Source organism: Ovis canadensis, chromosome X, assembly GCF_042477335.2.
Source record: "Ovis canadensis isolate MfBH-ARS-UI-01 breed Bighorn chromosome X, ARS-UI_OviCan_v2, whole genome shotgun sequence".
NCBI lineage: Eukaryota > Metazoa > Chordata > Mammalia > Artiodactyla > Bovidae > Ovis > Ovis canadensis.
In genome coordinates this window covers 58,870,848-58,994,050 of record NC_091727.1, presented here as the reverse complement: position 1 = coordinate 58,994,050, position 123,203 = coordinate 58,870,848, and the positions used below count along the sequence as shown (strand labels likewise).

The window sequence follows — 123,203 nt, the reverse complement described above, 5'->3', positions numbered from 1 at the left end:
ACTCAAAATAACTTCCCTGGTTTAACCAAAGGCACCTTGAAAAGACAACATGCCTAAGAATCAGGAGAAATAAAATACAACACAGTAACACAGAGACACAATAGAATCCTCAGACATCAGTGTAAAACATGCTTATTCTGGTCATGAAAACAGATACATGTGAAAAAGAAATTCAAAACCTTTAAAAGTGAAAATGAAAACAAGTAAAAAGTTGAGAAAGAACCAAACAAGTGATAGATCTGAGCTAGATAATAGCAAAACTTAAGAATTATCTTTTATTTTTTGTCTGGCTACTTACTGTGAAACTGATAAACATCTTTTACTATCGTGATTATGTAACTAACATTTGCTTAATACCATTGTATTATGGTTGGTCAACAGAAAATAATAGAATTCTATATCACTAAAACTAGCATTTAGTAGGAAAAAGTCAATGGATGAGTTTAGCAACAAATCAGACCTAGCCAAGGAAGGATTTTGTGAATTGAATACAGTTTAGGGCATACTAAGAAATGCATCTTCTAGAAGATTTTAAGTTAGACTAATACTGTATTTTAATAAGGGTATAAAAACTAAAAAAAATGGTCATAGCAAACACCCTCTTCCAACAACACAAGAGAAGACTATACACATGGACATCATCAGATGGTCAACACCAAAGTCAGATTGATTATATTCTTTGCAGCCAAAGATGGAGAAGCTCTATACAGTCAACAAAAACAAGACCAGGAGCTGACAGTGGCTCAGATCATGAATTCCTTATTACCAAATTCAGACTTAAATTGAAGAAAGTAGGGAAGACTGCTAGACCATTCAGGTATGACCTAAATCAAATCCCTTATGACTATACAGTAGAAGTGAGAAATAGATAGATTTAAGGGCCTACATCTGATAGATAGAGTGCCTGATGAACTATAGAATGAGGTTCGTGACATTGTACAGGCGATAGGGGTCAAGACCATCCCCGTGGAAAAGAAATGCAAAACAGCAAAATGGCTGTCTGGGGAGGCCTTACAAATAGCTGTGAAAAGAAGAGAGGCGAAAAACAAAGGAGAAAAGGAAAGATATAAGCATCTGAATGCAGAGTTCCAAAGAATAGCAAGAAGAGATAAGAAAGCCTTCTTCAGCGATCAATGCAAAGAAATAGAGGAAAAGAACAGAATGGGAAAGACTAGAGATCTCTTCAAGAAAATTAGAAATACAAAGGGAACATTTCATGCAAAGATGGGCTTGATAAAGGACAGAAATGATATGACCTAACAAGCAGAAGATATTAAGAAGAGGTGGCAAGAATACACAGAAGAACTGTACAAAAAAGATCTTCACGACCCAGATAATCATGATGGTGTGATCACTCATCTCGAGCCAGACGTCCTGGAATGTGAAGTCAGGTGGGCCTTAGAAAGCATCATTACAAACAAAGCTAGTGGAGGTAATGGAATTCCAGTTGAGCTGTTTCAAATCCTGAAGGATGATGCTGTGAAAGTGCTGCACTCAATATGCCAGCACATTTGGAAAACTCAGCAGTGGCCACAGGACTGGAAAAGGTCAGTTTTCATTCCAATCCCAAAGAAAGGCAATGCCAAAGAATGCTCAAACTACCGCACAGTTGCACTCATCTCACATGCTAGTAAAGTAATGCTGAAAATTCTCCAAGCCAGGCTTCAGCAATACGTGAATTGTGAACTTCCAGATGTTCAAGCTGGCTTTAGAAAAGGCAGAGGAACCAGAGATCAAATTGCCAACATCCGCTGGATCATGGAAAAAGCAAGAGAGTTCCAGAAAAACATCTATTTCTGCTTTATTGACTATGCCAAAGCCTTTGACTGTGTGGATCACAAGAAACTGTGGAAAATTCTTCAAGAGATGGGAATACCAGACCACCTGACCTGCCTCTTGAGAAACCTGTATGCAGGTCAGGAAGCAACAGTTAGAACTGGACATGGAACAACAGACTGGTTCCAAATAGGAAAAGGAGTACGTCAAGGCTGTATATTGTCACCCTGCTTCTTTAACTTCTATGCAGAGTACATCATGAGAAACACTGGACTGGAAGAAACACAAGCTGGAATCAAGATTGCCAGGAGAAATATCAATAACCTCAGATATGCAGATGACACCACCCTTATGGCAGAAAGTGAAGAGGAACTAAAAAGCCTCTTGATGAAAGTGAAAGAGGAGAGTGAAAAAGTTGGCTTAAAACTCAACATTCAGAAAATGAAGATCATGGCATCTGGTTCCATCACTTCATGGGAAATAGATGGGAAGCAGTGGAAACAGTGTCAGACTTTATTTTTGGGGGCTCCAAAATCACTGCAGATGGTGATTGCAGCCATGAAATTAAAAGACGCTTACTCCTTGGAAGAAAAGTTATGACCAACCTAGGTAGCATATTGAAAAGCAGAGACATTACTTTGCCGACTGAAGTCCGTCTAGTCAAGGCTATGGTTTTTCCAGTGGTCATGTATGGATGTGAGAGTTGGACTGTGAAGAAAGTTGACTGCTGAAGAATTGATGCTTTTGAACTGTGGTGTTGGAGAAGACTCTTGAGAGTCCCTTGGACTGCAAGGAGATCCAACCAGTCCATTCTGAAGGAGCTCAACCCTGGGATTTCTTTGGAAGGAATGATGCTAAAGCTGAAACTCCAGTACTTTGGCCACCTCATGCGAAGAGTTGACTCATTAGAAAAGACTTTGATGCTGGGAGGGATTGGAGGCAGGAGGAGAAGGGGACGACCGAGGATGAGATGGCTGGATGGCATCACTGACTCGATGAACGTGAATCTGAGTGAACTCTGGGAGTTGGTGATGGACAGGGAGGCCTGGTGTGCTGCGATTAATGGGGTCACAAAGAGTTGGACACGACTGAGCAACTGAACTGAACTGAACTGACACATTTCAAACAAGAGGGAGGGAAATAGATGAATAATCCAAAAGAAGGCAAGAAGAAAGGAACATGGAACATGGTGGATGGGTAGAAAGCACATAGGCAACCACTTGCAAATAATCTGCTGTGTTTCCTCCAGTTCAAGGGAGGGGCCTGGGAATCAGGCAGCTGCTTTCAGACCACAACTACCACCATCCTAGGTAGAAGCTGGGATGAGGTTCAGTAAGAATGCTGCAAAACTTTCCCATGATTTTGAAAATGACTTTTTCTTGATTGGACACTTGTTCTGTTGCTATAAACCTGTGACTTTTCCAGAAGTGCTGACAGTTGGTTCTGACAATTTGGCTTGCTTGCTTTTTTCTTTTCAAATTTAGTTTTAGGTTTTTGTTGAGGAACATAAGCTTGGAGCTTCCTAGTCTGCCACGTTGCTAATGTCACTCGCCTTGTGTATTATAAGTGTGTTTCTTAACACACTTAGGAAGCAATGCAATTGGGATCTTTTTACATAATCTTACATTGTCTGAGTTTTAATTGAGATGCTTAGATCACTTAGTTAATGTTATTATCGATATGTTTAAGTTTTAGTATTTCATCTAGCTATCTGATTATTTTTTTGAGGGAGATGCTTTCATTTTTTATTTTGTATCATGTATTATTTTACAATGAAATGTATTACTTTTGTAATTGAAAAAATACATAGGAAAACAGTAACAACAGCAAATATTTGGCCTGGATTCTTAGGGCTAGAAATTCATGTTGGGTTCAAGTTTTTGTTGATCACAACTTATTTTTTGGTTCATATGCAAAAACCATTTCTTGAATGCCTCCTGGTTAGCTGGCACTGCCCTTGGCACTTCCATAGGCTTTTCATCCTCATCCTCACAACAGCCCTGTGAGGTAGGAATTGATCCCGCTTTATAGATAGGAGATTATTGCTTGAAATGCTTCTATTTGCCACATGTTTTCATGGGCTAGAGGTTCTTACCAGCTGGTAAGCCATTGGTCAAGAACTCTCACTGGTTCCTAGAGGTTGCTCTAAGATTCAAATAATCAAACTACTAGAATTTTCCCCTGACAGGAGTGATGGGTTAGGTATCAGGATAAGAGTGGAGGAGAGTCTGTGGTCTCTTTGTAGCACCATTTGAGTTTGCTCTGGTCACTCATGCATGGTGGGGGGAGGGGATGGGGGAGAGGAAGGAAAGTGGTTATAAGTCTTCTTGCTTCTTCAGGATGAGCTTCATCACCAGTGCTGTAACCTGGAGCCTGATCTCCTCCACCGTCATGCTTGGGTCCCAAGCTCCTATCACCTTTCCATCTGGGGCCACTAGGTACTTCCAGAAGTTCCAGCTGGGCTCCTTGCCAGAAGTCTCCATCAAGTACTTGAAGGCAGGGTGGACACCAGTGCTGGCAACTGCAATCTTGCTAAACATGGGGAAAGTGACACTGTAGGTGAGGCGGGGCAAAGCTCTAAATCTTGCTGCTGTCGGGCTCCTGCTGGCCACACTGGTTGCAGGGGAAGGCAAGCACATTGAAGTGCTGGGGCCTCAGGTCCTGCTGTGCTGGTCTATGAAGCCACATTTGCTAGCTGCATTCACCACCTGGGACACCTAGCCGTCGTACTTCTTCAGCAACACCAACTTGCCCCGAATGTTGACGGCCTTGAGGTTACTGGTGTCCTGCTGCTGCTGCATGCCAGCCATGGATGCCAGGAGCAACCAGTGCCACCACCATGACTCGCTCTAGAGCAGGTGGCATGGTGAGGCAGCTATCTGATTCTGTTTGTCCCCTTCCCTCTTGTCATTTTTCCTTTTTTATTGCTTTATTTTGAATTAGGTTTTTAAAAATGATTTCACTTCATCTCTTTTTTTGGCTTACTAACTCTAACTCTTGGTTTTATTCACTGATTGCTTTATGGTTTATAGTGCACATTATTTTTTGGCTGTGCCAGATCTTCGTTGCTGCATGTGGGCTCTCCCTCCTTGCGGGTGATCGGGGGCTACTCTAGTTGCATTGCGTGGAGGGTGAGTCTTGTCCATGTGGCTGGAAGCAGAACTGCTGTCCTTCAATTGTATAAAATTTACTGTTTCAGTGTTCTTTTTCTCACTTCTTGAGATGAAGACTTAGTTCATTAATTATTATAACTTTTTGCCTTGATATGTTTATAGAAAAGAAAGAAAGTGAAGTCGCTCAGTCATGTCCAACTCTTTGTGACCCCATGGACTGTAGCCTGCCAGACTCCTCCATCCATGGGATTTTCCAGGCAAGAATACTGGAGTGGGTTGCCATTTCCTTCTCTAAGGGATCTTCCCGACCCAGGGTCGAACCTGGGTCTCCTGCATTGTGGACAGACTGTCTGAGCCACCAGGGAAGCCCTGTTATGTTTATAATCCTAGATAATAAAAGACAGAGAAACATGGATTGTGAAAACCCCATGTAAATAGATTACTTTTGACACTGTTGAATTCTTTAAATAAAAAGTAACACATTTGTGAAACACTTACAGTTTTTTTGGTGCTATCATAGACTCAATCTTGAAAAAAGTTTCCTTAACAACTGGACAAAATGTATATAAATATGGATATCTCTGTATTTTGAAAACTTATCGTACCTTTAAAAACTTGTACGCTCTTTCTGTGTGGAAAGGAGATAGAAGAGAGAGCAATTTGTAAGTTACAAAAGAAATATGGACGGCAGAAGAAAGCAATGAGAAGAGGGAACAGAAAATTAGAAAAAAGTAGCACATGGATGAGGTTTATAGAAATGGCATATAACCCTTATGGTTTCTATATCTTCAGTTATAGTTTCCATAGAATGCGACGCATGACTGGTCATGGTCCATGTGCATTCACCAGCCACCCCAATGAGCTGACCACTGCCTGTGTTAGCTACTCTATAAAATGGTAAAATAAAATAAAATTTTAAAACACCAGTATGTAAATACACTATAGAAGAAAACTTAATTGAGAATATAGCTTTCTGTATTTTTAAGAATGAACAATGTCTAAAATCAGGATTCCAAGGGATCTTCCTTTCTTTTCTTCTATTTCTGTGTAAGATTCCTGTCCTATTCTCTGAGCCCCTCTAAAATCTTTTTCTTTCCATATTAGAACCTAACAAATTCTTAGGTTTGGTGTGTGCTAGCAGTTGCAGTCACTAAAGTGCTTTTCTCTTTCTCCTTCCCTCAGTTAATAGGTTTCCCGTGCCCAGTTGGAGATGGGGCAGGTTGGGGAGGACCTTTCCTCCTTCCAAAAGGACGCTGTACTGAAAGCAGCAGACTTTGTGTCTATTTCGTAACACTGCTGCCTTTTCCTCAGCTCTTGTCCCTGTCTCTAGCTTTCAGCTGACCCTTTCTTTTTGTCATGTACGAATAGGGGTATGAGTTTCAGTGAAGGTAAAATATGTGTTTTCACATAAAATTTGTTTTTTAATCTATCCTGCAGACAAAAATACTTTAATAATTATTATAAACTGTGTACTATTCTAATGTCATAAAAACAATGTATATGAGACTTCAGGAATTACCAAAAAGTTTCAAGATACATTCTCACTTGCTCTCTGCATGAGACTGTGGAATATGGTGTTATAGTTGTGATGGAGCTGCTGCTGAGGGAGGTATGCATTTTGCCCTTGCCCAAGGTCATATAGTATATAAGTGGTATCTTTTAGCTAGGTCTTGTTTTTACAGCCCCACTCTTTCTACTACTATATTCCTTCTAACGTGCTGAAAAGCAATTTTGTTTGTTTGAAGAAAAAGATAGTACTTTCAGTCCTCCTAATGAATTTAATCATGTGTAAGCTTTTTAAAAAATGGAAATGTATTGGGAATTCCCCAGTGGCCCAGTGGTTAGGACTGTGAGCTTCCACTGCAGGGGGTCATGGGTTCAGTCTCTGTTTGGGGAGCTAAGATCCCACATGCTGCATGGCAGGGCCAAAAAAAAAAAAAAAAAAACCCCCGAGGAAATGTATTCCTATAATTGGAAAGAATGAGCCATGTTAGTAGGGCCAACTCTTTAGAGAGCTGTTAATTATTTTAGACCATCCTGTTCCCTAGTTTTATCTCTTTGCACCCTGCCATGGTGAGATTAATGCCTCCTGGTTACTAAAGGAGTTTCCATCATCACAGGGTGGGCAAGGACGAAATGTCTCAAGTTCAGGGGATTTCTTACTTTCTTAGTGGTTCTGGCATGAGGTTTGATAGATAGCACTTTAACGAAGCTGACTTTCTCTAGGAATCCCCCACCACCAAATTTCAGCTATTTGTGGTAGCTCTTTGTTTTAACCTAGAATCAAAAAATGAAGAGATTGGTTATTTTGTTGCCCAAGCAGAGACTGAAAATTGCCTGCTTTGACTGCTACAGTGTAATTCATCCATATCTCCATCTCTATCTTTGGCATGTTTTGAGGACTCCCATCATGGAACCGCACAGGGCTGCTTCTCCATTGTCACAGGATACAGAAATACTGGAAACTTCAGATTGTGCTGTTGTAGTCAGTGGAGTAATTTTATTTATAAGAAAACAAGTTAATTTTGTGCTTTTGGAGAATGAAGAGAGTTTATAATAACTATAGTCCAAAGCTTGGGCTTCCCCGGTGGCTCAGTGGTAAAGAAGCCACCTGCCAATGCAGGAGATGTGGGTTCGATCCCTGAGTTGGGACGATCCCCTGGAGAAACAAATGGCAACCCACTCTAGTATTCTTTTTTTTTTTCCACCCCAGTATTCTTGCCTGGGAAATCCCATGGGCAGAGGTACCTTGTGGGCTACAGTCCATGGGATTGCAAAATAGTTGGACATGACTTAGGAACTAAACAACAACAATAGTCCAAAGCTTTCATCTTTTCTGATGTTAAAACTCAGAGGAAAACTCCAAATGAAATTGTTTTGTAGGAGATAGAACTGGGAACCACCCAAGAGAGTTAGACATATGCAGCAGGCTACTTTTACTAAATATATTGAAATAAATGACAAGAAAATGTATTAAGTGTATATGTATTACCTGACTACATCTAAGCCCTAAATCTCTTAGCAAAGAGATCTGAGCATTCAGGGAAAGTGAGTGCTGAATACAAGTTGGCATGTATGTGGTGGTATGTGTTCTGAGGTCTTTTTTAAAAAGGTTTTTTTTTTTTTTTTTTTTTGCTTTTCCCGGTTTTATTAGGATATAATTGACAAAGAACATTGTATTAGTTTTAGATGTACAACGTGATGATTGGACATATGTATATATTGTGATATATATTGGGCTTCCCAGGTGGCACTTGTGGTAAAGAACCTGCTTGCCAATGCAGGAGATGTAAGAGATGCAGGTTCGATCACTGGGTTGGGAAGATGCTCTGGAGAAGGAAATGGCAACCCACTCCAGTGTCCTTGCCTAGAGAATCCCATGGACAGAGAAGCCTAGTGGACTAAAGTCCATGGGGTTGCAAAGAGTTGGACATGATGGAAGTGACTTAGCATGTGTATATGCACATGCCCTGAACAGTAGAACAGAACAGTAGAATATACTGTGACATGATCATCATGGTAAGTCTAGTCACCATCCATGACCAGACAAATATGCTACAATATTGTTGACTATATTCCTGATGTGTACATTATATATATGGGAGTTATTTATCTTATAGCTGGAAGTTTGTGCTTCTTAATCCTCTTCACTTATTTCATCAGCACCCCCAACCCTTTCTCTCTGGCAGCCTCCAGTTTGTTCTGAGATCTTTTTGAAAGAAGGATGTTTGTGCTCAGACGTGTCCAACTCTTTGCAACCCCATGGACTATAGCCCGCCAGGCTCCTCTGTCCGTGGGATTTCCCAGGCAAGAGTACTGGAGTGGGTTGCCATTTCCTTCTCCAGGGCATCTTCCCCATCCAAGGATCAAACCTGCATCTCCTGCATTGGCAGGCAGATTTCTTTACCACTGAGCCACCTAGGAAGCCCCTGAAGGAAGGACTGTACTTCCAAAACAGACACATAACTCCTGATTTGGGGGGAATGCAATCACTTAAGGGGCTGGCTTATCAAATTCCAACTTAAAAACAAAATAGGTTTTCCACAAATTCTACTTTAAGAAAGTGTTATGGGAAAAGTGGGGGAGGGGATGAGGATTCCTCTTTAACTTTTTTTGGAATGCTGTGATATTTCTTAATTTCCCTATGGTATCCTTCTAACATCCCCTCCCCCACTTTTCCTCCAACACTTTCCTAAAGTAGAATTTGGGAGACCTGGGTTTGATCCCTGGGTCGGGAAACCCACTCCAGATTCTTGCCTGGAGAATTCCATGAACAGAGGAGCCTTGTGGGCCATCGTCCATGGGGTCATAAAGAGTTGGACCAGACGGAGCAGCTAACACCTTTCACACCTATCCTGTTTTTAAGTTGGAATTTTATAATCCAGCCCCTTAGGTGACAACATTCCTCCCAAATCACAAGTTATATGTCTATTTTGGAAGTACAGTGTTTAAAACTGCGGTGATCACTTCTTAATTTCCCTGAAGGCATAGCATCAAAAAATGATATTTGTACTTTCAAAGCATTATTAGATGATAAAATTAAAGATAAAAGAATAATTCACACTCCAGAGCTCAGTAATGTCCTCACAATAGTGCTTTATGTATGATAGATGTTGTCACTCTCCAATGTCAAAGGGGGCCTCTTTGATGGGAAGTCAGCATTTTCTGGGAGTCTCTTTCATGCCATCTTAATCTTGGGACAAGGAGCACACTCAGAATCTAGTCAGAAGCCTGCTCCTAACTCCCATCTCAGGCTTTGACCTAATTTTCTACAGCTGCAACCGTAGTATGTTGGATAAGACTCTGGACACAAAGCCTCTTGTTGCTCTGAATTTCCATGGTTCCAAGAGCGCAGATGAAATAACAACATAAGCTAAATTTTGTGGGAATATGTTGCTTGACTGTGTTTAGCCTGCATGTGTGTGTGTGTGCACATGAACACGTGTATCTGAGTATCCTAGGAAGAATATAATTATAGTAGATGCATTCTGAGCAATGAAGAGCAGTAACTGGGAACAGTACGGCTGGCTGTCTCTATGCTAACCTTCATTAACTGAGTGTATGCATATATTTCCTCATTTTGGTAATTTGTATTTTAAAGTAGAAATAATTTTATGTACATGATCATGCATTTGTGACCATCAGTTACTTGTGACCACAGTGATTATTGGCTATTATTTCCTCTCTGGAATCATAAGAGTGGTGGAGGAGGCGGGTAGAGGAGACACAGGGAGAGAGATAACTCATTTTAAGCTTTTTCTGGAAAAAACAGGTGATTACATCGATGATTTTTGTATTTACTTCCCCTCCCCCTCACCCCAAACACCTTTATCAGTGATGCCTTTCTGCATTGACCTTGTTTTTTTTTTTTTAATAGTTTTATTTGTTGGTTTATTTATTGGCTGTGCTGGGTCTTTATTGCTGCCCAAGGGCCTTTCTCTAGTTGTGGCAAGCAGGGGCTACTCTCTAGTTGTGGTGCTTGGGCTTCTCACTGTGGTGGCTTCTCTTGCTGCAGAGCGTGGGCTCTAGGGCACAACCTCAGTAGTTGTGGCACTGGGCCTAAGTTGCTCCTCTGCATGCGGAATCTTCCCAGACTGGGGATCGAACCCATGTTTCCTGCATTGACAGGTGGATTCTTTATCATTGAGCCACCAGGGAAGCACCCCCAAAATGATACGTATAAATTTATTTACAAAACAGAAACAGACTCACAGACATAGAAAATAAACTTATGGTTACCAAAGGGGAAGGGAGGGAGAGGAGGGATAGGTTAAGATGGAGGAGCCTGGTAGGCTATAGTCCATGGGGTCACAAAGAGTCGGACATGACTGAGTGACTTCACTAATAGGGAACTACAGGGCTTCCCAGGTGGCTCTAGTGGTAAAGAACCTGCCTGTGAATGCAGGAGACATAAGAGACACAGGTTCAATCCCTGGGTTGGGAAGATCCCCTGGAAGAGGAAATGGCAACCTACTCCAGTATTCTTGCTGGAGAATCCCATGGACGGAGGAGCGTGGTGGGTTACAGTCCATAAGGTTGCAAAGACGCGGAAACAACTGAAGTGACTTAGCACGCACACGCACAGGGAACTACAGTCAATATCTTGTAATAACCTGTAATGGAAAATAACCTGAAAAAATACATAACTGAATCACTTTGCTGTACACGTGAGACTAACTCAATTTTGCAAATCATCAATACTTCGACTTTTTAAAATGCTGCTTTGGGTTTGAATGCCCCATCATAGATTTGTTTTCCTCAAGAAACCTTAGGCTTTTTCAGTTTAAACTTCCCGTATTTCCCAATGCAAGACGTCTTAAAGGCTAGCAGAGCTTTCCTCACAGAGAGTTATGGGCACTGAATGTTCAAAAGCAATGATAACATATTTGAAACTCTCTTCCCTATGGTTTCAGCAAGTGTCTCTGCCATCTGTCTACTTGCTTTTTCTGTCATTCTTGAAATTCTGACACCATGCTCATAGTCAAAGCCACTCTTCTGGCTATTCGAATTTGCTTCCTGCTTTTCTCATTCCCTTTCTGTTCCTTATGCTGGTATCAAACTCACCTAGTTATTCACAGTAATTCTCTCAGTGAGAATAAATAAGAAGTTTTGATTCTCGAGGTATATGACCCAATTTTTCTGCTTGTTCTGACATATTTCTCCTTGTCCTTGGTACTCTGTACTTAGACCCAGAGAAGTAACACTTTCTTCTACATTTGTAAAAGGCTCTACTTTTTCCCTCAGATATTTCATCACAGTTGGCTATTTTAACTGATAACATGTAGCATGCACGACAATGCATTTGTTTTCTTTAGTCCTTGAAAATAATTTTCAGCTTTTTTTATTGTTATAGTTATTCCCAGATATTTTTCAGAAATACAGGGCAGAAACTTGCTACTCTTTTAAGTCCATAGTAATTTAAAAAATTCAAAACTTTCTTTTTACCACCTAGAAAATTCTAACACATCCAACAAAGTTTGTGAAATGGCCAGGGAATAGTCTGTGATTCCCTGAATCACAAGGATGATTCAGAAAGAGTATCTGTTTTTTTTTTTTTAAGAAAGAAATTTATTTTTCTTTATTTGGCTGCTCCTGGTATTAGTTGCAGCACATGGGATTTTTAGTTGCTGCATGTGGAATCTAGTTCCCTGACCAGGGATCGAACCCAGGCCCCCCACATTGGGAGCTCTGAATCTCAACCACTGGACCACCAGGGAAGCGCCAGGTATCTGTTTCTTAGCAATGTAATAAAACATAAAAACTTGCAACTGAACAGACTTGTGAGATACTTTCTTAATTGTGAGATGACATTTAAATTATATTGATTGTTACTTTTTGCATTCAAATTCTCTGAAAAATTAATAATTCAAGTGTGATATGAAAAGTGATTGTTGTTGTTTAGTTGCTAAGTCTTGTCTGACTCTTTGCGACCCCATAGACTGTATGTAGCCCACCAGTCTCCTCTGTCCATGGGATTTCCCAGGCAAGAAGGTTGGAGTGGGTTGACATTTCCTGGTACAAAGGGTACCATTTTATTAATTAGATTAGTGGGCTGCCAGAGCCCAGTATCCCTTACTACACCAAACACAAGACTTTTCTGTAGAATTCTACCAGACCAGGACAGGCCTTTCCTGAGCAATAGTGATAAAGTTGTCTAAATATGTGTAATGAGTGTTAGTACAGTTGCAACATTTTTTTCTACATTTTAAGGCTGGCCTTTAGAACATTTAGATTTCATAGAATATATTAAAATAGTTTAATGTAATACTCTATGGAGTAAATATCTACTCCTCTCCCGCTCCATTTTTGACACTATAGGGAGATTTTTTTGCAAATGATGCAAATTTTATTTAGATAAGCATCAAATGGTGGTACTCATGAAGACTATTTTTTTAGTTCCTTATATTACATATATCCTGTGATAAATTCTAAGTAACTTACCTGACTTTCTTATTGATTTAGCTACAGACAATCATACAAAGCACTATTTGAAAGGACTCTTCCACCTAGCAACTTGGATTTTCCTGCCTCCACCTTTCCCGCATTTTTTAAAATTGGAGGTACAGTTGCTTTACAGTATTGTGTTAGTTTCTGCTGTACAGCAAATGGAGATATTTTGAATTCAAAAGTCTCAGAGTGGTCTTTCTTTTTACTCAGAACATTGTATGTTTTTATGTTATGTTTTATGTTATGTGTTTTATTTATGTTTTATGTTATGTTTTTATGTTGTGTGAAAACTATGGAAAAAATCAATTTCTCTTGTCATCACCATAGGTTTTTCTTATCACATGTGGTTTCCCCAGTTACTAACTCACATAGCAGAATGTAAACCACTCAAGCACTGGAGTCAAGAGAACTGCTTTAAGTTTCAGCTTACTAACAAGGTGGTGCTCAAAACACAGCCATGGGCAAAGGGCCGATGAAGTCCATTCTTTGAAGTTGGTGTATGATGTATTCATTTGAGCTTAATTCTCCTGTTGACTTCTCCCCAATTCACTGCATCACAAAAAATTCTAGCTACAGCTAAAAATGAAAAAAGAAATCCAGAGGCTGTGATACTTTCCTTATAATTTCCAGAGTTTTAATATGTAGAGTGTATTATATATTTGTGTGTGTACGTGTGTGTGTGTATACACATATATGGATTTTCTATTATATCTATTCCATATGATACATCTACATATGTGACAAACATACATAGAAAACATGTTCATATAACAAAACAGTGCTGTAAAGAATTTAGTAATTTTAGTACAATCACTACTTTGGCCATATCCATATACTAAATGAATACTGTTATCTAATATTATTTTTCTTTTTTAAAAAAATTATTTATTTTAATTGGAGGCTAATTACTTTACAATATTGTAGCGTTTTTGCCATACATGGACATGAATCAGCCATGAGTGTACATGTGTTCCCCATCCTGTACCCCCTCCCACCTCCTCTCCATCCCATCCCTCAGGGTCATCCCAGTGCACCAGCCCCAAGCATCCTGTATCATGCATCGAACCTGGACTGGTGATCTGTTTCACATATGATAATATACATGATTCAATGTTATTCTCTCAAATCATCCCACCCTCGCCTTCTTCCACAGAGTCCAAAAGTCTGTTCTTGACATCTGTCTCTTTTGCTGTCTCACATATAGGGTTATCGTTACCATCTTTCTAAATTCCATATATATGCATTAGTATACTGTATTGGTGTTTTTCCTTCTGACTTACTTCACGCTGTATAATAGGTTCCAGTTTCATCTACCTCATTAGAACTGACTCAAATGCATTCTTTTTAATAGCTGAGTAATATTCCATTGTGTATATGTACCACAGCTTTCTTATCCATTCATCTGCTGATGGACATCTAGGTTGCTTCCATGTCCTGACTATTGTAAACAGTGCTGTGATGAACATTGGGGTACATGTGTCTCTTTCAATTCTGGTTTCCTCAGTGTGTATGCCCAGCAGTGGGAATGCTGGGTCATATGGCAGTTCTATTTCCAGTTTTTTAAGGAATCTCCACACTGTTCTCCATAGTGGCTGTACTAATTTGCATTCCCACCAACAGTGTAAGAGGGTTCCCTTTGCTCCACACCCTCTCCATCGTTTACTGTTTGTCAACTTTTGGATAGCAGCCATTTTGACTGGCTTGAGATGGTACTTCATTGTGGTTTTGATTTGCATTTCTCTGATAATGAGTGATGTTGAGCATCTTTTCATGTGTTTGTTAGCCATCTGTATGTCTTTTTTGGAGAAATGTCTGTTTAGTTCTTTGGCCCATTTTTTGATTGGGTTATTTATTTTTCTGGAATTGAGCTGCAGGAACTGGTTGTATATTTTTGAGATTAATTCTTTGCCAGTTGCTTCATTTGCTATTATTTTCTCCCATTCTGAAGGCTGTCTTTTCACCGTGCTTATAGTTTCCTTTGTTGTGCAAAAGCTTTTAAGCTTAATTAGGTCCCATTTGTTTATTTTGCGTTTATTTCCATTACTCTGGGAGGTGGGTCATAGAGGATCCTGCTGTGATTTATGTTAGAGAGTGTTTTGGCTATGTTTTCCTCTAGGAGTTTTATAGTTTCTGGTCTTACATTTAGATCTTTAATCCATGTTGAGTTTATTTTTGTGTATGGTGTTAGAAAGTGTTCTAGTTTCATTCTTTTACACGTGGTTGACCAGTTTTCCCAGCACCACTTGTTAAAGAGATTGTCTTTACTCCATTGTATATTCTTTCCTCCTTTGTCAAAGATAAGGTGTCCATAGGTGCGTGGATTTATCTCTGGGCTTTCTGTTTTGTTCCATTGATCTATATTTCTGTCTTTGTGCCAGTACCATACTGTCTTGATGACTGTAGCTTTGTAGTAGAGCCTGAAGTCAAGCAGGTTGATTCCTCCAGTTCCATTCTTCTTTCTCAAGATTGCTTTGGCTATTTGAGGTTTTCTGTATTTCCATACAAACTGTGAAATGATCTGTTCTAGTTCTCTGAAAAATACCATTGGTAGCTTGATAGGGATTGCATTGAATCTATAAATTCTTTTGGGTAGTATACTCATTCTCACTATATTGATTCTTCCGATCCATGAACATAGTATATTTCTCCATCTATTTGTGTCATCTTTGATTTCTTTCATTAGTCTTTTATAGTTTTCTACATATAGGTCTTTTGTTTCTTTAGGTAGATTTATTCCTAAGTATTTTATTATTTTCGTTGCAATGGTGAAAGGAATTGTTTCCTTAATTTTTCTTTCTGTTCTCTCATTGTTAGTGTATATGAATGCAAGGGATTTCTGTGTGTTAATTTTATATCCTGCAACTTTACTATATTCATTGATTAGCTCTAGCAATTTTCTGGTGGAGTCTTTAGGGTTTTCCATGTAGAGGATCATGTCATCTGCAAACACTGAGAGTTTTGCTTCTTTTCCAATCTGGATTCCTTTTATTTCTTTTTCTGCTCTGATTGCTGTGGCTAAAACTTCCAAAACTATGTTGAATAGTAGTGGTAAGAGTGGGCACCCTTGTCTTGCTCCTGGCTTTAGGGGAAATGCTTTCAGTTTTTCACCATTGAGGATAATGTTTGCTGTGGGTTTATCATATATGGCTTTTATTATATTGAGGGTTCCTTCTATGCATGCTTTCTGGAGGATTATTTTTTTAATCATAAATGGATGTTGAATTTTTCAAAGGCTTTCTCTGCATCTATTGAGATAATCATATGGTTTTTATCTTTCAATTTGTTAATATGGTGTATCACATTGATTGACTTGTGAATGTTGAAGAATCGTTGCATCCCTGGGATAAAGTGTACTTGGTCATGATGTATGATCTTTTTATTATGTTGTTGCATTCTGTTTGCTAGAATTCTGTTAAGGATTTTTGCATCTATGTTCATCAGTGATATTGGCCTGTAGTTTTCTTTTTTCGTGGCATCTTTGTCAGGTTTTGGTATTAGGGTGATGGTGGCCTCATAAATGAGTTTGGAAGTTTACCTTCCTCTGAAATTTTCTGAAGGGTTTGAGTAGGATAGGTGTTAGCTCTTCTCTAAATTTTTGGTAGAATTCAGCTGTGAAGCCATCTGGTTCTGAGCTTTTGTTTGCTGGAAGATTTCTGATTACAGTTTCGATTTCCGTGCTTGTGATGGGTCTGCTAAGGTTTTCTATTTCTTTCTGGTTCAGTTTTGGAAAGTTATACTTTTCTAAGAATTTGTCTATTTCTTCCAAGTTGTCCATTTTATTGGCATATAATTGCTGATAGTTGTCTCTTATGATCCTTTGTATTTCTGTGTTGTCTGTTGTGATTTCTCCATTTTCATTTCTAATTTTGTTGATTTGATTCTTCTCCCTTTTTTTCTTGATGAGTCTGGCTAATGGTTTGTCTATTTTATTTGTCTTCTCAAAGAACCATCTTTTACCTTTGTTGATTTTTGCTATGGTCTCCTTTGTTTCTTTTTTTTTTAAATTTAAATTTATCTATTTTAATTGGAGGCTAATTACTTTACAATATTGTATTGGTTCTGCCACACATCAACATGAATCCACCACAGGCATACACGTGTTCCCCATCTTGAACCCCCCTCCCAACCTCCCTCCCAGGATGCTTGGGGCTGGTGCACTGGGATGATCCTTTGTTTCTTTTTAGTTTATTTCTGCCCTGATTTTTATGACTTCTTTCCTTCTATTAACCCTGGGGTTCTTCATTTCTTCTTTTTGGAATTGCTTTAGGTGTAGAGTTAGGCTATTTATATGATTTCTCTCCCGTTTCTTGAGGTAAGCTTGTATTGCTATGAACCTTCCCCTTAGCACTGATTTTACTGAATCCCATAGCTTTGGGGTTGTTATGTTTTCATTTTCATTCATTTTTTGTGCATATTTTGATTTCTTTTTTGATTTCTTCTGTGATTTGTTGGTTATTCAGCAGTGTGTTGTTTAGCCTCCATATGTTTGTATTTTTAATAGTTTTTTTTCCTGTAGTTGACATCTAATCTTACTGCATTGTGATCAGAAAAGACGCTTGGAATTATTTCAATTTTTTGAATTTACCAAGGCTAGATTTATGGCCCAGGATGTGGTCTATCCTGGAGAAGGTTCTGTGTGCACTTGAGAAAAAGGTAAAATTCATTGTTTAGGGGTGAAATGTCCTATAGCTATCAATTAGGTCTAACTGGTCTATTATATCATTTAAAGTTTGTGTTTCCTGGCTAATTTTCTGTTTAGTTGACCTATCCATAGATGTGAGTGGGGTATTAATGTCTCCCACTCTTGTTGTGTTACTGTTAATTTCCCCTGTCATACTTGTTAGCATTTGCCTTACATATTGCGGTGCTCCTATGTTGGGTGAATGCTGCTGCTGCTGCTAAGTCACTTCAGTCATGTCCAACTCTGTGTGACCCCATAGATGGCAGCCCACCAGGCTCCCCCATCCCTGGGATTCTCCAGGCAAGAACACTGGAGTGGGTTGCCATTTCCTTCTCCAATGCAAGAAAGTGAAAAGTGAAAGGGAAGTCGCTCAGTCATGTCCAACTCTTCACGACCCCATGGACTGTGGCCTACCAGGCTCCTCTGTCCATGGGATTTTCCAGGCAAGAGTACTGGAATGGGGTGCCATTGCCTTCTCCGATGTTGGGTGAATATATATTTATAATTGTTTTATCTTCTTCCTGGATTGATCCTTTGATCATTATGTAGTGTCCTTCTTTGTCTCTTTTCACAGCCTTTATTTCAAAGTCTATTTTATCTGATATGAGTATTGCTACTCCTGCTTTCTTTTGGTCTCCATTTGTGTGAAATATCTTTTCTAAGCCCTTCACTTTCAGTCTGTATGTGTCCCTTGTTTTGAGGTGGGTCTCTTGTAGACAGCATATATATGGGTCTTGTTTTTGTATCCATTCAGCCAGTCTTTGTCTTTTGGTTGGGGCATTCAATCCATTTACATTTAAGGTAATTATTGATAAGTATGATCCTGTTGCTATTTACTTTGTTGTTTTGGGTTCGAGTTTATAAACCTTTTCTGTGTTTCCTGTGTAGAGAAGATCCTTCAGCATTTGTTGAAGAGCTGGTTTGGTGGTGCTGAATTCTCTCAGCTTTTGCTTGTCTGTAAAGCTTTTGATTTCTCCTTCATATTTGAATGAGATCCTTGCTGGGTACAGTCATCTGGGATGTAGGTTTCTCTCTTTCATCACTTTAAATATCTCCTGCCATTCCCTCCTGGCCTGAAGAGTTGCTATTGAAAGATCAGCTGTTATCCTTATGGGAATCCCCTTATGTGTTATTTGTTGTTTTTCCCTTGCTACTTTTAATATTTGTTCTTTGTGTTTGATCTTTGTTAATTTGATTAATATGTGTCTTGGGGTGTTTCGCCTTGGGTTTATCCTGTTTGGGACTCTCTGAGTTTCTTGGACTTGGGTGGCTATTTCCTTTCCCATTTTAGGGAAGTTTTCAACTATTATCTCCTCAAGTATTTTCTCATGGCCTTTCTTTTTGTCTTCTTCTTCTGGGACTCCTATAATTCGAATGTTGGAGCATTTGACATTGTCCCAGAGGTCTCTGAGGTTGTCCTCATTTCTTTTAAATCTTTTTTTTTCTTCTCTGCTTCATTTATTTCTACCATTCTATCTTCTGCCTCACTTATCCTATCTTCTGCCTCAGTTATTCTACTGTTGGTTCCTTCCAGAGTGTTTTTTTTAATCTCATTTATTGCATGATTCATTATCTATTGACTCTTTTTTATTTCTTCTAGGTACTTGTTAAACATTTCTTGCATCTTCTCAATCCTTGTCTCCAGACTATTTATCTGTAACTCCATTTTCATTTCAAGATTTTGGATCATTTTTATTATCATTATTCTGAATTTTTTTTCAGGTAGACTCCCTATCTCTTCCTCTTTTGTTTGGTTTGGTGGGCATTTATCATGTTCCTTTATTTCTCTGCCTTTTCATCTTGTTTAGATTACTGTGTTTGGGGCGGCCTTTCTGTATGCTGGTAGTTTGTCTTGCTTCACTGCTTAGACTGGTTCATGTGTGGTAGACAAGTATAGGCTTGATGTCCATGTCAGAAGTGGAACCCTACTGGGGCATAAACTGTTGCAGAAGTGTATCATTTCTTATGACAGGAATAAACCAGTTTTCTGTGCCTTATGGTAAACAAACTCAGCTGAATTAAATAGCTCCTGTGAAAAGTGAAAGTGAAGTTGCTCAGTCATGTCCAACTCTTTGCAATCCTGTGGACTGTAACCTGCAAGACTCCTCCATCCATGGGATTTTCCAGGCAAGAATACTGGAGTGGGTTGCCATTTCCTTCTCCAGGGGATCTTCCTGACCCAAGGATTGAACATATTTCTCCCACATTGCAGGCAGACTCTTTACCATCTGAGCCATCAGGGAATCTTAAATCTTTTTGTAAAAGCAAGCAGAAGTGTTTCTGAAGAGAATGATTAGGCCACCCCAGTCAACTCAGCCCCCTGCCATAGCCTGATCTGGTGTAACTGCTGCTTAGTTGCTTCAGTCATTTCTGACTCTGTGCAACCCTATGGACTGCCGCTTGCCAGGCTCCTCTGTCCATGGGATTCTCTAGGCAAGAGTACTAGAGTGGGTTGCCATGGCCTCCTTCAGGGGATCTTCCTGACCCAAGGATCAAACCTGAGTCACCTGCATTGCAGGCAGATTCTTTACCCCTGAGCCACCTGGGAAGCCCCATCTGGGGTAACCAGATTCTGCTAATAGGTTTATTGCAACCTCAGCAACAATGTTTTGTTGCCTTGGGACAAGGTTACCACAGCTTTCTGAGATGACAAGACAGGTCAGGGGTCCTGCAGGCAAGAGCCAAGAGAGCCTAATGTTCCCCCATCTGTGCCAATCCCTGGGTCTAAGGTGTTTTTTTCCCTATCAGCCCAGGTTTTCAGTCTCATTTTGTGGTCATGTGATGGATGTGCCCAGTCTCCAAAAGCACTCCCATCTTCTAAGCTCCCCATGTGTTTCTCATACCTTTTGTCTACACTCATCCTAAGTTGGCTCAGTGGTTTCTTCTTTGTATACCTTGTGCTCTTCTAGACTGTCTCCCACCCCTAGATGTGTGCACCCCTCCAGGACCAACTTAGAAGTCGTCACTTCATACCTATGATTATCATTAACCTGGAGGAAAGAGAAACACCAAGTTAGTGATGCCAGCCCCCCATCTCTTCTCACCTAGTTGCCAAGTCCTGGCTTTGTGCAGGTCAGAGTGGAAGGGAAGAGGCAGAGTGAAAAAGACTACTTGGGTGATTTGGGTCTCTTACAGTCAGTTTGGGCCTCTTCTCTTACCCCTCAACTTCATAATTAAAACATTTTCTCCAAATGGGAGATTCTTTCATGAAGAAGCCTTCGTGTACTGCAATCTCCAGGTCTTGTTCTGGGGCCCAGTCCTGAACTGTAGCAGTAGGAGCCCACAGTCCTTACCTGGGTAGCATGGTGCTTACCATCTTGTTGATTTATTGATGCAAATCCCGAAAGGGTCCTATTCCTTAGGCGTCCACTGCATGGGTCACAAACAGAACTGTGAGTCTAAAACGATCTGCTGCCATACTGTTGTTCCCATGGAGGCTGATGATCCAGTCACCTTGATGCCAGGCTACATATGTCCAGGGCAAGCTCCACCGTCTGCAGCTCTGCCTATTGAGTGTGAGTCCCTTCTCCATGCAGTTTTTCTTCTTTAATTCTGAAATAATAAATTGACATGAACTTGCAAAAAAAAAAAAAAAGATACAAAGGGTTTCCTGCAAAGAAAAATGTACAAAGGGGCTTTCTCATAACTATAGTACAATATCAAATGAGGAAATTGGGACTTCCTTGGTGTTTCAGTGGTTGAGAATCCACCTTCCAATGCAGAGGGCACAGGTTTGATCTCTGGTCAGGGAACTAAGATCCCACATACTGCACGGCAACTAAGCTTTATCACAACTTGATATCTTGGCTAATTCCAGTTTCAGGTATTATGAATAAAACTGTTAAGACTGTTTTGTTATACAGATTTTGGGGTGAACATAAGTTTTCATTTCTTTGGGATAAATACTGAGGAATGCAACAGTGGGTCATATACTAGTTGCTTGTTTAAGAAACTGCCAAACTCAAATTATTTTCCAAAGTAGCTTTGCCATTTAAAACTCTCTCTAGCAATGTGTAGGTGATCTCTGCATCCTCTCCAGTATTTAGTGTTGACACAGTTTTTCATTTTAGCCATTTTGATAGTTGCATAAGGATATCTGACTATAGTTTTCATTTATTTCCCTGATGGTTAATGATGCCTAATATCATTATTTGCCATGTGTATATCCTCTCTGGTAAAATGTCTCTTCATGACTTCTGCCCATTTTCTAATTAGATTTTTTGGTTTTCACTGTTGAATTTTGAGAGTTCTTTACATATTTTAGATATAAGTCTTTTGTCGGGTATACATTTTGCAATTATTTTCTCCCAGTCTGTAGCTTGTCTTTTCATTATCTTAACAGAGTTCCTCCCAGAGCAAAAACTTTTCATTTTGCTGACACCCGGTTAGTCATATTTCCCTTTTATGGATTGTTTTTGGCATCATGTATAAGAATTCTTTGTCTAGCCTGATATCTGAAGATTTTCTCTTATATTTTCTTTTCAAAGTTTTTAAAGTTGTACATTTTATATTTAAGTCTGTGATCCATTTTGAGTTAATTTTGTGTGAGATGTGAGGTTCCAGATTCCAGGTTTTTTTTCCCTTCGATGTCCATTTGCTCTAGCACCATTTGTTGAATAGCCTGTCCTTCTCCCATTGGCTTGCTTTCACTCCCTTGACAAAAATTAGTTGGGTGTCTTTGTGTGGGTCTATGTCAGACTCTCCATTCTTTTCCTTTGATCCGTATGCCTCTGCAGACACCACACTGTCTTAATTCCTATAGCTCTATAGTAAACCTTAATACCATGTGGAATAGTTCCTCCTTTTTTTTTTCCAAGATTGTTTAAGCCTTTGCTTTTCCATATAAATCTTAGAAAATCTTTGTATATATCTATGACATCTTCATAGTAATTGCATTAACTTATAGATCTGTTTGGTAAGAACTGACATTTCTTACCCCATTGAGTCTTCCAATCCATAACACAAGAAATCTCTTCAGTTATTTAGAGCTCCTCTGGTTTCCATCATCAGTATTTTGTAATTTTTAGCATACATGTTTGTTAACTATATACCTAAGTATTTCATTTTCTTTGGAGCAATTATAAATGGCATTGTGTTTTTATCTATATTAATATAAATAGAATACAGAAATGCCATTTGTGTGTGCATGTGTGTGTATTTCAATAAAACTTATTTACCAAAAGAGACAGTGGCCTGTATTTGATCATGGGCCATAGGCTTCCTTGGTGGCTCAGTGGTTAAGAATCCACCTACAATGCAGGAGACCCGGGTTCGATCCCTGGGTCGGGAAGATCCCCTGGAGAAGGAAATGGTAACCCACTCCAGTATTCTTGCTTGGAAAATTCCATGGACAGAGGAGCCTGGTGGGCTATAATCCACTGGGTCACAAAGAGTCAGACTAACACTCTTAAGATATATTCAAGTTCCTTCTCAAAGGCAGATTTCCATTATTACTAAACAAACAAACCAAAAAAATACAATCAGTTGTCATTTACACTTAAAAAGCTTTCTAATGTTTAATTCTCACTAGTAATATTATGGTTATTTTTAGGCCACAGGCACGTATCTCCATGGCTAAGCCACATACATTTTGAATTTCTTCTTTTGAATCCCTTTTATATATTAATATCTCCTAATCAAGTGAGAAAATCTCTTTGATTTATTTTCCTTGGATGAAATATTTAGACAGATCATGCATGCCCAGAAATGTAAGTAGCTTCTCTGTCTTTGTTACTGTGATATAGTGATTTATAATAAAAAATATGTATTTGATCTTTACCCCTCTTTCTGGCACAGAGCTCCCAAAACTCCTGTAATTTCTTAAATGATAAGAGCACAGGAGAATCTTTTCTTCTAATATTTGGTCTTTCACCCTGTTTCCTGATACTGAGCTCCTAAATCCTTTGGAATTTCTAATGAGGCGACTCTACATAGGCTCCTGGATGGGGGCTGGTCACCAATAAGACTAAGCAGTGATTGAAACTTGGAATTTTCAGCCCTACTTCCTCACCCTCCAGAAAGGGCCGAGGGCTGGAAGTGGAGTTAATAATTGATTGTGCCTACATGAGGAAGCCTCCATAAAGTCCCAATAGCATGGAGTTCCAGGAACTTCTGCGTGGGTGAACTGTCCACATGTCAGGAGGTGATGTACCCCAACTCCATGGGGATGAAACGCCTGTGCTCAGGACTCTCTCAGATCTCACCCTGTGTGTCTCTTCAGCTGACTGTTCATCTGTATCTTTTATCATATCCTTTAATAAACTGATAAATGTGAATGTTTCCCTGAGTTCTGTGAGCTTTTTTTCAGTGAATCCAAGGGAGAAGAGGTCATGGGACTCTCCAGTGTGTAGCTGAGTCAGACAGAAGTTGTGGGTAACCTGGGGACCTACTACTTTCGATTGGCATCCAAAGTTGTGGGAGGAGTCTCATGGGACTGAGCCCTTAACCTGACAGATCCCATGTAATCTCCAGGGAGATAAGTGTGTCAGAGCTGAGTAGTAGGACATGCAACTGGTGTCACGGGGAATTGCTTGGTAGGGGACAAATCTCCACACATTTAATGACCAGAATTATCAGAAGTGGGAATTCCCTGACAGTCCACTGGTTAGGACTCTGTGCTTTCACTGCTGAGGGTCCAGTTTCAATCCTTGGTCTGAGAATTAAGATCCTGCAAGCCGTGTGGGGTCTCGAAGAGTCGGACACGACTGAGAGACTTCACTTTCACGCACTGGAGAAGGAAATGGCAACCCACTCCAGTGTTCTTGCCTGGAGAATCCCAGGGACGGGGGAGCCTGGTGGGCTGCCGTCTGTGGGGTCGCACAGAGTCGGACACGACTGAAGCCACTTAGCAGCAACAGTAACAGTAACTGGTGTTTTTGGCACAGCCAAAAAAAAAAAAATCAGAAGTGGTGTTGTATGTGAAAGTAAAGGAGAAAGGTAGGAGGGGAACTGAGATTTTTCTTAATGCAGTTGCACATAGCAAGTTTGTTTCCAAGCCTTTTCCATGGATAATCTTCATGTCGCAACATTCGCCTTCTTTCTCGTGCAGGCTGCCTGTTGCCTGCTTCTTTGGCTAGGGAGAAAAGGGTTTCTTGGATCTTTTCTTGTCTGCACTACTTCGTGTTTGAAGTTGCTGGTTTTTCCAGTACCTCGTCTTGGATCTATCATGCAGAAATAAAACCCAGGGAACTAACTGCCATGTCATTCCCTCCTTGAGTCTCTAGCCAGTCTGCTGTCTTTTCTCCACCTTTCAGAGTCTTCTAGAGTCTTGTTTATATACAATATCTAGGTTTTTAAGTGTACTTAGAGGTAGAAATAGGGAAAAGTATGTCTACTCCATCATCTCCAGAAACCAGAAATCTGGCTGTTAGAGTTTGTCAAATGGGGTTTTGGTGGGTTTTTTTTTTTTCATCAATTTGATCATCTGATTTTTCTTGGTATAGTGGCTGACATTGGCTGATTTTTGTATATTGAACCAGCCTTTCATACCTGGACTATATTTCACTTATTTGTGGTGTATAATTTGTATGTTGAACCAGCCTTTCATACCTGGGATACATTTCACTTGGTTGTGGTGTATAACTCTTTATAAACCTTGGTAATGTTTTGATTTGTTTTTGTTTTAATGTTTTTGATTTGCTAACGTTTTGTTGAATTTCTGTGGATAAGTTCAAGAGAGATAACAATGTGTAATTTTCTCCTTTTTTTCCTGGTTTTGATAGCAAAGTAAAATTGACCTTATAAAATGAGTTGGGAAGTGTTTTCTTACCTGGAAGAGAGTCTATAAAATTGGTGCTAATTTCTCTTTAAATGTCTGGTAGAATTCTTCAGTGAAAACATCTGGGCCTAGAGAGTTCCTTTTTGGGGGCTAAATATCAATAAAAAATTCGATCTCTTTGATGGCTATAGGACTATTTAGATGAGTTTGGTAGTTTGTGGTTTTGCAGTATTCAGTCTATTTCCTCTGGGTTGTTGAATTTATGAGCCTAAAGTCATTCATAGTTTTATTATATCTTATAATCCTTTTAACTGTTGCAGTATCTGTAGAGCTATCCTATTTTTTATTCCTGATACTGGTGATGTGTATCTTCTCTTTTTTTTTTTATCTTTCTCAATCTTTCTAGAGGTTTTTCAATTTTATTGATCTTTTCAAAGATCTAAGTTTCTGTTTCATTGACTTTTACAGTTTTTCTGTTTTCAATTTTCTTGATTTTAACAAATATCTATTTATTTATTTTCTTGGCTGTATTGGGTCTTAATTGTGGCACACAGGTTCTCTAGTTGTGTCACACAGGCATGGGTTCAGTTACCCTGCAGCATGTGGGATCTTGGTTCCCTGACCAGGGTTCAAACCTGCATCCCCTGCATTATAATGTGGATTCTTAACTGCCAGACCACCAGGGAAGTCCCAGATTTTTGCTCTTATTTTTATTATTTCCTTCCTGCTGCTTGCTTTGGATCTATTTTGCTCTTCTTTTTCTAGTTTCTTGGGGTAGGAAGTTTGATTATTGATTTGAGAACTTTCCTCCTTTTTAATGTAAGCATCTAGTGCTGTGGATATCCCTCTCAGCACTGCTTTAGTGCATTGCACAAATATTGATATGTTTTATTTTCTCTTTTCTTTCAGTTCTGTGTATTCGTAAAAGTTTCCTTTTGACTTCCATTTTGACCGATAGATGATTAAGAATCTTTTTTTTTATGTTTATTTATTTGGCTGCACTTGGTCTTAGTTGTGGCACACAGCAGTTTCGATCTCTGTGGCACATTAGTTCTTTAGTTGTGGCATGCAGGAACTTTTTTGTTGTTGTTGTCGTGGCATGTGGGATCTAGTTCCCTGACTAGGGATTGAACCCGGGCTCCTTGTGTTGGGAGCATGGAGTCTTAGCCACTGGACCACCAAGGAAGTCCTAAGAAGCATGCTTTTAAATAAGTGTTTTAGATGTTTCCCTGTTGTCTTTGTTATTGACTTCTAGTTTGATTCCACCTTTTTTTCTTTTTTGGCTGTGGAGCTTGTGGGATCTTAATTTCCTGACCAAGTACTGAACCGCAGGCCCTTTTTAAAATTTGTTGAGATTTGGTTTATGGCTCAGGTAATGGTCCATCTTGGTGAATCTGTTCCATGGGTACTTGAAAAGAATGTGTTTTCTGTTACTGTTGGGTAGAATGTTTTATAAATATAAGTTAGATCCTGTTAATCAGTGGTAGTCTTCAGTTCTTCTTTATCACTGCTGGATTTCTCTCCACTAGTTCTATTAATTGCTAATGTCCTCGATTATAATTGTGGATGTATCTATTTCTCCTTTCAGCCCCATCAGTTTTTGCTGTTCATATATCCTGAAGCTATTTTGTTTAGTGCACACACATTTAGGATTGCTATGTCTTTTTGGTGAATTGATTCTTTTATCTTTATACAATGTTTCTCTTTGTCCCTATAAATTTATTTGCTCCCAAGTCTTTTTTTTTTTTTTTTAAAGAGATTGATTGGCTTATTAATTTTTAACTCTGCTGAGTCTTTGTTGTTGCACGCAGGCTTTCTCTAGTTGTGGTGCCCGGATTTCTCACTGTGGTGGCTTCTGCTGCTGCAGAGCACAGGCTCTAGGCGCATGGGCTTCAGTAGTTGTGGTGCATGGGCCCAGTTGGTCTGCAGCATGTGAGATCCTCTTGGACCAGGAATCAAACCTGTGTCCCCTGCAATGGCAGGTAGACTTAAACCACTAGACCACCAGGGTAGCCCTCAAGTCTACTTTTTAAAAATATATGTTTGCATTGCTTATCTTTTTCCTTTTTTATTTTGGCTACTCCACAAAGCATGTGGAATGTTAGTTCCCCAACATGCCTCCTGCAGTGTAAGCACAGAGTCTTAACCACTGAACCACCAGGGAAGTCCCTGAAGTTGAGTTTCTTGTAGGCAGTATATATTTGGTTTGTATTTTCTATCTACTCTGCCAATCTCTGTTTTTAGTTGGTATAGTTGGACCATTTAAACTTAAAGTAATTAGTAAGATATATCTGGGCTTATTTCTGCCATTTTATTATTTGTTTCCTCTGATTCTTATTCTTCTGCTTCTCTCCTCTTGCTTTGCTTTGGGTACATGAGCATACTATAGAATTTTTTTTCTTACATCTGTTGAATTTTTTTAAAAAGCACATCCATCTCTATTAGGTTTTTGTTTTAATACCATGATCAGCTCCCCTTTCCCCATCTTGTATTGTTTCAGTGATACCATATGGGTGTGGAAGCCAGGTGGGCTCCTGATTGTGTCTTATTCTACTGCTACTCTTTTAGTTGTTTCATTTCTCCACTGGAAACATTCCATACAATCAAGAGAACTATTATGCATAGTTAAAACATCTATTATTCCAGTACTTTTAGCAGCATCCATTAGAACCATTTGGGTGTATGTCCATCAAGTAAAATATAACACAATTTGAATAAACATCAACTGTGATGAGGCACCACTGATAACCAGAGAGAGTGTCACAGGTATGATGTTAATCTATTAGGAGCAGGTGGGCCAATGCCCAGTGTAATGGGGGCTCTTTAATCACAGAACTTTACCAGAAGTTACAAGTCTGACAACCATTCCCTGTTTTGTAAAAGATAGTAGGTTTCTAAACTTGGCTTCCAGAGGGAACGAGTGTTGTAAATCCACTTCATGCTCCCAATGCAGGGGCCCAGGTCCGATCCCTGTCAGGGAACTAGATCCCACATGCCACAACTAAGACCCAGTGCAGCCAAGAAAATAAATATTTAAAAAAGAAAAGAAAATGAATGTTTTCTTATTATTCATGTGCCATTCATTATTATGACTTTGGAATTCCCCTAATAAAAACATAGAGGCAAATAGGTAAAATAAGAATTAAAAGCTAGGACTTCCCTGGTGGTGCAACGGATAAGAATCGGCCTGCCAATGCAGGGAACACAGGTGTTTTCCCTGGTCTGGGAAGATTCCACATGCCATGGAGCATCTAAGTTTTTGAGCTACAACTACTGAGCCCACACTCTAGATCCATTGAGCTGCCAAAGCTGAGCCTGTGCGCCACAACCACTGAAGCCCATGTACCTAGAGCCTGTTCTCTGCAACAAGAGAAGCCGCCACAGTGAGAAGCCTGCAAGTTACAACAAAGAGTAACCCCTGCTCATCGCAACTAGAGAAAGCCCTTGTGCAGCAAGGAAGACGCCGGGCAACCGAAAACAGAAGAATTAAAGCTAAGGACTTTAATATTATGATAAAAGGATAAGTGTAAGGTAAAGTCTTTATGCTTTGGGGTAGAATTATTTTATACATTTAAATGTAAGCAAGGTGAAAAGACAGCCTTCAGAATGGGAGAAAATAATAGCAAATGAAGCAACTGGCAAAGAATTAATCTCAAAAATATACAACCAGCTCCTGCAGCTCAATTCCAGAAAAATAAACAATCCAATCAAAAAATGGACCAAAGAACTAGACAGACATTTCTCCAAAGAAGACATACAGATGGCTAACAAACATATGAAAAGATGCTCAACATCACTCATTATCAGAGAAATCCAAATCAAAACCACAATGAGGTACCATCTCACGCCAGTCAGAATGGCTGCTATCAAAAAGTCTACAAGCAATAAATGCTGGACAGGGTGTGGAGAAAAGGGAACCCTCTTACACTGTTGGTGGGAATGCAAACTAGTTCAGCCACTATGGAGAGCAGTGTGGAGATTCCTTAAAAAACTGGAAATAGAACTGCCATATGACCCAGCAATCCCACTGCTGGGCATATACACTGAGAAAACCGGAATTGAGACACATGTACCCCAATGTTCATTGCAGCACTGTTTATAATAGCCAGGACATGGAAGCAACCTAGATGTCCATCTGCAGACAAATGGATAAGAAATCTGTGGTACATATACACAATGGAATATCTCTCAGCCATTAAAAAGAATACATTTGAGTCAGTTCTAATGAGGTGGATGAAACTGGAGCCGATTATACAGAGTGAAGTATGCCAGAAAGAAAAACACCAATACAGTATACTAATGCATATATATGGAATTTAGAAAGATAGTAACAATGACCCTATATGCGCAACAGCAAAAGAGACACAGATGTATAGAACAGTCTTTTGGACTCTGTGGGAGAAGGCGAGGGTGGGATGATTTGAGAGAATAACGTTGAAACATGTATATTATCATATGTGAAACAGATCGCCAGTCCAGGTTTGATGCATGAGACAGGATGCTCGGGGCTGATGCACTGGGATGACTCTGAGGGATGGGATGGGGAGGGAGGAGGGAGAGGGGTTCAGGATGGGGAACACATACACACCCATGGCTGATTCATGTCAATGTATGGCAAAAACCACTACAATATTGTAATTAACCTCCAATTAAGAAAAAGTAAAACAAACAAAGGAAAGAAAAAGGTGAGACTACCAAGGCTTCTCAAGGTAAACTGAGTAGCCCGATATCACAGAGATTTGTACATGAGAAACTAGACCTTCAAAGCACAGCCCAGATTCCATAGTGCACGGTGTTCCTATCTCTACCTGAATTACAGGAACCAGGTCATAGAGGAATGCTATGATCTTGTAACTCCTGTTTGGTTTGCATGTTTGGATTATCAAGTTGATGGTTCTGCTTTTGGTTGATTATTTTTTTTCTTTCTGGGTTTCATAATCTGGAGGCTTTCTAACATAAAACTTGAAGAGATGACTATAAAGTAAAGATCATTGTTTTGCAATAAATAAATAAATAAATAAATGTAAAGGTCCTTTGACATTTGTCTTTCGTACAGTTGCTGCACATTCATAGTCACTTTTTGTAAACCCTTAAGTAGTGTAAATAAAACAGCTTTCTGTTTCCAGAGATATATTTAAATCAATATTACTATCAAACATCTACATTTCTTCTAACACATGGTTACCTGTTTATTTCTCATATTCTATGTTGGGTAAATTCTGTGTCCCCTCAGGCTTTAGATTAAACTGAATTAAAAAAAAAAAAAACCTTTGTGCTGCTGGTAATATTTTCATAAAGTAAAATTTTCTTATAAGGATACATTGAAAAGTAGAGGAAAGATAAAAGATAATGGAGTAACTGGAAGTATAAAAGAAGAAAAAAGGTAAAAGGAAAAAAAGGAAGAGGAAAGATGTTTCATTTTTTTATATAGTAGGGGGGAATATGCCAATTTTTTAGGCTTTACTATTTCTGAAAATTGTTAGAATAATCTCTAAGAATCTTAACCTTTGCAACGGCCAGTAATTGAAATCACCTTTAAAAAATTACAAGATTCATGAAGGAAAATTATACTTCTTTATTGAAATTTTCATTCCCAGCTAATAGAGTTTCTTATTAGAAAACCTTATAAAACACTGGAGACCTTTCAAGAGATAATATGCTTGATGTGCATTCACTATAGACAATTTTCTTTTGGCTCTTAGATGCTATTAATATAGCATTCCAAAACATTTTTTAAATGTTTTAAATGCACCTTGTGCATGCAATGGAGTTATAAAAATTATATAAAGAAATAATACTGTAGATGCAAACTATTATATACAGAATGAATAAACAGCAAGGTCCTATTGTATAGCCCAGGGGACTATATTTAATATCCTGTGATTAAACCATAATGGAAAGGAATGTATACATATATTTAACTGAATCACTTTGCAGTATAAGCAGAAATCAACACAACCTTGTAAATCAACTATACTTCAGTTAGAGCAAAAAAAAAAAGAAGCAATAACAGTAACTTAAGTTTAAACTTGGTGTATAATACTATAGGGGACACAATGTCAACCATGTTTCAAAAACTAAAGGAAATAGTGAGAGGCAGATGAGAGTGGGCACTTATTTGGGTTGTGGCCCAACTCAGAGGCAAAAGGCAATGCTACATTCCACCAACTGTAGGCCCTGGCATCACACAGCATCAGCTCTCACTACTGTTCCAGAGAAGCTGGAACACTCTTAGCACAGAACCCATGTGCTTCTGTTGCAGAGAAGCCAATTCTGACTCTATGTTGGAACTATTTCTTTGACTTGCTTTTTGTTGCTGTGATTATAATCATACATAATGACCTGCCTCAGAGAATCCTGCCCCTTGGCCTGACTGTTAAACTACAGTGCCTTTGTTCAGAACCCTGTCCACGTGTGGATGGCAGGAAGGAAGACATTAACACATCCCCTGCCCGAGACTTGCCATTCTAGATGTTTGCAAGATTAATGGCATTTTCACTCTGCTTCCTCACCTGCCCCCATCTCTGATCTATAAAAGAACCTGGCATCCAGACCCCGGTAAGGTGGTTATTTTGAGGCGTTAGCCTGCCATTTTCTCAGTCAGCTGGCTCCCTGATTAAAGTCTCCTCCTTGCCTCAACCCCTTGTCTCTTGGGTTCATTGGCTTCTCTCATTGGCTTCTCATGTGGCAAGCAAGCTTGGACTCAGTAATACTTTCTTCTCTTGCTCCAGGAAGATGGTTGTTGAAAGCCCTTCCCTGATGCTGTCAGCCAGGATACTATTTGTGTTTGAATGACCATCAGGTATTCATAGTGATGTTTGGGACCAAAGCAGTCAAAATCTTAAGAGTAAGATAATTTCAGCCAAATAGTATTTTAGCTGGCTTGCTAAGTTGCTTCAGTTTTGTCTGACTCTTTGCGACCCCATGGACTATAACCCACCAGGCTCCTCTGTCCACAGGATTCTCCAGGCAAGAATACTGGAGTGGGTTGCCATTCCCTTCTCCAGGGGATCTTCCCAACCCAGGAATCGAACCCAAGTCTCTTGCGTCACCTACACTGACAGCCAGGTTCTTTACCATGAGCGCCACCTAGGAAACCCAGTGTTTTACAGAACCAGGTAAATGAAAGTTTCAGCTAAGGAGGGGATAGGAGAGTCATATCCTTTAAATGCATGTGAATGCATATAATGTATACAAATTAATGCATCAAAATGTCTCATACTATGATATAAAATCCAAAATACAAGGAGGGGTCCCTACTCCTAGAACCAGCCTTAGGTACAGGAATCTATGATAATTATAAATATAATGAACCCTATTACTGAGAAAATCCTGTAAGGAAAACCGAGCCCATCTAAACCTGCAGAATTAGAGTGATTTGGGTAAGGTCACTATTTTTACCTTTTGCTTTTACAATAACCCAGTGTCATTAAAGTGTCATGCCTGTTGCCGGCCAAAATCTTGGTGTTCTCTGCCCACCGAGGTTGAATGAAAAATACAGAGACAGAGTTTAGAGGAAATAGAAAGGTGGCTTTTATTCTCAGCCAGCGGAGAGGGGAACACAGTAGTCTCATGCCTCAAGAACTTAGCCCTCCCTCCTTGAGGAGTCTAGGAGCTTATATAAGGCAAGGGGTCCAGGTCAGGAGTCGGTGATGAGGAAAAAAGATGACAGGATTTTGATTTCTTCCTCTTGCATTGTTTTAAAGGTAGTCATAAACTGGTGTCAGTAACCCTGTAGTTTGGCAGTTCGGTGGCTCTGAGGGCCTTCTCTCTGTTATGTACCTACAAGAGGAAGAGTGTTGTAAGAATAAACACCAGAGAGGAGATTTACTTAGCGTTGAGTCAAAGGAGAAAATGTGAATTGTAGCTCCTGCAGAGTTAGGGGGGGCAGAAAAGTTAACTTACAGACATGCAGAGTTAAGAGAAGTTAAAGTGAAAAAAAATACAGGAGTGTTCAGGCCTGCTCACTAATCTCTTCTTTGTTCTTAGGAAAAGGAAAGAGAAACACTCATTCTTCTTTTTTCCTTTTCAATGTAGCAAATTCCACCTGTCAGTTTATTCTCTCCATATCAATAGAGGAAGGGAAATAGATGTCATTCTTGTCTGGCTGAGGATAAACATCAGTTTTGTTCTGTTTGACAATCACCAGCTGTTCGGCCCAGAGGCCCATTTATCTCCTACTTTAAATTTATCTTGAGAGATGTGAACTCCAAAAAATCTTTATTGGAGTGATGAGGGACAGGTGGTCAGTCTTCTGTAACTTCTTTAATGCTGACCTGGGATTCATAGACCCTACGTAGATGGAGGTCACAGAGTTTGCTCCCTGTTTTATTAAGGGGCCCCAGGGTGACTTTTGTGGTTATTTCCACAGGATCTGTTCAGAAAGTGGTTGTAATCTCTTTGGGGGTGTGGGTTTTCTCTCCATATCATCATTATCTTGACCTACATCTGTTGTCATCTGGAGGAGACAAAATAGTTTTTTTTTTTTAATAGAGACCTTGGATCAGTAAAAGTTAATGTAATTAAGGATCAAAGAAGAAGTAAGAATCAAGTCATGTTTGATGACAATTTTGACTGTGGTCCAGGTAGAGTCAGTGGATGGGTCATGCTGTCCAAAGGAATGGAGCCATTTGGACTCAGAAGTAGCTGGAGGAGTGACAACTTCAACATTAATAGACAAAATAGAAAAATTTAAGCATGAATCCTAATTTAGATTTAACATTTTAAGGAGACTTATAGCCATGTAGCCAGTTGTCTAGGTTTATTTCAGTTCAGTTCAGTCAGTCATGTCCAACTCTTTGTGACCCCCATGGACTGCAGCACACCAGGCTTCCCTGTCCATTACCAACTCCCAGAGCTTGCTCAAACTCATGTCCATCAACACGAGAGAAGACTGTACAAATGAACGTTATTAGATGGTCAATACCGAAATCAGATTGATTGTATTATTTGCAGCCAAAAATGGAGAAGCTCTATAGAGTCAGCAAAAACAAGACCTTGAGCTGACTGTGGCTCAGATCATGAACTCCTTATTACCAAATTCAGACTTAAATTGAAGAAAGTAGGGAAAACTACTAGACCATTCAGGTACGACCTAAATCAAATCCTTAACAATTATACAGTGGAAGTGAGAAATAGATTGAAGGGACTAGATCTGAAAGACAGAGTGCCTGATGAATTATGGATGGAGGTTCATGACATTGTACAGGAGGCAGTGACGAAGACCATCCCCAAGAAAAAGAAATGCAAAAAAGGAAAATGGCTGTCTGAGGAGGCCTTACAAATAGCTGTGAAAGAAAAGAAGCAAAAAACTAAGGAGAAAAGGAAAGATATATCCATTTGAATGCAGAGTTCCAAAGACTGGCAAGGAGAGCTAAGAAAGCCATCCTCAGTGATCAGTGCAAAGAAATAGAGGAAAACAACAGAATGGAAAAGACTAGAAATCTCTTCAAGAAAATTAGAGATACCAAGAGAACATTTCATGCAAAGATGGGCTCGATAAAGGACAGAAATGGTATGGACCTAACAGAAGCAGAAGAGATTAAGAAGAGGTGGCAAGAATACACAGAACTATATAGAAAAGATCTTTATGACCCAGATAATCATGATGGTGTGATCACTCACCCAGAGCCAGACATCCTGGAATGTGAAGTCAAGTGGGCCTTAGAAAGCATCACTATGAACAAAGCTAGTGGAGGTGATGGAATTCCAGTGGAGCTATTTCAAATCCTGAAAGATGATGCTGTGAAAGTGCTGCACTCAATATGCCAGCAAATTTGGAAAACTCAGCAGTGGCCACAGGACTGGAAAATGTCAGTTGTCATTCCAATCCCAAAGAAAGGCAATGCCAAAGAATGCTCAAACTACCACACAATTGCACACATCTCACACGCTAGCAAAGTAATGCTCAAAATTCTCCAAGCCAGGCTTCAAAAAATATGCGAACTGTGAACTGGTTTTAAGCTGGTTTTAAGAAAACACATATATATGGAATTCAGAAAGATGGCAATGACGACCCTGTATGCAAGACAGCAAAAAAGACACAGATGTGTATAACGGACTTTTGGACTCAGAGGGAGAGGGAGAGGGTGGGATGATTTGGGAGAATGGCATTCTAACATGTATACTATCATGTAAGAATCGAATCGCCAGTCTATGTCTGACACAGGATACAGCATGCTTGGGGCTGGTGCATGGGGATGACCCAGAGAGATGTTATGGGGAGGGAGGTGGGAGGGGGGTTCATGTTTGGGAATGCATGTAACAATTAAAGATTTTAAAATAAAAAAAATAAAAAAATTTAAAAAGGCAGAGGAACCAGAGATCAAATTGCCAACATCCTCTGGATCATCAAAAAAGCAAGAGAGTTCCAGGAAAAACATCTATTTCTGCTTTACTGACTATGCCAAAGCCTTTGACTGTGTGGATCACAATAAACTGGAAAATTCTGAAAGAGATGGGAATACCAGACCACCTGACTTGCCTCTTGAGAAATCTGTATACAGGTCAGGAAGCAGCAGTTAGAACTGGACATGGAACAACAGACTGGTTCCAAATAGGAAAAGGAGTACGTCAAGGCTGTATATTGTCACCCTGCTTATTTAACTGATATGCAGAGTACATCATGAGAAATGCTGGACTGGAAGAAACATAAGCTGGAATCAAGATTGCCGGGAGAAATATCAATCACGTCAGATATGCAGATGACACCACCCTTATGGCAGAAAGTGAAGAGGAGCTAAAAAGCCTCTTGATGAAAGTGGAAGAGGAGAGTGAAAAAGTTGGCTTAAAGCTCAACATTCAGAAAATGAAGATCATGGCATCTGGTCCCATCACTTCATGGGAAATAGATGGGGAAACAGTGGAAACAGTGACAGACTTTTATTTTGGGGGCTCCAAGATCACTGCAGATGGTGATTGCAGCCATGAAATTAAAAGACACTTACTCCTTGGAAGAAAAGTTATGAACACTCTAGAAAGCATATTAAAAAGCAGAGACATTACTTTGCCAACAAAGGTCTATCTAGTCAAGGCTATGGTTTTTCCAGTAGTCATGTATGGATGTGAGAGTTGGGCTATAAAGAAAGATGAGCGCTGAAAAATTGATGCTTTTGAACTATTGTGTTGGAGAAGACTCTTGAGAGTCCCTTGGACTGCAAGGAGGTCCAACCAGTCCATCCTAAAGGAAATCAGTCCTGAATGTTCATTGGAAGGACTGATGCTGAAGCTAAAACTCCAATACTTTGGCCACCTGATGCCAAGAGCTGATTCATTTGAAAAGACCCTGATGCTGAGAAAGATTGAAGGCAGGAGAAGGGGACGACTGAGGATGAGATGGTTGGATGGCATCACCAACTCAATGGACATGAGTTTGAGTAAACTCCGGGAATTGGTGATGGACAGGGAGGCCTGGCTTGCTGCAGTCCATGGGATCACAAAGAGTCGGACATGACTGAGTGACTGAACTGAACTGAATTGAACTGATGATTATACAGTAGAAGTGACAAATATATTCAAGGGATTAGATCTGATAGATAGAGTGCCTGAAGAACTGTGGACTGAGGTTCGTGACATTGTACTGGAGGCAATGATTAAGACCATCCCCAAGAAAAAGAAATGCAAAAAGGCAAAATGGTTGTCTGAGGAGGCCTTACAAATTGCTGAGAAAAGAAAAGCTAAAGGCAAAGGAGAAAGATATACCCATTTGAATGCAGAGTTCCAAAGAATAGCAAGGAGAGATAAGAAAGCCTTCCTCAGTGATCAATGCAAAGAAATAGAGGAAAAGAACAGAATGGGAAAGACTAGAGATCTTTTCAAGAAAATTAGAGATATCAAGAGAACATTTCATGCAAATATGGGCTCAATAAAGGACAGAAATGGTATGGACCTTACAGAAGCGGAAAAGATTAAGAAGAGGTGGCAAGGATACACAGAAGAACTATACAAAAAAGATCTTCATGACCCAGATAATCACGATGGTGTGATCACTCACCTAGAGCCAGATATCCTGGAAAGTGAAGTCAAGTGGGGCTTCGGAAGCATCACTGTGAACAAAGCTAGTGGAGGTGATGGAATTCCAGTTGAGCTATTTCAAATCCTGAAAGATGATGCTGTGAAAGTGCTGCACTCAATATGCCAGCAAATTTGGAAAACTCAGCAGTGGCCACAGGACTGGGAAAGGTCAGTTTTCATTTCAATCCCAAAGAAGAACTATGTCAAAGAATGTTCAAACTACTGTCCAGTTACACTCTTCTCACACACTAGAAAGTAATGAACAAAATTCTTCAAGCCACGCTTAAACAGTACGTGAACCGTGAATTTTCAGATGTTCAAACTGAATTTAGAAAATGCAGAGGAACAAGAAATCAAATTGCCAACATCAATTGGATCATAGAAATAGCAAGAAAATTTCAGAAAAACATGTACTTCTGTTTTATTGATTACACCAAAGCCTTTGACTGTGTGGATCACCACAAACTGGAAAATTCTCCAAGAGGTGGGAATACCAGACCACCTTACCCGCCTCCTGAGAAATTTGTATGCAAGTCAAGAAGCAAGTTAGAACCAGACATGAAACAACAGACTGGTTCCAAATTGGGAAAGGAGTATGTCAAGTATGTATATTGTCACCCTGCTTATTTAACTTATACGCAGAGCTCATCATGCAAAATGCCAGGCTGGATGAAGCACAAACTGGGACTGCTGGGAGAAATATCAATAACTTCAGATATGCAGATAACTACAACCCTCAGGGCAGAAAGTGAAGAGGAACTGAAGAGCCTCTTGAGGAAAGTGAAAGAGGAGAGTGAAAAAGCTGTCTTAAAACTCAACATTCAAAAAACAAAGATCATGGCATCTGGTCCCATCACTTCATAGCAAGTAGATAGGGAAACAATGGAAACAGTGACAGATTATTTTCTTGGGTTCCAAAATCACTGCAGATGGTGAGTGCAGCCATGAAATAAAAAGACGCTTGCTCTTTGGAAGAAAAGCTAAGCTCACAACCCAGATAGCATATTAAAAAGCAGAGACATTACTTTGCCCACAAAGGTCTGCCTAGTCAAAGCTTTGGTTTTTCCAGTAGTCATGTATGGATGTGAGAGTTGGACTGTAAAGAAAGCTGAGTGCTGAAGAATTGATGCTCTTGAACTGTGGTGTTGGAGGAGACTCTTGAGAGTCCCTTGGACAGCAAGGAGATCCAACCAGTCCATGCTAAAGGAAATCAGTCCTGAATATTCATTGGAAGGACTGATGCTGAAGCTGAAACTCCAATATTTTGGCCACTTGGTGGAAAGAACTGACTCTTTGGAAAAGCCCCAGATGCTGGGAAAGACTAAAGGCAGGAGGAGAAGTGTACGATAGAAGAGGAGATGGTAGGTCTTAACCTTTAACATGGCTATTGGTTATTACACATGCGTTTTTCTTGTTTTTCAACATACGGTCCAGAGCAATTCCATTGTCTAAACATATAACAGTTCAAGAAGAGATCTTAAAAAATAAAATAAGGTTGTAGTCACCTGCTGCTGGCAGATCTGTTTTTAGAATGGCTGATGGCATCCTGATTCTGACATAGCTCAGAAAACTCAAATTCTTAACAAAACAAAGAGTTTTCTGAAATCACACCATAGTGTCACCTAGTTATTTCCTTAGTTACTCTATTTTGACATTAATTATAATTTTTACTTAATAGCCAAGGTGACTGTCATTGTCAATGACGTTAGTGTTCCTCTAGGTATGATAAGATGCAAGAATCAGGGTTCATAAAAATCTCCTCCTGAAAGTGTCTTAATTACCTGAAGGCCACTTCTACCAGTTTTTCCAGAGCACAGAGTGCCTCATTCCTAATTTCCACCCTGAATTCCTTTCAGGGGTGTTGAAGGTCAGCAGCTTTAGTGGCCAATCTTTGTAGAGACAGATGACAAGTGCCAATTTCCAACTGCCAGAGCTCCTTCAGTGTAATGAATTTGACCATGGTTTGAGGGCATTACATGACCTTTTCGTTCCACAGTGCTAGGAACTGCACTTTCTGTCCCAGGTCTTATGAAAATTTTGTTGACAGGCCACTCAATGTGCTAATACTGGACTAGACCATAAAACGGTATTCAAAATTCTCTGAACTACCTGTACTTACTAGTCTCTTGTGGGCCAAGAAAATATTTTTCTTTTGTTGTTTTTTCCCATATCTAGAGCCCCACTATTATAATCATTGATCTTATGTGGAACTGTATACCATCATTTTATTAGTGGCTCAGTCACACACTTCATAATGCAAGGGACAATACTTTATGAAACAGGCAGTATACAAAACAATATAGTTAGCAGTAATAGTAAAGTCATAAGTAAGAACTTAAGAACCTCTCTTAGGTGTACATATCCTAGTATATGGAGCTTCCCTGTAGTATATTGGGCTTCCCTTATGGCTCAGCTGGTAAAGAATCTGCCTGCAATGCAGGAGACCTGGGTTCGATTCCTGGGTTGGGAAGATCGCCTGGAGAAGGGCAAGGCTACCCACTCCAGTATTCTGGCCTGGAGAATTCCATGGACTATATATAGAGTCCGTGGGGTTGTAAAGAGTTGGACACGACTGAGCGATTTTTACTTTTCACTTTCGCCCCAGATTATACCTATGTCATCTGATTTAGTTTGTTCTGTACCAATCTTTATTTCTTAGGGAAACTATATTTTGGCATTGTCCATAAGGCACCCAGCCTGTTTTCTAGTGTTACTAGACTAATTATCTTAATATGAGTTAATTGTTCCCAAGATAGAGGAGCCTTTGAATTTAAATTACCATAGCCTGATGTTAACTGTATAAATCCATCCTGTAACTGTGGGAGGTTTTATTTCTTGGTTGAAATTTTGTTTGTTGCTCTGATTAAACTTGAGTAATAGAGTAAATTTTCTATTTATGGCCAAGGTCAGAGCTGTGTGTGCTTAGTTGCTCAGTCTTTGCAACCCTGTGGACTGTAGCCTGCCAGGCTCCTCCGTCCATTGGATTTTCCAGGCAAGAACACTGGAGTAGGTTGCCATGCCCTTCTCCAGGTAATCTTCCCTACCCAGGGATCAAAACCAGATCTCCTGCATTGCAGGAGGAAATAGGATGTGTGTTTTTCCTTAAAAAACTTATCAATTATTAATTGATAAGGTGAGATTTTATAATGTCAATAGTGACTTGAACATGACTATAATTTGTTTAAAGGTAAATTTTCTAACAGTCAGCCAATTAGAGCCTTGGAGTAGAGAAATCCACTAAGGTAACCCAGAAGTGCTAGACATAGGTAATTGGCACAAACCCCAAATTGGATTGATCCTTAAAACTAGCATAGGATCATGTCTATCATAGAAAAACATTGGGCTTATATGTAAAGGTCCAAGAAGTCAAGAAAACATTATAAAAGATCATATGAATCAGGTCGAGGATTTTAGGCAATTTGTCTACTTCTGATGTCATCTTTTTATTTTCATGTGAGTGTAGTTTTTCCTCTGAGCATTGTTTTCGAGGTGATTTGGAGATCAGCTATCCTCTCTCTAGGTCAGTCCAATGCAGGGACCCTTTGTGAGTGGAAATTGATCTAAGAGTTAATTTCCTTCAGTTTCATGGTACATGAGCTAGTTAAGAAAACTTGACAAGAGTCCTTCTGTCCAGGTTGGTGATGGTCCTTTGAATTTTGTCCTTTCCAGAATGTGCAATCCTCTGGTTCCAAGTCACAGGACATTGGACCTTCATCCAAAGATAGATTAGTGAGATAAGGTTTAGAAACAAACTTTTAATTAAAAAAAAGTTAAATTTTTTTCTTAAGTTTTTGTATCTGTCTCTTTTTCCATTTAGAAGCAGTCACCTGTAAGTCAAACTTATTTTTTCTTAAAAATATGTAATTTTATTTCTCATATCTTTTTTAAGCAAAAACACACATCCTATTTTCTTTAAGCAACCAAGAACTGACCTTTATATTAGCATTTTATAGATGGGTGAGCACAAGCTACTATTAATAATTAAACCAAAGCTGAAGTTTCAGGCAAAGTGGGCTGTGTAGCTTAAGGACATGATTAGAGTTAACTTCAAGGTTTTTTTAAAGGCATTTTTTTAAAACAAGTTAGCTGTTTTTTAATTGCATAATCTGTAATTTTAAAAGAAATTTTGCCTAGCTTATTTTCTCCAGAGCCTAAGGCCAGAGACAGTAGCCACACTGTCTTTTCTCTTTCTGTGGTCTTAGTTTTGATGTTACTTTCTAGAGGTAGAGCTATCTCATATACAATATGTACACAGACATAAACAGGCAAACTAGAGATCTCATGGACTCATTTAAAAGTTTAGTTATGAATTGGGTATTACAACAGAAACTTACTAGTTTATAAGTAGTTGATGTATATTAAGGTTGTTTGTTCAGATGACCAAGGCCTACTATCTGTAAGTTTGGCTAAGGGACTTTTTGAGCCTTTAGATTTAAAGTGTCACCTTTTTTTTTTTTCTTGGTTGCAGGTCCTTGAGGCCTGTATTTACATTTTGGTTCAGACATTTGTAAGACAAAGATAGCTGCTTAGTTTTTCAAGGAACAGTTCTGTCACCTAAAGTTACTAAAATCAGTGACAAGATTTTTAGTCAAACTGAAATTTATTTTACAAAGTTTTATGTTGTATAAATTCTAAGTTATAAAGTTTAGAGTCTTTAAAGTTTTGTATAAGCCATTCAGCAAAGACCTTTTTAAATTTATAAAATGAGTCAAAGTAAAATTGCAGTTTTTATATAAAAGGCTCCAGGATCCCCGGAGTTGGGTAGAGCTGAGGAGGTCAGACCCTTTCTGTCTGACTATCTCAATTGTTGGACAGATATCTCAGTGTAAAATTTTTTAGCCCCTTAAATATATAACTTAAAACTAGGGTAAATAGAACAGACTTGTTTGATTTTTAATGTTGGAGACCAGAGTTCTAGAGTTTTCCTTAAGAAAATTAGAGACACCAAGGGAATATTTCATGTAAAGATGAGTACAGTAAAGGACAGAAAGGGTATGGGCCCAGCAGAAGCAGAAGATAGCAAGAAGAGATGGCAAGGATATATAGAAGAACTGTACAATAAGAAGTCTTAATGACCCAAATAACACCAATGGTGTGATCACTCACCTAGAGCCAGACACCCTGGAGTGTTAAGTCAAGTGGGCCTTACGTAACATTACTAGGAACAAAGCTAGTGGAGGTGATGGAATTTTAGCTGAGCCGTTTTAGTCTTAAAAGATGATGTTGTTAAAATGCTGCACTCAATATGCCAGTAAATTTGGAAAATTCAGCAGTGGCCACAGGACTGGGAAAGGTCAGTTTTCATTCTAATCTCAAAGAAGGGTGACGTCAAAAAATGTTTAAACTACTGTACACTTGCACTCATTTCACATGTTAGCAAGGTAATGTTAAAATCCTTTTAGTTAGGCTTCAACAGTATGTGAATAGAGAACTTTCAGATGTAAAAGCTGGATTTAGAAAAGGCAAAGGAATCAGAGATCAAATTGTCAACATCTGTTGGGTTATAGAAAAAAGCAAGAGGTTTTCAGAAAAACATCTACTTCTGCTTCATTGACTAAACTAAAGACTCTGACTATGTGGATCACAACAAATAGCGGAAAAATTTTAAAGAGATGGGGATAACAAACTATCTTACCTGTATCCTGAGATACCTGTATGCAGGTCAAGAAACAACAGCTAGATCTGGAACGGGACAACAGACTGGTTCAAAATTGGGAAGGGAGTACATCAAGGCTGTATGTTGTCGCCCTGTTTAACTTTGATGTAGAGTACATCACATGAAATGCCAAGCTGGTTGAAGCTCAAGCTGGAATCAAGGTTGCCAGGGGAAATATCAATAACCTCAGATATGTAGATGACACCACCCTAATAGCAGAAAGCAAAGAGGAGCTAAAGAGCTTCTTTTATAAAGGTGAAAGAGGAGAGTGAAAAAGCTGGCTTAAAACTCAATATTTAAAAAAAAAACTCAACATTTAAAAAACTAAGATTATGGCATCCGGTTCCATCATTTCATGGCAAATAGATGGGGGAAACAATGGAAACAGTAACAGACTTTATTTTCTTGGGTTCCAAAATCACTGCAGAAGGTGACTGCAGCCATGACATTAAAAGATGCTTACTCCTTGGAAGAAAAGCTATGACAAACCTAGATAGCGTATTAAAAAGCGGAGACATTACTTTGCCAAAAAAAGTTCCGTATAGTCAAAGCTATGGTTTTTCCAGTAGTCATGTATGGATGTGAGAGTTGGACTATAAAGAAGGCTGAGAGGCAAATAACTGGTGCTTTTGTACTGTGGTGTTGGAGAAGACCTTGAGAGTCTTTTGGACTGCAAGGAGATCAAACCAGTCTGTCCTAAAGGAAATCAGTCCTGAATATTCATTGGGAGGACTGATGCTGAAACTGAAGCTCCAATACTTTGGCCACTGATGCGAAGAGCTGACTCATTGGAAAAGCCCCTGATGCTGGGAAAGACTGAAGGCAGGAGAAGGGGATGACAGAGGACGAGGGTTTGGATGGCATCACGGGCTCAATGGACCTGAGTTTGAGCAACCTTCAGGAGATGTTGAAGGACAGGGAAGCCTGGTGTGCTGCAGTCCATGGGGTCGCAAAGAGTCGGACATGACTGAGCAACTGAACAACAAAGAGACATTGAAGGGAAGATCACAATGACATTTCCCCAAACCAGTTTTTCTCGTTCTCAGGTTAATTTGACTCTTGTATTATAGGTACGCACAAAGCAGTTATTTATAATGAAAGCACTCTAGATTTAATAATTTGTTAGTTTTTCTGATTTTAGAAGGATCCATCACTTGGCCACCAATAAATTATAAAAAGACCTCTTATAGGCCTAACAGGAACAAACAAACACACAATAGAACTTAAGAAGATCAGATAGAACATTTACATCTCAAAAACACAGAGAAATGTAAGTTTACCCCTAGGAGGGCTTTGTTTAAAGTTATCAAGCCACTTTTTTTTTTTTTCTCATCACCTTAATTATGTACTCAACAACAAAAAAACCTCCCTGGAAAAAAAAAATTAATTATTTTTTATGTGATCATCTTTAACTTCCAATTAAGTAAATACTTGTCATAATCATAGTTGATCATTCACCTAGGAATTTACCTATCGACTCTGAGATGGAACTTTAGAGATAGTGCTTCCCATTTTATCTTGAGCAGTTAGTACCAGACGTTTGTACCAAGACAGACAAACAAAACCATGCCAGCGAGAAGTCACCAGAAAAAACAAATGGCACAGGAGTGCCCCAAATCCAAAAACCAACAGGCAAAACTGCCCAGATGTGACTTTCGAGTCCCACTAAGCCTGTGACGCTTCTCCAAAGCAGTGCCTTACCAACAGGATCCTCCTTTATAGAGAGGAATCCCCAAATTGGAGAAGGAAATGGCAACCCACTCCAGTGTTCTTGCCTGGAGAATCCCAGGGACGAGGGAGCCTGGTGTCGATGGGGTTGCACAGAGTTGGACACGACTGAAGCGACTTAACAGCAGCAAGCAGTTCCCCAAACAGAAGGTGTACCTCAAGAAACTTACAAAATGCTGGTGGGTGTTGTGACATTACTAGACACCCTCTTTCTGATCCTGCAATATTTAGTATTCCCCGGGCCCAAGTCTGGGCTGGTGCGGACAAGAGAAGAAAAAAAGAGCCCTTAAGACAAAAGGAGCCTTGGCAGCTGCAAAGGGTAACTTCTTTCCAGTTCTCCACCACAGTTTCAGAGTTCCCCAGCCGAGTGGTCAGGAGGGTCAGGTATTATCCCAGGCAGGGCCCTACGGCAGGAATCCCTGGCTGTCCACTAGCCAAGGGGCCCTGTGGGGCTTCCTGCCTGCCACCAGATCCCGGACAAGCCCCCAGAATTGTTGCCAATCAAAATCTTGCCCTTATTTGCCCACCGAAGTCAAATGAAAAGTAGGGAGACAGAGTTTGGGGAAAATAGAAAGGTGGCTTTTATTCTCAGCCGTTGGAGAGGGGATCATAGTAGTCTCAGGCCTCAAGAACTGTGCCCTCCCTCCAAGAGGAGTCTAGGGGATTCTATAAGGCAAAGGCTTGTGTAAGGCAAGTGCAGGGAAAAAGAGAGCGAGCCGAGCAGTCAGGCAAGAAAAGGGAAATTTATTAGAGTGAAAAGAGAGGATGACTGGCCCTTGAGGAGAGCCAGTGTCCTCCCTTTCTGATGGGGTCTTTCTAATACTCCACCAATAAAAAGTTCTCTGAAGGGATGGTTAATTTTTAGCCTGTAGTTGAGTACTGTGGTCGTGTACACAGAGGTCTGGAAACTGCTGGCCTTGTAGCTTTGAGAAGGTAGATGCCAGTGAGAAAACAGAATGTCATTTGGGCAGTTTGCTCAGTCTCAAGGATCACTGTGATTTTATTCTTTGTTTGCGAGGTCAACAAAATGAGCTGTGTTAACAAAGAGACACCATGTGAGCCCTGTCATTCCAGCCTTTTTGATTTAGGATAAGGGCCAAAGGTCAGTCTTCTGTAACTGCTTCCTGAGGGACAGGGGCTTCATGGGGGTGAGAAAAGAAAAGGCTGGAATGTGGGTCAAGGGGATTTGTGTGGGGTCGAAGTTTTTGATAATCTGAGTGAGTTAGAAGTAGCTCATGGATAGTTCAGTTGGTGAAGGCTTGTAAGTGGTCCTGAAGAATTTTTGAAAAAAGATGCATTAAACATGGTCAAAAAGTTAGGATGAGAGTAAGGAGAAGGAGAGGGCCTAGAAAAGGTGGGACCCAGGGCATCCAATTCCAATCACTTAACCAGTTTTCCCATGAATTACTGAGGTATTGATGTATTCTCGAGGCCCTGTTTGTCAGATTTCTTGCTGCTTCCTTTACAACCCCTCATTTATTGGCGTAGAAGCCGCAGGCTTCCTCCAAAAATAGGCATAGGCCTCCTTTTTCTGCTGTGAGGAGGTCTAATCCTCTTCTGTTTTGGAGGACCACGGTTGCCAGGGAATCTAGCTGGTTTTGGATAGTGATAAAGCTGGTAGCTATTTCTTCTAGGCTGTCAGTGAGGTCTTTAGAAAGGTTTTGATAGTAATTTAAAGAGAGTCCTGTGGTCCCTGTCCTAATCCCAGCCGCTATTCCTAAACTGATTAATAGAAGAATGAATTGAATTGCCCGTCTGGGTCGGTTATGAGTTAGTGGGATAGGAAGGGTCTGATTGTTAGGAGCAATAGAAATATCTGGGGCCAGATATACCAGGGTGCAGTTTTCCTGTCCAGTTAGTGGGAAGACATAAACAGGTGGTGGTTCCACATAAGAAGAATATTCCAGGAGTAAGAAGGCAACAGCTGAAATCGATAGCAAATAGGAGTCTTTCTGGGAACTTGTTAGTAGTCTCTGAAACTGACAATGAACTCGCCAGTGTAGAGCCTACAAGAGGAGTATTTACACCATATGCAGAAGGGAATCTCCCTGAGAAAGTAAAAGAGTGTTCTGCAGTTCCTGAGACGTGGTAAAGGAAGGAGAGATATGAAGTGTGATTGCAGAGGTGTGGTGGTATAGTTCCTAGTTGGGGGTAAGAATTGTTTATAGAGTTTTGTCTGGAAAAACTTAGAAAGGAGCCTGTTGTTGTAGATGAACATCAGAGGTGGTGGGTCCTCCTGTCAGTTCAGTTCATTTCAGTCACTCAGTCATGTCCGGCTCTTTGTGACCCCATGGACTGCAGCACGCCAGGCCTCCCTGTCCATCACCAACTCCCGGAGTTTACTCAAACTCATGTCCATTGAGTCCGTGATGCCATCCAGCCATCTCATCCTCTGTCATCCCCTTCTCCTCCCACCTTCACCCTTTCCCAGCATCAGGGTCTTTTCAAATGAATCAGTTCTTCACATCAGGTCCTGCTATAGCTGGTCCTTTATGAGTAGAAGATCTGTAAGGAAGGAGGTCAGTATCTTGTTGGGATTGTGAATTTGATCAATTGAATATAAATAACATATATATGATAGAAAGAGATTCTCGTTTGTATGTGTGATAAAGAGAAGTGTTTATGTGAGTCCATTTATCTGTGGAAATGGGGAGTGCTGATCCTCTGGGCAAGGAGATAGATAAGCAAATCCAACAATCACTGGCCAGGGTTGGGTTTGAGGTATTGAGTAAATGATGGGTCAGATTTAGAGTTCTGAATAGGTAGGCAAGGTTTGGGGCAGGGTGAGTTATAAGCAGGGTATTAATGTGAAGTTTGGACTGTAAAAGAAGAGAAAGTAAGAGTAAAGTCATGATATGATGGCTCATGTCTAAGGGGAGAAAATGATAAAAATAAGAATCCAAGTGTAGAAATCAATTTGGGTTGGTGTGAACTCTATGAAATCTCCCTGGAGCCAAAGATCAGTTATAAAGTCAAGGAGTAAAAGGAGATCAGTAACAGTGGTGTTTCCAGGAACTATGGAAAAGTAGGTAAAACAGAGGGAAAGCTTTTGAATGATAGTCCACTCAGGGGGAGACACAGAGTAAAGTCCTATCGTGCATTGGGTAAGTAGGGGAAATCCCAGTCCAATTAGTAACCAATACTTCTGTTTTTGTTTTACTTATCAATATTTGTTTTTGGCTGTTCTGTTTCTTCTGGACTTTGATCCAATCGAAGCCTGGTGGGTCCCAGGACAGTGCTGGTGTAGTGAGGAGCGTCTGAGTGTGGAATGTTTCTTGGCAGAGATGGAAAGTCTCCTGGGCCTGCTTTAAAATAGAGATATGAAACCAAGAGGAATGACCTACTAGTTTAGCAGCTGTTGGTGTGGTTAGAATAACCTTAAATGGACCAGTCCATTAGAGGCTTGAGGTCCTTATGGTGTAAGGTTTTAAGCAGGACTCGATTCCCGGTATGAGTGTTAAGTCAGCTGAATTCGTTTGATGAGGCTTTGGGAGAAAGTGATCTGCATGTTCTCTCATGAGGTGTCTAATAAGGTTAAGGGTGGGAAGATAATCTCCCAGCAAGGGGCTGGCAGTAGGGATCTGACCTAAGAGAAAAGGGAGTCCATACATGAGCTCAAAAGGACTGAGGAAAGACAGGCCTGTGGAGTAGCCCTAATGTGAGCCAAAGCCATGAGCTCGGTCCATGGCCTTTGTAGTTCTAGAGAGAGTTTGGTTAGGTGCGTTTTGAGGATAGAATTTGCCTTTTCTACTTTTCCCAAGGATTGGGGTCTGTAAGGAATATGTAGTTTGAAGGTTATGCCAAGAGATTGGGCTACTTTTTTTTTTTGAACTTTTTATTTTTACTTTATTTTACTTTATAATACTGTATTGGTTTTGCCATACATTGACATGAATCCACCACGGGTGTACATGCGATCCCAAACAAAAACCCCCCCTCCCACCTTCCTCCCCACAACATCCCTCTGGGTCATCCCCAGGCTACTTTTTAAATAAAATTTTATTTATTTATTTGGCTGCTCTGGGTCTTAGTTGTAGCATGTGTGATCTAGCTCCCTGACCAGGGATCAAACCTGGGCCCCCTGCACTGGGAGCTCAGCGTCTTAGCCACTGGACCACCAGGGAAGTCCCAGAGATTGGGCTACTTGTTGAATGATTTGGGAGATAAAAGCTGGCCTGTTATTGGAATGGAGAGAGAGTGGGAGGCCAAAGTGAGAGATGATTTCTCATATGAGAAACTGTGTTACCTCGGAGGCAGTTTCTGATCTCATAGGGAAAGCCTCAATCCACCCCCTGAAAAAGTGTCTACTAGAGTGAGCATGAGTTTTATTTTTCGTGTTGGAAGCATATGAGTGAAGTCAATTTGCCAGTCCTCTCCTGGTATATGTCCTCCAGCCTGGTGTGTTGGGAATGAGGGAATAGGCTTTAAGGCTCCCTGCAGTGAGACTGAGGAGCAGCTAATACAGGAGTGAGTGATTTGCTGTAGGAGTGAAAGAAGGTTAGGATAGATGATAAGAGATCTTAAGAGATGATAAAGAGGTTTAGTGCCTACATGTAGGGCCTGATGACTGTCTTTAAGAATCTGTGTGGCCTGAGATTGGGGAAGGACATGGCGACCCTGTTTCTGTAACCAGTCTCCTTGTGGTTGTGCATCCTCTTGTAATAATCATGTTTTTCTTTGGGGAGGTAAAGGGGCTTTATGTTGGAGATTACTATAAGTTTTTGAGCTGGTGATTGGAGTGAGGCTTGCTTTGCTTCTCTGTCTGCAGCATCGTTGCCCCATGAAATGGGGTCTGAGGTCACCTGAGTTGGAGTATAGGGACTTCCCTGGTGGTCCAGTGGCCAAGACTCCATGCTCCAAATGCAGGGGGGCATGGCTTCAATTCCTGGTCAGGGAACTAGATCCCACATGCTGGAAGTAAGAGTTTGCATGCCACAACTAAGACCTGGCACAACCAATAAATGTAAAATTTAAAAAAAAAGTTGGAGTATAATCAGGGCGTTAGTTATTGGAGAGTCTTTAGTAGATAGGAGCCCTCGTTCCTTCCAGATGGCAGCATGTGAGTGTATGATGTGGAAAGTATATTTAGAATCAGTGTATATGTTTGATCTCTTGTTAGCTGTGAGGGTAAGGGCTCTAGTTAATGCAGTAAGTTCTCCCCTTTTGGGAAGGGGAGAGGATGGAATTCAATAATTTCAGTGTCAGAGACAATTGCATATCCAGCTACTTTTTTCCTTTCTGATGTTGTAGAGGAGCTGCCATCAATATATCAAGTAACTGCTACTGCTAAGTCACTTCAGTCGTGTTCGACTCTGTGCGACCCCATAGACGGCAGCCCACCAGGCTCCCCCCGTCCCTGGGATTCTCCAGGCAAGAACACTGGAGTGGGTTGCCATTTCCTTCTCCAATGCATGAAAGTGAAAAGTGAAAGTGAAGTCGCTCAGTTGTGCCTGACTCTTAGCGACCCCATGGACTGTAGCCTACCAGGCTCCTCCATCCTTGGGATTTTCCAGGCAAGAGTACTGGAGTGGGGTGCCATTGCCTTCTCCAATACCAAGTAAAGTCAGGGTTATTTAAAGGGGTTGAGGAAATGTGGGAGAAATGCAAGTTTGCAAGTATGGATGGGGGCCTCAGAAGAATTAGGGATAAGGGTGGCAGGGTTGAGAGTAGGCACCGTTCAAAGGAGAACTCGAGAGATTCACGAAGGGTGATATGAATTAGTTGGATGCATGAAGGAGATAGAAGGGTCTTGGGTTTGTGAGTAAGGAAGTCCTTAAAGTCATGTGGTGAACGAATGACAGTGGGTGCTCCAAAAGTAAGATTTTTACTTTCCTGAGTGAGGAGTGCAGCTGCTGCCAGAGCATGTAGGGAGGCTGGCCATCCTTGAATTGCGGTATTTCATTGCTTTGATAGGTAAGTGACAAGGGTGAAGGAGGGGCCCTGATTTTGTCCCAAAACTCCTAGGGCAACTTTGTGTCTCTCAGTAGTGTAGAGTATAAAGGGGGGAGAAAGGTCAGGAAGTGTTACAGCTGGGGCTGAGAGAATGGCTTGCTTAAGGGTGTTAAAGGCTGAACGATGTTTGATTTTAGCTGTAAGGGTTCTGAAAGATCTCCTCAGGTGGCTTGATATAGGGGTTGTGCCAAGATAGAGAAATTAGGAACCCAGGGGCGTAAATATCCAGCTAACCCCAAGAAGGACAGGATCTGTTTTTGATGTACGGAGTGATAGGGTGGATATAAGGGACTTTCTATCAGTAGTAATATATCTTTTATTGGTGTTAAAAGGACTCCAAGATAGGTGATTCTAGGAAGAGAGAGCTGAACCTTGGTGGGAGATACTCGATAGCCTCAATCAGCTAGAAAATTGAGAAGTTGTATTAGTGTGTTGTTGAGAGTGTCTAAGCAAAGGACTACAAAGGAGGAGATCATCCTCATATTGGAGGACAGTACTTGGAATAAGGTCAAGAGAGGTTAGGTCTGATGCTAGAGCTTGGCCAAAGAAATGAGGGCTATCACGGAAGCCTTATGGGAGGACTGTTCATGTCAGCTGTGGGGAGTGATGATTGTCTGCATTAGTCCAGGTAAAGACAAAGAGATCCTGAGAATTTGGGTGTAAAGGAATGGTAAAGAAGGCATCTTTGAGGTCTATAACAGTGAAGTGGGTAGTGGAAGAGGGAATGAGAAAGAGGAGTGTAGGGATTTGGAACTACTGGTTATATGGGGATAACAGCCGCATTGATAAGTCTCAGGTCCTGGACCAGGCGATAGGAGGGAGCCATTTGGGTTTTTGACAAGTAGGATAGAGGTGTTATAGGGAGAGTGAGTTGGGCGCAAGAGGCTGTGATGTAGGAATTTAGTGACGATAGGCTTTAACCCTTGTTGATGTTTTTGGGAGATGGGGTACTGTGGTTGATTGGGGGATTTAGAGGGGTCTTTGAGACAGATATGAATTGGAACATGGTGAGAGGCAACAGATGGGTTATCTGTATCCCAAACTATGGGGTTTACAGATGAGGAGGGCAATGTGGCTGGGGAAGAAGAGGTGGGGTTGAGGAGCAGTAGCCAGGCTAGATCAGACAGTGGGCTTGGATTAGTAATAGAGGCTTTGAATTTTGAAAGAAGGTCTCTCCAAAGTATAGGAGTGGGACATTTTGGGAGTATGAGAAAAGAATGGGAAAATGGGGTATTTTGAATTGTGCAAGGTAGAGGCTTGGTTATTTGTGGCATTGATATTAAACCGTTAACCCCCACAACAGAGACCTGAGAGACCTTGGTTTTTCCAGAGTAGGCAGGCATAGCCGAGTAAGTGGCCCCCATGTCAATGAGAAAGGAGATAGGCTTACCTGCCATTGTAAGAGCTACCCTGGGCTCCATAGAGGTGATGAGAGTCAGGGCCTGGAGCCCTGAGCACCTTCGTTTTCAGTGGTGAGTCTGAGGAGGCTGGGCAGAGCTGGGTCAGAGGACTCTTGCTTGGGACCAGAGGGGATGTCCAGATCCCTGGAGGGGGAATTTGAGCAGTCAACCTTCCAATGTCCCTTTATGCCACAGCTGGGACACGAACCTGGAGGAGGCCTTGGCTTTAGGCATGAGCAGGCCCAGTGGCCTTCTTTGCCGCATTTGAAGCAGGGTCCAAGTGGCTTCCTTTTTTTATTGGTTGATGGAGGCTTGGAGCCATGTAGGGCAGTGGCTAAAATGTGGTATTTGGCCTGATCTCGTTGGGCCTTTTCTAGCTTTGCCTGTTCTTCCTGGTTATTGAAAATCTTAAAGGCTAAATTTAAAAGGTCTCATTGAGGGGTTTGAGGGCCTTCTTCTGCCTGTTTTAGTTTCTTTTGGATATCTGGGGATGATTGGGAGATAAAATGGGTGTTAAGGATAATGGTGCTCTCTGCTGAAGTGGGGTCTAATTTTGTATATTTTTATAGGGCTTCCATTAACCTGGCTAGAAATTGTGCCACGTTTTCGTCTAGTCTTTGAGTTATTTCTTGGAGCTTATCAAAGTTGACGGCTTTATGCCCTGCATTTTGAAGGCCCACAATGAGGCAAGCAATGATCACAATTACGGGCTGCTTGTCCAGGTCTCCATGCCTGATGATCCCAGTTGGGATCATCTCAGCAGACAGCCATTGCCCCCACAGGCTTAGTGTCATCAGTCCTCAGCATGCGCCTGAGAGGCTTACCATACTTGTTCCTTCTCTCCTGGGAGAAGAGTGGAGGAAAGTATGATGTAAATATCATGCCAGGTTAAGTCGTAAGACTGGATAAGAGACTTGAACTCTTTTAGATAATTATCAGAGTCTGAGGAGAAGGCACGAAGACGCTTTTCAATCTGAGATAGATTGCTGCAGGAGAATGGGACATGAACCCGAACAATGCCTCTGCTCAGTTACTTCCCATAAAGGGAGAGTGGATCAGGGAAAGGAGTGGGGTCCTGTGGTGAAGTTTCCTGTTTTAAAGTTATTCTGGACTGGGTACGGGGAAGGGAATCCAGGGAGGTCTGGGTAAAGCCTTGGGACCCTCGGAGTAGAGGGTGGGGCTGAGGTCTCAGAGTCTGCCTCCAGCACAGGCAGGGGAGGGGAGTTGGGAGTTGGCAGCTTGCGCTTGAGAAGGAGGGAGGGAGAAGGGGATGTAAGGTGAAGGTTGTGGAACTGGATCTGGAGCAGCTGCAAGGGGATTGGGGAGCGATAGGGGGTAGCTGTGGTCAGAAGTTGGAAGGAAAGTTATGACCAACCTAGATAGCATATTAAAAAGCAGAGACATTACTTCGCCAACAAAGGTCCGTCTAGTCAAGGCTGTGGTTTTTCCAGTAGTCATGTATGGATGTGAGAGTTGGACTATAAATAAAGCTGAGTGCAGAAGAATTGATGCTTTTGAACTGTGGTGTTGGAGAAGACTCTTGAGAGTCCCTTGGACTGCAAGGAGATCCAACCAGTCCATCCTAAAGGAGATCAGTCCTGGGTGTTCATTGGAAGGACTGATGCTGAAGCTGAAACTCCAATACTTTGGCCACCTGATGCGAAGAGCCAACTCATTGGAAAAGCCTCTGATGCTGGGAAAGATTGAGGGCAGGAGAAGAAGGGGACGACAGAGGATGAGATGGTTGGATGGCATCACTGACTCAATGGACATGAGTTTGGGTGAATTCTGGGAGTTGGTGATGGACAGGGAGGCCTGGTGTGCTGCAGTCCATGGGGTCACAAAGAGTCGGACACGACTGAGTGACTGAACTGAATTGAACTGAACTGTGGTCGAAACAGTTGAAGGAAGAAAAGTCTGAACAAGGATCGGGAGACATTGTATTAGGAGAATGTGGCCTAGAGTGGAATAAGAGTATTTGAGAAGTAGAACAGGATTCTCAGAGGGAGGGTCGAGAGCAAACAGCGAACAAAGCCTGAACATAAGGATTTCTAACCACTTGTCCTTGCAGTGGCAGAAGTTATTGAGTATTATAATCGAGAGTTCCATTTTTCTGGCTATTGGGCCCTATTATCAAGTCTGTATTGAGGCCTGGCAATGTTAGAATAGTAAATAAGTCTTTTTGGTCTTATCTCCCCTTGGAAGCCCAAAGCTTTTAGGTTTTGGAGAAGGCATCCTAAAGGACTAGATTTTGAGGTCTGGGATTGAGAATTTCCTATTGTGGCTGAATAGGGAGGTTAGACAAGGGCGAGAGAAAACGAGGAGAAAGGACCAAGAGAAAAGGCATCCCTGTTCTCATGACTTTCTCAGAGAGTAATAATAGTCAAAGTCAGACGGGGCACAAGGCCAACGGCCTGAAGCCCATGGGGATCCTCCCGCCTAGCACTAAGACTTGGAAATAAGGCCCTTGTAACCTATGGATGAAATGTGGGCCGGTGTGTGAATGTCAGCCCAGCAAGGCAAGTGAAAAGTCCTATCCTGGAGCGCATTTCAGTTTCTCAGCAAGATCCAAGGGAGGGGACCACCGGAGGTGGGCTCGTGAGAGGAGCCCACCCAGTTTCGGTGGATCTTCCCTCCCGGGGTTCGGCACCAGAATGTAAGGCGACTGCAGAGAAAAAAAGAGCCAGCTGGGCAGTCAGGCCAGAAAAGGGAAATTTATTAGAGGGAAAAGAGAGGATGACTGGCCCTTGAGGAGAGCCAGTGTCCTCCCTTTCTGATGGGGTCTTTCTTGTACCCCCACAATGAAAAATTCTCTGAAGGGATGGTTAATTTTTAGCCTGTAGTTGAGTCCTGTGTTCACATAGCTGGAAGTCTGGAATCTGGTGGTCTCATAGCTTTAAAGAAGGTAGGTGCCAGTGAGAAAACAGAATGTCATTTGGGCAATTTGGTCAGTCTCAAGGATCACTGTGATTTTATTCTTTGTTCACGAGGTCAACATAATGAGCCATCTTAACAATGAGACCCCCATGTGAACACTATCAGCTTGTTACTGAGTCCAAGCTCGCTCTGCTTGCCACAGGCAAGGCCAGTGAATCCGAGAGATGAGGTGTTGAAACAAGGAAGAGATTTTAATTGGGGAGCCAGCAGACCGAGAAGATGGCAGGCTAGCACCTCAAAATCACCATCTTATTGGGGTCTGGATGCCAGGTTCTTTTATAGATCTGAGAGAGAGAGAAGCAATGAGGAACTAAAGTCAGGAGGCAGAATAGAGAGAGAGGCAGTAGGGAAGTAAAGTGAAAGGATCTTCAGTCTTGCAAAACATCTCCAAGGGAATGGCCAGCCTTTGGAAGGGAAGTGTTAATCTCTTCTATGCACAGGTGGGCAGGGACAAACTATCTCTCCAGGAGCTGAACACAGGCACTTCAGTTTGCAGTCAGGCCCACTCATTAGAAAAGACCCTGATGCTGGGAAAGATTGAAGGCAGGAGGAGAAAGGGACAACAGAGGATGAGATGCTTGGATAGCATCACCAACTCAAAGGACATGAGTTTGAGCAACCTCCAGAAGATGGTGAAGGACAGGGAAGCCTGGTGTGCTGCAGTCCATGGGGTCGCAAATAGTCAGACACAACTGAGTGACTGAACAACAACAAAAATCTAGGATCAGTATCCTGTTTTTCTCCATTCTGAATTCCCTTCAGAGAGCAGTGGGGGAGCAGGGAGCAGCTGCAGTGGCTGCTGGCCACAACACCCTTTGTTTACTGAAATGGCAGGTGACATTCTTTGTCCATGCCAATCCTTCAAGGTGTCCTTTCGAAGCTCTCTTTTGTCTTCATACTTTCTTCTCAGCCAACATTTCTTCTCATTCCATGTACTCTGTATTAATGTTGCTGTTCCCATGCCTTCAGTTGCCATGTTAACGCAGAGTGCTCTCATGTTGCTATTCCATACTTTTGTCTCTCAAGCTCAAAGCAAGCATTTAAAAAATGGTTCCTTGCAACATGAATCCCATAAGACCCTGTATGGAAAGAAAACCAGGTCCATGGTCAAATGATTTTGGCAAATACCTTTGCTCTTGGAAGTTCACAATGTATATTAACATATTAAAGGTTCAGTACCTGTTTAACTTCGTGTAACCAAACATTCCCCTTAAGTTCTTTTACACAGAGCCCTCTCCTTTATTTTTCCTTTAACATTTGCTAATGCCCTAGAGAACTATCATTTTGGGGGAAAACTGCTTCAGGAAATGCTGCCCTTAACCCCTTTATCCAACTATCTGATGGATATCTCTATTTGGATGTCACATAGATGCAACAAACTCATCTTGCTCAATACAAATGTCATCCTATCCTTATAATCTTCAGGTCTGGAATGCATGCGTACTCAGTCTTGTCCAACTCTTTGAGGCTCAGTGGACTGTAGCCCAACAGGCTCCTCTGTCCATGGAATTTTCCAGGCAAGAATACCGAAGCAGGTTGCCATTTCCTACTCCAGGGGATATTCCCGACACAGGGATTGAATCCATGTACCCGAGTCTCCTGTACTGGCAGGTAGATTCTTGATCACAGCCACCAGGGACGCCTCTCTCCCTGCTTTTTAAATTGTACTTTTTAATATATATTTGTTGCAGTGAAGAGCCAATTCTGACTCCATGTTGGCTCTGTTTCTTTGTCTTGCTTTGCGTTGCTTTTGTTATTATAATCATATATAATGACCTTCTTCAGAGAACACTGCCCCTCTGCCTGACTGTTGAACTAATGTGCCTTTGTTCAGCTCAGGAGAGATAATAAGACTGCCCACCTGTGACTGGCTGCAAGAAAAAAGAGATTAACACATCTCTTCCCCCATGTTGGCCACTCCAGGTGATGTTTTACTTCCTCATTACCTCTCCCTCTCCATTCTGCCTTTTTATTTTAGTTCCTCACTGCTTTTCTCTCTGATTCTATGAAAGAAATCCGCATCCAGACGTAGATAAGATCGTTATTTTGAAATATTAGCCTGTCATCATTTTGGTCATCTGGCTTTCCAAATAAAGTCCTATTCGTTATCTCAACACCTCATCTCTCAGATTTATTGGCCTGTCATGTGGCAACCAGAGAGAGCTTGAACTCAGTAACATTTATTTTCCTCTTTTCATCCTTACTTTACTCCAACTCCAGGCACACTCCTTAAAGCATCGTGTCATTTATGTCTAGCAGCATATAGAACTATTGGGTTGCCCCAAAAGTTCATTGCTTCCTTCATAGCTCAGTTGGTAAAGAATCTGCCTGCAATGCAGAAGACCCAGGTTCGATCCCGGGGTGGGGAAGATCCCCTGGAGAAAGAAATGGCAACTCACTCCAGTATTCTTTTCTGGAGAATCCCATGGACAGAGGAGCCTGGCAGGCTATAGTCCACAGGGGTGCAAGAGTCGGACATGACTTAGTGACTAAACCACCACCAAAAGTTCATTTGATTTTTTCCATAAGATGGCTCTAATAGCACTTCGTTGTCCTTAACTTCATTCAAAACAATTTTATTAGATTGTATTGTGACAGCTGTCATGTCAGCATGTATTAAAAAACTTACTAACATTGGTGAATTTTTGTCTAGTCATTTTAATATTGAAGAAAAAAGCAACATTTTTGGAATTTTATGCTTTATTATTTAAAGAAAGGAACAACAGACTGGTTCCAAATAGGAAAAGGGGTACGTCAAGGCTGTGTATTGTCACCCTGCTTATTTAACTTGTATGCAGAGTACATCATGAGAAACGCTGGGCTGGAAGAAGCACAAGCTGGAATCAAGATTGCCGGGAGAAATATCAATAACCTCAGATATGCAGATGACACCACCCTTATGGCAGAAAGTGAAGAGGAACTAAAAAGCCTCTTGATGAAAGTGAAAGAGGAGAGTGAAAAAGTTGGCTTAAAGCTCAACATTCAGAAAACGAAGATCATGGCATCTGGTCCCACCACTTCATGGGAAATAGATGGGGAAACAGTGGAAACAGTGTCAGACTTTATTCTTTTGGGCTCCAAAATCACTGCAGATGGTGATTGCAGCCATGAAATTAAAAGATGGTTACTCCTTGGAAGGAAAGGTATGACCTACCTAGATAGCATATTGAAAAGCAGAGACGTTACTTTGCCAACAAAGGTCTGTCTAGTCAAGGCTATGGTTTTTCCAGTGGTCATGTATGGATGTGAGAGTTGGACTGTGAAGAAAGCTGAGTGCTGAAGAATTGATCTTTTGAACTGTTGTGTTGGAGAAGACTCTTGAGAGTCCCTTGGACTGCAAGGAGATCCAACAGTCCATTCTGAAGGAGATCAACCCTGGGATTTCTTTGGAAGGAATGATGCTAAAGCTGAAACTCCAGTACTTTGGCCACCTCATGCGAAGAGTTGACTCATTGGAAAAGACTCTGATGCTGGGAGGGATTGGGGGCAGGAGGAAAAGGGGACAACCGAGGATGAGATGGCTGGATGGCATCACTGACTGGATGGACGTGAGTCTGAGTGAACTCTGGGAGTTGATGATGGACAGGGAGGCCTGGCATGCTGCGATTCATGGGGTCACAAAGAGTTGGACACGACTGAGAGACTGAACTGAACTGAACTGAATGTAAGTGAAGTGCAAAAAAGATTTGTGCAGTGTATGAATAATGTGCTGTGACTGAACATATCAAAATGGTTGTCAAAATTTCATGCTGGAGAGTTCTTGCTGGACGATCCTCCATGATCAGATAGATCAGTTGAAGTTGTTAGTGATCAAATCGAGACATTAACTGAAAACAATCAATGTATACCACATGGGAGATAGCCAACATATTCAAAATATCCAAATCAAGCACTGAAAATCATTTGCACTAGCTTGGTTATGTTCATCACTTCGATGTTTGGGTTCTTGACCGTATTTCTGCACGAGACCCTCTACTTAAATGTAATACAAACATTCCATTTTTAAAAACAAATTGTGAAGGCAATGAAAGGTGGATACTGTAAAATAATGTGGAGTGGAAGAAATCATGGGGCAAGTGAAATGAGCCACCACCAACTATACCAAAGGCTGGTCTTCATCCAAAGAAGGTGATGTATATATCATGGGACTGTACTGCTACTGCTGATAAGTCACTTCAGTCATGTCTGACTCTGTGCGACCCCATAGACGGCAGCCCACCAGGCTCCCCCCGTCCCTGGGATTCTCCAGGCAAGAACACTGGAGTGGGTTGCCATTTCCTTCTCCAATGCATGAAAGTGAAAAGTGAAAGTGAAGTCGCTCAGTTGTGCCAGACTCTTAGCGACCCCATGGACTGTAGCCTACCAGGCTCCTCCACCCATGGGATTTTCCAGGCAAGAGCCACCCCAATGGAGTGGGGTGCCATTGCCTTCTCCGATCATGGGATTGTAAGGGGTCCTCTATTAAGAGCTCTTTCTAGGAAACCAAAGGATTAAGTCCAACAAGTACTGCTCCAAATTTGACCAACTGAAAGCAGCACTTGGTGAAAAGTGTCTGGAATTACTCAACAGAAAATGCAAAATCTTCCACCAGGATAATACAAGACTGCATGTTTCTTTGATGACCAGACAAAAACTTTTTAGGTTGGCTGGAAAGTTCTGATTCATCTGCCATATTCACCAGACATTGCACCATTGCACCCTTGGATTTTCATTTATTTTGGTCTTTACAAAATTCTTTTAATGGAAAAAAATCCAATTCCCTGGAAGACTGTAGAAGGCACTTGGAACAGTTCTCTGTTCAAAAAAATAAAAAGATTTGGGAAGATGGAATTATGAAGTTGCCTGGCAAATGGCAGAAGGTAGTGGAACAAAACAGTGAATATGTTGTTCAAGTGGGTAGCCTTTCTCTTCTCCAGGGGCTCTTCCCCAGGCTAGAATACTGGAGTGGGTAGCCCTTCCCTTCTCCAGGGGCTTTTCCCAACACAGGGATTGAATCCAGGTCTCCCACATTGCAGGTGGATTCTTTACCAAATGAGCCACACACACACACACACACACACACACACACACACACACATGTCACCAACAGTTAATATTTGTAAGTACATAGGGTGAATTGGAACTGTGTAACTCAGATGGAATTCAAAACCAGGCAAAACTCAGATTGAGACTTGAGCCTGTGGCCTGGGACTTGAACCCCACTGTCTTTTTGTGTGTGTATACCAAAACTTGGGATTGAACCCACTATCATTTAATTGAAATCACTCACCTGGCCTCAGGACTTGATGCTCAGGTTTTTATGTCTTGTCACAGAAAGAATTCAGAGAGAGACAAAATGGATTTACTTAGAGGGATACACATTCCACAGACAAAATTCAATTTGTCTCAAAAGGTGAGAAAGTCTCCCAAATATGGGCTGGTTAGTTTATGAGCTGGGTAAATTCATAGTCTAGTGAATGGGAGGACTATTTTGGAGAAAGGGCAGGGATTTCTAAGATTTAGTCACTGCCCACTTTTTGGCCTTTTATGATCAGCCTTGGAGCTATCTCGGCTCTGGTTGGTGTCTCATTTGACATATGCTAACATACTTCAATGAGTGTAAAATGAGGCTCAAGGTCTACTGAAAGTGGAATCTTCTGCCATCTTGGACCTAGTTGGTTCTAACTGGTATCCTCAATAGCTATATCATTCTTTTAAAGGTTGTGCCCTAGCGCTTCCCTCCTGTTTCAGAATTGGCCACTATATTTCACCATTATGCAACTAAATCCACTTATGACCACTAAATGTCTTCAGCTTAAGATTGAGAAAGATGCCCATATATCTAAATATAAAACATTTATTCTATTTCCATATGTGCATATTCATATGTTTCTTTTATAACAAATGCATCATGTTATACGTGTGTGTGTATAGATAGATAGATAGATAGGTAATTGAAACTGAGCAGAATGCTGTGCCGCCCTCGTAGGCACAAAAGACATTTTGTGTCCCTCATTTTCTCATTTGTAAGAAACAGGCTTCCTTCCACTACTTCTTTTTTTTTTTAATTGCATCCTTTTTAAGAACATCTTTATTTCATATCACAAGTAATATGTAATCATAAACTTCTGATTTTACATTATGTATATTTCTTTTAAAAAATTTATTTATTTTGATTGGAGGCTAATTATTTTACAATATTGTATTGGTTTTGCCATACATTGACATGAATCCGCCACGGGTGTACATGTGTTCTCCATCCTGAAACCCCTCCCACCTCCCTCCCCATCCCATCCCTCTGGGTCATCCCAGTGCAACAGCCCCAAGCATCCTGTATCCTGCATTGAAACTGGACTGGTGATTCGTTTCATATATGATATTATACATGTTTCAATGCCATTCTTCCAAATCATCCCACCCTCGCCCTCTCCCACAGAGCCCAAAAGACTGTTCTATACATCTGTGTCTCTTTTGCTGTCTCGCATACAAGGTTATTGTTACCATCTTTCTAAATTCCATATATGTGCCTTAGTATACTGTATTGGTGTTTTTTCTTTCTGGCGTGCTTCACTCTGTATAATAGGCTCCAGTTTCACCCACCTCATTAGAACTGATTCAAATGTATTCTTTTTAATGGCTGAGAGATATTCCATTGCGTATATGTACCACAGCTTTCTTATCCATTCGTCTGCTGATGGACATCTAGGTTGTTTCTATGTCCTGGCTATTATAAACAGTGCTGCAATGAACATTGGGGTACACGTGTCTCTTTCAATTCTGGTTTCCTTGGTGTGTATGCCCAGCAGTGGGATTGCTGGGTCGTAAGGCAGTTCTAGTTCCAATTTTTTAAGGAATCTCCACACTGTTCTCCATAGTGGCTGTACTAGTTTGCATTCCCACCAACAGTGTAAGAGGGTTCCCTTTTCTCCACACCCTCTCCAGCACTTATTGATTGTAGACTTTTTGATAGCAGCCATTCTGACTGGCGTGAGATGGTACCTCACTGTCGTTTTGATTTGCATTTCTCTGATAACGAGTGATACCTTTCACCACTTCTATGACCTTCTCTAAGTGTCAGATTGCTACAAAGGCTTTTGCTCCAAATCATACCCCGGTCCCTCCCTCAAATGGAAACCATTTGTTCTTAACTTAAGTTTCAAGAGGAAGCTGCAAAGAGAAAAATAACTGGCTAGGACCAACTAGGCCCAAGATGGATGATTTGCCTTCTAGTAGACATTGAGCTCATTGTAATACATTAGCATGTGCTAAATGGCACACCCACCAGCGCCATGACAGGTGGCAACTGCCATGACAGCAATCAGAAAAGCCCACACAAAGACTGAAAAAGCCTGTCCAAACCACACCCCTGTCCTCAGATTGTTGTTCAGTTGCTCAGTTGTGTCCAGCTCTTTGCAACCCCATGGACTGCAGCACACCAGGCTTCCCTGTCCTTCACTATCTTCTGCGGGTTGCTCAAGCTCATGTCCATTGAGTCAGTGATGTCATCCGACCATCTCGTCCTCTGTTGTCCTCTTCTCCTCCTGCTTTCAGTCTTCCCCAGCATCAGGTTTTTTTCCAATGGGTCATTTGTTCAGGTGGCCAAAGTATTGGAGATTCAGCTTCAGGATCTGTCCTTCTAATGAATATTCAGGACTGATTTCCTTTAGGACTGACTGGTTTGATCTCCTTGCTGTCCAAGGGACTCTCAAGAGTCTTCTTCAACACCAAAGTTCGAAAGCGTCAATTCTTTGGTTCTCAGCTTTCTTTATAGTCCAACTCTCACATCCATACATGACTACTGGAAAAACCATAGCTTTGACTATACAGACCTTTGTCGGTAAAGTAACATCTGCTTTTTAATATGCTGTCTGGGTTGGTCATAGCTTTTCTTCCAAGGAGCAAGTGTCTTTTAATTTCATGGCTGCAGTCACCATCTGCAGTGATTTTGGTGCCCAAGAAAATAAAGTTTGTCACTGTTTCCATTAGTTCCCCATCTATTTGCCATGAAGTGATGGGATCAGGTGATCTTCATTTTTTGAATGTTGAGTTTTAAGACAGCTTTTTCACTCTCCTCTTTCATTTTCATCAAGAGGCTCTTTAGTTCTTCTTCCCTTTCTGCCATAAGGGTGGTGTCATTTGGCTATCTGAGGTTATTGATATTTCTCCCTGCAATCTATACATGGTGTCTTCACCCAAATTGAGTTGAGAAGTTGATTTGCAAACTAGGTTCCCATTTCTTCATTCTTTGGTCACTGAATAAAGCTTGTGCTGTTCCAGTCTTAGCGTCAGTTTCATGATTGACTGCAAATCTGAGGAAAAATAAACTCCCTGACCTAGCCAAGTGGCCTCAGCCCAGGCTAGGACCCCAGGGTACATCAAGTTGAGCAATTTGGTAACAAGATCCCACAGGTTCAGGCTCAGTCTTACAAGACTGCCCTCCCCCCAGCTCCCTTCAGATGCTAGTCACAAGCCCAGATTGTCACCTGTACTTCTGACTGACTAAGTACAAACTAGGAGTTTCCACAAAGCAGAAATCTGATTAATTCACGGAACTCAGAAAATATTTTACTTACTAGATTACAGCTTTATTATAAAAGAATATAACCTTCTGTTATGGCAAAACCAATACAATATTGTAAAGTCAAAAAAAATTTCTTAAAATAATAAATAAATTGAAATTAAAAAAAAAGAATATAACCCAGGAACAGCTGGATGGAAGAGATGCATAGAGCAGGATGTCTGGGAAGGGAAGGAGGGGCGGAGCTTCTATGCCCTCTCTAGGTGCACCCCTTTTCCCACATCTTCACATGTTCATCACCCTGGAAGCTCTTTATTTCCCCTTCTTACCTGAGGGATAGTTTCACCAGATAAAGAATTTGCACTTGACAACTCTTTTCTCTGTACTTTAAAAAAATATTTTGCCACTGGTGAGAAATCTACTTTCATTTTTTGTCTCTTTTGAATTTTAAAAAATTGAGATATAATTGACATATAGCATTGTATAAGTTTACAGTAGACAATGTATTGATTTGATACATTTACGTACTGCAAAATGATTATCATCATAGCATTAGCTAACACCTCTATCCCATCACAAGTTACCATTTCTTTTTTGTGATGAGAACAATTAAGATTTGTTCTTCAGGCAACTTTCAAATATATGATACATTTTCACTAGCTATATTCACTATGCTGTGTATTAGATTTCCAGAACCTATTTATCTACTACTTGGAAGTTTGTACTCTTAAACAGCATCTCTCCAATTTCCCTACTCATTTTGCTGTCACTTAAATTGGTATTCCCCTAGAGGTAATACTGTTTTGTTTTTGTTTTTGTTTTTTACTGGCTGCTAAATGGGAGCAGATTTTGCCACCTCAAAATATGTCTTTTTGGCATATTACTTTAAGCTGATTATTTTTTAAAAGACAACAGCCCTGAGAGTTCTGAAAACTGAGTAGAAGTTACCCTTTTGTAAGAAACATTTACATTTATAAGGGAAATCTCCATTTGTTAGGGTATCTCCCTCCTGTATCAGGAAGAGAAAGATGACTTTAAATCTCTAGAAAGCTCTTATTAATGGAGAAGGCAACAACTTCAGGATGCATAACAACTTTACCCCTGTTTACCATGCTTTCCCCAGTCATCTTCCCTAACTGACTCCCCTCCCACACCCTCCAAGATTTTCTTTCATCTTTAGTTGTGGGAAATGAAATAGTTCCTGCCACATCCATGGGCAAGAAATGTCACAGCCATCTCTGATTTCGGGCCTCCATATGTGAATGAGGGCTCCCAAAAGGGAACAAAATGCCTGTGATCCGTCATATGCTGCCACCCCTCACTGTAATTGCTGAGGAGTTAGGGGGAATGCAAGAAGCAGCCATCCACCATATGGGGGCTTCCCAGATGGTGCTAGTGGTAAAGAATCTGCCTGCCAATCCTGGAGAGGTAAGAGACGCAAGTTCAAACCCTGATCAGGAAGAACCCCTGGAAAAGGGGATGGCAACCCACTCTAGTATTCTTGCCTGGAGAATCCCATGGACAGAGGAGCCTGGTGGGCTGCAGTCCAACAGGGTCACACACAGCGTCGGACACAATTGAAGCTACTTAGCATGCACCCATGGTAAACAAGGAATTAAGGATGCAATCAAGAAACAGAATTTGCATTGATGCTTTTGAACTGTGGTGCTGGAGAAGACTCTTGAGAGTCCCTTGGACAGTAAGGAGATCAAACCAGTCCATCCTAAAGGAAATCAACCCTGAATATTCATTAGAAAGACTGATGCTAAAGCTGAAGCTCCAATATTTTGGCCACCTGATGCGAAGAGCCCACTCACTGGAAAAGACCCTGATGCTGGGTAAGATTGAGGGCAGGAAGAGAAGTGGGCAACAGAGGATAAGATGGTTGGATGGCATCATTGACTCAATGGACATGAGTTTGAGCAAACTCTGGGAGATGGTGAAGGACAGGAAAGTCTGGTGTGCTGCAGTCCATGGGGTCCCAAAGAATCGAACACGACTGAGCATCTGAACAACATCAAAGCTGAGGTGTATATGAACGGAATGAATTCAGTGAGCCCAGAGGCTTGCAACTTCCTATACATAGAGCACTAAATTCCTTAGCTGTATATCTAGTTTTCCTTACTAACAATAATCTTTGATGTTCAAACTGCCTGCCCTCTTCATTGCAAACTTGTATATAGCCTGATTCCCTCTCCCATTTCCTTGGAGCAGCCTCTCAGGGCTACTGAGATGCTGCTTCCTGGGCTCAGAGTCCTTAACATTCCCACCAAATAAAATAACTCTCTACTTTCAGATTGTGATTAATTTTTTAGTCAACGGTTGGAAGATGATATTTAAGATGATGGCTTTGGCCATTTCAGAGAGTTAGTTTTCCTGGGTATCTCCCATGTGTACAGGAGGTATACATGTTACTAAACTTTTGTTTTTCTCCTGTCAATCTGCCTTGCTGCTGCCAAGTTTTTTCAGTCGTGTCCGACTCTGTGCGACCCCAGAGACAGCAGCCTACCAGGCTCCCCCGTCCCTGGGATTCTCCAGGCAAGAACACCGGAGTGGGTTGCCATTTCCTTCTCCAATGCATGAAAGTGAAAGGTGAAAGTGAAGTTGCTCAGTCGTGTCCGACTCTTAGCGACCCCATGGACTGCAGCCTACCAGGGTCCTCTGTCCATGGGATTTTCCAGGCAAGAGTACTGGAGTGGGGTGCCATCACCTTCTCCGGTCAATCTGCCTTACGTCAGTTTAATTATTAAAGCAGTCAAAGAACCTAGAAGGATCAATTTCTCTCTCCCTTCACTGTTTTTAAGTTATTTTTATTGTCTTTAGTTTTCAAAAGTTTAATTATGATATATCTTGACATAAATTTCTTTGGGTTCATCCTGTTGAGGTTCCCACAGCTTCTTGATCTGTAGGTTTGTGTGTGTGTGTGTGTGTGTGTGTGTGTGTGTGTGTGTGTTCAGTTGTGTCCAGTTCTTTGCAACCCCATGGACTGTAGCCCACTAGGCTCCTCTGCCATGGGATTTTCCAGGCAAGAATCCTGGAGTGGGTTGCCATTTCCTACTTAAGGAAATCTTCCCAAGTCAGGGATTGAACTCATGTCTCTTTTGTCTCCTGCATTGGCAGATGGATTCTTACCAACTGCATGACTTGGGTTTGTATCTTTTGCCAAATGTGTGACATTTCATTAATTATTCAAGTACTCATTTGGTCTCAGTGTCTTTCTCTTATCCTCCTGGTATTTCCATGATATGAATGCTGGGTCTTTTATTATTGTCTTACAGGTCTATGAGGCTCAGTTTAATATTTTCAGATTAGGTAAATTCTTTTGATCTGTCTTCAAGTTTACTGATTCCATCTTCTGTCATCTCTACTCTACTAGTGAGCCCATCCAGTGAGATTTTTATTTCTGTCATTGCATTTTTTGTTCCTGTGATATCCATTTTTCAAAAATGGGAAAGGAGTACATCAAGGCTGTGTATTGTCATGCTGCTTATTTAACTTCTATGCAGAGTACATCATGCGAAATGCCGGGCTGGATGAAGCACAAGCTGAAATCAAGATTGCCAGGAGAAATATCAATAACCTCAGATATGCAGATAACACTACCCTTATGGCAGAAAGCAAAGAGGAACTAAAGAACCTTTTGATGAAGGTGAAAGAAGAAGATAAAAAGGCTGACTTAAAACTCAACATTAAAAAGACGAAGATCATGGCATCTAGTCCCATCACTTCATGGCAAATAGATGGGGAAATAATGGAAATAGAGACAGACTTAATTTTCTTGGGCTCCAAAATCACTGCAGACGGTGACTGCAGCCATGGAATTAAAAGATGCTTGCTCCTTGGAAGAAAAGCTATGACCAATGTAGACAGCATATTAAAAAGCAGAGACATTACTTTGCCAAAAAAGATCTGTATAGTCAAAGCTATGGTTTTTCCAGTAGTCATGTATGGATGTAAGAGTTGAACCAAAAAGAAGGCTGAATGCTGAAGAATTGATGCTTTTGAGCTGTGGTATTGGAGAAGACTCTTGAGAGTCCCTTGGACTGTAAGGAGATAAAACCAGTCAATCCTAAAGGAAATCAGTCCTGAATGTTCATTAGAAGGACGGATGCTGAAACTGAAGCTCTTATACTTTGGCCACCTGATGCTGACTCATTAGAAAAGACACTGATGCTGGGAAAGACTGAAGGCAGGAGGAGAAAGGGAAAACAGGATGAGATGGTTGGACATGAGTTTGAGCAAGCTCCAGGAGGTGGTGAAGGACAGGGAAGCCTGGCCTGCTGCAGTCCATGGGGTCACAAAAAGTCAGACACGACTGAGTGACTGTATAACAACAGATATCTATTTGGGTTTTTTTAAAAAAAACTTTGCTGAGATTCTTCTCATTTTTCATTTGTTCCAATAGAATTTGTAGAGTTTATAATGATTGTGAGCAGGGCTCTGTGGGACTCCTGGGCACAAAGGCTTTCTGTGTCCCCTGTTAAATGGAATATCTCTTGCCATACCACTAAACAAGGATGTAACAGCCATCAGTGATTTCGGCCTCCAAATGTGAATGAAAGCTCACAAAAGGGAAAACAATACCTGTGATCCAGATGATGCCACCCCTCCCCATCGGGATTGCTGAGGAGCTCAGGAGATTGTGAGAAATCAAAAAAACTGGATGCTGGCTCCAGATAGCTGAAATGCATATGGAAAGAATGACTTCAATAATCCTAGACTCTTGCATCTTCCCATGCATAGAGAAATTCTAAATTCCTTAACTTGGTATGATATCTGGTTTTCCTTACTTAACAATAATCTTTGATGTTCAGACTGTCTGCTCCCTTTGTTGCAAACTTGTATATAGTCCGACTCCTCCCACCGCTTCAGAGCAATCTCTCAGGACTACCTGAGATGCTATCTCCCAGGCTTGAAGTCCTAAGATTTTCCCTTCTGAATAAAACACAGTTTGCTTTAAGGTTGTAAACTAGTTTTTTAGGCTACACCCCCATTTCTTTGATTACAGGAAACAGCCTTCATTCAGCCTCCATGATCTTCCCTGAGTTCCAATGGGCAGATTCAAGCAGTTGTTAATTAAGGAAGGGAAGGTATTGCAGGAAGTGAGACCCCTTCTAGGCCCTGAGAGTGGGCTCTTATCTAACACTCAGAAATGAATTGTCTGTGGACACATGTGCTGACAAAGCAGGAGACTTTTGGGAAGAGGCACCTGGGGAGAGAGCAGCAGGCTGGGGGAACCCAGGTGGACTATGCCACATGGCTCGCAGTCTCGTTTCATGGTAATGGGGCTCATCTCTGTGTTGTCTCTGGCCAAACATTATGATTCACAGTCCTTCCTGCTGGTGCATTCATTGCTCAACCAAGATGGATTCCAGAGAGGATTCTGGAAGGACATGTAGACTGGTGTCTCCTCTCTCCTTTTGACCTTTTCTGAATTCTTCTGGTTGGTGGTGGCTTGTTAGTTCCCTGTTCCTTACCAGGATCTCCTGTCCTAAAATAACTCATGCAAATGGTTACTGTGGTGTCTGGCCAGAGCAGGCGGGTTCAGTCAGTGTTTCCTCAAGAGCAGTGCTGGGGCAGGGTCTTATTTCCTCATCAAGGGATACATACAATATCTTTGAGTTATTTTGCAGATACTGAAACCCCCTCCAGGTGGGAGAAGTTAACAATTAATAACGGTATGCTGCTCACAAGCACGTGACCCCAGACCAGTTGGACCTGAAGGTTGATAATGCTGACTCCTACTTACCTCACCACCAACCCATCAGAAGAAAGTCCATGAGCTGATCACACCCACTTTGAATCATTACTATAAAACTTCTCATTATCTTCCTCAAGTTGGGACATGTGGGTTTGAGAGGGCATTAGCCCACTGTGTCCCCCTTTGCCTGGCAAAGCAATAAAGGTATCCTTTTCTACTTCACCAAAACTCTATCTCTGAGATTTGGTTCAGCACTGGTGTACAGAGAAGCTGAGCTTTCGGCATCAGTAATTGTTGTTGAAACATTTTTATACTGGTTGCTTTACAATCTTGTCGAATAATTTGAACATCCAAGTCATCTCAGTGTTGGCATCTGTTGATTGTCTTTTCTCACTCAATTTGGTATTGGTTCTTGATGTGACAGATGATTTTCTATTGTATTCCACACCTTCATCTATGATGTTAGGAGATGCTGGGTCCTATTGAAATGTTTTATTTTAGTAGTCAGTCACTCTGTTTTGGTTTGCTATGAAAATTTTGGCCTAATTTTGATGCTGTGGTTCCAATATCAGTTTAATTTTCTGAGCTTTTGTGGTGTTACTTCCATCTGCTTGGTCTATCTGGTTCCTCTGGGGCTTCCACTTGTCTTTATTGGTGCTGTGTAAGGGTATGTAGGATTTCTACAGGTCAGACCTCTGGGGGTTGCTCAGTGATAGAGGGATGTGCTAACCCCCACTGACCAGTGCCTTCTGACTGCCCAGGTGTCTTGGTGCCAGGAAAGGGAATCTCAGATCTACAAGGTCAAAGTGGCATCCTGGTTCAGGATGCTTGCTGTGGTTAGGTCCATCTTGCTGTTTCTATGTGCCTGCCCTGGTGCCCTGGGCAGAGGAGAGGTTTTTCAAGTCTGGCTGCCTGATGGGATTCTTTTTGCCTCATGTCTCCTGTTGGGAGAAGCGAATCTCAGATCTCTTGGGCCTTCAAGGTAAAAGAAGTTTCTAGGCCTGGTCTCTTGCTGTGGCTGTATCTCTCCTGCAGGTTCCCCCTGCCTTCTCAGGGCCCACTGGGGAAAGGGAGCACTTCTCATGTCCCTTATTATAAGTGGGTTCCAAATCCATCCCCTTGATGGTGTTGGGCTTGTCGCATGTTGTCAGAGAGCCGTTGGGTATTGTGCCAAGTCACTTCAGTCACCTCCAACTCTTTGTGACTCTGTGGACTATAGCCCTCCAGGCTCCTCTGTCCATGGGATTCTCCAGGCAAGAATACTGGAGTGGGTTGCCATTTCCTTCTCCAGGGGATCTTCCTAACCTAGGGATCGAACCCGTGTCTCCTGTGGTTCCTGCATTGCAGGCAGATTCTTTACTGCTGAGCCACTGGAGAAGCCCCCTTTGTCAGAGAGAATTCCATTTAATTCAAGGTAGGAATGAGCCTAGTTGAGCTGTCTTCTGTTGCTGGGTTGGACATCAGGAAATGTTGGGCCTGAGTCGCTGTCTTCTGTTGGGTGGGAGGACATGATGCCTGGCAGGTGTGTTGTTCCTTCAGTCCTGGGGATCCTAAGTGAGTCCACCTTCCTTATAGCAGTTTCATATTTTTCGTATGGATTTCCCTTGTTTTATTTCAAAGCTTGATAGTTGTGTGTAGCAGGAAGGAACAGGGAGTAAAACAGGTTTATGCTATCTTGCCTGAACTGGATCTCTCTCTCTCTCTCTTTTTTTTTTTTTACCATCAACATCTTGGTCTGACTTCAAACTCAAGCCTCTGCTAGCTCTTCTACCATCAGTGCTACTTTGGTCTGCCCTTGAATTGAGCTTTTGTCAGCAATTCATCATCAGTGCTCATCTTAGTATATCTTCAATCCTAGTCTCTATGAACTCTTCTACCATCCCTGCTCCTCTGGTCTACAACTCAAAACCATGGCTCTTTCAACTTGACCACCATCAATGGCACATAGCTCAGAATTGTGCCTTTCAATATGGCAGACACTAGCCAGATGTAGCTTATTGAGCACTTGAAATGAGGCTGAAAATTGAATTTAAAATTTTATTAATTTTAATTAATTAAAATTTTGAAATAGACACACAAACAGAAGATTGGTGCTTCAATAAAATGCATTACAACTTTGGATTAAGAGATCTGAAATGATGTCCTGTCTCTACTGGCCACCAATTGAGCTTTGAGATTATAGTCATTCCTTTCTGTGGCAAACCTTTCAAATATCTAGCTGCCATTTGAAAGAAAAGCTATTCTAAATGTAACATTGTACATTTTGGTAATATTAGACATTTCTTCTGTTAAAAAATAAATACTCAATTCAGTTATTAGAAAACTTTTAAAGTATGTTTGGAACAACCTGTGAATATTAACCTAAATTATCATCTATAAATTTTATTTTATTTTTATTTATTTTAGGCCACGCAGTGCAGCATGTGGGATCTTAGTTCCCCAACCAGGGACTGAACCTGAGCCTCCTGCAGTGGAAGCAGAGGGTCATAATAACTGGACTGCGGGGTAAGTCCTCCACAGTAAATTTTATGAAGTCTATTATATTTAGACTTCATAAGTATTTCTGACGAAAATTTAGCATTCAAATCGAGATGTGTTGTAAATGTAAAGTACACATCTGATTTCACAGGCTTACTACAACAAAAAGAATGCCAAATATCTCATTAATAATGTCAAAGATTGATTATAAGTTGAATGATAATATTTTGGATATGTAATTTAGATAAACTATATTATTAAAGTTATTTCATTTGTTTCTTTTCCTTTGTCACCTGTCTGCAACCCCTCATGCCACGTTTCCTCCTCTTCCTGTGGTGGAAATTGAGGCTGCTGCTCTTTGTCAAAGTGATTTAGCTTCTCCAGGGGCTTCCCTGGTAGCTCAGATGGTAAAGAATCTGTCTGCAACATGGGAGACCTGGGTTGGATCCCTGGGAAAATCTCCTGGAGGAGGGCATGGCAACCCACTTCGGTATTCTTGCCTGGAGAATCCCCTTGGTCAGAGGAGCCTGTCAAGCTACAATCCATGGGGTTGCAAAGAGTTGGACATGACTGAGTGACTACCACAGCACAGCACAGGCAAGACTGAGAGGCTCCATTCTTTCTGATACAATTTGGAGCAAAGCTATTTCTGCATAGTAACAGGGTTGTTAGCGTTGGCTTGGGCAGGGAGACTGAAGACTGCCTCCCACACATAGCCACTGGCTAGCTGCACCACCTGCCCAAAGCACCTCAGGCCTTGTTTCCACTCCCACCCACTTCCACTTCCCACACACAGCTGTGTTACCTATCTGCACACCCTCAGGCTATGCATTGCCCTCTCCCAGCGTTGGACGATGAGGACCTCCCTGATTTACAGACCAGGAAGCCTCATATGCTTGCGGAGGCCAGAGAGCCCCATTCTTACTCATCCATTGGCTAACTGTCTTTTTGTCTACAGCCTCTCAGGTGCCACTTTGGCTGCCTCCTTTCATATGGCAATAGGGGTTACTACTTGGCAATAGTTTGCCGTAGGCTATCGAAGCTAAAGCCCAGTATCTGCAGTCATTGGCTAACTATTTGTCTGTAGCAACTCAGGCTAGAGCCTGCCTCTCTCACTCTGCACATAGCAACAGGGGCTTCTCCCTGGTAACAGGCTGCTGTTTCATCCTATTGGTCACTAGAAACCAGATCCCAGCTATTATACACAGCCATTGGCCAGCTGTGCTATCTATTTGCAACCCCTTGGTCTAGACAAGAGAGCTCAAATTACTGGCTTGCATTAACTCTTCCACCACCACTGTTCATAAGGTGGTGGTGGTGGTTTAGTTGCTAAATTGTGTCTGACTCTTGCGATCCCATGGACTGTAGCCTGCTAAGCTCCTCTGTCCATGGGATTTCCCAGGCAAGAATACTAGAGTGGGTTACCATTTCCTTCTTCAGGGGATCTTGCCAACCCAGGAATTGAACCCAGGTCTACTGCATTGCAGGCAGATTCTTTATCAACTGAGCTATGAGGGAAGTCACTCATATGGTAGGACCTTGAATTTGGTCATTTGTTTACTAACCAACCATCAATGACTCTCTTGTCAAAAGCTAAAATCCAGGCCACTGTTAACATTTCTACTACCGTTCAGCCAATTTTCAACCCTTTCAGTATTGCTCTAGTCTGACTGATAATCTAGAACTCTGATAATTCTTCTACCATCAATTCCTTCCTAGTATCATTTAACATTCAGCCTTCCATGAACTATTCTTCCATCAAAGTCTCTCTGATCTGGAGCTGGAACCCAGGCCTGGCAATTTTTCCACCATCAATGCATACTAAGAGTGATCTCAAACTCAACTTCTGTGAACCCTTCCAACATTAATGACCTTGATAAAGTCCATCTGATAAAGACCGCAAGTGTCACATCCATAGTTGGACAGAATTTTTTTTTTTGACAGTGACCCCATGGCTTATGGGATTTCAGTTCCCCAACCGTGAGTTGAACCTGGGCCATGGCAGTGAAAGCTCAGAACTCCCTAGAAATAAGTTTTAACTTGCTGTAACAAGGAGGCCACACATCACAGGAACTGTGCAGGATCTCAGTTAGGGTGGCCAACTTGTTTCAGTTTTCCCAGGACTTTCCTAATTTTAGCACTGAAGTTCCCTTGTTTAAATAAACCTGTCTGTCCTACACACACAGGGATGGTTGATTATCCTAGTCCCACCAAACAAAGGAAGAAATAGGATTACTACAAGATGTTGGGGAAAAGTGGAGTTTAGTTAAAATTTAAATGAAGCATGGGACTTCCCTGGTGGTCCAGTGGTAAAGAATCCCCTTTCCAATGCAGGAGATGTGGGTTTGATCCCTGGTCAGGCAACTAAGATCCCAAATGCTGCAGAGCAGCTGAGCTTGTGTGCCAGTACTGAGCCCACACACTGCAAGCACTGAAGCCCAGGTGCCCTAGAGATGGTGCTCTGCAACAAGAGAAGCCACCACAGTGAGAAGCCGAAGCACGGCAACTGGAGAGTAGCCCCTACTTTCTGCAACTGGAGAAAGCCCATGTGCAGCAAGGAAGACCCAGCACAGCCAAAATAAATAAATAAAAGAAAAAAAAAAATATTACACTTCAGATGCCCCTTATTTGAATCTCTGAACCTGGGTTGGAAATCAATTCTGCTTTTCTGTGCCAAAGTAGCTTGGATCCTCCAGGTAAGAGTGGGATGTTTTATTCTTACTGACATAATTTCAATTAATAAAGCTCTGATGTTAGAGAACAAGTTTTTTTTTTTAGTAGGGCTGGGACTAGGCTCAGGCAAAAGAGACACTCACTTCAAAGTGTTGCAAGAAGGGGGACCCCATCCAGGGCCCGAAACTGGGCTCTTGTCTAACACTCGGAAATGAATTGTCCGAGGAGACACATGTGCTGACAAAGCAAGAGATTTTATTGGGAAAGGGCACCCGGGTGGAGAACAGTAGGGTAAGGGAACCCAGGAGAACAGCTTTGCCACATGGCTTGCAGTCTCGGTTTTATGGTGATGGGATTAGTTTCCAGGTTGTCCTTAGCCAATCATTCTGACTCAGAGTCCTTCCTGGTGGTGCACACCCTTGTGCACCAGCGAGAAGGATTCTGGGAGGTGGTTGGACAGGTGGTGTCTCCTTTTGACCTTTCCCAAACTCTTCTGGTTGGTGGAGGCTTATTAGTTCCCTGTTCCTTACCAGGACCTCCCGCCGTAAAACAACTCATGCGAATAGTTACTATGGTGCCTGGCCAGGGTGGGCGGTTTCAATCAGTGTACTTCCCGTAGCAAAAGTACAAAAGTTAAAGGGGAACCCAAAACTCAGTAGTCAAAACAACATTTTAGTGCAATATTTTCAAAAGTCAAAATACAAGAACATTGATTAAATCATTACTTGTTAGGGAAATTTAAATGGAGGTAGTCTTGTTCAGGTGTCAGAATCAGGGAAGCAGGCCTCTGACCGAATCCTGACCCTGCCTGGACTTCATGCCTGCCTGCAAGCACACTAATTGTTACCAGCAAGTCAAGTGACACTTTAGATAAGAAAGGGAGTAGGTCTTGGAATTTCTTAAGCTGCTGGGGACCTTGCTAGTCTCCTGAGGTCTAACTAATCTTATGACTCACAAGGTGAAACAAACAGCATTATAAAAAATTAAAAAAAAAAAACAGCTGCATTTTTGCCAGCAAATGGATGATGATATCAGTCTGTGGCCTGGGATTATATGGGGGAGCCTCCAAAGCTTCAGTGCGAAGTCTTATTCATGGAGTGGACTCTCTGCCCAGGACCCTTTCTCAACTGGGACTCCAGATTGCTGTCATTTGGGACTTTCTAAGTGCTAGTCAAGTCTGGATGTAAGTGTCAGCCCAATTTGGCCATGTAGATACTATTGCTTTTCTCTATTGTTTCTATTTCTTTTGATGCTTCTAATGACTATATATTGAAATTAAGTTAAATATTCTTATATCAAAAATTGAGATTGTTTATGTGTATATAACAAGTGGTTTCTTTTGTTAATGAATCCTTCATACCTAAAAGGAAAATAAAACTTTCAGTAAAGCATTAATAGAGAACATGAATCCAGATCACATAGGTGTTGGTAGAGTTAAGAAAGGCTCAGCTTTGACATCAGTTCAGAGAGGCACTGATGGAAGTAAATAGGGTCTAGGATTTGAGATGTTGACCAGAAATCACAACAATAATAAGTTTTGGAAATTTATGTAGAGGTGTGTGTGTTACAGCAATGTTCTCACATTTGCCATTCTGTCTTCATCCAGTTCATAACTACTCCAGATTGTTCAGCTGAGGCCCAGAGAGAAGAAATGAATGTCCTTAGGGTACTCAGCAATCCATACCCACACTTAGCCAGGGTCTACCTGCTGGGTTTGAAACACCTTCAGCAGAGAAAAGAGCTCTTTACCTCTTGTCAGAGTAGGTTCCCTGCAGGAGGGTATACTAGGACTGGGTTTTAAAGAATGTGCATAGGAATTCAGAGGTGAAGAACACCCAGAATTCTCTTCTGTCCCAAGAGACAGCAGCAGCTCCTGAATTTCCGTATAAGAGAGGCTAACCTGGTTGATAGCAGATGTTGGGGGTGCATCTTAGAGATTCATTTTCACTGAAAGTGTGCTTATAACTTTTCTAAATGTCTTTCTATTGATAATTTTCTGAAAAACATTAATTATCTATAGCAAAGACTAGTAATATTATTCCTAGCTACAATCATTTTTGTGGGGTAATGAAAATTGAGGGGCTCAAACACTTCTTGATATCAATTCCACAGTACGTTAAAAGGAGACTGTACCACTTTGACTCCTCTCTCTTCTACAGTGGTATCGCCCAGGAGGGGACCTGACTTTCCCCCCTCTTACCAGTGGTATCCTCAAGGAGGGGATTGTACCACCCTGACTCCTTCTCTCATCCAGTGATATCTCCCAAGGGGAAACTGATCCTGCCTTTCTTCCCCGTTCTTAGTGGTACCTCCCTTGAAGATCTGGGCACATCTCCCCTTCCCCTGGGATGCGGTTTGGAACTTCTGCTTCTGTAAACTTTGCACAGACCCATAGAACCCAGTTCCAAAGGCCAGTTTCTCCTGAAACCTGGCCTTCAGAAAGTTTCTACGCATGAGCGACGCCCCCCGCCGTCGCCTTCTGTGGAACAGCCCGCTGTACGGAAAGGACGCTAAGATGACGGCCCTTATAGTGGAACACCTCGGCGCAGCCATGTTCCTCGCCCGTCGCCGCTGCTCATGGTTCAAGTCTCTGCAGATCTCTAACTGCACATTGTTCAGAGTGGGTGGACCACAGTCTCAGAGCTCTTGTGTGATTGTGTGCGAAATCAACAGCCCCAGAAGGGGCAGTGTCAGAGGTGAGGGCAGGAAACGGAAGTGACCTTCACACTGTTTTAAGTCTTGTTGGCGCGCGGCGCTAAAGTGAGTACACGAGGGTTTGTGGCGTGACAGTGATTTTGAGGTGATGGCTTTGTTGGCTCTGGGGAGTTGCAGACTGTCAGTTTGTGCGGTCAGTTGGTGGGGAATTAAAGAGTCTGATGAATGAGAATCTAGCGGGTCAGGGATGGAGGCTTCTTAAGTAGTCAGTTTTTAGATTCCTTGCTGCATCTTGCTGTCAAGTCCTAATAGTGTATGTGTATTTAGATGGTTTCCTTAGTCTCCCCAGAGATTTGCTAGTTTTATTAGCGTTTCCCAAGAACCACCTTTTGGTAGTGTTGATCCTCCCTGATGTACCTGTTTTCAGTTTCCGTAATTCCTTCTAGTTGTACTATTTTCTCTTTTATCTAACTTCTTAAATTGGTTGTTAATTTATTAATGTTCAACCTTTCTTTGTTACAAAACATTTAAGAGCATGAATTTCCCTTTTAAGAATCTCTTTAGCTGCATTCTGCAAAGTGTTCTAGACACCATCTTATTATTATTGGGCTTTGTGTTTAATTTTTCTTTTTCATTTTTATTCTTTGCTGTAATGCTTTTGGGAGGGTTAACGTGATTAAATTTTTTCTTCCATTTTAATTAAATCTTTTTGTTTGTGTGACTATATCAATTTTTTAATTAAAAATTTTTAGATATAGCTCTTGTTTATTTTACATACTTTTATATTTTTCTTGTTATTATTACTAATGGTTTTTTCTGTTTTCTTGTGATTGTTATTAAACAGAAAAAAACTATCTGCTCTTATAACTTCATCTTGTATCCAGTCCTGTATCAAATTACCCTATGAATTCTGGTAGAGTCTGGTAGGTTTTCTATGTATAAATCATATCACTGACAAAGAAAGCTATATTTTCATTTCTTTGCAATATTTATTCTGATTATTTCATCTTTTGTGTGTGCTAGAGTCAGGAAAATTTTGAATTGTATTGGCCATCCCTATCTTTTTACTAATTTTAATGGCAGTTGCTTCATCATTTTACTTTTCAGCATAGTATTTCAGAGCTATTTTTTTTGTAAATGATTTTTGTGATATTTAAGTGATTTACTTCTTCCCTAATTTTGAGTTTTAATTAGTAATGACTGTTGACTTGTGTCAAATGCCTTTTTCTTAGTGTAAGTTAAAAGCAGTGTGTTTCTCTCCCTCTAATGGGTTGATTTAATAAATATTATTAATGTTGAACCATCTTCTAGAAAGAATAGGCTGAGAACTTCCTTGTAGAATATTTTTTAAATTTATTTTTATTTATTTGGCTGCTTCAAGTCTTAGTTGTGGCACCCAGGATCTTTGTTGTGTCACATGGGCATGGGTGCCAGCTCAGTACTTGCAGCGTGTGGGCTTAGTTGTTCCAGGGTATGTTGGATCTTAGTTCCCTGACCAGGGATCAAACCTGTGTCTTCTGCATTGGCAGGCAGATTCTTAAACACTGGACCACCAGGGAAGTCCCCTTGTAAAAGAATTTAAGAGAGATTTTTCACCCAGAATGGCAAAGTAATTAAAGTGGGCAAAAGAGATCTCTTTCATTTAGATTACCAAGTTTCCAGGTTTTCTGCTTCCACAGTCACCCACCAGGACCCCATGTACAAGTCCTTCCCCTGCCTATCCCATGGGACTTCAGCACCGTTCACTTGCCTCAGGTCTACCTTCTCCCCAAACCCAGATCTGCCTTGAACCTGGAATTGAGGGACAGGCTTGTCGGGTAAAATGTGAAGCACCCCTTTGAGCTCATTAGTTTGACTCCAAGTATCATGATTATTTACATAATCTGTCCTGAATAATGCTCAGAGAGAATTGCTGAACTTTGTGGGGTGAATGTGGAATGACACTGATGACATGGATACTGTCCTTTTAGGATTTGTTGGTATCTCTGTGGAGCTGTTGAGCTTTCCCCTTAATGGAGGCTGCAGGATCTTCCATTTATTTTGACTGCAGCCCATATATACACACCTCTCCAGCTTTGGAAGGTGGACTGGTATCCGGAGTCAACATGCCAGCTAATGGGAAATCACCCCAGAGGTTTCCTGCCCTGGTTCCAGGAAAACCTGGTGGATCATTTGAGGTAAGTAAGAGGCACCTACTTTTCCCATTTTTCCCTTTTTTAATTTTTTTAGACAAATTTTTTTTTACTTTAGACAGATTTTAATTTTGAGATAATTGTAGAAAAGGCAGAGGAACCAGAGATCAAATTGCCAACATCTGCTGGATCACTGAAAAAGCAAGAGAGTTCCAGAAAAACATCTGCTTCTGCTTTATTGACTACGCCAAAGCCTTTGACTGTGTGGATCACAGCAAACTGTGGAAAATTCTTAAAGAGATGGGACTACCAGATCACCTGACTCGCCTCCTGAAAAATCTGTATGCAGGTCAAGAAGCAACAGTTAGAACTGGACATGGAACAATGGACTGGTTCCAAATCAGGAAAGGAGTACGTCAAGGCTATATATTGTCACCTTGCTTATTTAACATGTATGCAGAGTATATCATGAGAAATGCTGGACTGGATGAAGCACAAACTGGAATCAAGATTGCCTGGAGAAATATCAATAACCTTAGATATGCAGATGACACCACACTTATGGCAGAAAGCGAAGAAGAACTAAAGAGCCTCTTGATGAAAGTGAGGAGAGTGAAAAAGTTGGCTTAAAATTCAACATTCAGAAAACTAAGTTCATGGCATCTGGTCCCATCACTTTGTGGCAAATAGATGGGGAAACAATGGAAACAGTGACAGACTTCACTTTTTTGGGTCCAAAATCACTGCAGATGGTGACTGCAGCCATGAAATTAAAAGATGCTTGCTCCTTGGAAGAGAAATTGTGACCAACCTAGACAGCATATTAAAAAGCAGAGACATTGCTTTATGAACAAAGGTCCGTGTAATCAAAGCTATGTTTTCCAGTAGTCATGTATGGATGTGAGCGTTGGACCATAAAGTAAGCTGAGCACCAAAGAACTGATGCTTTTGAACTGTGGTGTTGGAGAAGACTCTTGAGCATCCCTTGGACTGCAAGGAGATTAAGCCAGTCAATTCTAAAGGAAATCAGTCCTGAATAGTCATTGGATTGACTGATGCTGAAGCTGAAACTCCAGTACTTTGGCCACCTGATGCGGAGAGCTGACTCATGTGAAAAGACCCTGATACTGGGAAAGATTGAAGGTGGGAAGGAGAAGGGAACAACAGAGGATGAGATGGTTGGATGGCATCACTGACTCAATGGACATGAGTTTGAGTAAGCTCCAGGAGTTGGTGATGGTCAGAGAAGCCTGGTGTGCTGCAGTCCATGGGGTCGCAAAGAGCCGGACAGGACTGAGTGACTGAACTGAACTGAACTGAACTGTAGATTCAATTTACCCAGTTCCCCCCATCATAACATCTTGTAAAATCTTGGTACAATATCACAACTAGGATATTGACATAGAACATTTCCATCATGTTGCCCTTTAATAGCCATGCGCACTTCCCTTCTCCTGCTTTCCCTCCTTAACCCCTGGCAACCCATAATCTGTGCTCCAGTTCTATAGTTTTGTTATTTCAAGTGTTATATAAATAGAATCATACAGTATGTAACCTTTTAGGACTGGCTGTTTTTTATTCAGCATAGTTCTCTGGAGATCCATCCAGATTGTTGCATATATGAATAGCTTGTTCCTTTTTATTGCTAAATAACATTCAATGGTATGGATTTATCGCAGTTTGCTTAACCAGTCAATAGTTGAAGGATATCTTGGTTGTTTCCAGTTTTTGGCTGTTACAAATAAGGATGCTATGATTGTGTAAGGTTTTTGTATCGAATGAATGAACGTGAGTGCCATTGCCTGATTATATGCTAAGAGCGTTAAAACAATTAAGTGACCTAATTTTTAGTACAGTTTTAGATTTACAGAATAATTGAGATGATAGCATTAGTGTGGTACATTTGTTAAATAAACCAATATTGATATGTTATTATTCAACAGTTTACAGTATGGGTCACTCTTTGTGTTGCATATTCTATGGGTTTTGACAAATACACAATGACATGTTTCCATCATTACAGTTCATACAGGACAGTTTCATCTGTGTTTAGCTGTTCATCTTTTCTCTCCCTCTGCCTGAAACTCTGGTAATTACTGACTTTTTTTTTACTGTCTCTATAGTTTTGCCATTTCTAAAATGTCATGTATTTGGAGGAGAAGGCAATGGCAACCCACTCCAGTACTCTTGCCTGGAGAATCCCATGGGCAGAGGAGCCTGGTAGGCTGCAGTCCACGGGGTCGCTAAGAGTTGGACACGACTGAGCGACTTCACTTTCACTTTTCACTTTCATGCATTGGAGAAGGAAATGGCAACCCACTCCAGTGTTCTTGCCTGGAAAATCCCAGGGACGGGGGAGCCTGGTGGGCTGCTGTCTATGGGGTTGCACAGAGTCGGATGCGACTGAAGTGACTTAGCAGCAGCATGTATTTGGAATCGTATTGTCTGTGGCCTTTTCAGATTGACTTCTTTCACTTAGCAATTTGCATTTAAGGTTCCTCTTTTTTTTAATCACTGAATAATATTCCATTGGAGGGATGTACCACAATTTGCTTACCCATTCACCTATTGAAGGACATCTTGGTTGTTCCCAGTTTTGGATGATTATGAATAAAGCTGCTACAAACATGTATGTACAGAAGTTTTCAGTTCATTTGGAGAAATAACTCGGAGTGCAATTGTAGGTCATATGATAACACTTTGTAAGAAGCTGCTAAACTGTCTTCAGAGTTTTTCACTGTTTTCATTTTCACCAGTAACAAATGAACATTCTTGTTTCACATCTTTGCCAGCTTTTGGTATTATCAGTTTTTTGGATTTTAACCATTCTAATAAATGTGTAGTGGTAACTCATTGTTTTAATTTGAAATTCCCTAATGAAAAATGATGTTGAACATGGTTTTACATGCTTATTTCCCATCTGTATATCTTCTTTGGTCAAGTGTCTATTCACATCTTTTGCATATTTTTAATGGGATTGTATGTTTTCTTATTGTTGATTTTAAGAGTGTTTTGTATTGATATATTTTAAATACAAGTCCTTTATCAGATATGTGTTTTGCAAATATTTGCTCCTGTTCTGGGCATGTCTCTTTATTCTCTTAACAGTGCCTTTCAAAGAGCAGAATTTTTTTAATTTTAGTTAAGTCCAATTTGTCAGTTTTTCTTTCATGTAATGTACATTTGGTGTTATATTTTAAAACATTGCCAAACCCAAAGTCACTTAGACTTTCTCCTGTTATTTGCAGTTGCTTACATTCTTTTTGGCTGCACCATACAGTTTACAAGATCTCATTTCCCTGACCAGGGATTGAACCTGGGCCACAGCAATAAAAGCCTGGAATCCTAACTACTAGGCCACCAGGGAACTCCTTATTTTGCAGAAGTTTTATTTTTTCGCATTTTGCATATAGGTCTAAGATCCATTTAGAGTTAATTTTTGTGAAAGTTGTAAGGACTTGGTCTGGATTTGTGTGTGTGTGTGTGTGTGTGTGTGGATATTGAAATATTTCAATGACATTTATTGAAATGGCTATCCTTTCTCCACTGAATTGCCTTTGTTTCTTTGTCAGAGATCAGTAGTCTGTTTTTGTGTGGGTCTATTTCCTTGCTCTCTATTTGTTCCATTGACAAATTTGTCCATTTTTTTTTTTTTTACCAATATCACACTTTTACTTATTTATTTTTAAACTGAGGTATAAGTGACTTACAATATTATATTAGTTTCAGGTATACAACATAATGATTTGATATTTGTATGTACTGTTAAATGATCACCATAAGTCTAGTTGACATCCATCACCATACAGCTTTCAAATATGCAATACAACAATATTATTGTCTGTAGTCACCATGCTGTACATTACATCCCCATGACTTATTTATTTTTAGCTGAAAATTTGTGCCTTTTGACTCCCTTCATGCATATTACCCCCTCCTCTAATCTCTGGCAACCACCAACCTGTTCTCTAAATCTATGAGCTTGGTTGTTTGGGGTTTTTTGTTTTAGATTCCACATATAAGTGAGATCATACACTATTTATCATTCTCTGTCCTACTTATTTCAGTTAGCATAATGCCCTCAGGTCCTGTCCAAGTTGTTGCAAACAGCAGGATGCCCTTGCTCATGGCTGAATAATATTTCATTGTGTATGTGTATATATCTATATCTATCTCATGTTTTCTTTATCCATTCATCTTTTGGGTGGACACTTAGGTTGCTTCCATATCTTGCCTATTGTAAATAATGCTGCAGTGAACATGGGAGTACAGATATCTTTTCAAGTGAGTATTTTCATTTTTTTCAGATAAATACCCAGTAATGGAATTTCTGGATCATATGATTGTTCCATTTTTAATTTTTTGAAGTATCTCCATACTGTTTCACATAGTGACTGCACCAATTTGCATTCTCACCAATGGTGCACAAGGGTTCTCTTTTCTCTGTGTCCTCACTAACACTTGTCATTTGTTGTCCTTTTGATAATTTTTAGCATCCTAAGAGGTGTGAGGTGATAGCTCACTGTGGTTTTGATTTGCATTTCGTTGATGATCAGTGATGTTGAGCATTTTTTCATGTACCTATTGGCTGTCTGTATGACTTCTTTGGAAAAATGTCTATTCAGATTCTTTGTCCCTTTTTAAATTGGATTGTTTGTTTTTTTGCTATTGAGTTCTATGAGTTCTGTATATATTTTGGATATTAACCCCTTATCAGATATGTGATTTGCAAATGTTTTTTTCCCATTCAGTAGGTTGCCTTTTCATTTTGTTGATAGTTTCCTTTGCTGTGCAGAAGAATTTTAGTTTGATGTAGTCCCACTTGTTTATTTTTGCTTTTATTACCTTTGCTTTTGGAGTCAGATCCAAAAAATCATTTCTAAGACTGATGTCAGGGAACTTACTGCCCATATATTCTAGGAGTTTTTATGGTTTCAGGTCTTACATTCAACTCTTTAATCCATTTCAAGTTAATTTTTTGTATGGTGTAATCTAGTGCTCTAAAGTTTCATTTTTTTGCATGTGGTTGTCCAGTTTTCCTAATACTATTTTTTGGAGATATTGTTCTTTTCCCATTACATATTCTTGGCTTCTTTGTCATAAATTACTTCACCATGTATGTATGGGTTTATTTCTGGGCTCTCTATTCCATTCTGTTGTTGTGTCTGTTTTTATACTAGTACCATATGTTTTTTATTCACTAAATTTATTTAATTTTAATTTTTTAATTGAAGTGCAGTTGATTTACAATATTGTGTTAGTTTCAGGTGTACAGCACAGTGATTCAGTTATATATGTGTGCATGTGTATATGTGTGTGTATAAATATATATCATTTTTTTCAGATTCTTTTCCCTTATAGGTTATTTCAAAATACTGAGTATAGTTCCCTGTGCTATACAGTAGGTCCTTATTGGTTATCTGTTTTAATCCTAAACTCCTAATTTGTCCCTTCCCCTCTTTCCTCTTTGGTATTCATAAGTTTGTTTTCTATGTCTGTGAGTCTGTTTCTGTTTTGTAAATAAGGTCATTTGTATCTTTTTTTTTTTTTTTTTGCCATGCCACAAGGCTTGGAAGATCTCAGGTCCTCAACCAGGGATTGAACCCAGGCCATGGCAGTGAAAGTGCTGAGTCCTAACCACTAGACAACCAGGGAATTCCCTGTATTTTTTTTTTTAGATTCCACATATAAGTGATATCATAGGATATTTGTCTTTGGCTTACTTCACTTAGTATGATAACCTCTAGGTCCATCCATATTGTTTCAAATGACATTATCTCATTCTTTTTCATGGCTGTGTAATATTCTGTTGTATATATACCACATCTTATTTATCCATTCATCTGTCAGTGGATATTTAGTTTGCTTTCATGTCTTGGCTATTATAAGTAGTGCTTCAGTGAACATTGGGGTGCATGTATCTTTTTGAATTATAGTTTTCTCCCATACTGTTTTGATTATTGTAGCTTTGTAATAAATAGTTGACCCTTGAACAACACAGGTTTGAACTGTGTGGGTCCACTTGTAAGTGGATTATTTTCAACAGTAAATACTATAGTACTACACAATCTACAATTAGTTGAATCTCTGGAAACAGAGAAACTGGGGTTAAGGGGGAACCAAGTTTACAGTGGGCTAAATGTAAATTCTACAGGGATTTTCAATTGCACAGTGCACTGATACTCCAATCCCTCATTGTTCAAGAGCTTGAAATTGGACAGTGTGATGCCTCCAGTGTTGTTCTTCTTTTTCAAGATTGCCAGTGTGTTTCAGTACTTATGTCTTGCTTTTTTGGTTTGTTAGATTTATAATTAAGCATTTCATACTTCTGAGTAATTATCAATGGTTTCATATTTTTTTGCCTTGGAGTCCACATTTTCATTGCTAACATATAAAAATACACTTGGTTTTTGTGTGGTTTTCTATGCTTCCTATGATGTTGTCATCTGAAAATAGGAAAAGTTTAATTTCTTCCTTTTTATTATGTATGCCTTTTAATTTCTTGCCTTGTTGCACTGATTAGAACTTCTAGCACTATATTAAATAAGAGTCGTGAGAATGGACATTCTTATCTTGTTCTTGGTCTTCAGTCTCTTACCATGAAGTATTGGGTTGGTCAAAAAGTTTATTATGGAAAAACCCAAACGAACTTTTTGGCCAACCCAATATAATGTTACCTGTAGTTTTGTTTTAGATGCTCTTTATCGAATTGAGGTGGTTTCTCTGTATTTCTTTATTTATTCCAGTTTTTGGAGGAATGAATGTTGTATTTCTTCAAGTGTTTTTTCTATATTGATTGATATAATCATGTGATTTTTAAAATCCTGTTAAGGGGTGGGGTGGGGAGGGAGATGGGAGGGAGGTTCAAGAGGGAGAGGACATATGTATACCTATGGCTGATTCATGTTGATATTTGGTAGAAACCAACACAGTTCTGTAAAGCAATTATCTTTCAATTAAAAAATAAGAACCTCAAACTTAATAATAATATATATTTATCTTTAATTTAAAAAATCCTGTTAAGATGGTGGATTGCATGGATTGGTTTTTGAATATTGAACCTGTCTTGCATCCCTGGAATAAACCCTAGTTGGTCACAATGTATAATTCCTTTAATATATTAATGAATTATGTTTGCTAATATTTTGTCAAGAATTTTTGCCTCTATATTCACAAGTGCTATTGTTATGTAGTTTTTTTTTGTATTATATTTATCTGATTTTGTAATCAGGGAATGTGTTAGTTTCATGTGGCTGCTGCAACAAATTACCACAAACTTAGTGGCTTAAAACAGTAGAAATTTATCCTCTCATAGTTTTTGAAGGCCAGAAATCCAAAATAAGCATCACTGGGCCCAAATCAAGGTGTTGCCAGGGCTTACTCCCTGCAGAGGCTCTGGGGGATCTGTTCCCTACCTCTTCCAGCTTTTGGGGGCTGCAACTATCCCTTGGCTTGTGGCTTCATCCCTTCATTTTCATGGCCAGCATCCTCAAATCTCTCTCTACTGTCTTCACATCACTGCTTTCTGTGTGCATCAGATCTTCTTTGGCCTCCCTCTCCTAAAGGATATTTGTTGCATTTAGAAGCCGTATGGATAATCCAAGATACTCTCCTTATCTGAAGATTCTTAATCACATCTGCAAAGACCTTTATATTTTTGCCATATAAGGTGATATTGATGGCTTCCAAGGATTAGGATGTGGATATCTTTTGGGGGCCTCTTTTTACCTATCCAAGGAAAATACTAGCTTCATAGAATGAGTATGAAAGAGTTATTTCCTCTTTTGTTTCCTGCAAGAGATTATATAGTTTTGTTAATTTTTTGTTAGAAGTTTGGTAAAATTCTCCAGGGAAACCGTTTGGCCAGAGATACCTTTTTTGGGGGTTGAGTTTCATTTTTTATTTTTTAAAATTTTTATTGGAGTATAATTGCTTTAAAATGTTGTGTTAGTTTCTGCTGTACAGCAAAGTGAATCAGTTATAAAATACATATCATAGACCTACTATTTTTAGATTCTTTGGTGAATTTTTAATTATGGATAAATTTTCCTTAATAGTTATAGGGCTACTCAAATTATCTGTTTCATATTGGATGACTTGTGTTTATTTGTGTTTTTTTTTTTTTTATGAATTGCTTCATTTCATCTAAGTTATAAGTGCAGAATTATTCATTGTTGTTGTTTAGTCACTAAGTCGTGTCTGACTGTTGCAACCCCATGGACCATAGCCTGCCAGGCTCCGCTGTCCATGAGGTTTCCCAGGCAAAAATACTGGAGTGGGTTGCCATTGCCTTCTCCAGGGGACCTTGCCAGATCAGAGGTCAAACCATGTCTCCTGCATTGCAGGAGAAAGACTGAGCACAAATTATCCTCTGACTGGATAATTAACTCATCTGACCCAGAGTCAAATTACTCAGTGTTATACCAGTTACTTTGTATGGGCTTAAGCATTATTGACCAAAATACTTCTAAACAAAATATGATATCTGAGAGCACAGGGATACTTGGTACATAAAATGCTACATGGGAAAGCTGATGGAAGGTAGTTGTGTCAGACCTTTAGATTCTTTTTTTTTTTTAATTGAAGTATAGGACTTCCTTGGTGGTGCAGAGGATAAGAATTTGCCTGTAAGTGCAGAAGACATAGGTTTGATCCCTGGTCTGGGAAGATTCCACATGTTGTGGAGCAACTAAGTCCATGTTTCAAAACTACTGAGCTCGTTCCCTAGAGCCCACAAGGTGCAACTACAGAGCCTGTGTGCTGCGACTACTGAAGTCATCGTGCCTAGGGCCTGTGCTCTGCAGCAAGAGAAGCCACCGCAGTGAGAAGCCCGCACACCACAACTAAGAGTAGTCCCTGCTCACCGCAATGAGAGAAGGCCCACACAAAGCACAGTCAAAACTAAATAAAATTGTAAAATCTATTGTTATAAATAGATAAGTTAAAATTGAAGTTGATTTACAATATTGTGTTAGTTCCTGATGTGTAGCAAAGTGATTCAGTTTCACGTATATATATATACACTTTTTCATTACAAGATTGCATTATTATAAGATTGAATATAGTTTCCTTTGCTATACAGTAAGACCTTGTTTATCTATTTTACATATAAGACCTTTAGATTCTTTAGGCTTCTAACAGTTGGTTGCTATATGCAAGGGCTTCACAGCCTGTTCCTTATTTTATCTCTTGACTTTTCTGATTTAGCCAGTTTTAACCCACATACACTAAACAGTATTAAAGACACTTTAAAATAAAGATTAGTTGGAAAACATAAAGTAATCCTACATCCAGTAGAATTTCAGATGAATTAAATTGTAAGAGAAATGCAGTACTTATTGCACATATTGTACCAGTCTCGCACCGTCATGAGGAGTCCATGCACATGGAATTTGCATTCCAAGTATTTTCATCTTGACCGTCATTGAGTCCTTAATCTATCTCCCTTCCTTTTTGAAGTCTTCTGCCTGCTTTTCTGACACTCCTTTCTGGCTGGTTCTGTTTTTCTCTGAGTTGCTAGATGGTACACAGTTTGAGGGTTCTGATGATGTTATCAAAGAAGTCTGAGCAGGAAGAGCATTACTGAATAAGAAATTGCTAATCAGTGTCGAGATGACAAAGTATGGATAAAGTACTGTCTCCAGCAGTGTGCAAATGTCTCCAGTGAGAGAGTGCATCGTAAATGTAGTTGACCTTTTTGACTGTGCAGCAAACAGCCATGCTTTTTCTCCAGGAGCATCCAGAGGGAACTGACTTATAAAGAAAGAAAGGAAGAACCATCAAGAAGACAGAATTGAGTTACTGCAGCAGTGTTTCTTTTTCTAGCATAAGTTTTCCCTTTTGAATTCCACTTTTGCCTGTTGTCAGCAAACATTCTGTTCAGGATGCCCAAAGACATCAAGAGAGCTACTGCTTTTTTGTGATTTAGACATACCTTACTTTTTTTTCAGGCCCTTATACAAATATGGCCTTCTTTGGGGTCATTTGATAGAGAGGAACTAGCAATGTTTGCAGATGTGGAACATGCATCCTGCGTAATCCAAGTGACCTGCTCAGGTGCTGCATTTCTTAGTAGCAGGGGTTGGCAATAGCAGTTCATTTTTTGTTGCCTGTGGAATGTCTTGTGTGTCATGTTGTTTAGTCACTAAGTCGTGTCTGACTGTTGCAACCCCATGGACCATAGCCTGCCAGGCTCCTCTGTCCATGAGGTTTCCTGGGCAAAAATACCGGAGTGGGTTGCCATTGCCTTCTCCAGGGGACCTTGCCAGATCAGAGGACTACTACCCAGAATAGTCCTAAGAATTTCACCATTCAAGTGGGCCCTTAGATTTTTGTTGGATTTGTCAACTAACCTCTGCTGATTCTGTGTGTCCCTATTGCATTTAAGTCAATCTTAGCAGTTTCTGATCTTCAGGTTCTAATATCATCATGTTATCATTGGTGTAGTATATTATTAAATATACTTGGGACCTGCGTCAAGTCCAGATCCCTTCTAATTAAATTATTTTTTATATAAATTTGTTTAATTGGAGGCTAATTACTTTACAATATTGTATTGGTTTTTGCCATACATCAAAATGAATCTGCCACGGGTGTACACGTGTTCCCCATCCTGAACCCCCCTCCCACCTCCCTCCCCATCCCATCCCTCTGGGTCATCCCAGTTCACCAGCCCCAAGCATCCTGTATCATGCATCGAACCTGGACTGGTGATTCGTTTCACATATGATATTATACATGTTTCAATACCATTCTCCCAAATCTTCCCACCCTCTCCCTCTCCCACAGAGTCCAAAAGTCTGTTCTATACATCTGTGTCTCTTTTGTTGTCTCGCATAGAGGGTTATCATTACCATCTTTCTAAATTCCATATATATGCGCATTAGTATACTGTATTGGTGTTTTTCTTTCTGGCTTACTTCACTCTGTATAATAGGCTCCAGTTTCATCCACCTCATTAGAACTGATTCAAATGCATTATTTTTAATAGCTGAATAATACTCCATTGTGTATATGTACCACAGCTTTCTTATCCATTCAACTGCTGATGAACATCTAGGTTGCTTCCATGTCCTGGCTATTGTAAACAGTGCTGTGATGAACATTGGGGTACACGTGTCTCTTTCAATTCTGGTTTCCTTGGTGTGTATGCCCAGCAGTGAGATTGCTGGGTCATATGGCAGTTCTATTTCCAGTTTTTTAAGGAATCTCCACACTGTTCTCCATAGTGGCTGTACTAGTTTTCATTCCCACCAACAGTGTAAGAGGGTTCCCTTTTCTCCACACCCTGTCCAGCATTTATTGCTAGTAGACTTTTTGATAGCAGCCATTCTGACTGGCGTGAGATGGTACCTCATGGTGGTTTTGATTTGCATTTCTCTGATAATGAGTGATGTTGAGCATCTTTTCATGTGTTTGTTAGCCATTTGTATGTCTTCTTTGGAGAAATGTCTGTTTAGTTCTTTGGCCCATTTTTTGATTGGGTCATTTATTTTTCTAGAATTGAGCTGCAGGAGTTGTTTGTATATTTTTGAGATTAGTTGTTTGTCAGTTGCTTCATTTGCTATTATTTTCTCCCATTCTGAAGGCTGTCTTTTCATGTTGCTTATAGTTTCCTTTGTTATGCAGAAGCTTTTAATTTTAATTAGGTCCCATTTGTTAACTTTTGCTTTTATTTCCAATATTCTTGTAGGTGGGTCATAGAGGAGCCTGCTGTGATTTATGTCGGAGAGTGTTTTGCCTATGTTCTCCTCTAGGAGTTTTATAGTTTCTGGTCTTACATTTAGATCTTTTTTTTTTTTTTTTTTTTACATTTAGATCTTTAATCCATTTTGAGTTTGTTTTTGTGTATGGTGTTAGAAAGTGTTCTAGTTTCATTCTTTTACAAGTGGTTGACCAGTTTTCCCAGCACCACTTGTTAAAGAGATTGTCTTTTCTCCATTGTATATTCCCTTCTAACTAAATTATGACAGTTGAATTATGAAGCTGGTGAATTCAAATAACATTTTGGCAGTACAGTAAATGTAAATTAGGACCTTTTCACGTGAAAGCAAACTGCAATTGACTCTTTTCCTATGTTGAGATAAAGGAAAAAAAAAACATTTGCAGGATCAGTCACTGAGAACCGCTTTCCTTTAGCTTTGGTATTTTTCTACTCTGAAACCAAATTAGGAACTACTGATGATACTGGTGATACTAATTAATTATTGATGGTCTGAGGTTAGTCTCCGTGAGCCATCCACCTTTTTCATGTGCCACCCAGGAACACACACTAGCAACTACATTTGCTATTTTAGTTATTCCAATTACTAAGGGATGACTGAGTCTTAAACTAAAATAAATGCAAATATAGAGATAAACACAGGTGAAAAGGGAGGGTTCTGAGCACACATGGTAAAATAAATAAAACAGAGCTTGTACGTACTTACTTCACTTTTAGTTTTTGATGGTATATATATATTTTAAAAACCTATTTAAGAATTTACCTGAATTCAAACCATGTAGTCAAAACTATGGTGTTTTCAGTAGTCATGTATGGATGTGAGAGTTGGACTATAAAGAAAGCTGAGCGCCAAAGAATAGATGCTTTCAAACTGTGGTGCTGGAGAAGACTCTTGAGAGTCCTTTGGACTGCAAGGAGATCCAACCAGTCCATCCTAAAGAAAATCAACCCTGAATATTCATTGGAAGGACTGATGCTGAAGCTGAAGCTCCAATACTTTGTCCACCCAATGCAAAGAGTCGACTCATTCAAAAAGACTGTGATGCTGGGAAAGATTGAGGGCAGGAGGAAAGGGGGATGACAGAAGATGAGATGATTGAATGGCATCATCAACTCAATGGACCTGAGTTTGAGCAAACTCCAGAAGATAGTGAAGAACAGTCCATGGTGTTGCAAAGAGTTGGACATGACTGAGTGACTGAACAACAACAAGATAGAAGTATTCCCCTGTCAGATATAATATCCATCTGAAGAATTCGTTTAGATGAAGGAGATGTACTTCACTTGAAATCTATTCAAATATTCCTATTTTCCTGCAAACTTTCACTTTAATTCCATCAACTGTTGCATCCCTGTAGCCTTCTAACCTAGCTGTGGCCCTTGTTAGAACTTGACCAACAGATTTTGAAATCACAGTGCATTATTCTTCCATGTCAAAGAGTCCCAGAAAAGTTTCTTCTCTGCCTTTTGACCATTTACCTACATATGTCCATACAGCCTTTGGGTGCCCATCTGGGTGTTGAGCCTGGCTAGAGACTAAGATAAACCATGAGTTCATACTGATAATAAATGATTGAATGAGGGAGACAGGAAAGCTCTTCTTTAAGGTCCAATGCCAAATAGTATGGAGAAAGAAATGGAAACCTACTCCAGTATTCTTGCCTGGAGAATCCCATGGACAGAGGACCCTGGTTCATGGGGTCGCAAAGAGTTAGACACGCCTGAGCAACTAAGCATGCATGCACTCCAAATAGTAATATGGAACAAATGATGGAGTTAGAAAAATAACTTTTTGCAACCACTGTAGTTAATAATAACTGAGCCAAGAAAGAATCACTGATGGATGCCAAAGCTATTGGATGAAAGTTTAATGAGGAACAAAGTGTCTACATAGTTTCAAGGTATATTCCTACAGATTACTCACTTATTACGTAGGGAAATTGGTAACTATACAGTGGAGAAACCTGGTAAACACTATCTTAATAGAAACATAAAAATTTTAATTTGAAAAGTCCTCATAATCTCATCTTTTGGAGATAATCAGTCTTAACAATTCAGTACATATCCTTCCCCTTCATGGATCACAGCCTTGTGGTGAAAGGACTAGCATAACTCAATGAAGCTATGAGCCATGCCATGCAGGGCCACCCAAAATGTATGGGTTATTGTGAAGAGTTCTGACAAAACATAGTCCACTGGAGGAGGAAATAGCAAACCACTCCAGTATTCTTCCTGTGAGAACCCCATAAACAGTATGAAAAGGCAAAAAGATATGACACTGGAAGATGAGCTCCCCCTAGGTTGGAAGGTGTCCAGTATGCTACTGAGGAAGAACAGAGGGCAATTATAGGAATTCTGAAGTTTTCTCTGGATGTGACTATCTTCTTATTCCAGAGACATTTGTTCAGAAGCTTATCCATTCCTCACTGAATATTCTTGACACTTTTGTCAGACATCAATTGATCATATATGTGTGAATCTATTCCTAAATTCTATTTTGTCTCATGTATATCTTTACAAAAATACTACACTGTTTTGAAAACTATAGCATTATAAGTCTTGAAATGAGATAATGTAAGTCCTCTTTTTTCTTCTTTTTCAAAATAGTTTCATTTATTCTAAATCATGTGGTTTTATTTCTTTATTAATTTTAGAATACGCTTGTCAATTTTTAATTATTAAATTTCTTTATTGATTATAATTAGTGTTATGTCATATTTCTATTTTAAACTTACCAAGATTGTTTTCTTTGTGTGCTAGTATATGATCATGCTCCATGTACACCTGAGAAAAAGTATATTCTGTATGATCTGGATGTAGTGTTTTCTTTCTTTCTCTCTCCCTTTCTTTCCTTCCTTCCTTCTTTCCTTCCTCCCCACTCCCTCAAGTCCCACCTTATTGATTAGCTCTTTTGTAGCATTACCTATTTCTTTTTTGTTCACTTAATCTGGCCAATTCTATGAATAGTATGTTAAAAGTCTTCCACTAGAGAAAACTTCTATTTCTTCTTGTGTTCCTGTAGTTTTTAGCCTCTGTAGGCTTTTGCTGTGTTACTTTGTACATGCTGCTGCTGCTGCTAAGTCGCTTCAGTCGTGTCCAACTCTGTGCGACCCCGTAGACAGCAGCCCACCAGGCTCCACCATCCCTGGGATTCTCCAGGCAAGAACACTGGAGTGGGTTGCCATTTCCTTCTCTGTGTCATTCTCTGCTCCCCTCTAACTCAGGACAGAAGTCAAAGTCTTTTCAACAACAGTCTTCTCATCTCCCTCACTCCAGCATTACCTCTGTGACCTCATCCCTTCACTCACTCCACTTCAGGTACACTGGACTCATGGTTGTTCCTGGTGTTTATTATCTTCTCTTACCTTGAGGTTTCAGTTCTCTCAAATGTGACCTGCACAGTGAGTCTTCTCTTGACCACTCTATTTTAAATTGGAACCTCCTGTCTTTCCTTTATTTCCCTCCATTGTACCTATCACCATCTAACATATGATAACTTTATTTATTTTGCTTCATTATCTGCCCACCTGCAGAAAAAAGTAAGTCCCATAAGTGGGGGGATGGGGAGAGGGATTTTTTTTTTAAATTTTGCTTATTCACTGCTGGACCCTCAGCACCTAGAATAGGTACTTAACATTTGTTGAACCAAAGAATACCATCTCTGCCTTCAGATCTGGAAGGACTGTTATAGGGCAAAGAGAGTAGATAGCAAATAGGATCTGTGTGACTCCCAGGGACTAAGCTAGGCCTATTCCAACTCAACGTAAATAGCGAATTCACTTTCACTTTTCACTTTCATGCATTGGAGAAGGAAATGGCAACCCACTCCAGTGTTGTTGCCTGGAGAATCCCAGGGACGGCAGAGCCTGGTGGGCTGCCATCTATGGGGCTGCACAGAGTCGGACACAATTGAAGTGACTTAGCAGCAGCAGCAGCAGCAGCAGCAGGCATTAAAACTGCCCCAGGAATCTATGCCAGTGGAGGTGAGTAGGAGCAAGACAGATGATATAGGAAGAATTTAAGCATCAAGAAAGGAAAGGGTAAGGAAAGGACCACAGTCTGAGATTCTGTGTTCTACAACTCATTTAAGGATGAAGAACCTGAGGCTCTGAGATAAGAAGTTTCCATCAATTGCAGGTAGAACAGGGACTAAAATCTTGGTGTCCTAAATTGTAGGACAGTTAAATAATTTTTTCCTTCAATAAAGCAGTATTTTGTGGCAGGGTAACTTCTGGAAATATTCAAGTTTATGTATTTGCTCTTCCTCTATATCCCCACACCCCATACCCCCGGCTACATGGAGGTAACCAGGCCCTTAAAAGACCTTTTGCAAGATGGATTTCACAGTGTAGAAAGCCAAAGCAGACTGACATCACTGAATTTATCATTCTTTTATAAAAGTATGAAAACACCATTGATATATAATCATAAAGGACAAGGAAAAGTCCTGAAAGAAAAAAAAAATGAAGAGGGATCCCTCCTACTCCCAGCTCCATGTGGGAATGGAGAGCTCCTAAGTCTGGGGCAGTAGAGAAGCACAAAAACTGCTTAGGGCAGTGCCTCAGAGATGGGGAGGAGATGGTTTTAAGGTACCCAGAGGGAGGCAGGACCTAGGACCTCGGGGCTCTCAGCTTCACTTCCATCACTGCAGGCATGGAAAATGAGGATATCAGTGATGACTGAATAGATTAGAGATTAGTTGCCCTTGCCTAATTTCTGGGTAATACAAGTACCCCTTGGATTCCAGTGCCAACCTTAAGTGGGTCTCCAGTCATGAAAAACATGGAATTTTCTGCTTTTCTGCTAGAATGGGAGGTTTGGAGTCAGAATTCAGTTACTTTAAATAAAACAAACAAGGACTATTTTCTTGCCCGCCCACATCTGAGTTTGTGGATGGACACGGATGTCCATTCCATTTTCTGCCTCTTGAAGGACATAAATATTAATTTTAATTACAGCATTTGTGGACAGACAGAGCATGCACTTCCTGTTGGCACTGGGTTCTACATAGGAGCCCATTGGAAATCTCATGAGGTTCTCCATGGGCTGAGAGAAAATATGTTCAGGCATCCAGAGGGAGGAAATGGAAAAGCAGGAGAGAAACTGAAGGAACAGAGGAGAGTAGCCTTCAAGAGCCCATCAGACAGCAATTATTCTTCCAGAAAATGAGACTGTTTCTCACTGTGACTGTTAAGTGATTTGCAATAACTTCATGAGGAAATGCTCCAATTGATGGTGAAGGTCTGAGTGGCCAGATGCCAGTTCTCCAAGCTCACATCTATTGATTCACTCTGCTAGTCAACTTTTTTCCCCCAGGCTGCTTATTAGCAGGTTTAAATGGGAGAAAGGATAGGCTCACCTGGCTGGGAACAATTCCCAGAGATCCAAGGCTAGAGGTGGGAATGGGGGAAAGTAGTTGCTCCCTGGGCTCACAAGGGCCTCTGACCTGGGCTTGGAGCTGGGAAGCTTGGCTGGGCTCAATGGGATAAAGAGGCAGCCAGAGGTCCAATTTAGTTTTAGGATGCTCTGACTTTGGGCCTGCTACCGAGATTCAACCCCTAGTACCCCAACGTACATCGAAACAGCAGCTTCACTACAAGTGCAACAGAAAAAGCAGGAGATTTGAAGTCTAATGACCTGGTTGTGTGAATTTTGGCAAGGGTCTTAACCTTTCTGAGGCTCTGTTTTCTTATCTGAAAATGCAGATACAATAATGTCAACCTAATGTAGTTAAGATAAACATTACACAAGATAATGCAGTTAAAGTGTCTAGTGCCTGGCACATATCAATTATATTGTTTATTTTGTGCTTGGAAAATTATTAGTAATATTCTCTTACACCACATCTTTCACCCCAGCCTGCCCATCCTCTTACCCATCCTGACTTGCAGTCAATATTCTAGATCACCATGAGCAAGTCATTTCGCTTCTCACTGCCTCCATGTCCTTATCTGTAAAGTTGGGATAAAGTCATCCATTCTGCCCAACTGCTTCAGAAAATAATGGAGATAGAAGGAATTTGCAGACTAGAAAGTGCTACTTCAGGCCACTTGTTCCTATTGGCTAGGTCTGGCCCACAAAAATCATACAGGCCAAAGTCTAGGAATTATCCAGAGAGAAGAGGAACACAGTCACTGGGGCCCAGAATCCAGTCAGGGTAGAGGCAGTACAGAGCTAGCAGCTTGTCGACAGCATCCTCCAAAAGACTTGCACAAATGTCTCTTGTCTATCAGATTTCCATCTGCTCTAAACAGAAATGAGAAACAAAGAAGGGCCATTCACTATGCACAACCCGAGTGCCCAAGCAGGCCAGAGAATAGCACTAGAGCTGACCAAGGAAGTTTTCTTGATGATCTAAGAAAGGTCTTTAGAGGTTCCCCCCACCAATGGCTCGCTCCAGTATTGCTAAGGACTCCCCAGGGGGTCACAGCGAAGGTAGCCATTAGTCACAGTAGAACATGAAGAGGTCTAATACATCAGTCACGCTAGGAACCACAACAGAACTTCCCCCAAGTCCAACTGAATTAGAATAGGGTGGGGCGTGCTGGACTTAGGTAGTTGACAAAAATCCGTAGGTCACTTGGGGGTAGCCCAGTCTTCTGTCTTACATATGGAAACTAGTCTAGTCAAATCTATGCCCATGTGCTGTGTGTGTGTGCTTAGTCACTCAGTCATGTCCAACTCTTTGCTATACTTTGGACTGTAGCCTACCAGATTCCTCTGTCCATGGGGATTCTCCAGGCAAGAACACTGGAGCGGGTTACCATTTCCTCCCCCAGGAGATCTTTCCGACCCAGGGATCAAACTCTCATCTCCTGCATTGCAGGAAGATTCTTTACCTGCTGAGCCATCAGGGAAGCCTGACGTATGCCCATGCCACCCATATATTATTACTGGGGAAACTGAGACTCATAAGGAGAATGGTTTTCCTCACTGATTAATGAGGGGCAAAAATTGCAGCAGAAATCTAAGCCTCCCTGACCCCCATGAATTTCCCATGGATGTAATAAGTCCTTTCTAGAAGGTATTGCCCCAAAAGTCCCCTGAGCAACTATGCTTCCTTTCATGAGAGCCCAGGACAGAGAATTCCATTTCTATACATCATTATCAACTTCCCTCCCAGAATGTTCCTTTTTCCCTCTTGCTAATTTGTGTCTATTTTGGCTTTGCTTGATTCATGAGGTCCTGGGGCCAGTAAGCATCTTAGTCTGAAAAGGGGCCCCAAGGAGCCTAGGAGCACTATCCACAGCACATTCAAGCAGCTATTCTAGTCCTCCTGACTTGGACATGGCAACTGGGCAGAACTCAAGGAAGCCGACCAACAGATGCCAGACATCCTTGCTTACCAAGGATGTAAGAGTTTGGATTGGAGAAATCTGAGCCATTAACACAGTCACCTTCTCCTAGTTGATGGCACAGGTAATAGAAAGGGGGAGAGTGATTACTGCTTAGGCTAGAAAAGGCCTGGAAATCAGGATATGACCTAGGTGACTGAGTTATTGCTGTGGTACACCTCTGGTGCCAACAGATGAGATGACTTGCAATAGGGCAGAAGCCACATGCTCCCCACTCAGACCCACAATTAAATAGGTGGGGCAGTCTGGCCAGCATCTCTGCCCATAGGCCTGAGCATCTAGAAATTTACAAATACCTTTATTTTTATATCTTTGTTGTGAACAGGGCTTTTAACATTACAAAGTATCCTCCTTTATCTCATATAATTGCTTTTGGAATTCTACTTGGTCTGGTATCAGGATTTCAATTCCTGCTTTTATATTATTTTCATTTGGTAAATCTTTGTCCATCTCTTTAATTTTAGCCTTTTTGAAAGACTGTTTTAAGCATGCCTCTTGTATACAGCATTGTGTTGGGTTTTGGTTTAACGAGGCAATGTGAAAATCTATTTCTTTTAATAGATGAAGTAAGCCTATTCACATTTATTTGTATTACTGTTTGTAATATAATTAATACAAAATGTCCTCAACTTTCTTGTTTTATCTTATGATGTAATTGCAGTGTGTAAATGTTATATTTACTGTATTTCTTTCTCTATTGAGTGTTTCCTTTAAATGTTTTTGGTAGTTAGGAAGGTTTGTATTTTTATGCTGGTAGTTGTGATTAGTTGCTCATTTGTGTCTGATTCTTTATGATCCCGTGGACCATAGCCCACCATGGGAGAATACTGGCGTGGGTAGCCATTCCCTTCTCCAGGGGATCTTCCTGGCCCAGGAATCAAATCCAAGCCTCCTTTCTTGTCTAAGCCACCAGGGAAGCCCATTCTGGTGGTTACCTTTGTATTTATCTCTTCTGTGGTATTCTTACTTAACCCTTTTATCTTTTTATTTACATATCTATTTATAAAATTGTATATATTTAAGATGTACAACATGATTTGCTATGCATATACATGGTGAAATGATTACTGCCGTTAAACTAATTAACTTATCATCTCATTACAGTAACCATTTTTTGTGTGTGATGAGTACACCTGAAATTTGCTCTCTTAGCATATTTCCATTGTTCAGTATAATATTATTAAATATAGTCATCATGCTTGTATATTAGATCTGTAGACTTTATTTATTCTCCATAAATGTAACTTTGTCTCTTTGACCAATATCTCTCCCCTTTCCCCCATACCCTTGGTGACCACCATTCTCTCTTTGCTTCTGAGTTTGACTTTTTTTTTAGATTCCACATATTAGTGAGATCATACAGTATTTGTCTTTCTGTCTAACTTATTTCACTTAGTGTAATGTCCTCCAGGTTCATCCCTGTTGTTGCAAATGGCAGGATTTACGTCTTTTTCATGACTGAATAATATTCCACTGTTTATATACTGGGAGAAGGCTATGGCACCCCACTCCAGTGCTCTTGCCTGGAAAATCCCATGGATGGAGGAGCCTGGTAGGCTGCAGTCCATGGGGTCGCAAAGAATCAGACAGGACTGAGCGACTTCACTTTCAATTTTCACTTTCATGCACTGGAGAAGGAAATGGCAACCCACTCCAGTGTTCTTGCCTGGAGAATCCCAGGGACGGGGAAGCCTGGTGGGCTGCCATCTATGGGGTCGCACAGAGTCGGACACGACTGAAGCGACTTAGCAGCAGCAGCAGCAGCAGCAGTTTATATTCCAGATCTTTATCCATTCATCTATTGATGGACCCTTAGGTTGTTTCCATATCTTGGCTATTGCAAATAATGCTGCAGTGAATATTTGGGATAGTGATTTCCTTTCCTTCAGATATATTCCCAGAAGTGGGACTGATGGATCATATGGTAATTCTAGTTTAATTATTTGAGGAACCTTTGCATTGTTCTCCATAATGGCTATACCAGTTTACCTTTTTTCTTTTTTTAAAAATTTATTTTTAATTGGAGGATAATTGCTTTACAGTGTTGTGTTGTTTTCTGCTATACAACAACGTTAATCAGCTATTAATATACATATATACCCTCCCTTTTACTTTTTTTCCTTATTAATCTTTTACTATCTAATTTGTCTCTCATCTGTTTCCCATACAATAGTAAATGATCTTGTTCAGTTTTAGTTGCATTTTAAAATTATTTTTTAGTCTTAGCTTTGCAGTTAAATATATGAAATACTTACTGTCAGTCCTTTTGCCAAAATTTTCCCATCCATTGTTTTTGGTTGAAGCTCACTATTTAGTATATATATATTTAAAAAGTCACTCAGTCATGTCCAACTCCTTGCGATCCCGTAGAATTCTCCAGGCCAGAATATTGGAGTGGATAGCCTTTCCCTTCTCCAGGGGATCATCCCAACCCAGGGATCGATGCAGGGGTTTCCTGCATTGCAGGTGGATTCTTTACGAACTGAGCTATCGGGGAAGCCCTATTGTTTAGTATCAGTTCAGTTCAGTCTCTCAGTTGTGTCCGACTCTTTGCGACCCCATGAATCGCAGCATGCCAGGCCTCCCTGTCCATCACCATCTCCCGGAGTTCACTCAGACTCACATCCATCGAGTCGGTGATGCCATCCAGCCATCTCATGCTCTGTCATCCCCTTTTCCTCCTGCCCCCAATCCCTCCCAGCATCAGAGTCTTTTCCAATGAGTCAACTCTTCGCATGAGGTGGCCAAAGTACTGGAGTTTCAGCTTTCGCATCATTTCTTCCAAAGAACACCCAGGACTGATCTCCTTTAGAATGGACTGGTTGGATCTCCTTGCAGTCCAAGGAACTCTCAAGAGTCTTCTCCAACACCACAGTTCAAAAGCATCAATTCTTCGGCACTCAGCTTTCTTCACAGTCCAACTCTCCCATCCATACGTGACTACTGGAAAAACCATAGCCTTGACTAGATGGACTTTTGTTGGCAAAGTAATGTCTCTGCTTTTTAATATGCCATCTAGGTTGGTCATAACTTTCCTTCCAAGGAATAAGCACCTTTTAATTTCATGGCTGCAAGTCACCATCTGCAGTGGTTTTGGAACCCCCAAAATTAAAGTCTGACACTGTTTCCACTGTTTCCCCATCTATTTCCCATGAAGTGATGGGGCCAGATGCCATGATCTTCATTTTCTGAATGTTGAGCTTTAAGCCAACATTTTCACTCTCCTCTTTCACTTTCGTCAAGAGGCTTTTTAGTTCCTCTTCACTTTCTGCCATAAGGGTGGTGTCATTTGCATATCTGAGGTTATTGATATTTCTCCCGGCAATCTTGATTCCAGCTTGCGGTATACAATAAAACTTCCTGTAGTGATGGGAATATTCTGTATCTGTGCTGTCTAATACTGTAACCAACCACATGTGGCTACTGAGCACTGGAAATGTGCCTAGTGTGACTGAAGAGCTGAGTTTTAAATTTTCTTCCACTTTAATTAATCAAAATTTAAATAGCCACATATGGTATGTGGCTACCATATTAGTGCAGCTCTAGCAAATTCCTTGTGAAGACCACACATATTCTGGTATATTTACAACTTTTCCTAAAACCCTTGATATTTGAAGGGTCTCTTTGGCTGGGTATAATTTCCTTAACTTGTATTTTTTAAGTTTCTTGAAACTACTATATTGCCTTGCTTTGTATGTTGTTTTTGAGAAATTGATGCCAATCTAATTTTTTTTTTTGCCTGAAGGCCCTGAGAAATTTTTTTCTTTGTCTTTAGATTCTTATAGTTTTAATTAGGATATATCTCAGAGTTGATTGTTCCAAGTCAATTTCCCTTGGTACCCAGTGCTCCCTTTGATTGTTTTTGGATTTGTTTTATGATCCTAGATATGGTCTAGCTTGGTGAACATTCCATGTGTTTTTGAAGAAACAATTAATCTCTCAATTTTGAGTGGAATGTTTTACGAAATCAATTGGTTGATTGGTAATGTTCAGTTTTCTATATCATTGTTGATTTTTTTTGTCTACTAGTTAGTTCCTTTAACCACTAAGAGAGGTGATAAAGGTTGACAGCCATGTTTATGGATTGTCCTATTTTTTTTCCAGATTTTTTTAGTTTTGCTTCATGTATTTTGAAGCTATATAATAATATAGGGCAATCTAATAAGGGCAATCTTCCCCACACCTCTGTTCCCAGGGCTTCCCCTTCCTCTAGTTGGACAGTTGGGGCTTTCATCTCTACCCTGGCATTCACTTTCTACAACTAGGTTTGCCCTTGGGTCCAAGTTGTGATAGGTTATAAAAAAGGCAATGGGGATCTTTCTAACACTCTTCAGAACATTATTCCTCTGGCCAAAGAAGAGGATTCTTCTCCCTTAAGAGTCTGAGGGGCCTGCTACTGCAAGGTTGCAGCTTTGGTACTGGGATTTACTTTGGAACAGGACTGCATGACAAAGAAAAGAGAGGCTTTCTCTGTCCCACAGGAGCCCCCCAACTCCTTTTCAATCTTCATGTCATGTTAGTATACCCACTGACCATGCACTTGGTGCCTATTTCAAGCTCTGTGTTCTCTTAGCCATCCAGTTTATTATGGTGGCTTCAGCTGGTACTGAAATACTATTGCCTCTCAATCATTGGTCTGTCTTAGCCTTCTCTCAGAGCTCCAGCATCATATATTAATCTTCCAGCTGGACATCTCTATCAGTATGTAACATAAACACTCCAGCTCAGGTCCAAGATTGATTTTAATCTCCCCCTCTGCCAGCCCCTCGTGTTCCTTTTTTGCTATTCTCAGTACATGGTACCGGGGCTTCCCTGGTGGCTCAGCAGTAAAGAGTCTGCCTGCAGTGCAGGAGCATGCATGCGTGCTAAGTCTCTTCAGTCGTGTTCGACTCTTTGTGACCTTATGGTCCATAGACTCCCAGGCTCCTCTGTCCATGGGATTCTCCAGGCATGAATACTGGAGTGGGTTGTCATGTCTTCCTCCAGGGGATCTTCCCATCCCAGGGATCGAACCAGCATCTCTTATATCTCCTGCATTAGCAGGTGGGTTCTTTACCACCAGTGCCACCAGGGAAGCCCCTGCAATGCACCAAAGTGGGTTCAATCCCTGGCTTGGGAAGATCCCCTGGAGAAGGAAATGGCAAACCACTTCAGTATTACTGCCTGGGAAATCCCAAGGACAGAGGAGCCTGGGAGGCTAGGGCTATAGTCCATGGGGTTGCAAGAGTCAGACACCACTTAGCGACTAAACCACCACCACCATATATGGCACCAGCCTCAACTCAGCTGCTCATGCTGTTATCCTAGGAGTAATATTCTCTCCCTTTCTCTTACTTGACAGTACTTCTGTGTAATTTATAAATGTAAATATATTGTGGGAAGGTCAGAAAATATTCTGATTGTATAGTCAAGTATTTTGGAGATTGATGATTGAAAAAAAAAAAAAAAGTTGGAAATCCCTCCACTGCCTGCCCCTGGATGTCTCTGTAACCCTTTATCTCATCACTGTCCAAAGCACTATTTTCCTGTCATACTGTGCTATATGTAGTTCTCTTAATTCATCTTGCATGTTTCATGTCTTCCTGCCCTTTTTTTTATGTTACTGCCCCATATTCGTGAGGAAGATTATATTCTTGTTTCAGGATTCAAAGCTCTGCCTCCCCAAGTGAAGTTCAGTCTGCTAACACAAGGTGTAATCTTATTCCATCCCTTGTAAAAGCCCATTGCACCTTGTACCCATGTCCAGCATAGCTCCTGTAACATCTCAAAGCAGGGGTGTGTTCATATACACGCATACCTTTGAGATACTACAGGTTTGTTTCCAGACCACTGCAGTAAAACAAATATCACAATAAAGTGAGTCACGTGAAAGTTTTGGTTTCCCAGTGCATATAAAAGTCACACCGACATTATACTGTGGTCTATTAAGTGTGCGATAACATGTCTAAAAAAACAATGTACATACCTTAATTTAAAAATACTCTTGCTAGAAAAGGCTAACCACCATCTGGACAGTGCAGGGTTCCCACAAACCTTCAATTTGTGAAAAAACATGGTATCTCTGAAGCACAATAAAGCAAAGTGCTGTAAGACAATGCATACCTATGCAGGTGTCTTTACTGGGGTATGAGCTCCTTGGGAGCAGGCACTCTGTTTCCTCAGCAGTTAGGATGCGTCCAGACACAGAGTGTTAACTCAGCAGTCAGTGGTCTTTTCTCCATGAATCGAAAAGTTAATATACTAGCAGGACTGTTCTAGGTTTTTCTTTCCCGAAGGATAGTATCAAGCAAGAGAGTCAGGTTTCCAGTGCCAGCTAAAGATTGTCACTTGTTCTTTGCCTCTATAAGGATTAGGTCACTAGCCATTGTAGTCACTGACCTTCAGCATACCCTGAAAGGAGTTGAGGGCAGAGATCAGGAATGAGATAGTCTTGAGCAGACCTTCAGATAGATATTTTCAGGAGAAAATATTCTGAACCCAATTTCTTGTATCTTCTCATATCTAGAAAAGCACTAAGATCGTTAACAGAGACATCTGCCTCTTGTGACTAGCAGCAATCTTCTACTGCGATGTGTGCTTGATTGTATGTACCCCCTTCACCAAAATCACATATATATTGACCTCCACTTTCCTTGTCAGAGCAGTTCCTAAGAGCTATCTGAAATGCTGTCTCCTAAGCTATAGTTCTCATTTTGCCCTAAATAAAACTTAACTCACAACTCTCACATTGTACATTTTTTTTCAGTTGACACCAGTGAAGCTTTTTCTAGTCAACTTTCAGAAGTGCTCTACTGGAAAAATTAGTTCCCACGTATCTTTTCCAGGTGTTCTATCCTGATCATTGCAGATTGTTGTTACAGGGATCCGTGTCATTCGAAGATGTGGCTGTGGATTTTACCCGACAGGAGTGGCACAGACTGGATCTTGCCCAGAGGACCATGCACAGGGATGTGATGCTGGAGAACTACAGCAACCTGGCATCTGTGGGTGAGGATATTGTCCACCTAACTCCTGGTAGCATGTTTTTCCTTTCTTGGTTGCTATAACCTGGGCAGCCTTTGTAGAGTTCAGTGATACTTCAGTTCTAGATTCAAGGGGTCATAGATAATTTGGAGCACCAGGAAGAGTGTGTATGTTCTCACTTCCCCCAGTGAAAGGTTTCAGTGCGTACCCTTCCTTGTGCAGTTTATGAAGATGCACCTTTCTCCTCCATCAGAGGCCCTAAAGCTCAGGCAACCTGGCCCACGTCCTGTGCCATTTCCCATTAACAGGCCTCTGCGTGGCCAAACCAGAGATGATCTTCAAGTTGGAGCGAGGGGAAGAACTGTGGATATTAGAGGAGGAATCCTCAGACCATGGTTACACAGGTGAGTGAGCAACAACTCAACATATGAAAAGTAGGAGAAATAAGACTTAAGGAATTCAAATCAAAGGTTATCTTTGGGTAGTATTTTTCAGGAATCTCTTTTCAGAGGCCCTTGCTCTTTGAAAATGACTGGAGGACAGAAGGTCTATATGCTTTAGATACCTAAATCCTACATCCCCATATCATGCTCACACTTAAGTGCTCTCTCCTATTTTATCTTGATTTTTGTATTTACCACTCTTGTCTTTCCCTGCCTGCCTCAGCTTAGATATTTATTCTTAGCTAGTCTGTTTCTCTTTAGTATTCTCAATTGTCTTCCTTCCCTCCGTTGTCTTGGATGCCTTCTGTTGTCAATCACTCATTCATACATTCATTTAGTCATCTGCCAAATCTTAAATGAGGGTCAACTATATGTTGGTCACCTTCTAGGTGGGGGGTCCAATAGTGAATAAAGTAATATCTCTGTTCTCTTGGAGTTTGCATTCTAATGAGGAAAAGAGACCAGAAACAAATGAATACATGATGTTTCGTGGAGAAAAGAAAATCAATTCAAGATAAGAAGAGTAGACAGAAATGGTTTATGCTTTTGGAGAATGTGGTCAGGGAAGACTCTTTGGGGAGCCTTTGACTGTGTGGATCACAATAAACTGTGGAAAATTCTGAAAGAGATGGGAATACCAGACCACCTGACCTGCTTCTTGAGAAATCTGTACGCAGGTCAGGAAGCAACAGTTAGAACTGGACATGGAACAACAGACTGGTTCCAAATAGGAAAAGGAGTACGTCAAGGCTATATATTGTCACCCTGCTTATTTAACTTATATGCATTGTACATTATGAGAAATGCTGGGCTGGAAGAAGCACAAGCTGGAATCAAGATTGCCAGGAGAAATATCAATAACCTCAGATATGCAGATGACGCCACCCTTATGACAGAAAGTGAAGAAGAACTAAAGAGCCTCTTGATGAAAGTGAAAGAGGAGAATGAAAAAGTTGGCTTAAAATTCAACATTTAGAAAACGAAGATCATAGCATCTGGTCCCATCACTTCATGGGAAATAGATGGGGAAACAGTGGCTGACTTCATTTTTCTGGGCTCCAAAATCACTGCAGATGGTGACTGCAGCCATGAAATTAAAAGACGCTTATTCCTTGGAAGGAAAGTTATGACCAACCTAGATAGCATATTCAAAAGCAGAGACATTACTTTGCCAACAAAGGTCCATCTAGTCAAGGCTATGGCTTTTTCAGTGGTCATGTATGGATGTGAGAATTGGTCTGTGAAGAAAGCTGAGTGCCGAAGAATTGATGCTTTTGAACTGTGGTGTTGAAGAAGACTCTTGAGAGTCCCTTGGACTGCAAGGAGATCGAACCAGGCCGTCCTAAAGGAGATCAGTCCTGGGTGTTCATTGGTAGGACTGATTCTGAAGCTGAAACTCCAATAGTTTGGCCACCTGATGCGAAGAGCTGACTCATTGGAAAAGACTCTGATGCTGGAAGGGATTGGGGCCAAGAGTCGGACACGACTGAGTGACTGAACTGAACTGAACATTAGTACACCAGCACCAGTGAAGTGAGACTGAGCCATGTAGATTTTAGTAGTATTCTGAGCAGAGAGACCAGATAGTGCTAAGCCTAGTCTGAGGGATATATACCTCAGGGGTATATAGCAAAGATGCTGGTGTGTATCAAGGTTGGATAGTGAGAGTGTTAGGAAGTGATATCTGAGAGTTCAGTTCAGTTCAGTCACTCAGTCGTGTCCAACTCTTTGTGACCCCATGAACTGCAGCACTCCAGGCCTTCCTGTCCATCACCAACTCCCGGAGTTCACTCAAACCCATGTCCATCGAGTCGATGATGCCATCCAACCATCTCATCCTCGGTCGTACCCTTCTCCCCCTGCCCTCAATCTTTCCCAGCATCAGGGTCTTTTCCAATGAGTCAGCTCTTCGCATCAGGTGGCCAAAGTATTGGAGTTTCAGCCTCAAAATCAGTCCTACCAATGAACACCCAGGACTGATCTCCTTTAGGACGGCCTGGTTCGATCTCCTTGCAGTCCAAGGGACTCTCAAGAGTCTTCTTCAACACCACAGTTCAAAAGCATCAATTCTTCGGCACTCAGCTTTCTTCACAGACCAACTCTCACATCCATACATGACCACTGAAAAAACCATAGCCTTGACTAGATGGACCTTTGTTGGCAAAGTAATGTCTCTGCTTTTGAATATGCTATCTAGGTTGGTCATAACTTTCCTTCCAAGGAATAAGCGTCTTTTAATTTCATGGCTGCAGTCACCATCTGCAGTGATTTTGGAGCCCAGAAGAATGAAGTCAGCCACTGTTTCCCCATCTATTTCCCATGAAGTGATGGGACCAGATTCCATGATCTTCGTTTTCTGAATGTTGAGCTTTAAGCCAACTTTTTCACTCTCCTCTTTCACTTTCATCAAGCCAACTTTTTCACTCTCCTCTTTCGCTTTCATCAAGAGGCTCTTTAGTTCTTCACTTTCTGCCATAAGGGTGGTGTCATCTGCATATCTGAGGTTATTGATATTTCTCCCGGCAATCTTGATTCCAGCTTGTGCTTCTTCCAGCCCAGCATTTCTCATGATGTACTCTGCATATAAGTTAAATAAGCAGGGTGACAATATACAGCCTTGACGTACTCCTTTTCCTATTTGGAACCAGTCTGTTGTTCCATGTCCAGTTCTAACTGTTGCTTCCTGACCTGCATACAGATTTCTCAAGAGGCAGGTCAGGTGGTCTGGTATTCCCATCTCTTTCAGAATATCCCACAGATCTGAGAGTTAGCTGGAGACTAAATTATGTAGAGTTTTTATAGGCTTTGTTAAGCTTTATACTGTGACAAGGGAAAGCCTATGTTGGGTTTTGAGTGAGAGTGATATGGTCTGATTTATTTTTAAAGGCTCTTTTTCACTGCCAGGTGCCAACAGTTCTGTTTGGGGTAATTCCCTCAGGCATGATAGTGACCTTCAGCATTGGAAGATTCAAACTTTGGATCAAACTGCTGAATATCAGAAAGCCTTCTACAAGAGAACGAGCTTTGTTGGACACAAAAGAACACACACAGGAGAGAGAAACTTTGAATGTAATGAATGTGGGAAAACTTACTGCAGGAAATCAAACCTTATTGAACATCTGAGAATACACACAGGGGAGAGACCCTATAAATGTGGTGAATGTGCAAAAACCTTTAGTGCAAGATCATACCTCATTGCTCATCAGAAAACTCACACAGGAGAGAAGCCCTTTGAATGTGATGAATGTGGAAAATCTTTTGGCAGGAAGTCACAACTCATTCTACATCAGAGAACACACACAGGAGAGAGACCCTATGAATGTACTGAGTGTGGGAAAACCTTTTCTGAGAAGGCAACCCTCATGATTCATCAGAGAACTCACACAGGGGAGAAACCCTATGAATGTGGCGAATGTGGGAAAACATTTCGTGTTAAGATATCTCTTACTCAACATGAGCGAACTCACACAGGGGAGAAACCCTATGAATGTGGTGCTTGTGGGAAAAACTTTGGTGCAAAAAAATCCCTAAACCAACATCAAAGAATTCATACAGGTGAGAAACCCTATAAATGTGGTGAATGTGGGAAATTTTTCAGATTGAAGATGACTCTCAATAATCACCAGAGAACTCATACGGGTGAAAAACCCTACCAGTGTAATGAATGTGGGAAATCTTTCAGTGTGCACTCATCTCTTGGAATACATCAGCGAATTCACACAGGAGAGAAACCTTATGAATGTAACAAATGTGGTAATGCCTTCTATGTCAAAGCACGCCTCATTGAACATCAGAGAATGCATTCAGGAGAAAAACCCTATGAATGTAGTGAATGTGGAAAAATCTTCAGTATGAAGAAATCCCTTTGTCAACACCAGAGAACTCACACAGGAGAGAAACTTTGTGAATGAAGAAATGCCTTCTCTGTGAAAGTATGCCTCATTAACACAGGAGAGACCCTTTGAATGTCAAGAATGTGGGAAAGCTTTCTGCCAGAAGGCACACCTCACAGAACATGAGAGAACTCACTTAGGCCAGCCCTTGCCTTGTACTGTGGAGAAAGCTTCTCTGAGAAGACTCCCCTCACCATTTGACCAAGCCCTTTGGGCCATCTGATTACTGGGGCACACAGAGTATACCTGTAACAATATGGCTCCTACCTTGGTGTGAAAATTGTCCTGATCCCCTTAGGGAGTGGCTTATTGTTGTTTTCATTTCATTTGGATTTCCCTAATTAGTGGTTGAGAATCAGCTTACCTGTTGACTGGTCATTGTTATATTTCTTCTGTGCAATGACTGTTCATGTCCTTTGCTCATTGTTTTCTAATAGGCTGTCTTTTACTTCTTGGTTTAAATGTTGTTTTCCTTGTTCTTTAAAAAAATATATGAGAACATAATCCCTTTTCAGTCATTTGTGTTTCAGATATCTCCTCTCAGTCTGTGACTGGTTCTTTAATTTTGTTAACTCTTTTCTTCTGCCTAGGTTTTATGTTTTTATGTTATCAGTTTCAAGGTGATAATATTCTCCTATACTTTCCTCTAAAGTGAAGGTTTCATTTTCAACATTGAAAATTTTAATCTACCCTAAGTTTTTGCTGTATAATATGAAGTCTCCAATATATAATGCTATATTTTAAAAACTTTACATCAGTAGTATCACACTATTTTTGTTTATGCAGCTTGCTTTTTTTCATGAAATGTTACCTTTCCAAGATCTATCCATGTTGGTAAATATAGCTCTGGTTTATTTATTTATCTCTCCATTCCCCTAGTGAAGGGCATTTGTATCATTTCTGTGTTTAGTATTTAAATCTAGAAATGGCAATGATGGGTCATAGGGTGTAGGCAGTATGCCAGTTATTAATCTATTGTGCCCCAGTTCCAAACCTGCCCTTCTATACTGGGACTTTGTGATGCTGGGGCCATGACTCTATAGAACACATTCCTGTCTTGCCAGCTGCTACTCTCTGTTGGGTCTTGCCAATAAGAGATATGAAATATAAATGTTGAGCCTTTGGAAGGAAGAAGGGACTTGTTCTTTTTTTTTTTTTCAATTCCAGTTGACACCCTGTTTATCTGAGTATCAGCCCAGCATTGCTTCTCCACTTGGGCAGCAGCAGATCCTCATGGTAGCAGCAGTTTAATCCAGTTTGCACTTTCCCAGTACTAACAGCTCTATGGTACTGCACCCCCTCAGAGACACTTGGAACATCTGGCTAGTGCCACCTCCTTAGAACTATGAATCTCAGTCACATGAGAGCCCACTTAAAACCTTCTATTTTTAGTAATTCCAACTTCTTCCCTTTTTACCCTAGCCCCACTGCTTTCTGCAGTTGCTGAGTCCATGAGAATTTTAATGTTCTTTTTGCTTTTAAGGTATGTAGTTAGTAACTTCATAATAACTTCATAACTAGTAAAATTTTTTAATAATAAATTCTCTCTATTAAAGTAACTGGTATGGCTTCTGTCTCCTAGCTGGGTTCTGATTGATATAGAAGTTTTTCAATTTGACTAAATATTAAAATTTTTAAAAAATTGTATTATTTTACACTCTCATGAGCAGTTTGAGAAAAAGTTTACATTTTCCCACATATTCACTAGGACTTATCTGTTATTTTTTTTAATAAATTGTTGCTTATCTGAAAGGTGTAAAATGGCTTTAAGCCCTTCCATCCTTGAATGTATTTGTCTTTTTATTTAACTCATTTAAAATCTGTTAAATTTTAAGTAGTATTTTATGGTTTTCTCTAAGAAATTGTCTTTGAAAGTTAATCTTTTAATAGAAAATTTGCTCATATATATGTATATACATATATTTAAAAATATGATGTATTATGGGTATATATATATGTAATATATGTATCTATCTATATGTTAAGTATGTGTGTGTATACACGTGTGCATGTCTCCCCAGAAAACACTTTTGTTTTATATATTTATTTTACCTACATATTTACCACTTTGGTTGCTCTTTATTTTTTCCCACATTTCCTTCCTGATCATTTTCTTCTTTACCTGAAAAATATCCTTTAGAGTTTTCTTTAGCGGAGGTCTATCAATGACAAATCTCTCAACCTTGTGCATGTTTCCCCTTGTACTTTTTTGATAAGCAGAAACAAATCCTTCACTTTTAGTACTGGGTAGCACTGTGCCATAATAAATATTGATACTAAATTACATGATTTTTTTGCTTTTCCCCCTGAGTGTTCCATAAGGATTAAGACAACCCAGGGTATTTGAATTAACTATTAGATGTCCTCCAATACAGCATACACTTGAATATACATATTACACTTTTCTCACTTTGTATATAGTATGCCCTCACCCTTGTTTGCTAAGCATTACGTTTATCAAGATGCCATCTCCTCATTTCTTCCAATCTTCAGCTCATCCATTAAAAAAATTAAATCTGATGTTTTAAAATGACTATTATTATGGAAAATGTCAAACATGAAAAAAGTAATCTATGGTGACAGAAAGCAGATCAGTGGTTGCCTCTGGAGTAGGAATTAACTCCTAAGAGGTAGGAGGGAACTTCCCCAGGCATGATGGAACTATTCTGTATCTTGACTGAGTGTGTGTTAATGAGAATACACAGGAGTCATCAAATGATTAAATTTAAGATTTGTGCATTTTATTGTATGTAAATTATCTCTCAATTAAAAATTTAAAGCACAACAATAAAAAGTTTCCCATTTCCATATCAGGAGTCAGATGTAGGCTGCCTGGGAGAAAAACAAAGAATCTTGACCACTAGATCAGATGAAAGACACTGGCAATGGGAGACTTCATTCTTTCAAGGCTTTAGAAATGGTTTTACTCCATGAAAATGACCTTTACTAAGGCCCCATGGTGGGTTGTGCTGGTCCTCCATTAGCTACCGTCACTTATGTGATAACCCTACTGGCCAACACTTCTGTATGTATGTGGCTCCTGATAGCCTAAGCACAGTCTCTCCTCATACTCCATTAGCTACCATGCTGTAGTTTTTACCCCCATGACATGTCTGCACAGTATCTACTAACACCTCATTAGTTTATAGCAGTTCTTATCATTGACACTAGTCAAGAGCACAATGTCTGCTAACCTACCATTAGCTCACAATAGCTTGTCTTCTTCCACTTTTTGTTCCAGCAGAATCTACTCACTTCCTTTAGCTCCTATCATCATGTCTCACCACTTCTTTCAGCTGCCATTACAAGTTTTGCTGACCTCCATTTGCTCACAGCATACCATCTTTTCACTCCTTTTGCTTACAGCTTAGTGACTGATGATCTACTATCACATCTTTTTGCCCTCCTTTAGACTCAGCATGGTGGCTACTAACCTCCCTTCCATTGGCTCCCAGCAGTGTAACTTATAACCTCCTTTAGACCTATTGCAGTGGCTGTTGTCTCCATGTTGGTTTTCACCGTTTTGTCTGTTCATTCCCCATCAGCCACCGTACAGTATATTTAACCCAATGAGTTCTAATTGACATGTGTGCTGATCCTACATTAGATCTCCTCATTATATCTGATTTTTTTAAATTAGCCATCAGTACACTGTCTTTGGGGCTTCCCTGGTGGCTCAGATGGTAAAGAATCTGCCTGCAATGCAGGAGACCCAGGTTCGAGCCCTGCGACGGGAAGATCCTCTGGAGAAGGGAATGGCTACCCACTCCAGTATTCTTGCCTGGAGAATTCCATGGACAGAAGAGCCTGGTGGGCTACAATCAATGGGGTCAAAAAGAGTTTGGCACGACTGAGCAACTAACACTTTCACTTCACTTTCACAGTGTCTTTGACCTCATGAACCCACAATGCAGCATAGTTACACTGATATTTATCTGCTGTTTCCTAATTAGTCACCAATAGACTTTGATCCTCTTGAGCCCCAGCACAATGTCTGTAGAACGTGACCTTGTCACTCTATCTTCTGATCCCCCATTTACCAAGTTCCAAGTTCTTTACCTAAAGACCCCTAAATAGCCCTGATCATCAGTGTATCTGCTGATCACACATTAGTCTTCTGATTTGTAGATACCCATCATGACCAAGATAATCATGATGGTGTGATCACTCACCTAGAGCCAGACATCCTGGAATGTGAAGTCAAGTGGGCCTTAGAAAGCATCACTACGAACAAAGCTAGTGGAGGTGATGGAATTCCAGTTGAGCTATTTCAAATCCTAAAAGATGATGCTGTGAAAGTGCTGCACTCAATATGCCAGCACATTTGGAAAACTCAGCAGTGGCCACAGGACTGGAAAAAGTGGGTTTTCATTCTAATCCCAAGGAAAGGCAATGCCAAAGAATGCTCAAACTACCACACAGTTGCACTCATCTCACACACTAGTAAAGTAATGCTCAAAACCCTCCAAGCCAGACTTCAGCAATACGTGAATTGTGAACTTCCAGATGTTCAAGCTGGCTTTAGAAAAGGCAGAGGAACCAGAGATCAAATTGCCAACATCCGCTGGATCATGGAAAAAGCAAGAGAGTTCCAGAAAAACATCTATTTCTGCTTTATTGACTATGCCAAAGCCTTTGACTGTGTGGATCACAAGAAACTGTGGAAAATTCTTCAAGAGATGGGAATACCAGACCACCTGACCTGCCTCTTGAGAAACCTATATGCAGGTCAGGAAGCAACAGTTAGAACTGGACATGGAACAACAGACTGGTTCCAAATAGGAAAAGGAGTACGTCAAGGCTGTACATTGTAACTTATATGCAGAGTACATCATGAGAAACGCTGGGCTGGAGGAAGCACAAGCTGGAATCAAGATTGCCAGGAGAAATATCAATAACCTCATATGCAGATGACACCACCCTTATGGCAGAAAGTGAAGAGGAACTAAAAAGCCTCTTGATGAAAGTGAAAGTGGAGAGTGAAAAAGTTGGCTTAAAGCTCAACATTCAGAAAACGAAGATCATGGCATCTGGTCCCATCACTTCATGGGAAATAGATGGGGAAACAGTGGAAACAGTGGCAGACTTTATTTTTTGGGGCTCCAAAATCACTGCAGATGGTGATTGCAGCCATGAAATTAAAAGATGGTTACTCCTTGGAAGGAAAGTTATGACCAACCTAGATGGCATATTCAAAAGCAGAGATACTACTTTGCCAACAAAGGTCTGTCTAGTCAAGGCTATGGTTTTTTCAGTGGTCATGTATGGATGTGAGAGTTGGACTGTGAAGAAAGCTGAGTGCCGAAGAATTGATGCTTCTGAACTGTGGTGTTGGAGAAGACTCTTGAGAGTCCCTTGGACTGCAAGGAGATCCAACCAGTCCATTCTAAAGGAGATCAGTCCTGGGTGTTCATTGGAAGGAATGATGCCAAAGCTGAAACTCCAGTACTTTGGCCACCTCATGTGAAGAGTTGACTCATTGGAAAAGACTCTGATTCTGGGAGGCATTGGGGGCAGGAAGAGAAGGGGACGACAGAGGATGAGATGGCTGGATGGCATCACCAACTCCGTGGACGTGAGTTTGAGTGAAATCTGGGAGATGGTGATGGACAGGGAGGCCTGGCGTACTGAAGTTCATGGGGTCGTAAAGAGTCGGACACGACTGAGCCACTGAACTGAGCTGAATACAGAGTATGACCTCCTTGAGGACCCATTACCATGTTTTTTGTTCTTATAGTAGCCAAATCCCTGTGTCTGCGCTGAGTCCTTCTCCCCCACCTTTAACTGTAAGTATTGTGTCTTTGGGACTTCCCAGGTGGCTCAGTGATAAAGAATCCACCTGCCAGTGCAGGAGACATGAGTTTGATCCCTGGGTGAGGAAGATTCCCTGGAGAAGGAAATGGCAATCAACTCCAGTATTCTTGCCTGGGAAATCCCATGGACAGAGGAGTCTGGAGAGCTTCAGTACATGGGGTTGCAAAGAGTTGGACACGACTTAGCGACTGAGCAGCCGCAGCAGCATTGTGTCTTTGATCCATTGAGGCCATAGAGTTTGCTGACCCCACATTAGCTCTCATCACAGTGTCTGTTGAACTTCAATTAGGCAGCAGTATATTTTCTTCAATATGCATGAAGTTCCGGCAATATACTTGCTGATCCCCAGTTAGCCATAAGATCAGAGACTAACCTCCAGGAGCTTCCAGCACAGTATCTGCTGATTCCACACTAGTCTCACCTTTCTGACCACCCATTAGCAATGAGTACAATGTCTCTGACCTTCGTAAGTCACAGTCACAATGTTGCTGATCCTGCGTTAACCATCATCACTGTGCCAGTTGATTCCCCATTAGCCATTAATACAGTATCTGAATGCAATGATGCCCCGGTTCAGTGCACGCTGACCACATGTTACAGCCCATCTCTATATTTGCTAACCTTATACTGGCCTCAACACTGGGACAGATGATTACCAGGCACTAGTTTAGAGTCTGGCTCATGTTTTTTCACAGTATCTGCTGTCGTCATTGTGTCTGCTAATCTTGGTCACGAGTAGAGAGTGTCTTTGAGTCCTCATAAAAAATCTGATTAGTGTCTGCTGATCTCATATTAGTACTTTATCATCCTGCTCATTAGCCATTAGCCACCACTAAAGTGATTTTTGTCTCCGTCTAAGCATCAGCCCATTTGCTACCCTCAATCCTGTGGATGCCAGTTCTTCATCCTCTAATACAGTGTATTATCCTCATGAGCCCAAGCATAATACCTGGGCCTCATTAGAGCCTTCCCTACCATTAGACCCTTCATGGTTTCTGATGATCTATTAGTCACCAATACAGTGTCTGACTCCCATGAGCCCCCATAATGATGTCTGCTGGTGCTGTATTAGCTCCCATGACTGTGTCTGTTGAATCCTCACTAGTCATTAAAATACTGTATTTGATTTCTGTAATTACTCCCCACAGTTTCTGATGACCCTATGTTACGACCAGTAATCATTTCCTGATTTCTGTAAATTGGTTTGTTGACTGTTTCAATCCCTGTAACTGTTCCTTGGACTCTGATGGTTCCCTAGTCCTACAGACTGCTTTAAAAAATTTTTTTATTACCTGCACTTCAGAGACTCTTCCTTGATGTTATTGATCTGATCCTCAGGGTTTAGTCCCTGTTGCTCTGGCTCTTTTGTTGCCCCTCTGACAGTATTCCAAATACAAGGACTGTTTTGTGGTCTCTTTAGATATTTGATGATGCCCCCCACCTATTTCTCAGGTCCAGACACTATCCATTTGTCTGGCTAGCTGTTTCCTTGTTTCTCTGGCTGTGCTCTCAGCTTGAGATTGTTCTCTTATCTGTCTTGCTGTCTCCTAGGTATTTCTAGCTGTTGTATGATATTTAGGGGTATTTTCTCTTTCCATTTGACTGTTCTGGAGTGTCTCTGGCTGTCCTCTAATTACAAGGACTGTTTGCTCGTTCTTTGGCCATTTGATAGTTTCTCTGACTGGTCACGTTGCTACTGTGACTGTTTACTGGTCTGTATGGCTGTTTTCTAGTGTCTGGGGATTTTTCCTCCACCCTGACCTATTGTCTGGACCCAGGGACTGCCTCTTCTAGCAGTTCCCTAGTACATGAAACAGATTACTTTACCTTCCCTGATCTTACCTCAATTCTAGGCTTGTTCACACTTCTGATTGCCTATTTTCTGGTTTTGCCAATTATTTCTCAGCACCAAGGACTGTTGTATATACTGGATGTGAAAGTGTTAGTTGCACAGTTTTGTCTGACTCTTTGTGACCCCATGGACTGTAGCCCACTAGACTCCTGTCCATGGAATTCTCCAGGCAAGAATACTGGAATGGGTTGCCATTCCCTTCTCCAGGGGATCTTCCCAATCCAGGGGTTGAACGTGGGTCTCCCGCGTTGCAGGCAGATTCTTTACTATCTGGGCCTTAAACAGCAAGTGGTAGTTGCAGGCTGCAGAGGGAGCACCTTCCTTTCAGTAGATCCTTTTAGCTGTAGCTGCCCTGGAAAAGCAGACCCTACAGAGAGGCTTAGTTCAGAGTCCTGATGTGAGTCACTATGTTTCTTCTCATTACCTTTCTAGAAAATCCACTAAGGTAAGTAAAGTGAGTTATCCCTCACCCCCACATTCATGTGTCTGTGTGTGAATCTCTGACTGGAAGAGACTCTGATGGCTGAGAGGCACGAAGAGGGTGGCAGTCCTATGTGGTGTGCAGCATGGGGTCCAGCTCCATGTGTAGCCTTGGGGCTGGCCCGTCCCTCACTCAAGTTTCAGTTTAGTTCAATTCAGTCACTCAGTCGTGTCTGACTCTTTGCAACCCCATGAATCACAGCACGCCAAGCCTCCCTGTCCATCACCATCTTCCGGAGTTCACTCAGACTCGCGTCCATTGAGTCAGTGATGCCATCCAGCCATCTCATCCTCTGTCGTCCCCTTCTCCTGCCTCCAATCCTCCCAGCATCAGGGTCTTTTCCAATGAGTCAATTCTTCACATGAGGTGGCCAAAGTATTGGAGTTTCAGCTTCAACATCAGTCCTTCCAGTGAACACCCAGGACTGATCTCCTTTAGAATGGACTGGTTGGATCTCCTTGCAGTCCAAGGGACTCTCAAGAGTCTTCTCCAACACCACAGTTCAAAAGCATCAATTCTTTGGTGCTCAGCTTTCTTCACAGTCCAACTCTCACATCCATACATGACCACAGGAAAAACCATAGCCTTGACTAGACTGACCTTTGTTGGCAAAGTAATATCTCTGCTTTTGAATATGCCATCTAGGTTGGTCATAACTTTCCTTCCAAGGAGTAAGCGTCTCTTAATTTCATGGCTGCAATCACCATCTGCAGTGATTTTGGAGCCCAGAAAAATAAAGTCAGCCATTGTTTCCCCATCTATTTGCCACGAAGTGATGGGACCAGATGCCATGATCTTCGTTTTCTGAATGTTGAGGTTTGAGCCAACTTTTTCACTCTCCTCTTTCACTTTCATCAAGAGGCTTTTTAGTTCCTCTTCACTTTCTGCCATAAGGGTGGTGTCATTTGCATATCTGAGGTTATTGATATTACTCCTGGCAATCTTGATTCCAGCTTGTGTTTCTTCCAGTCCAGCATTTCTCATGATGTACTCTGCATATAAGTTAAATAAGCAGGGTGACAATATACAGCCTTGATGTACTCCTTTTCCTATTTGGAACCAGTCTGTTGTTCCATGTCCAGTTCTAACTATTGCTTCCTGACCTGCATACAGATTTCTCAAGAGGCAGGTCAGGTGGTCTGGTATTCCCATCTCTTGAAGAATTTTCCACAGTTTCTTGTGATCCACAGAGTCAAAGGCTTTGGCATAGTCAATCAAGCAGAAATAGATGTTTTTCTGGAACTCTCTTGCTTTTTCCATGATCCAGCGGATGTTGGCAATTTGATCTCTGGTTCCTTTGCCTTTTCTAAAACCAGCTTGAACATCTGGAAGTTCACAATTCATGTATTGCTGAAGTCTGGCTTGGAGGGTTTTGAGCATTACTTTACTAGCATGTGAGATGAGTGCAATTGTGCGGTGGTTTGAGCATTCTTTGGCATTGCCTTTCCTTGGGATTAGAATGAAAACCCACTTTTTCCAGTCCTGTGGCCACTGCTGAGTTTTCCAAATGTGCTGGCATATTGAGTGCAGCACTTTCACAAAATTATCTTTTAGGATTTGAAATAGCTCCACTGGAATTCCATCACCTCCACTAGCTTTGTTCATAGTGATGCTTTCTAAGGCCCACTTGACTTCACATTCCAGGATGTCTGGCTCTAGGTGAGTGATCACACCATTGTGAATATCTGGGTCCTGAATTTTTTTTTGTACAGTTCTATGTATTCTTGCCACCTCTTAGTTCTCCCTAAAAGATGGGCCTCATAGTCCCTATCCTGAATCCTTCTGGGTTCTGTGATAGCATTGGAGGATGATTCATTGGTGCATTCACCCATTGGGTATTTTTTTCAGGTCAAAACATAAAACTCTCTTAATAAGTTCCTGTGTAATAATACTAAGAGTGATTTAATTGCTGGATAGGCAGTGTAGTGTTATGATGAAGTATATGAGCACTGGAGCCAAATCTATATTAAAATTTTGAGTCTTAGTGGTTTCTTAGATGTGACACCAAAAGCACATATTATACAGTGAGTGCTTAGTCCTGTCTGACTCTTTGTGACCCTGTGGACTGTTGCCGGCCAGGCTCCTCTGTCCATGGGATTCTCCAGATAAGAATATACTGGAGTGGGTTGCCATTTCCTTTTCCAGGGGACCTTCCCAACCCAGGGATCAAATCCAGGTCTCCTGCGTTGCAGGCAGATTCCCTTGTGGCTCAGCTGGTAAGGAATCCACCTGATGTGGGAGACCTGGGTTTGATCCCTGAGTTGAGAAGATCCCCTGGAGAGGGGAAAGTACCTACTCCAGTATTCTGGCCTGGAGAATTCCATGGACTGTATAGAGCTGGACACGACTGAGCAACTTTAACTTTCATTTTCACTTTCTTTACCATCTGAGCTATCAGGGAAACCCCACATTGTATAAAGCAAAGGAAATAAATTGGACTTCATCAAAATTAAAAACTTTTGTTCTGCAAATAATACTGTCAAGAAAGTAAAAGGTCAACCCACAGAAATAGGAAAAAATATTTGTAAATCATATATCTGATAAGGGAGTTGTATCTAGGCTGTATAAAGGACTCATAACCCAAAAATAAAAACATAAATAAATAATCCAACTTAAAAATGGGCAAAGGGTTTGAAGGGACATTTCTCCAAATGAGATAAACAAATGGCCTAAGCACATGAAAAGCCATACAGCATCATTTAGCATTAGGGAAATGAAAATCAAAACCACAATGAGGTAACACTGCACAACCACTGGTATGGCTAGAATAAAAAAGAAAAACAACAAGTATTGACAAAGATGTAGAAAAATTGGACTTGTTTTACATTGCTGGTAAAATGTAAAGTGTACAGCTATTTTGGAAGAAAGTTTGGAAGTTTCTCAAAATGGTAAACAGAGTTACCACCTGATCTAGGAATGCCATTCCTTGCTATCCATCCAAGAGAAAATAAAACATATATCCATACAAAAACTTACACACAAATGTTCATAGAAGCATTATTTATAATAGCCCCAAAGTGGAAACAACCCAAATATCCATCAGTTAACGAATGGGTGATCAAAATGTGGTATATCCGTAACATAAAATATTCAGTAATAAAAATGGATGATGTACTGATATATACTACAAAATGGAGGAACTCTGAAAACCTGTTATTTGAAAGAAACCAGTCACAAAAGACCACATATTGTATTTATATGAAATGTGCAGAATAGGTAAAACTATGGAGACAGAGTAGATTAGTGCTTGTCTGTGGCCAGGGTTGGGGAAGGAGGTGGGAGAAGTGGACAGTGAATGTTAATGGGCTTATTTTGGGGATGATGAAAATATTCTAAAATTCTATTGTGATAATTGCACAACTTTGTGAATATACTAAAATTGTCATATTAAATGAATAAATTTTATTGTATGTAAATTGTATCTCAATGAAGTTTAAGAAATATAAAAATAAAAATATTAACTAGGTCAGTATTTCTCTATTTGATTCCTTGTAATATTTTTTAAAGAAAAACAATTCCTGCTTATGATTTTGAGAAAGAAATCCTGCCTTTTCCTAACTGTGTCCTTGGGGATATCTTATTACTTCTCTATGCCTCAGTTTCTATATGTGTACAATGGGCGTAAAAATAATGCCTAACTCATAGGACAGTGTGAACATTAAATGACATTATATATATTGTGTTATATATATTATATATGTGCTAGGTACATAGCTCTCTATACTAGTTACTATCAGTAATAGTAATGGTAAATGTAATTTGTAACAGTAGTGATACATCTTAGTAATGACTATTTACATTATTGCAAATAATGGTTTATTAGGAATGATAATTTACAATATTGGAAATAATATATATATAATACTAGTAATAATACTTTCATGCCCTCTGGCCCCTTTAACTAATGATTTTGATAAGTCTCTCTTTAATATGCTCATTTGTAATGTTTTTCTTATGATGATGCTCATATACTAATTTCTAATGTACAAATGCTCACACTGAGAAATACCAACATTGTCAAAGACTTCTGAGGACAGCCACCCCTCCCCAAATGATATTGTTCCTGCTTTTATTTCCAAGTAAGGTCACATTCTGAGATGATGAGGGTTATGTATGTTTTTGGAAGACACAATACAACCCATAATAGTTTCCCATTATGCAGTCCTCACTATGGGCAAATCCCCATGTTTATAAATCTCTACTACTGACAAGAACCTATGACACATCCCCAAGCCCTGAATAAACAATTCCCTTGAAAAGTACCCTATCCTTAATGCAGCATATCTCCCTTCACAAATATCCAAATGGCAAATACTGTATTAATTTTCTATCATTGTGTAACAGATTACCACAAACTTAGTGGCCTAAAACAACACTTATTTATGGTCTTACAGTTCTGTAGGTCAGAAGTCCAAGTGAGCTTGTCTAGCTTCTCTACTTAATGGTCTTAGAAAACCAATGTCAAAGTGTTGGCTACACTGGTCTCTTCTAGGAGGCTCTTAGGAAGACTCAGTTTCAATCTTATTCATGTTATTGGCACCATTTAGTTCCTTGCAGTTGTAGTAATGAGGTTCCCATTTCTTTGTTGGCTGTCAGCCTGTGGTGGTTGCTTTGTGCTTCTAGAGGCCAACTGCATGTCTCACCATGTGGGCCTCTTTGTCTTCAAAGTCAATTAGGATGTGCCAACTGCTTCCCATGCTTACAGTTTCTCCAGCGTCTGTGTCACCAGCAGGAGAAAACTCTGCATTTCTGAAGGACTAATGTACTTAATTAGATTAGGCTCACCTGGATAATCTCCTTGTTTTAAAGCAGACTGATTAGTACCCTTAATTATATTTGCAATTAATTTGCTATATAATTATAATCAAGGAATTGTAACTCATCACCCCTACCAGTTGACCCACAATCAAGGGAAGATGTTTATATAAGCTGAGAGGGATATTGGAGGCCATTCTTAGAATCCTGCCTCCTGCAATCACATTGTGCTATTTTCTTTTTTTAAAACATAAATTTTAATTTTATCTATTAAAATGTATTTATTTATTTGGCTGCATTGGGTCTCCATTGCAGCACACGGGATCTTCCTTGTGTCATGAGGGATCTTTTATTGTGGCACATGGACTCAGTAGTTGCACAGCACACCCTCTCTAGCTGTGGTGCATAGGTTATGGAGTGTGCAAGATCCTGGGCTCAGTAGTGCAGCGAGGGGGCTTAGTCGCTCTGCAACATGTGAAGTCTTAGTTCCCTCATTAGGCAACCTGTGTCCTCTGTATTACAAGACAGATTCTTAACCACTGGACTATGAGGAAAGACCTCCATTACCTTCTTATTCCCAAATATTCCACTGGCATTGCTCCACTGATGATCCCCATTGGCAAATCTCTCATCTCATAAATATCTGTGTGTGCTCAGTTGCTCAGTTGTGTCCGCCTCTTTGCGACCTCATGGATTGTAGCCCTTCAGGCTCTTCTGTCTATAGGATTGTCCTGGCAAGAATACTAGAGTGGGTGTCATTTCTTTCTCCACATAAATATCTACTTATTGGAAAATCTTTCATTCGTAAACCTATTAGGGAAGAAAATCACTCCATTAAAAAAAAACCTTAAAATATCTCTTTTCATGACC

The 123,203-nt window shown here is 40.7% G+C and overlaps 1 protein-coding gene and 1 pseudogene across 3 annotated transcripts; one reads left to right on the top strand and one right to left on the bottom strand.

Annotated features, from left to right (window-relative positions):
• Positions 1–4,091: 4,091 nt before the first annotated feature.
• LOC138930730 (glutathione peroxidase 7-like) lies at positions 4,092–76,722 on the bottom strand (annotated as a pseudogene).
• Positions 76,670–110,177, top strand: ZNF157 (zinc finger protein 157). 3 transcript variants are annotated; one of them, XM_070291734.1, is made up of 5 exons: positions 76,670–77,028; positions 78,894–79,100; positions 104,993–105,119; positions 105,404–105,499; positions 108,443–110,177. In XM_070291734.1, the coding sequence occupies exons 2-5, from the start codon at positions 78,936–78,938 to the stop codon at positions 109,447–109,449; spliced, it is 1,395 nt and encodes a 464-aa protein (XP_070147835.1). In that variant the 5' UTR covers positions 76,670–77,028; positions 78,894–78,935; the 3' UTR covers positions 109,450–110,177. The 3 variants fall into 3 exon arrangements, with proteins under 3 accessions (XP_070147835.1, XP_070147836.1, XP_070147837.1); XM_070291735.1 differs by having other exon boundaries at positions 76,801–76,964; XM_070291736.1 differs by lacking the exon at positions 76,670–77,028 and adding an exon at positions 77,031–77,068.
• The last annotated feature ends 13,026 nt before the right edge of the window (positions 110,178–123,203 follow it).

Bases quoted from the DNA above. Each gene is read 5' to 3' on its own strand.
- ZNF157 (XM_070291734.1), top strand. From the start codon at position 78,936: ATGGAGGCTGCAGGATCTTCCATTTATTTTGACTGCAGCCCATATATA. The intron at 105,120-105,403 runs GTGAGGATATTG...TCCCATTAACAG, and splicing joins CAGCAACCTGGCATCTGTGG to GCCTCTGCGTGGCCAAACCA. The intron at 105,500-108,442 runs GTGAGTGAGCAA...TTTCACTGCCAG, and splicing joins CTCAGACCATGGTTACACAG to GTGCCAACAGTTCTGTTTGG.